At 43.0% G+C, this 121896-nt stretch overlaps 3 protein-coding genes across 9 annotated transcripts in view; all 3 read left to right on the top strand.

Moving 5' to 3' along the window:
- LOC106612838 (uncharacterized) overlaps nucleotides 1-6835 on the top strand; it is an 8775-nt gene extending 1940 nt beyond the window's left edge. The window contains exons 3-4 of the mRNA XM_014214411.2: nucleotides 2421-2468; nucleotides 5170-6835. Coding sequence (XP_014069886.1) covers nucleotides 2421-2468; nucleotides 5170-5975 — 854 coding nt within the window. The 3' untranslated portion in view covers nucleotides 5976-6835. The remainder of the gene's footprint in view (nucleotides 1-2420; nucleotides 2469-5169) is intronic.
- Nucleotides 6836-18424: 11589 nt separating this feature from the next.
- Nucleotides 18425-43132, top strand: LOC106612837 (clustered mitochondria protein homolog). 4 transcript variants are annotated; one of them, XM_014214406.2, is made up of 27 exons: nucleotides 18425-18781; nucleotides 24763-24953; nucleotides 25231-25402; nucleotides 25764-25907; nucleotides 26126-26265; nucleotides 28718-28872; nucleotides 29113-29238; nucleotides 31162-31309; nucleotides 31664-31756; nucleotides 31987-32421; nucleotides 32661-32920; nucleotides 33203-33729; nucleotides 34463-34564; nucleotides 34810-34910; nucleotides 36622-36774; nucleotides 36999-37061; nucleotides 37243-37484; nucleotides 37634-37718; nucleotides 37925-38078; nucleotides 38438-38577; nucleotides 38691-38771; nucleotides 38868-38993; nucleotides 39166-39287; nucleotides 39418-39511; nucleotides 39657-39791; nucleotides 39978-40051; nucleotides 40212-43132. In XM_014214406.2, the coding sequence occupies exons 1-27, from the start codon at nucleotides 18658-18660 to the stop codon at nucleotides 40351-40353; spliced, it is 4329 nt and encodes a 1442-aa protein (XP_014069881.1). In that variant the 5' UTR covers nucleotides 18425-18657; the 3' UTR covers nucleotides 40354-43132. The 4 variants fall into 4 exon arrangements, with proteins under 4 accessions (XP_014069881.1, XP_045580502.1, XP_014069885.1 ...); XM_045724546.1 differs by having other exon boundaries at nucleotides 33203-33645; XM_014214410.2 differs by having other exon boundaries at nucleotides 26126-26253.
- Nucleotides 43133-44594: 1462 nt separating this feature from the next.
- Nucleotides 44595-118737, top strand: lis1a (Lissencephaly-1 homolog A). 4 transcript variants are annotated; one of them, NM_001140383.1, is given in 13 exon segments: nucleotides 44787-44904; nucleotides 45021-45101; nucleotides 45797-45937; nucleotides 63409-63709; nucleotides 95818-95902; nucleotides 98307-98381; nucleotides 98882-99088; nucleotides 105203-105371; nucleotides 106706-106808; nucleotides 106965-107193; nucleotides 111233-111334; nucleotides 111628-111784; nucleotides 116360-118680. In NM_001140383.1, coding segments are annotated over 10 exon segments (1233 nt in total). In that variant the 5' UTR covers nucleotides 44787-44904; nucleotides 45021-45101; nucleotides 45797-45937; nucleotides 63409-63677; the 3' UTR covers nucleotides 116434-118680.
- Nucleotides 118738-121896: the final 3159 nt, after the last annotated feature.

Here is a 121896-nt window from a genome sequence, read left to right on the forward strand (position 1 = left end):
TCTCTCTCTCTCACACACACACACACAAGCACACACATCATACATAATCTATAGACAGATGTCATAACCAATATGAAGGGGGCTAAGCTCTGTCCACTTGACACGTCAGCAGCGAAGAGAGAGAGAGAGAAGTGATGGTCAGATGAAATTAGACTAGTGGAGTAGACTGTGACCCTCTTTACAACAGCAGTGTTACTGCAAGCCAAGCAGAGGGAGCCCTCACTGCAGAACAAGATGTAGCCAAGAAGGCCATGAAGCATCCCTATCGATGCATCTCTTCTCTGCACTCGGCTCTCCTACTGTTGAGTTAAAGGGCATCACCACATGGTGTTATGGTTTGACTGACAGACTAGGCCTATACACAGCAAAGATGCTATAGCCATCAAATCTTAGATACAAACTCAGTGTAGCCTTCTGTACTAGTCTCTCAGCGCAATAGTTTCTTGTGACTATTAACTTTAACAGAGCAGGTTTACCTCAGTGAATCCTCCCCCCACTACAGCCAGGGTTTCCATGAAAGGGAACCACAGGTCAATATCTTCCTGTTCCTGGCAGTCAGGGGGTCTGATTCCTCCTCTGGATTCATCCTCTCTGCTGTGGTTCATCTATTATCATCCTCCTCTTTCTCTTTCATCCTTTCTTTCTTTCTTTCTTTCTTTCTTTCTTTCTTTCTTTCTTTCTTTCTTTCTTTCTTTCTTTCTTTCTTTCTTTCTTTCTTTCTTTCTTTCTGTCTGTCTGTCTGTCTGTCTGTCTGTCTGTCTGTCTGTCTGTCTGTCTGTCTGTCTGTCTGTCTGTCTGTCTGTCTGTCTGTCTGTCTGTCTGTCTGTCTGTCTGTCTGTCTGTCTGTCTGTCTGTCTGTCTGTCTATCTGTCTGTCTATCTGGAGGTTGATGGGATTTCCTGAGCAGGCAAAGGAGGGTGATAGGTTAAAGGATTTACTGTGCTTATTTTGGGAGGTAAAGTGTCTATTCATGTGAGTGAGAGGGCATGGGCAAGGAAAGAAAATAAATACTGCACAGTATATTTTAGTCTTTGTCCTTGAGGGCAACCCAAGCATGGCGTCTGTCTGACTGGAGAGGTGCTTAGAGTCCACCCAGATAAACAGAATCAGTTTAACTCAATGTGATTACTGTATGTCCAGTCTACACAAGGCCCTTATCATGTCTGTTTGAACTGTCTGCAATCAAGTTACTTGACAGACTAGACGCAAAGAAATATATTGGAATGCAACACTTCAATAGCACTACAATTACAAGTAGAGATGAACATGGGTAACAGGGATCCCGGGACTGTCCTGAGAACACTATTCACATTTCCTGAAACAATTCAATGAAAGACACGAGAAATTACACAATTTCCCCCCAATGTTAGCACTAATGCAGGCCCTACACATGCGCAGTGTCAGATCAGCAAAAAATAAAACAGCAGATTATCCAAACAAGTTGTCACATGAAGCATTTAGTCTAGCGCATTGACTTCACACAAAGTCGCCATAAATTCAGTGCACGCATAATTGACACTGCCGGACTGCACACGCGACCCGAATGCAGTTAAACCCTACAGGAAACCCCTACTGTAAGCCTATAGACCACAAAATAACGTGTGCCTCTTTTAGCTGTCATTGTGAATCTTCAGACAGTCACAAATTTGATAGGCTTATACACAATTCACTACATAGGCATCTCTGTCACAGACATGAAGTCTGTTAACAATTCGGGGAGGCATGAGGACAATTCTATCTTCTCCTGTTCTAGAGCCTAGGCTATTTTCCTATCCAGTCCCAATCCTAGTGAAACCTAAAATCCTGACTCCTGTCTTGCATGAAAATCCCTAACTTTATTCTGTAATCCATAGGTTGCATTATCAAAGCACGTCTCTTGCCTATGCATGTCAAAATACCGCAATAACATTTCCCCTGCTTCTCTGCGCTGACTCATAGCCTAGCCTACTTACTGCCCATATGAGTGCTGAGGAAATATTCTGTTGAAGAGTATTTTGCTCCACTCATACAGGAGTAATAAAGACCTAGTGAACAACAGTTTTGTATTTTTGGGGTGATTTATCTTTTGAATTTTTGGGGTGATTTATCAGGGGATGCTGCAGCACCCTCAGCACCCGTACTTCCCGCGGCTATGATTGGCACTTCCGATTTTTGCTGTATTTCCCTGAGACTCTCAGGTTAAATATGAATTATTCCTGGTATTGAAACTTTGTCGATTTGTGGGAAAATATGAATCCCTAGTTTCGATCAGTTTTAGCATTTAGTCTTTCAATGAGACACATGCCCGCATTCCTTTCTTTTATATTTTTTAATTCCTATTTGTATCCTAGACTTACTCACATTACTCATTTCTGTCTCACACATTACTCATTCATGTCTCTGTCTCACTGATGTCTCATTTCTTGTCTCTGTTTTCTCAGAGTTGACATCTGAGCTGAATGTGAAGCCTCCAGGCAAGAGTGAACTGGGTAAGTTCTGTGTCTCTCTTTCTTTCTCTCTCTCCCCCCTCTCTCTGCAAGTTTCGCTTTTTGACACTGACTGTTTGTCCTCTTTGGCTCATCACCCCAACTCCCCATCTCACCCTCATGGCAGTATCCCTCACTTTACCCATCCCCCAAGGGACATCCCTGTGATCGACCTCCCCAAACAATCTCTCCCTTCTCCCCTCTCCCTCTCCCCCTCACCCAAAAAGACCATATTCCATAACACATCATCATATAGGGGATGCACTTTTTATGGCTTGATCTGCTATTACCTGGAAAAAATATAGGATGGTGGGAATTGGGTAGATTGGCAGCAGAGTTCAAGTTCATGAATATGAACCATCAGGCAAAAGGCTGTGTATGCAACTTAATATTCCCTTAATAGGTTGTTTGTTGAATTAGAATGTCTAGATACAAGATGGATATTATGCTAATATCTTAGTTTAGATAATTACAGAGACAGAGGGGATGGGAGGGAAGGGTGGTGGAGAGAAAGAGAAAGAAAGGAGGAGATGAGGGGGTCATGCCCATCTGCAGCCCATTAGAACTCATCAGGACCCCCCTCTTTTTCCAGAGCAGTCCATCCCTTGCTCTATCACTCCGCCAAAGCCCCCACTCCTCCATCCTCGCAAATTGATCCATCCATTTTTACTCCCCTCTCATGTTCCTCTGTGCCCTGGTGGAGGGATCCAATTACAGTCTGTTTGCTGAGACAGAGAGGTGGAGGGACAAGGGAGGAAGGGAGGATGGTACAGTTAGGGGGGCACAAGAAACTGTTAGAGGGACTGTAAGAGAAAGAGAGAAATAGAGAAAGTGGTAAAGAGGGAGTGAGAGAGAGAGAGCGAGAGAGAGGGAGGGGAGAGAAAGAGAGAGAGTTAGATAAAGTGCTAAAGAGGGAGTGAGAGAGAGAGGGAGCGCGAGAGAGAGATAGAAAGGGGGGAGGGGAAAAGGATGGAGAAATGGAGATTAGATTACATAGCATTTTCTATATTTGGAGCATGACCTCACTACCCTGGTCTAGTGGGCGACAGTTAGACAGAGACCAGGGAGAACTACACCCAGGAGAGAGAGAGCTGGGGTTACCCAGAGAGAGGGGGAGGGAAAGAGACATGAAGGGAGGGAGGGGAGAAACAGAGATGGAGAAAGAAAAATCTGTAAAATAGTGATTGGGATCGGAAGAAGAATTAAGATAGAGGGATGGAGAAAGAGGTATGGAATGAGAGAGACTGGTACAGAGAGAGGGATTAAGAGGGATGAGAGGAGAGAAGAACAAGAGAAAGAGAGGAGGGTGAGAAAGCAGATAGAGGAAGGGCTACTTATATGGATATCAGGTTCCTCTATTCTAAACGTAATGCAGCAATCCTAATATAGGCCTAACGAATATCTCTACTGACCATTTTACAATGATTTCATATCAAAGTTTCAACTAATCACAGCTCCTTTTGCTCTTCTTTTTGGGGGATTCTTCCATCCCATCCGTCTTCTTTGACCTAATTCTTGGGTCAACCAGCGTACCAGAGGCTGTGGTGTAATTCCTCTCCCTTTGCACAGCTGTCTGAGCCCAAAGCCACAGCTACAGTACAGCTACGGTTAGGTCTGACTAAGGCTTTTTTCCTACTAGAGGGATTTCAATGTGATGGAGAACCGTAGGTTTGACCAAAAAGCACAGCAAATGTTGTACAATGATTTTAAACTGGCGGTTAAAACTGGATGCAATGATGTTATCACTGCCAATTCCTAGTGTCATTTTACCTTTATTTAACCAGGCAAGTCAGTTAAGAACAAATTCTTATTTTCAATGACAGCCTAGGAACAGTGGGTTAACTGCCTTGTTCAGGGGCAGAACGACAGATCAGCTCGGGGATTCAAAATTGCTTCCTTTCGGTTACTAGCCCAACGCTCTAACCACTAGGCTACCCCGCCGCCCCAATGATGATATCAGTGCAGCCAATTTTGTCCACTGGGAAACAAGTTATTATTGGGTTGAGGGGGCTATCAGTACGTTACATGATTGAATGAAATATCAGCCACCAACCCACCAAAACAATCACCTTCCTTCCCCTCCCATCACACCACCACTGCACGTGAGCAGTCTGCCAGTCTGCTATCTTCAATCTCTCTCTATAGTGGGTAAGTGGCAGCAGATGGCACACCCTGCCAGTGGCCATGCCGTGGTTGGTAGGGATTGGGTGGTGGCTACTGGCAGGGATTTCCTCAATGGCTCTGTAATCCTTTGCACATATGTGCTCAGTCTTCTGCCTTTGTCCAGGCAATCCCTAAACCCACATACCATTTCCTATCTGCCAGATTATCCACAAATGTGCGTTGAGGGTAAATTGGTGATTGAAAGCAGCAAGCGCTGGTCACATTACTTAATTTCATATCCATTTGACTGACTGGATCATATCCAGGCTGTGTGTTATTTCTCTGTATGTGCTCTATGCTCTGTTCTCTGGTCCTATGTCCAGATGAACAGGGCGTTGGGGGATGGGGTTAGGAGTGCTATGTGTGGGCAATATGTCAGCATGGGTAATTGATGCCAAGTACACACAGCCCTTAATGTAAATCCTGGCAGCTGCATTTGGGGCTTGTTTTTCTGTCTGTATGTTAGTCATCTGTCAGTGAATCTCTGATGATTTGACTTGTGTGTGCTTATCTGTTTATGTGTTTGTGTGTCTGTCCTCAGACCTGGCGGAAGAGGAAGAGCAGCTGGAGGCCCGCTGTCTGGAGGTCGAAGATCGCCTGGCCGAGCAGCAGTGCACCCTGGGAGAGCTGCGTAAAGAGCTGACTCACAAGGGGGCGCTGGTAGGTGTGCTGCGGGCCAACCTCAAGGACAAGGAGCGCCGCTTCCTGGACGAGCTGAAGAGCCGCAGCCACCGCTCCACGGTGCTCAACACAGAGCTGCAGAGGCAGACCGAGGCGGCAGCCTACCTCTCCTTCCAGCTGCACGCCGCCCGTCAGAAACTGCACCACCAGAGACTGCAGCAGAAGCAGCAGGCCATCAGGGAGAACCGGGAGAATAGGGATCATCATGGGAAACCCCCTGGGCTCCAGTACAGCCAAGTAGCCGAGTGGGACACCGCCACCTTTTCTCCGTTTTCTCCTCAGTCACCCTCCGGTTTCTCCAATGCCTCCAACGCCAGCTCCGCCATAGCCTCCCCTGTGGTAAAGCCTAAACGCAGGGGCAGCAGGGCCACATCAGGGCACCAGCTCCGGGCAGAGAGGGCCAGGGAGTGTGTCCCCCAGGAGAAGGTGATGGGCCCCGCAGAGCCCACCGCCATGCCTGACCCAGCGCTGTTCCTCCACCCTCACCGCAGGCACCACAGGTCCAGGCATTCCCACTCCCTGGCCCACAGACAGCCTCCTCTGGTGGGGGAAAGAGGGGAGGAGGAGGGGGGTGGAGAGGGGCCAATGGAGCCCCAGGATGGAGCTCCTCCTAGAATGGCAGCCACGGCCACAGCGCCACCTGCTGGCTGGTCAGACCAAGGCTGAATAACTAGCCCCACTGTGACCATCCCTAGAAATACATCATCATCACTAGCATCATCATTACTATCATCATAATAATTGTCATCATCATCCCTATGACCATCTGATTTTATTAATACTGTAAATTGCCTATTGTCCTACACCTTGATCGAATTGATTCTGAAATGAATATAGCATTGTTGATTATAATCCTATTAACTCTAATGACTGGTATTTAGATGTATTGCTATAATGAACACTTTTTATAGTTATACATTTTGACATGACCTGAATTAACTCAAACTTCCAGTTGTATGAACACCCAATGGGGTTGTTGTTACTAATCACTTCACGTCAATGTGTGGAATCATGTAGTTGAATGCATTTACACTGGCGTCGCTCTATATAACGTTATTATGGGGCCTTATCCGAGTGTGGCGTCCTTTGTGGAGGTTAGTTTAACCTATGGCCTGTAGCCTTAGACCACAGCACCTACTGTGCATTTACCTTACCCTACTGTGTCGTTTTAGGGCCAACCATAAATCAACACTGGGTCGCCCTTGTAGAAAAAATGTGTCTGACCTCTGTTGCGCTGAGTCACAGTTGGGTAGTGTTTGAGCATCTGCATCTGTGTATGTCCTTGCCGTGAACACGATTGATCTTCTGATCTTCATTGTTGGCCTTCACTGGCAAAGGTCCCACAGGTCCAAGAGGGGTAGTCATGCATTCCTATCCCACTGAATCTACCTTTATTCCATTGGTCATACAATAGGTACGCCTACAGCACACTATATATGTTATACAATAATTGAAAGTAACATTAGTTCACTGGCCTGACACAAAAATCTTAGTGGGTTTCAAATAAAATGTGCCTCTGAACTTAACAAAAAACATATTAGATCTCGGGATTACAATCAATCAATCAAATGTATTCAAAAAGCCGTTTTTACATCAGCCGATGTCACAAAGTGCTGTACAGAAATCCAGCCTAAAACCCCAAACAGCAAGCAATGCAGATGTAGAAGCACGGTGGCTATGAAAAACTCCCTAGAAAGGCAGAAAACCTAGGAAGAAACCTAGAGAGGAACCAGGCTCTGAGGGGTGGCCAGGCCTCTTATGGCTGTGCCGGGTGGAGATTATAACAGAACATGGCCAAGATGTTCAAACGTTCATAGATGACCAGCAGGGTCAAATAATAATGATCACAGTGGTTGTAGAGGGTGCAACAGGTCAGCACCTCAGGAGTAATAGCCGATCATTCAGAGTTAGAGACAGCGGGTGCGGTAGAGAGTCGAAAACAGCAGGGTAGCACGTCCGGTGAACAGGTCAGGGTTCCATAGTTGCAGGCAGAACTGTTGAAACTGGAGCAGCAACACGACCAGGTGGACTGGGGACAGCAAGGAGTAATCAGGCCAGGTAGTCCTGAGGCATGGTCCTAGGGCTCAGGTTCTCTGAGAGAAGAGAGAAAGAGAGAGAGAAATAAAGAAAAGAGATAAAGAAAAGAGAGAAAGAAGAGAGAAGAGAGAGAAAAAAGAGAGAGAGAAAATTGAGGACGCATACTTGAATTCACACAGGACACCGGATAAGACAGGAGAAATACTCCAGATATAACAGACTGACCCTAGCCCCCCGACACAAACTATTGCAGCATAATTACTGGAGGCTGAGACAGGAGGGGTCGGGAGTCACTGTGGCCCCGTCCAATGATACCCACAGACAGGGCCAACCACAGCCCCAAAACCACTAGGGGGATATCTTCAAACATTGATGAAGCTATTGGATGAGTTAAACTGGAGTTCCTGGGTGAATAGGTTGTAATCTAGCAGATGCTTTGCATAAACAGGACACTTTTGGGTGATAATGCATTGGGACCAGATGTTTCTCTCAGGTTTTGTGAGGTGTGTGTAATACCGTACACAGAGAAGAGTGTTTGATTTTATTTGAATTTCTTCTTTGTGTTTTTTTGGCTGATTTGATTTCACTATTACTAGTCAAGCAAAAAGGGTTGTTAGGGCCTTCTGGCAGATAGTCTCTAGTCTCAGAGAGCTGAGAAGAGAAAATGCTCAGTTTCTTAAATAAAAGGGTCATATTGGTTATATACACGGTAGATTCCAAGCTGTGTAGACAGCAGCTGTTGAAAGTCATTATTTGATACTATGGAAACAGCCAATGACATTGAGTTGCACTTGGCGGACCCTAGTGGTGTAGAGACAGAATAGCACCCAAACAGATTAAGATGTGGGGTGTCAATGGATCTGAAGATTTAGCCTAATCTATTTAACTTTTTATGAGCTTTTAGTTGATGAAATTGGTGGATTTTACATTGAATGTCAGATTCTTACATTTTAAACCGTTTATCTCGGTAGGTAATATATCATAACCCTTATATGAATGTACACATATATATACATATATAGTCTGATAATAACTAAATATAACAGGGAGGTCATTTTTTAAAAAGGTTGTCATTTAGCAGACACATACATTAGTAAGTGCATAGGTTTTCATACTGGTCCCCCGTGGGAATCAAACCCACAACCTTAGCAGCACCATTCTATACCAACTGAACCACACAGGAAGTGTCACCTATTGATTATTAAATACATGTAGTAAAATGGAATACTGTAAAAGGTATTAGAAGGATATGTCTTATTACAATTGTTTAACTTAATATTTTTTATGACTTATTTAACTGATTGTTTAATATATTATGTTTATTATATCACATAATGTTATAAAACTATTATGTTATTTTCCGTATTTATCTGTCTATAAGGCATTTGGAGGAGGCATTGTCATGGAATGCCTTTGAATAAGTGAAGATGGGTTGAATTTAGTGCAGACATTTAACATAGTAAAAAACAACAATGTAAGAAGAGCCTGCCTCCTTACTGAAAAGTAACCAACTCTAACTGTTGCTGGCAACAATTGCTGTCAAGCCCCCTAAAAAATGTCCCATGTCCCATAGGCACAACTTTCCTTCTGTGTAAAAACATGCAAGGAGGTTCTGCCATGGTGCCCAGATTCATGGTCAACGCCTTCATAATGTCATTTAACCCTTATCCTGCAAGCAAGCAATTTATCATGACTGTGCACTATTTCCTCAGCTTCCGAGAACACGTTCCCTATTCAATATCAAAATGACAGTAACATGGCAATCCTCAATGAAAATGTTTTTATACAGCACATGTGATTCTTAGGGAACTAGAAGTTAGACTGTTAAGCTTTCGTTTAAAGCAAACATCCTTGGATGATGTACTTGTGATATACCTGTGCTTCTAGTGGTGTAGGTACAGATGTGGTCTGTGGCTAGACCCAGCCATGTCCAAAAAATACCCTTACTTTCGCAGGGACACATTCTACTCTACAACAAAGCAATAAGAACAGAGAAAACTGACACTTCAAATCTTACACATTTTGGACATTGAAATGTGTAGGAGTGACACACTGATATGATATTATATCACAGATAAATAACAAATAAAAACACTATCCCTTTATTCTTAATCAAAACGCTAAACAGCTTTAATATCCTGTTGAATCAGATTGTGGTGAAAGATGTCTTATGATGACAATGATGAGCCAAAAGGGCCCAACACAGTTGTCTGGTGTTATGCCTTAGAGTAGTCTGCTGTGGCTATGCTGCGTGACGTTACAGCACAGCCATGCACAATTACATAGAAAAAAAACAAACGTCCCTTGTGTACCACGAATGTTGAATACAATTATATTTGAACTTACTCAGCCAATTGTGCGTGGGGTTGGTCATTCAGTTGATCAAAATGAGTAAACCAACTTCAAAACGCAGGTCAGTGTGTGGCAATCAATATTTGTTTGCTCGTGTCCAAAGGAATATGCACAAGACGGAAGTACATGCACGAGATGAATGCATACTAACCGAAGTCTTGCAGGTGTTTTCATGGTTTTGCGCATGTGCCAGGTGATAGAAATTGCAACGGCAGTACCGGCGCTCTAAAACGTTGGGTAAATAATACTTTCCTGTGGATATTCTGAAGGACCAACCTCACAACAGGTAGAGTAAGTTGAAATGTAATTTTATTGAACATTCTGGCTTGTAAGGAAACTTTGTTTCAGACTGTATACCAAGAATTCGTATCAGTCTGATTTATTAGGCAAGCCTTAGTGTTGACTTCTGTCAATGTTATCCTCTTTCTGGATACCAGGGGAGGATGAATCATAAAAGTATTTTGTTGATTCTTCATAGAAAACTCATATCTTCCCCTCCTGCTGTCCTTTCTTCCTTCTGATGCTTTGAGGAGTTGTCAAGGAGAACAGACAAGGAATCAAGCAAAGACTTTTGAGATCACCCCTATTATATCACTTCTATCTTCTATCTGGTTTCCAATTCCACATTTCCTAAAATGTTTCTCGATACATTTACTCACTAGCATGAAGAAAATTAGGACGAGGGAGACATTTTAATAGATTTCTCCTGCAGAGAATGTCTTCCATTTTGATGAGCTATTTTTTGTTGTTGTTGCCATTGACGCCCAGAGGTCAATCCTGACAAAGTCAGAGATCACTGAGGTAAATCCGCAACATTATTTCATACTAGTGGGTGTCACCATTGCCTCATCGCGAGACCATGAGCCCGACTCATGTCCGCTACATGGGCATTTTAATAAGTATTTGGTTTTAATCTTGTTTGATATTTTTGGTCTTTTCAAGCAATAAAAAGGCACCACTTTATACGTTCCCTCTGGCATACAACATAAGGTATGCAGTGAGACACTCTGAAGGCGCTTCCTGTCAAGACCCTGAGGTGTGTTGTGTCATATGGTCCCTTGCTGAGCACCCCCCAACCCCCGTCTCTACCGCACTACTGTGCTAGCTTACTGTAGAGCATAGAGCTGTACACGTTATTTGAATAAAAGTTAGGTTTGACTAAAGTTTGTCTATTGCGTTTTGTATTTTTGAATGCGTTACCCTGGATTATCTCAATGACGAACACCAGCTCCAAAATCAAGATACATAATACTCAGCAAAAAAAGAAACGTCCCCTTTTCAGGACCCTGACTTTCAAAGATAATTCGTAAAAATCCAAATAACTTCATAGATCTTCATTGTAAAGGGTTTATACACTGTTTCCCATGTTTGTTCAATGAACCATAAACAATTACTGAACATGCACCTGTGGAACGGTCATTAAGACACTAACAGCTTACAGACGGTAGGCAATTAAGGTCACAGTTCTGAAAACGTAGGACACTAAAGAGGCATTTCTACTGACTGAAAAAACACCAAAAGAAAGATGCCCAGGGTCTCTGCTCATCTGCGTGAACGTGCCTTAGGCATGCTGCAAGGAGGCATGAGGACTGCAGATGTGGCCAGTGCAATAAATTGCAATGTCCGTACTGTGAGACGCCTAGACAGCGCTACAGGGAGACAGGATGGACAGCTGATCGTCCTCGCTGTGGCAGACCACGTGTAACAACACCTGCACAGGATCGGTACATCCGAACATCACACCTGTGGGACAGGTACAGGATGGCAACAACAACTGCCCGAGTTACACCAGGAACGCACAATCCCTCCATCAGTGCTCAGACTGTCCGCAATAGGCAGAGAGAGGCTGGACTGAGGGCTTGTAGGCCTGTTGTAAGGCAGGTCCTCACCAGACATCACCGGCAACAACGTCGCCTATGGGCACAAACCCACCGTCGCTGGACCAGACAGGACTGGCAAAAAGTGCTCTTCACTGACGAGTCGCAGTTTTGTCTCACCAGGGGTGATGGTCGGATTTGCGTTTATCGTCGAAGGAATGAGCGTTACACCAAGGCCTGTACTCTGGAGCGGGATCGATTTGGAGGTGGAGGGTCCGTCATGGTCTGGGGCGGTGCATCATCGGACTGAGCTTGTTGTCATTGCAGGCAATCTCAACGCTGTGCGTTACAGGGAAGACATCCTCCTCCCTCATGTGGTACCCTTCCTGCAGGCTCATCCTGACATGACCCTCCAGCATGACAATGCCACCAGCCATACTGCTCGTTCTGTGCGTGATTTCCTGCAAGACAGGAATGTTAGTGTTCTGCCATGGCCAGCGAAGAGCCCGGATCTCCATCCCATTGAGCACGTCTGGGACCTGTTGGATCTGAGGGTTAGGGCCATTCCCCCCAGAAATGTCCGGAACTTGCAGGTGCCTTGGTGGAAGAGTGGGGTAACATCTCACAGTTCAGGGACACATTATTGATTTTCTGTTAGTCACATGTCTGTGGAACTTGTTCAGTTTGTTTCAGTTGTTGAATCTTGTTATGTTCATACAAATATTTACACATGTTAAGTTTGCTGAAAATAAACGCAGTTGACAGTGAGAGGACTTTTCTTTTTTTGCTGAGTTTACATATACATACATACAGAAAGTATACACACCTCTTGACTTTTTCCAAATTTTCTTGTGTTACTGCCTGCATTAAAATTGATTAAATTGGGGCCTCCTAAGGCACTGCATCGCAGTGCTAGAGTCGTCGCTACAGACCTGGATTTGATCCTGGGCTGTATCACAACCGGCCGTGATCGGGAGTACCATAGTGCAGCGCACAATTGGTCCAGCGTCGTCCGGGTTAGGCCGGGCGTTCTAGCAACTAATTGTGGTGGGTCGGGTGCCTGCAGGCTGACCTTGGTCATCAGTTGAACGGTGTTTTCTCCGACACATTGGTGCTTCCAGGTTAAGCAGGCCGGTGTTAAGAAGCGCGATTTGGCGGGTCATGTTTTGGAAGACGCATGACTCAACCTTCGCTTCCCGAGCCCGTTGGGGAGTTGCAGCGATGAGACAAGATCAAAAAAAGGGGGTAAAAAATGTGTTTTATTAAATTGAGATGGTGTGTGACTGGCCTACATGCAATACCCCATAATTTCAAAGTGGAATTATGTTTCAAATAAATGTTTACAAATTAATAAAAAATGAAAAGCTGAAATGTCTTGAGTCAATAAGTACTCAACCCCTTTGTTATGGCAAGCCTATAGGTTCAGCATAAAAAATTTGCTTAACAAGTCACATAATATGTTGCATGGACTCACTCCAATAATAGTGTTTAACATTATTTTTGAATGACTGACTCATCTCTGTACCCCACACATACAATTATCTGTAAGGTCCCTCAGTCAAGCAGTGAATTTCAAACACAGATTCAACCATAATGATCAGGGAGGTTTTCCAATGCCTGGCAAAGAAGGACACCTATTGGTAGATGGGTATAAATAAAAAAGCACATTGACATTGAATATCAAAAACATGCTTTGCAAACAACAGATGTAGACTAACAGTGAAATGCTTAATTACGGGCCCTTCCCAACAATGCAGAATACAAAAATATATACACTACCGTTCAAAAGTTTGGGGTCACTTAGAAATGTTCTTGTTTTCCATGAAAACATACATGAAATGAGTTGCAAAATGAATAGGAAATATAGTCAAGATGTTGACAAGGTTATAAATAATGATTTTTAATTGAAATAATAAATGTGTCCTTCAAACTTTGCTTTTGTCAAAGAATCCTCAATTTGCAGCAATTACAGCCTTGCACACCTTTGGCATTCTAGTTGTTAATTTGTTGAAGTAATATGAAGAGATTTCACCCCATGCTTCCTGAAGCACCTCCCACAAGTTGGATTGGCTTGATGGGCACTTCTTACGTACCCTACGTTCAAGCTGCTCCCACAACAGCTCAATAGGGTTGAGATACGGTGACTGTGCTGGCCACTCCATTATAAAGACAGAATATCAGCTGACTGCTTCTTCCCTAAATAGTTATTGCATAGTTTGGAACTGTGCTTTGGGTCATTGTCCTGTTCTAGGAGGGAATTGGCTCCAATTAAGCGCCGTCCACAGGGTATGGCATGGCATTGCAAAATGGAGTGATAGCCTTCCTTCTTCAAGATCCCTTTTACCCTGTACAAATCTCCCACTTTACTACCACCAAAGCACCCCCAGACCATCACATTGCCTCCACCATGCTTCACAGATGGTGTCAAGCACTCCTCCAGCATCTTTTCATTTTTTCTGCGTCTCACAAATGTTCTTCTTTGTGATCCGAACACCTCAAACTTAGATTCGTCTCTTCATAACACTTTTTTCCAATATTTCTTTCTCCAGTGTCTGTGTTCTTTTTCCCATCTTATTCTTTTCTTTTTATTGGCCAGTCTGAGATATGGCTTTTTCTTTGCAACTACCTAGAAGGCCAGCATCCCAGAGTCACCTCTTCACTGTTGACGTTGAGACTGGTGTTTTGCGGGTACTATTTATTGAAGCTGCCAGTTGAGGACTTGTGAGGCGTCTGTTTCTCAAACTAGACATTAATGTACTTGTCCTCTTCCTCAGTTGGGCACCGGGGCCTCCCACTCCTCTTTCTATTCTGGTTAGAGACAGTTTGCGCTGTTCTGTGACGGAGCAGTACACAGCGTTGTACGAGATCTTCAGTGTCTTGGCAATTTTTCGCATTGAATAGCCTTCATTTCTTAGAATAAGAATAGACCGACGATTTTCAGAAGAAAGTTCTTTATTTCTGGCCATTTTGAGCCTGTAATCGAACCCACAATGGCTGATGCACCAGATACTCAACTAGTCTAAAGAAGGCCAGTTATATTGCTTCTTTAATCTGGACAACAGTTGTCAGCTGTGCTAACATGATTGCAAATGGGTTTTCTAATGATCAATTTGCCTTTTAAAATTATAAACTTGGATTAGCTAACACAACGTGCCATTGGAACACAGGAATGATGGTTGCTGATAATGTGCCTCTGTACGCCTATGTAGATATTCCATAAAAAATCTGCCGTGTCCAGCTACAATAGTCATTTACAACATTAACAATGTCTACACTGTATTTCTGATCAATTTGATGTGATTTTAATGGCCAAAAAATGTGCTTTTCTTTCAAAAACAAGGACATTTTTAAGTGACCCCAAACTTCTGAACGGTAGTGTACATTTATAATAATAGAAGAAGAAAATAGTAACACGAGGAAAAAATACACAATGAGCAATGATAGCTTGGCTATATACATGGGATACCAGTGCTGAGTCAATGTGCAGGGGTACAAGGAAATGTAGGTAGATATATACATATAGGTAGAGGTAAAATGACTAGGTAACAGGATAGATAATTGACAGTAGCAGCAGCGTATGTGGTGAATGTGTAAGTGTGTGTGTGTGTGTGTGTGTGGCGAATGTGTGCCTGTGTGTTATGTGTGAGTGAGTGTGTGTGTGTTGGAGTGTCAGTGTAAGTACAGTACCAGTCAAAAGTTTGGACACACCTACTCATTCAAGGGTTTTTCTTTATTTTTACTATTTTCTACATTGTAGAATATAGGTAGAGGTGTAGTAATCAAAAAAGTGTTAAACAAATCATAATATATTTGAGATTCTTCAAAGTAGCCACCCATGATGACAGCTTTGCACACTCTTGGCATTCTCTCAACCAGCTACATGAGGTAGTCACCTGGAATGCATTTCAATTAAAAGGTGTGCCTTGTTAAAAGTTCATTTGTGGAATGTCTTTCCTTCTTAAATGGTTTGAATGTGTGGGTAGGATCCAGTGTGTGTACATAGATTCAAAATCAGTTAGTACAAAAAGGGTCAACGCAGATAGTCCGGGTAGCTATTTTGTTAACTATTTAGCAGTCTTACGGCTTGGGGGTAGAAGCTGTTCAGGCACCTTTTGGTCCCAGACTTAGCGCTCCGGTACCGCTTGCCATGCGGTAGCAGAGAGAACCGTCTATGACTTGGGTGGCTGGAGTCTTTGACAATTTTTAGGGCCTTCCCTATGACCCATCCTTGTATAGAGGTCCTGGATGGCAGGGAGTTCGGCCCCAGTGATGATCAGGTCCATAGGCACTACTCTCTGTGTTCAAGCAGTTGTCATGCCAAGCGGTGATGCAGCCAGTCAAGATGCTCTCAATGGTGCAGCTGTAGAACTTTTTGAGGATCTGAGGGCCCATGCCAAATCGTTTCAGCCTCCTGAGGGGGAAGAGGCTTTGTTGTGCCCTCTTTATGACTGTGTTGGGGTGTTTGGACCATGATAGGTCCATAGCGATGTGGACACAGAGAAATTTGAAGCTCTCGACCAGCTCCACTAAAACCCGTCGATGTTAATGGGAAGTGTTCGGCCTTCCGTTTGATGTAGTTCACGATAAGCTCCTTTGTCTTGCCCACATTGAGGGAGAGGTTGTTGTCCTGGCACCACAATGACAGGTCTCTGACCTCCTCCCTTTGAGCATGGTGAAGTTATTAATTACACTTTGGATGGTGTATCAATGCATCCAGTCACTACAAATATACAGGTGTTCTTCCTAACTCAGTTGCCAGAGAGGAAAGAAACCACTGGTGATTTTAAAACAGTTACAGAGTTACATGGTTGTGATAGGAGAAAACTGAAGATGGATCAACAACATTGTACTTGCTCCACAAAACTGGCATAAATTACAGAGTGAAAAGAAGGAAGCCTGTACAGAATAAAAATATTCCAAAACATACATCATGTATAAGGCACTAAAGTAATACTGCAAAGAAATTTGGCAAAGAAATTAACTTTTGGTCCAGATTACAAAGCTTTATGTTTGGGGCATATCCAACACAACACATCACTCAGTATCACTCTTCATATTTTCAAGCATGGTGGTGGCTGCATCACGTTATGGACATGCTTTTTTTTATAAAAAGAAACAATAGAGCTAAGCACAAGCAAAATCCTAGAGGAAAACTTGGTTAATTCTGCTTTCCAACAAACACTGGGTGGCAAATTCACCTTTCAGCAAGACAAATATACACTGGAGTTGATTATCAAGACGTCATTGAATGTTCCTGAGTGGCCTAGATACAGTTTTTACTTAAATCGGCATGAAAATCTTTGGCAAGCCTTGAAAATGGCTGTCTACCAATGATCAACAACTAACTTGACAGAGCTTGAAGAATGTTTTTAATAATAATGGGCGAATATTGTACAATCCAGGTGTGCAAAGCTCTTAGAGACTTACCCAGCTGTAATTGCTGCTAAAGGTGATTCTAGCATGTATTAACTCAGGGGGTTGAATACTTCTAATATACACTCATATATTGAATAAAGATATATGAGTGTTTTATTGCTGGTCCCATGTTTCATGAGCTGAAATAAAAGATCACAGAAAGGAATATTTATGTCTGTAATAAAGGCCTTTTGTGGGGAAAAACTAATTCTGATTGGCTGGGCCTGGCTCCCCAGTGGGTTGGCCCAGGCCCACCTATGGCTTCGCCCCTGCCCAGTCATGTGAAATTGGGCCTAATGATTAGGGCCTATTGAAGTTATTTCAATTGACTGATTTCCTTATATGAACTGTAACTCAGCAAAATCTTTGAAATTGTCGCATGTTGATTTATATTTGTGTTCAGTATACATACATACATACATGTTTATATTGAAGCAATAAGGCCCGAGGTGGTGTGGTATATGGCCAGTATATACCAAGGCTAAAGGCTGTACTTACGCACGATGCAACGCGGAGTGCCTGGAATACAGCCCTTAGCCGTGGTATATTGGCCATATATCACAAACCCCCGAGGTGCCTTATTGCTATTATAAACTGGTTACCAACGTAATTAGAGCAGTAAAAAGGTTTGTCATACCCATGGTATACGGTCTGCTATACCATGGCTGTCAGCCAATCAGTATTCACGGCTAGAACCACCCAGTTTATAAACATCGACAACAACATCATCGGAAGTGTAGGCCAATATGGGTAAAGGTCAACCTATTCAGTCCTATATCCCTGGTTCATCAGCTATGATATTGAGTGCAGAATTTTTTCACACCCCTATAGCCATAATAACCAAAGAATGATGTTATACAAAAATTCTACATTTTGTAATACCAGTATGCCATATGGGCACAAATCACCTGTCCAAAATAAATACACAATTTTGTGATCCTAGATACAACTGTTCATAAAAAAAGTTGTAAAAGTTATTTGGCACACTGAGCTTCCCGTAGCCAGACGTTTAGGCCAAATATTTTTTATAATTAAACCAAGATAGACCACAGCTTATCGTTTCCATTGGGAACAATTTAATCATAGTGAACAGAACAAGAAAGGAGGTGGGCAGAGCCAAGCATTCTAGTATACATCTGCATATTTCCATTAGGGAACAACTACTCTGTGTGCACGCGTGCAATAACTCAATTTACCTTTGCACTCCTTCTAAAAAGTATTTTTTTACAAGTTTTGCAAAGGATAAAGTCTAAAAAACATAGTCTATACTGTTCATAGCATATTCTAGTTTTGGGAACAGAAAACTTTATTGAGATCCAATGTTTAATTGATGAGAAAATTTGCAAAATGTGGGCCAAAATCCATCTCTTTACGTCTTCTCCCACTGCCCACCAGTAGGCTTCCTCTCCCTACCATATCTGGTAGTGAGTAAAAACGCCAACCGGATGCTTCACATTTATACATCCAGTGAAATGTCTGTCTCATTCTTCTATCTGTGTTTTGGGGGGTGGAGAAGAACGCAAAGAGGTCAGGAGGAGGAGAAACCACGTGTGATTGCCATGTTCAGCGTTGACTGTCCTTCCTCTGTAGACTTGTTTTTGTAAGATCGTACCCTCTGCATGTAGCTGGCTAGCCTGTTAGCTAAATAAGGAGTATTTAACAGATTCACATAGCAATTTTGAACAACGGATTTTTGTTGCCACCTTTGACTAACTAGCTGCCAAATAATGGTGAGCAAGACAGATGACATCCCGGCGTCAGTACCCAACTGTAATGTTAACACAGTTGATCTTGTAGGAGAGACGCCAGACCGCAAAGAGACCTCCAAGGGACCACACAAGGACCCTTGTGGTAAGCAACTAGCTAACGTTACGTAGTTATCAAGTTTGATAGACTATCCTGCGAAATGTTAAAGCTGTATCGGAATGCTGGGTAACTAACGTTAGCTAGCCTAGCAGCGGCATCGGTTGTAAGCTATGAAAGTGTGCACATAGTAATGTTGCTAGCTAACTGCACATATGCAGATTTCATTCAAAGTAACTTAGTCATCTCATCTGTCACTGAGTTGATTAGTCTGCTAACTACCTGGAAATGCAGCAATGGGCCTCAGCATTCGAAACAGTTCTCTATAACCAAGATGAGTCAATTCTCAATTCAACAATGACAGCTAGCTACACCAGCCATTTTAAGCTTGTTTGAGCTGTTGAACTAGCTAACGTTAGTAGTTGTTGGCTAAACTAACGTTAGCATGTCGCTAAGTGGTTAGCTCAGGCTATATCACGAGGGTTTGACTAACAATCAAATAACTCTTTAGTATTTAGATAATGAGAATATTTTAGCCAGATAAGCTGTTCGGCTAGCCAGTTAGCTCACTAGCTATATGTCAAACAAAGACACAACCCTTGTTGTGTGGCTGACTTGATGCAGCTAGTTAAAGTTGGCTAGCTTAGAAATAGTTAGCTTGGCTAGCTAGTAGGCTTGGCTAGCTAGTAGCAACGCGGCGATGCTGGCTTGTTGTAGAAAAATGGTTGATATAAATGTGATTATAGAAAGTCATAGGTGTATCCAGTATCTTAACAGTGTAGTGCGAGCACCTCATGTCCCGACGCACATGGGACCACAGCTGTTCTGTACCTGCATGCAAGAACGAATGGACTGAAGGTCACCTTCAGTGGAACTGCACATTAAGAGAACAGAGGGGTTCTAATCGATGTGAAGTAATTTCACACGCCGTTTTCTATTAATGGAAACGTATTTGTTTCACTTAGTCCACCAAATGCATGCTATTGTTGTGACCTAGTAAAATCGAAGTGACCAGATCACCAATGTCCCCGTTAGTTGGCGTGATACCTCCCCGGCCTCCCTCCCGTTCAGAACCAGAGGTTGGCTGTTCCTCGACCGGGAAGCGGAAGCTAGCCCTTTGAGAATAGTAATGGTGCATGCACCGTGAGAGAAGGTTGTACTTGAGACATTCTGAGTCATATAGCCGGTAAGTGTCGTTTAAACAAACCGATATTCATTGTTCGCCACCGATCGCTCGCATCATTTAAAGTATTGATGGTCGAGACAGTCACATGACGTACTACTGGTATAGGTTTGGTGAATGTAAGCAGGGGCGGTTCTGGGGTGACAGTGCCCCTGTGACAACAATTTTGGACCCCCTTGTGGCCCCCCTAAATGTGGAGGATGAAATAATTTTTACATAACACATTTTTGCTATCGTTCTTTTTTTAATCCGTTATTAGACAGTGGCAACGCGGAACACTAATGATTATGAACATGGTATTTTGCCTGCTAATGCCTGCAATGCAGTGAAGAAAACGATATGACAACAATAACGTCTAAGGTGAAATAATGTAACTGGCCCCTCTAACAGTACAACTGGCCCCAGCTTAGCCCCCCCAGTTGAAATGGTCTAGAACTGCCACCGAATGTAAGGCCACTGTTGAAATTGCACAACCTTAGGCAGCTTTCACGATAATGCCACAGCTTTCAGTGTCACATTTGACAGGACCTTGAGTTGCATGCATAGACACCTGTGTTGGCACGACTATAACTTCACACACAGTATAGTTAGTTCAGTTGTCAAACTTTGGATAGGTCTCATTGTCACAATTATTGAGCGACCACTGTACTTGCATCTGTAGAGATTTTCATTGATGTAGGGACTCATTTTGTCACAGGCAATGACTGACATGTGTAATAACATAGAATTTGTATCAGAATACAACTCTTTATTTCAGGTATTTGTAGGTATGTTATGTTTAATCAATTATTTGCGTTTGTTTATGCAGATAATTATTTTGAGACATAGACAACACATTTATGTACAAATCAGTATTTGTTGGACAATGAAGCATCTTTTTAATTGGCTAGCCTACACCTAGACTAGAGCCTTGTATGTGCAGCACATCTGCCATCATGCTTTCTTCAAGTGAATATAAGTTCATATTGATGGACAAAGTGTTTGTTCATCATAGAGCTTTTGTCTGTTGGCAACGTTTGACAGCTATTGACAAGATTCATTCACAACTCCATAGGTAAGAAATTATCATTACCAACAAAGTCATTATTTACCCCTAAACCACTTTCCTATTCTTATCAACACTTCAAGATACTATCACCTCCTTGATGAGCTTTCTAATGCAACTCACCTCTCATTTAAGAGAAGCCTGCTGGACTGGATAAATGCCTTAGGCCTAATTAGAGCCTGTTGGATAACTACCAAGACACTGAGCTGTGTGTCCTGCAGTACTGACAGTATTGTGACAGACAGCACATGGCAGACTGATGGGGGTTGAGAGGGTCTGTTAGTGATTGTAACCGAAGAGGCTTAAATGCTCCTCAAGGGTCAAGAGGTGATCTTTATAGTTTTCATGTCACTGTCCAGACTCTGCACACCCTCCCTTCTTGCCCCATGTCATCTCTTGTAACGTTTTACTAACCTCAGGCTTTCGTAATCACAACACAGAGAGGTATACTACAAAACAGGATAAAATGAGTTAGCCAGCTAACTTTGATAAGCAACCCAAAATGACTGTTGATTTGCTTGTTCATAACATTTTTTTGCTTATTTTTCTCAAAAATAGAAAGTTATATCAGAATATTTAGGAAGGTTAGCTGGCTAAATCCTTGATCCTGCTTTGTAGTATACCCCTCAGGTCTGAGGTCACATATAACAACCCATTCTAAAACACATCAACATGCTTCAGACAGAGGACTCATTTGACTGGTTGAGACCTCCCTGCAAAGATGTATGCATGACTCTTCAGGAAAGCTTTCCCCTCCCTGCTCTATCAATGTATCAAAATAAGGTTTGCCATCTTGTGGTGTAATAAATCTATCTATGTTGGGCTTGTTCTCTGTTTGATTTCTTGTTGCCCTGAGCCCATGGTCTGTAGGCCCGCCCTGTCAAGTGGATGGTGAATTAATTCATCTTTAGTCGAAGCAAGAAACGCGGTCAGTCTGTGGTAAACCTTGAGCAGAGATATAACAGCTTACAACAGACAGGGCAGCTTGGAGACTAGTGGCTTGCTTTCTGGATTAGTTGGCCTAGTGGTCTTTCGCAATTTTGATTGAACAAGAACGTTAATAGTGATCAAGACATTCACATCTCGAGGAAATTATAAAATTATTGTTGATTTCTTGTAGCCCGCTCCTTTCTATTATTTGCCTGATTAATCTCTTTCGTCTTCCTTCCCATGCTATCAGGGACCTAACTGGATTTTTGTCCAATTGGTTTAACTGAATGCTGGTCAGACTGGAGGTCTTCTGCCCCCTCCCCACACCTCTCAATGATTTACATGTTAAGGAGGATTAGAGCTGCTTTCTTGTATAATAATCAAAAAATGTCTTCCATTTCTTCTGGTTAAGGTTGATCTTGTGGTTGTTACACTCTTTAAGATAAATATTTCTAATTGAAATAGGCAAAGCCTAGGCCAGATTATGCATGCCAGTATGACAGAAGTACGGCAGTAGTTTGCAGATTTTGATTTCCCTTCCTTCCGTATCTTCATGCCCTATTAGACTGCAGCTCTGAAGGGTTTGGCTCTTCGGCAAAAGGTTTTAGTGATAATGGTAATTTGTTGCTGCCCTCTTCATATGTGAATTGTGACCAACAACATGAATCTCTCCTGTCTACACTACACACAGTGACATGAAGGCTCAACCTCAGCAAATTTAGTTTGGCTAAAAGTTGAGTAATGCAGAAGGTTGCGTAATATTGGACCACATTCCCTACCTACCCTATCACACCCCGTGCTCTGTTCTGCTGCTGTAGGGCCAAGTGGGTCTGTTTTGCAATTATTAGGCTACATGATTGCTTCAGCTTTCATAATGCTGTATAGCACTTTGTACTCTTGGTACTGGCTCTTTTGTACTCTTGCCTTCTCAGTGCAGATTGGATATCATTGGCAGCCAGCATTCATATACACTATTATTTGCAGGTGTTTCCACTACCTTCTCAATTCTACTTGAGAAACTAAAACTGTTTACATTTTCATTAAATTACAAGTTACAAAAACAGTCAAACTGAGCTGAAAACTGAATCTTGAATAAAGCAGAGGGCCTTGAATGACCGAAAGGATTCCCACTGTGTGTTTGTGACCACTAAGAAAATGCAATAGCTGGGGCATTGATGGAAGAATGAATGGAGCGATGAAGAGTGACTTGGATCAGACCAGAAGTAGGACACCCAAGGGGAGAGACAGAGTAACTGATGTAACCTTATCAAATCTGTCTGCTTCTGCAACAAGGCAGGAGGAGCAGTCACTGGAGACACAGGTCACTGGAGACACAGGTCACTGGAGACACAGGTCACTGGAGACACAGGTCACTGGAGACACAGGTCACTGGAGACACAGGTCACTGGAGACACAGGTCACTGGAGACACAGGTCACTGGAGACACAGGTCACTGGAGACACAGGTCACTGAACCTGTTCCTAAAAAAACCAGTTGATCCCTTCCTTCACCTCCCTTCTGACCTACAGAAACATTATCCCTTGGCTCCTATTGTAAGTTCAAGTCTATTCTCCTTGCTCTCTTTTAGAAGTCTGTCTTCTCTCGTAGCGTTGACCAGTTATTGGCCAAGGCTGTTGTGTTTGGTATTCAGAGCGTGACAAGTCTCTTTCTTTCTCGCTCCCTCATTCCCTCCCCCTCTCTATTTTTTTCTCCAAAATTTCTCTCGCCTGCTCTCTTTTACTGTAGATTTCCCCCTACCGCCACGCCAGCTGTTTACCCTCCCCCCAACCACCCCCTCTACGTGTTATCCCTGACACTGCGTTACCCTTGACGTTGAACATGGTGCGCTGGTTGCAGTTGTCTGGGAGAGAAAACAGCCCTTCCACACTGCAGGCCCCACTAGCTGATATTTATGTATGCAGCCTTTCCTCTTGGCAACCCAACCCACACCATTCAAATGTGTTTGACAATATTATTTTGGCTACTTTTTTATGATAAAAAAATGTTTAACAACAGCACCTTCTTGCCCTTTGTGCTGTTGTCTGTGCCCAATAATGTTTGTACCATGTTGTCCTGCTGCCATGTGGTGTTGCTGCCATGTGGTGTTGCTGCCTTGCTATGTTGTTGTCTTAGGTCTCTCTTTATGCAGTGTTGTGTTCTCTCTTGTCGTGATGTATGTTTTTTGTCCTATATTTTGTCCTATATTTTATCTTTTTATTTTTAATCCTAGCCCCCGTCCCCGCAGGAGGCCTTTTGGTAGGCCGTCATTGTAAATAAGAATTTGTTCTTAACTGACTTGCCTAGTTAAAAATAAAACTGTGGTAAATAGGAAACACCACTCCACAGTTACAATGCCTTGTGCCAGTGAGGTCCCTGAGGAGGTTGAGATGGAGAGGAGATGGATACATACAAAAGGATGAGGGGAGGACTTGTCTGGGTGGCTCTATTTTCCTTTCACACTTTATAGTAAAGTTCCTTGTTGTGGACCTTGGGAGTCTGGTGCCCTATGTGGAGAAGGCAAACCACTAGCTTTTGTGTTCTGTACAATAATCTGAGTGATGGTTGAGAGAAGCAGACCATGGTAACCTGTGTATACCTCTGCCCCACATGGCAAAAGCTGGAGATCTTGTTTTCGGTGCTAATTGGATCCTATTGTTCTCCTTGGATCCTATAAGTCGCCAACTTGGCACGGTAGACAATGCCCTTCGGAGTAATCTAATCTGACTACATGCACTACTTTGTTTGCTAACTGTAGGCTTATTATCCTTATTAATTTGGATATGTGTCACTCTGCCGTGGCAACGCCCTCTCTACCCATCTGTCCAATCAGATAACAAGCTATGTTGAACGTCTCCTTCTGTTCAATCACAGGGCACAGTGTAGACACGGCGGTGATGAATGGGGGTGGGGCCCACGATCTTTCGGAGGAGGAGTCCAAGCAGGATGGGGCTGGTGACACAGATGGTGGGGAGGATTCTAACGAACAGGAAGTGATTGTGATTCAGGATACAGGTTTCACTGTGAAGATCCAGGCACCCGGGACGGAGCCTTTTGACCTCCAGGTACAGTACATACTTAGACTGCCCAACTGCCGGTCCCAATTTGCTCACTACCCCTTGACCCGCCTAATCCTTTGACGTCTACAGATCTGTAAGGTGTAAGCAATATAGTGGAAGCTCCACCAGCATGCTGTTTATACCTATCCAGAGGCTTCAGATCTGCAAACATTGAAGGGTTAGGGACAAGGTGTACAAGTAGGGACCAAATTGTGACAAGCTGTACGACCATACACTGTCAGTCTCTATTGCTATAAGATGTTAAACCCGCCCGCTCCCGCAGGTTTCACCCCAGGAGATGGTGCAGGAGATCCACCAGGTGTTGATGGACCGTGAGGACACCTGCCATCGTACCTGTTTCTCCCTGCAGCTGGACGGCAACGTGCTGGATAACTTTGCTGAGCTGAAATCCATTGAGGGCCTGCAGGAGGGCTCCCTTCTCAAAGTAGTGGAAGGTAGGACTTGGTGTTTTGGGTATGTTCTAAAATCAACCCCTAGTCCTAAACGTTATAAGATCTACTCCTAGTTCCCTTCCTAGAGTGTCTCCTCGACTGTAGACCAGGCCTGGGCAACTCCAGTCCTTGGGGGCCTGATTGGTCACTTTCCCCCATCCCTAGCAAACACACCTGATTTTAAACTAATTGCATTTTTAACTGAAGATCATGATTAGTTTATTATTGGAGTCAGGTGTGTTAGCTGGGGCAAAAGTGTGACACCAATCAGGCCCCGAGGACTGAAGTTGCCCAGGCCTGCTGTAGACTGTCCCTAGATTGCATCAATAATAATGAAATGGCTATCCTCTCTGTCTCTCCCCAGAGCCCTACACAGTGCGCGAGGCCCGTATCCACGTGCGTCACATCAGAGACCTGCTGAAAGGTCTGGACCCGTCTGATGCCTACAACGGCGTGGACTGCAACTCCCTCTCCTTCCTCAGCGTCTTCACCGACGGAGACCTGGGAGGTGTGTGTGTTTGCGTACCCATTTGTTTATTTGCGTGTGTTTGGGTGGGTCTGTCAGTGAGAATTGGGGTGATTGATATTTCAGTCAATATTCTGAGGTATCCAGCCACCTTTGTACTACATATTAATGTGTATGTATGTGTCCTCGGCAGCAGGCTATAAAACATCTTTTGTCAAGATGCGTTAGTCTGACCTGTGACCTAATCGTCTCCTCTGCAGACAGTGGTAAGCGGAAGAAGAAGGGCAGTGAGCTGGAGCAGATAGACTGTACCCCTCCAGAACACATCCTGCCTGGCAGTAAAGAGCGCCCCCTGCTGCCTCTCCAGCCACAGAACAAGGACTGGAAGGTAATAATGACGGTAATTATGGTGATTTTAGCAAACACTTTTATCCAAAGAGACATACATTTACATTACATTTACATTTAAGTCATTTAGCAGACGCTCTTATCCAGAGCGACTTACAAAATGGTGCATTCACCTTATGATATCCAGTGGAACAACCACTTTACAATAGTGCATCTAAATATTTTAAGGGGGGGGGGTTAGAAGGATTACTTTATCCTATCCTAGGTATTCCTTAAAGAGGTGGGGTTTCAGGTGTCTCCGGAAGGTGGTGATTGACTCCGCTGTCCTGGCGTCGTGAGGGAGCTTGTTCCACCATTGGGGTGCCAGAGCAGCGAACAGTTTTGAATATAACATACAGTTCGTAGTGACACATATTTCATATTTGTGGCCCATGCAGGAATCAAAACCCACACACCTTGTGTTGTCAGCAAGCTAATCATTATCATTCTAATGCCTTTTCATTTACATAGATTAATGTTTACAGTGAGGGGAAAAAAGTATTTGATCCCCTGCTGATTTTGTACGTTTGCCCACTGACAAAGAAATGATCAGTCTATAATTTTAATGGTAGGTTTATTTGAACAGTGAGAGACAGAATAACAACAACAAAAAATCCAGAAAAACGCATGTCAAAAATGTTATAAATTGATTAGCATTTTAATGAGGGAAATAAGTATTTGACCCCTCTGCAAAACATGACTTAGTACTTGGTGGCAAAACCCTTGTTGGCAATCACAGAGGTCAGACGTTTCTTGTAGTTGGCCACCAGGTTTGCACACATCTCAGGAGGGATTTTGTCCCACTCCTCTTTGCTGATCTTCTCCAAGTCATTAAGGTTTCGAGGCTGACGTTTGGCAACTTGAACCTTCAGCTACCTCCACAGATTTTCTATGGGATTAAGCTCTGGAGACTGGCTAGGCCACTCCAGGACCTTAATGTGCTTCTTCTTGAGCCACTCCTTTGTTGCCTTGGCCATGTGTTTTGGGTCATTGTCATGCTGGAATGCCCATCCACGACCCATTTTCAATGCCCTGGCTGAGGGAAGGAGGTTCTCACCCAAGATTTGACGGTACATGGCCCCCTCCATCGTCCCTTTGATGCGGTGAAGTTGTCCAGTCCCCTTAGCAGAAAAACACCCCCAAAGCATAATGTTTCCACCTCCATGTTTGACGGTGGGGATGGTGTTCTTGGGGTCATAGGCAGGATTCCTCCTCCTCCAAACACGGCAAGTTGAGTTGATGCCAAAGAGCTCCATTTTGGTCTCATCTGACCACAACACTTTCACCCAGTTGTCCTCTGAATCATTCAGATGTTGATTGGCAAACTTCAGACGGGCATGTATATGTGCTTTCTTGAGCAGGTGGACCTTGCGGGCGCTGCAGGATTTCAGTCCTTCACGGCGTAGTGTGTTACCAATTGTTTTCTTGGTGACTATGGTCCCAGCTGCCTTGAGATCATTGACAAGATCCTCCCGTGTAGTTCTGGGCTGATTCCTCACCGTTCTCATGATCATTGCAACTCCACGAGGTGAGATCTTGCATGGAGCCCCAGGCCGAGGGAGATTGACAGTTCTTTTGTGTTTCTTCCATTTGCGAATAATCGCACCAACTGTTGTCACCTTCTCACCAAGCTGCTTGGCGATGGTCTTGTTGCCCATTCCAGCCTTGTGTCTTGTCCCTGACATCCTTGGAGAGCTCTTTGGTCTTGGCCATGGTGGAGAGTTTGGAATCTGATTGCTTCTGTGGACAGGTGTCTTTTATACAGGTAACAAGCTGAGATTAGGAGCACTCCCTTTAAGAGTGTGCTCCTAATCTCAGCTCGTTACCTGTATAAAAGACATCTGTGAGCCAGAAATCTTTCTGACTGAGATGGGGTCAAATACTTATTTCCCTCATTAAAATGCAAATCAATTTATAACATTTTTGACATGTGTTTTTCTGGATTCTTTTGTTGTTATTCTGTCTCTCACTGTTCAAATAAACCTACCATTAAAATTATAGACTGATCATTTCTTTGTCAGTGGGCAAATGTACAAAATCAGCAGGGGATCAAATACTTTTTTCCCTCACTGTATCTGTGTGACATTAATGTCTGACAGTTCAAAAAATGTCACATTCTTCAAGGAGTTTGTCCATTTGTAGTTAATGGCTTTCGCTCCAACCTTTGATCTGCTTGTAGGAGCCATTTTATTTTTATAGCTGACAATGATTTGCCAGACTTACTCAAGCCTGGCACTAGTACACTTTTTCTAGAATAAGTAAACATGCTTGTAGAATAAAGGGTAAGATTAGTTAAAAGTGAAGTGTGCACTGACCGATACCAGCATACATCAGCTGGCTGGGTCATATTATATCCTTACCACCATAAAGTGCAGATGAAGTAATCAGTCTATGGCCCTTTTCCAGTATCCACAAGTTATAAGTCACATTCCAATGTCCATATCTGATTCCGCCTCTCTCTGTAGCCCATGCAGTGCCTGAAGGTCCTGACTATGAGTGGCTGGAACCCCCCTCCTGGCAACAGGAAGATGCACGGTGATCTCATGTACCTGTATATGGTGACTGTTGAGGAGAGACACATCAGTATCACCGCCTCTACACGTGGCTTCTACCTCAACCAGTGAGTCTGGCTTTCCCTGTCTCCCATTAGAATTACCGCATGCTGTTTTCATGCTACTGAGCCAAGCTGTATTGTGTTGGGATGATTACGCATCCACCAGTTGCTGGAACTGTACTGGAAAGTGTGAAAGGGAACTATCAGAGCCAGCATGGTTAGGTTTGGCTAGATGGTGTGAAAAAGTGAACTGTCCGAGGGCGAAAGTTGACCATAATGAGTGATGACCATGGTGTTGTGTTCTAGGTCGACCACGTACACCTTCAACCCCAAGCCAGCCAACCCCAGCTTCCTCAGCCACTCGTTGGTTGAGCTGCTGAGCCAGATAAGCCCTGCCTTCAAGAAGAACTTCACTGCCCTGCAGAAGAAAAGGTAAGTGGTCTACACTAACCATAATGCACTGTGCTTTTTATTAGTTCTGTGTAATGGGGGGGAAACATAATATACTGATAAGCATACAATTATTAGTAATCAGAATTTTACACTACTGTTCAAAGGTTTGGGGTCACTTAGAAATGTCCTTGTTTTTGAAAGAAAAGCAAAAAAATTTAAATAACATTGATCAGAAATACAGTGTAGACATTGTTAATGTTGTAAATGACTATTGTAGCTGGAAATGGCTGATTTAAAAAAAAATGTTTTTATGGAATATCTACATTATCAGCAACCATCACTCCTGTGTTCCATGGCACGTTGTGTTAGCTAATCCAAGTTTATCCTTTTAAAAGGCTAATTGATCATTAGAAAACCCTTTTGCAATTATGTTAGCACAGCTGAAAACTGTTGTACTAATTAAAGAAGCAATAAAACTGGCCTTCTTTCGACTAGTTGAGTATCTGGAGAATCAGCATTTGTGGGTTCGATTACAGGCTCAAAATGGCCAGAAATAAATAACTTTCTTCCGAAACTCGTCACTCTATTCTTGTTCTGAGAAATGAAGGCTATTCCATGTAAGAAATTGCCAAGAAACTGAAGATCTCGTACAACGCTGTGTACTGCTCCCTTCACAGAACAGCGCAAACTGTCTCTAACCAGAATAGAAAGAGGAGTGGGAGGCCCCAGTGCACAACTGAGCAAAAGGACAAGTACATTAATGTCTAGTTTGAGAAACAGACGCCTCACAAATCTTCAACTGGCAGCTTCAATAAATAGCACCCGCAAAACATCAGTCTCAACGTCAACAGTGAAGAGGTGACTCTGGGATGCTGGCCTTCTAGGCAGAGTTGCAAAGAAAAAGCCATCTCAGACTGGCCAATAAAAAGAAAAGATTAATATGGGCAAAAGAACTCTGCCTAGAAGGCCAGGGGAAACATTGGGGATAAAGTGTTATGGACAGACAAATCTAAGTTTGAGGTGTTCGGATCACAAAGAAGAACATTTGTGAGACGCAGAAAAAATGAAAAGATGCTGAGAGAGTGCTTGACGTCATCTGTCAAACATGGTGAAGGCAATGTGATGGTCTGGGGGTTCTTTGGTGGTAGTAAAGTGGGAGATTTGTACAGGGTAAAAGGGATCTTGAAGAAGGAAGGCTATCACTCCATTTTGCAATGCCATGCCATACCCTGTGGACGGCGCTTAATTGGAGCCAATTCCCTCCTAGAACAGGACAATGACCCAAAGCACAGTTCCAAACTATGCAATAACTATTTAGGGAAGAAGCAGTCAGCTGGTATTCTGTCTATAATGGAGTGGCCAGCACAGTCACCGGATCTCAACCCTATTGAGCTGTTGTGGGAGCAGCTTGACCGTATGGTACGTAAGAAGTGCCCATCAAGCCAATCCATCTTGTGGGAGGTGCTTCAGGAAGCATGGGGTGAAATCTCTTCAGATTACCTCAACAAATTGACAACTAGAATGCCAAAGGTCTGCAAGGCTGTAATTGCTGCAAATTGAAGAACACAGTTATTATTTCAATTAAAAATCATTATTTATAAATTTGTCAACGTCTTGACTATATTTCCTATTCATTTTACAATGCATTTCATGTATGTTTTCATGGAAAACAAGAACATTTCTAAGTGACCCAAACTTTTGAACGGGTGTGTGTGTATATATATATATATATATATATATATATATATATATATATATATATATATATATATATATATATATATATATTATATATATATATATTATATATTTTTTTTAAACATTTTTATTATTATTATTTATTTTTTCCAGAGCTAACAATATTAGACAGACATGGTTGTTTTTCTTGATAATTCTGGTAATTACTTCTGAGGAATACTCCCACTGTTATTCATGGCTAATTTGGTTTCTGATTGGCTGCAGGGTTCAGCGGCATCCATTTGAGAGGATAGCCACACCCTTCCAGGTGTACAGTTGGACCGCCCCCCAGGTGGACCACACCATGGACTGTGTCAGAGCTGAGGACGCTTACACCTCCCGTCTGGGCTACGAGGAACACATACCTGGACAGGTACACACACCTCGCCCCTAGGCTACGAGGAACACATACCTGGACAGGTACACACACCTCGCCCCTAGGCTACGAGGAACACATACCTGGACAGGTACACACACCTCGCCCCTGGGCTACGAGGAACACATACCTGGACAGGTACACACACCTCGCCGCTAGGCTACGAGGAACACATACCTGGACAGGTACACACACCTCGCCCCTGGGCTACGAGGAACACATACCTGGACAGGTACACACACCTCGCCCCTAGGCTACGAGGAACACATACCTGGACAGGTACACACACACACACCTATAATACTCTGTTTTGGTTTTGTGTAACATTGCATCTCTGTGTTATTTATTCAGACGCGAGACTGGAATGAGGAGCTGCAGACGACCAGAGAGCTGGCCCGGAAGAACCTGCCTGAACGCCTGCTGAGAGAGAGGGCCATCTTCAAGGTGAGCCAGCCTACAGCAGTAGTTGAAGCTCAACTCCTTTCCTGTCTCCTGCACTCTGGCCCGCTTATTTGCTTTCGCTAGTGAGCTTCGGTCATCGATTCTGCTCTTGAAACGCCCTCCTTTCAGCTCCGTTTCTCTGTTTCCGTCTATATCCTGTAGTGTGCACAGACTATTACGCTGCTTTCCATCCTCTACATCCTTACACGCTCTAACCCTCCTCCTCTCTCCAGGTCCACAGTGACTTTGCGGCTGCTGCCACTCGCGGTTCCGTGGCGGTGATTGACGGCAACGTGATGGCCATCAACCCTGGCGAGGAGACACGTATGCAGATGTTTATCTGGAACAACATCTTCTTCTCCCTGGGCTTCGACGTCCGTGACCACTACCGCGAGCTGGGCGGGGACGCTGCCGCGCACGCTGCGCCCACCAACGACCTCAACGGTGTCCGGGCTTACGGGGCCGTAGACGTGGAGGGGCTGTACACCCTGGGGACCGTGGTGGTGGACTATCGTGGTTACCGTGTCACGGCCCAGTCGATCATCCCAGGCATTCTGGAGAGAGAGCAGGAGCAGAGCGTTATCTACGGGTCTATTGACTTTGGGAAGACAGTGGTGTCTCATGGGAAGTACCTGGAGCTTCTGGAGAGGACCAGTCGACCACTCAAGGTGAGGATATCATGATGATAATGCAAGTTTCATGTTTTATTTGTAAGTCTGCTTATTGTTTGGGATTTACTTTATTTGTCACTACAAAGTAAGCAAACTTCAATATCTTTTGTTGGACTGTTTTTCTGTCACTGCACCGGCCTACAGACATTCAACGTTTATCACTGCCATGCCACAAACCTGCCATACTGTGGTTATCACATTCTCTCTGTCAAACTGACTGACTCTCCCACCCCCAGGTTCAGAGACACAATGTGCTGAATGAGAAGGATGAGTCCATGGAGCTGTGTTCCTCTGTTGAGTGTAAGGGCATAATCGGCAACGATGGACGCCACTACATCTTGGACCTTCTGAGGACCTTCCCCCCCGACCTGAACTTCCTGCCTGTGGAAGGGGAGGAGCTTTCCCCTGAGAGTGTGAGACAGGGTTTCCCACGCCAGCACCGCCACCGCCTGGCCTGCCTCCGACAGGAGCTCATCGAGGCCTTCGTTGAGCACAGGTACCGTAGAGCGCTTTAGGGAGGCGTTTTAATTGTGTGTGTGCCATTGGAATAGCATGGAGACTCTACCTTTCACATTTACATACCTGTGTTTTGGTGGTGACTTATGGGCTTCCTTGGTGGTTTGTGTGCTTTAGATGGGGTACTGGTTATGTCCCTCAAGATGGTCATCAGATGTTCCCTTTAGTGTATGATTGGGTCTGTGCAGATTTGAATGCTGACGTAACTGACTATGTCCTACCCACCTCAGGGATAACAAAGATTCTGCACTCTACTCCTCAGATACCTCCTCTTCATGAAGATGGCAGCGCTCCAGCTGATGCAGCAGAAAGCCAACAAGGAGAGGAAGCTGGCCACCCTGACAGAGAACAGCAGCCCCGGGGCAGCCGTTCCAGCCCTGCCCTCCACAGAGACCCCCGATGGCTCGGCCGAGTCCTCAGAAACTTCCACAGAAACCCTCACTGACGCCAACTCAGACGCAGCCCAGACAGAGACCACCTCCACCTCTGATGCCCCTCAGGCAGCAGCGACAGAAACCACCACCACAGAAGCAGCCCCCAAGACAGAGCCAATGACAGAAACAGACAGTTCAGCTACAACAACCACTAATGCCTCCCAGGCAACCCCTATAGAGGTTAATGTGGTTCCCATGGTGACCACCAATGGGCCGTTGGTGCCCTTTGCCACAGCGATTCAGAACGGGGAGTGCGAGAGCCCTCTGGAGGGTAAGGCTGAGGATATTATCCCGGGCTTAGCCCAGGCGAAAGAGCTGGCTGAGTCCTTAGCCGCGGAAGATGGATCAGGTATCGGTACGTCCAAACCGTTGCAGGGTAGAGAGAAGCTGGGGAAACACAGTCGGTGGAGAAATGCATTTTAAAGAAGAGGGCTCTTTTAATTTCACCATAGACATGCATTTAGAATTGTGTGTGTGTGTGTGTGTGTGTGTGTGTGTGTGTGTGGTTTTTCATCTGTATGTTGCCATCTTCATGAAGAGGAGGTATCTAAGAAGGCTTCTTAATGCTGGTGTCTTAGTTGCATCTCTCCACCTGGCTAGTTGTCCCTGTCCAGTTCTTAGCCTCCTAAGTGAGCATGGACCCCAGTAAAATCACTAGCAGTGTGGGATATAGCAATTCAATAACCACAGATCTCTCCGTTTTTGATTTCCCATTGGCTAGTGTGACAATTAATCAAAGGGTTTGTGACTCCAGAAAGAGGGAAAGAACTCCTGGTTGTGTGTGATCATTGCATGTGTGTGGGATGGTTGTAGTTGGTCTCCCGCCCTACTGCCTGCTTGACAATAGCTCTAATGACAAGGTGGTTTGTGGTTATTTAACTAAGATCTGCAACAGTGTGGTGGTGGTTTACAACTCAAATTGACTTGCATGTAGGCATTGGCCGAAAGATGATAGTAGTGATTTTTGGGGAACTTACACCATATCGTTTTGAGTTGTTGCCCAGGTAACTTGTTATATTGATATTCATTCAACTTCTCTCTCTTCCTCCCCGATCTCTCCAACCCCACCCTGACCTGTTTCCATCAAGACCCTAAAAGCCGAGAGGTGGTCCTCAATGCCTGCAAGGCCGTGGGTTCCATCAGCAACACCTCCTTCGACATCCGCTTCAACCCAGACATCTTCTCTCCAGGTAGGAACTGTCACTTTATGGTGGTGGATGATGGGAAGCGTAGTGCTTTTAGGAGAGGTTTGGTGTGGCAGCTGGCTCTGCTGAACAGTACTAATTGTTTATATTTTTTTGGTATCGATTGCTGTTACCTCCAAAGCACTTCACAAGAATGGCCTTATTTTCACATTCATGAAACTAAAGCGTAATAAAATACTATTGCATGCTATACTGGCACCCCCCCCAAAATGCTGATGTCTCTCCCCCAGGAGTGCGTTTCCCTGAGGACAGTGCAGATGACATTCAGAAACAGAAGCAGCTGTTGAAGGATGCTGGAGCCTTCCTGGTGTCCTGTCAGATCCCGTCTCTGGTAAGTTTCAGGGCAGCAACATCGTATCAAGCACAAGCAGTCATTACCTTCACTATATTACAACATAAACTCAGCAAAAAAAGAAAACGCTCTCTCACTGTCAACTGCGTTTATTAACAGCAAACTTAACTTGTGTAAATATTTGTATGAACATAACAAGATTCAACAACTGAGACATAAACTGAACAAGTTCCACAGACATGTGACTAACCGAAATGGAATAATGTGTCCCTGAACTAAGCGGTGGTCAAAATCAAAAGTAACAGTCAGTATCTTGTGTGGCCACCAGCTGCATTAAGTACTGCAGTGCATCTCCTTCTTATGGACTGCACCAGATTTACCAGTTCTTGCTGTGAGATGTTACCCCACTCTTCCACCAAGACACCTGCAAGTTCCTGGACATTTCTGGGGGAATGGCCCTAGCCCTCACCCTCCGATCCAACAGGTCCCGGATGTGCTCAATGGGATTGAGATCTGAGCTCTTCGCTGGCCATGGCAGAACACTGACATTCCTGTCTTGCAGGAAATCACGCACAGAACGAGCAGTATGGCTGGCTGGTGGCATTGTCATGCTGGAGGGTCATGTCAGGATGAGCCTGCAGGAAGGGTACCACATGAGGGAGGAGGATGTCTTCACTGTAACACACAGCATTGAGATTGCCTGCAATGACAACAAGCTCAGTCCGATGATGCTGTGACACACCGCCCCAGACCATGACGGACCCTTCACCACCAAATCGATCCCGCTCCAGAGTACAGGCCTCGGTGTAACGCTCATTCCTTCGATGATAAACGCAAATCCGACCATCACCCCTGGTGAGACAAAACCGCGACTCGTCAGTGAAGAGCACGTTTTGACAGTCCTGTCTGGTCCAGCGACGGTGGGTTTGTGCCCATAGGCGACATTGTTGTCGGTGATGTCTGGTGAGGACCTGCCTTACAACAGGCCTACAAGCCCTCAGTCCAGCCTCTCTCAGCCTATTGCGGACAGTCTGAGCACTGATGGAGGGATTGTGCGTTCCTGGTGTAACTCGGGCAGTTGCCATCCTGTACCTGTCCCGCAGGTGTGATGTTCGGATGTACCGATCCTGTGCAGGTGTTGTTACACGTGGTCTGCCACTGCGAGGATGATCAGCTGTCCATCCTGTCTCCCTGTAGCGCTGTCTTAGGCGTCTCACAGTACGGACATTGCAATTTATTGCCCTGGCCACATCTGCAGTCCTCATGCCTCCTTGCAGCATGCCTAAGGCACGTTCACGCAGATGAGCAGGGACCCTGGGCATCTTTCTTTTGGTGTTTTTCAGAGTCAGTAGAAAGGCCTCTGTAGTGTCCTAAGTTTTCATAACTGCGACCTTAATTTGCTACCGTCTGTAAGCTGTTAGTGTCTTAACGACTGTTCCACAGGTGCATGTTCATTAATTGTTTATGGTTCATTGAACAAACATGGGAAACAGTGTTTAAACCCTTTACAATGAAGATCTGTGAAATTATTTGGATTTTTACGAATTATCTTTGAAAGACAGGGTCCTGAAAAAGGGATGTTTCTTTTTTTGCTGAGTTTATTTGCTTACATCACTGTATCACTAGCCTTTGTGTTTGTCTAGCTATTTGTGGGTTGGTGTGTATTTGTATTTTGTGTGTGTGGGGGTGTGGTAATGTTTAATTTCTTACATTGTATGTGGGAATTTATTTTACTTGTCTCTCCCTCCAGGTGAAGGACTGTCTGGACCACAGTGCTCTGCCCATGGATGGAGCCACGCTGACCGAGGCGCTGCACCAGAGGGGCATCAACGTGCGTTACCTAGGCAACGTGCTGGCGTTAGTGGACAAGACCCCAGCCAAGGCACAGCTGGAGCACTTCTATGTAAGCCTGAACCCCTGACCTCCATTCAATCTTGAGGACTGACTAAGGAGAATTATAATGAAGGGCAATGATATCATTATGCTAATAATGCTAACCTTCTATACTGTTCTGTTGTTTCTACTGAAGACATTGCAGGACAGAGTGCAGGACAATACATAATGATTAATCTGCATTCAGCTTGTTTCCTTTTTCTTAAATAGTTTTGTATGTCTTCTGTTCTGTAGAGAATAGGTATCAGCGAGTTAATCACCAGATGTGCGAAACATATCTTCAAGACATACCTCCAGGTGAGTGCTATTTTTCGAGCAATGATTGTTATAGAATTATGATGTACTTAGGATCACACAGATCTTTGCTCTTTTTTGCACCACGGAATTGTCACCCCTACTTGCTTATCATAGAATGTATTTGTCTCCCTTTGAAATGGATTAAATATGAGAACAATAGACTATGTACTCCGTCTCCCAGGGTGTTGAGTTGTCGGCCCTCTCTGCCGCTGTCAGCCACTTCCTCAACTGCTTCCTGTCCTCCTTCGATGCCGTGGCACACCTGCCTGCCGACGAGCTCGTGTCGCGCCGCAAGAACCGTAAGCGCCGTAACCGCGTCCCGGGGGGAGGGGACAACACTGCGTGGGCCAGCCTGACACCCAGCGAGCTGTGGAAGAACATCGTCTCTGAGGCCCAGAGCTACTACCACTTCACTCTGCACTGGTGGGTGGGAATTAGGATTGATGTTGGCACAATAGTAGGCTTGACGTTAGCACATTATGCTAACAAGCTACCACTTCAGCCTGCACTGGGTGAGTGTGCTTGGGATAAAGTTGGTGTATGTTTTCCTAAAAACATGCATCTTTCTACAGCGAGAATGCTGACCAGGTAGTGGAGAAATACGGCCTTCAGAAGATCACCCTGCTCAGAGAAATCTCCATCAAAGCTGGCATCCAGGTAACTGCCATCAATCCCTATTTAGACTAGGTGTAATGTTCAACATATTGTATACATCTGTCCAATACCTTCAGATCGACAGAAATGCCTAGGGAGTAGGGGCCAGGGGTCAAATTGTAATTCAAAATGTATTTTAATGATGTCATGTTTTTAACCCTCTCCCTTCTAACACGCTTCCTGTGTCTCCTGCCTCCCTGCGTTTCTAGATCCTGATAAAGGAGTATAACTTTGACAGTCGCCACAAGCCTGCCTTCACAGAGGAGGACATCCTTAACATCTTCCCTGTGGTGAAGCACGTCAACCCCAAGGCCTCCGATGCCTTTCACTTCTTCCAGAGTGGACAGGCCAAGGTCCAGCAAGGTGAGGCTAGCATGAGGCTACTAGACCTCGATCAGCATACAGCACTACTCACACTTATAATGCAACTCACACACACCTGCTACAGGTCCAGCGAGGTGAGGTGGGTACCAGTCCTGCTAGGCGGGGTCAGCATGGTTCCTCCTAGGGCTAGAGACAGATATGTAAATAAAATTCTACTCACACATGCAACACACACAGGAAAGCTGAGAAATGTTTCCTTCCTCCCCATACAAACCATGCAGATATTCATGCAACAATGCAACTTACATTCAGTGTCCTCTCTGAACCCATTCACATTACTTTCTGTTGCGCTGTACGATTGTGTAAGCCTGACTTGTCAACAAGGTCTCTATGTGCAGGTTACCTGAAGGAGGGCTGTGAGTTGATCAACGAGGCTCTGAACCTGTTCAACAACGTGTACGGGGCCATGCACGTAGAGATCTGTGCCTGCCTGCGTCTGCTGGCTCGCCTCAACTACATCATGGGAGACCACCACGAGGTGTGCTACTCTCGACATTATACACACATTTTGATATTCCTCTCACACATGACAACAAATGGCCACAGCAATTCCAGTGACACAGTCCTGACTGTGGTCTTCTCTGTCCACAGGCTCTTAGTAACCAACAGAAGGCTGTCTTGATGAGTGAGAGAGTACTGGGCGTCGAGCACCCCAACACGATCCAGGAATATGTACGTATCCAGGAAAATTACTGTTTTTTGAAGACAGGTTTTTTTTCAGTCCATGATAACTGTTTCTAAATGCCTCTGGTTGCTTTCTCTCCCCAGATGCACTTGGCTCTGTACTGCTTTGCCAACGGTCAGCTGTCCACTGCCCTGAAGCTGCTGTACCGTGCTCGCTACCTCATGCTGATGGTGTGTGGGGAGGACCACCCCGAGATGGCGCTTCTAGACGTGAGTGGGCCACAGTATTTCATTTATCTTCTTTTGATTGAAACCATCCTGTGGGTGTATATGTCACCATGTTAACTCTGAAGTTATGTACCATTTTTGTGTAACCCTTTGAGGTGTGTTTGTGACCTTTATTACACCTGTTCACCCTGTCATCCCGGGTCTCCTCCTGTAGAGTAACATTGGCCTGGTGCTGCACGGAGTAATGGAGTACGACCTGTCTCTGAGGTTCTTGGAGAACGCCTTGGCCATCAACTCCAAATACCATGGACCCCGCTCCCTCAAAGTAGCCCTCAGGTAACTACAAGGGAGAGTCATTCCTTGAGTGACTGAACATCAATTTCGGTATTATAACTGATTTGCTGTTCTATACTCTAGTTTGTATTATCTTCAGTTGATTTAATGCAAATCAAATGTTATTCTGCAGTCATCATCTGGTTGCGAGGGTTTACGAGAGCAAGGCAGAGTTCCGCTCTGCGCTCCAGCAGGAAAAGGAGGGCTACACTATCTACAAAAACCAGGTTACAGCTACAGTACACAAAGCTCTACACGTCCTCCTCAGAAGTGGCTTAAGAACATTTGCTCAAATAACAATATGTGCTAGATTACCAACAATTGATAATAGTTTTTAAGCTCTCTTTCTCACTTTCTTCCCCTCTATCCCAGGTGGGAGAGGCCCACGAGAAGACTAAAGAGAGCTCCGAGTACCTGAAGTACCTCACACAGCAGGCTGTGGCTCTGCAGAGAACCATGAACGAGATCTACAAGAACGGCTCCAATGCCAGCATCATGCCACTCAAGGTACGTGGCTTAGGGCCTAGCTATATTTTCATATGGGTTTTTATCTGTAAGACAAAATCAGAGGGCCTTGTATTGTCCCCAGATGATAGCATACCTGCGTCTGTAGATTATGCTTTCAAATGTATTGTGGGTGTTAGATTCATAGTACAGTGTGTAATTTTGTTGGGTTCCACCATTTTTTTCCAGTTCACAGCACCCAGTATGGCCAGTGTTCTAGAGCAGCTCAATATCATCAACGGCATCATCTTTATACCCCTCAGGTAAAGTGAAGTAGCACCTTATTTTTACAGTTTGAGTTGAAAATAGAAACCTGTCAGGACCCAGTACTCACCCCTGTGGAATTCCATCTCCTCTTAAAAATATACATGTGTCTGCGCTCAACATTAACCCCTGTGGTATCCTAACCCATTCACTCTGCAGCCAAAAGGACTTGGAGAACCTGAAGGCGGAAGTCCAGCGGCGGCAGCAGCTTCAGGAGTCAGGGAAGAGCGTGGAGGATCTCACTGTGGATAGTCCACTAGAGCTGGAGGACAAAATACCCATGGACGTTAACGTTGATTAACGTCACACGCTCCACACCACACTACTTTCTGCAAGGGAGAGGACGTGATGCAACAGCCATCTTCTTGAATGAACATGTGGACCTGAGCTGTCTAAAAATCAACAATGAAAACAAAAGGGGTGAGGGGCAGACGAGGAGAAACATCTATGTATACAGTAGGTATAGAGTTTATAAGAGGAACTTCAAGGAGTAACAGAGCAGGAGTTACAGTATATACAGGCGTAGGAGAATATGGAATCCATGTTAACATGTTCAATCTGAAAGCCTACAGCCTCAAGAGCTTTGGTAAAGAAGCAGAATGAATGTAAACTTGATTGCTGCCGTGTAAATGTGTGAGAGAAGGCGACCAAGGACGACCATGACATTGTATTACCAGAGCCTTATCCACTGTTCATCCCACTCCACATCAACCAACTGTTCCCCCTACCCAAGGACCACTTTTTACCCCTCCAACACCTCCAAAACTCCTGAAAAAGCCACTGAGGCAACTACGGCTTCCAATTTCACCATGGCCCCATGTTTCCTCGAAAATAACATCTGACACCCTGTCCCAAAACTCAGGGGATTTTTTTTCTTCTACTGTGTGCTAGGTGAGATTAAAGTCACTAAAATTCAGAGATTTCTCTGTTTTGGGCCACAGAATGTAAACTCCCTTCTCTTGCGTTTAGTCTTGTTAAACCTCCACACCAATCACCCATTTACTCTTGAGTGTCCCCTATGGTCAGTCAAAAACTATTTGTATTTCATGGTTTTATCATGAGTTGCTGCTGTGTCCGTTGGTTCTATCGCCGCAAAACAGACGGTGACGCATGTATGCTCTCAATCAATCTTTTGATTGTTACACCTTTTTTTAGTAAAAATTTATCTTTTTGTAAAAGCAAAATGGAAACGAGGGAGACGCCATTTTTAGGTCTGTCAATTATCCATTAATTTAAAGGTAGAGTCAGTGATATGATGTATGTGCACAAAGTAAACGGCGTAGTGGGTCAATTTCCGCAACAACTAAGAGCGTTGAAGCACAAGGCTAAACTCGCCCACTTTTAGTCGCGTACCTACCACACTGGAACAGTTTGAAGTGAACCCATGCACATGCGCTGATACTGTGGGAGCAAAGTCATGTGCCTCGCTCATTGCATTATCTGCGGTGTTGCTCGTGGCAACATCATTTCGCTGAGTCTACCTTTAAGCCATGTCTGTTTTTATAGAAAATATGAGTGGAAAAGATGTATAAATAAAACTGTCTATGGGGTTTAGACAGATATTTGATCAGTGTTGATGGAAATATAGATATGAAACGTACAACTATGGCTTGAGCAGTAGACCTATATAGGTCTCTTATGTTAGATGTGTCCAGTCTTCTATTTTTCTTCCACTTTGAAAGAATATGTGCATGTATGTTTTTGTTTGTGTAGTCCGAGAGATATGGCCATGATGATTTTGACACTTGCAGCTTCGTAGTATAATGACTAGGTTGGGTAAGCCACAAGTTTCCAAATGTTTTATTTTTATATGCAATGGCTGTGTTTACACAGGAAGCCAAATTCAGATATTTTGTCCAATTATTGGCAAAAGATCTGATTGGTCTAAAGACCAATTAGTGGCAAAAATATCAGAATTGGGCTGCCCGTGTAAACAAAGCCATAGTAAAACCATGGGACGGCTAATGCAAACTTCCATTCTCATGTAACATTCTTGGCCAGCAATGTTGTAAATCTGCTCATATGAAGTGAGTATATGAGAAACTTATAGTGAGTATATGAGAAATTCCCTATCATTTGATAGAATAGACTAAACCATGGCCATAGACTTGTTTGTCTGTTTCAAAAAAGTAAACTGTTATGTTTCCATTGTTTGGTAAACCCATTCAACAAGTTGACAGTAAATCGGGCCACAGCTGGCGATGTATGAACAAAGTTTCCTCTTCAGTATTTAGTGCACTTTCCAGTGCTGTCTGTCTGAATGCATACACACACACAGCACCACCAAAAGTGGGTTGAGAAGGGCTTCTTCAATATACCAAAGAAGACGACTGATCGAGGTGTGTTTTGTGTGCTCTTGTGTACGACCCTCCTTTGCAAATGTCTTTCTAAAAATTGTTGCGGTGTCTAAATGTATGTGATTAAAGCAATAGAAACGATGCTGGAACTGATCCTTTTGAAGTGCTGCACTTGTGTGGCTGCACAAACTGCTGTCATTGTAAGTAAAAGGCTGTCGCCAAGAGAGGGGACAGAACAGTTACTGTAATGAATTTCTTGATTATTATGCTCTTAAAAAGCTGGGACAATAGAACTTTGTGATTTTTGTGCCTATTTATGCTTTTCAAAACGTTTAAAAATGTTTTTTTTTTTTTTGCTCATGTTTTCATAGGGATACCATTGGTTTCCTTTTTGAAATATGTATATCTGCATTTCCTTCTCAGGTTCAACTTCCTCCATGAATGTCAGTCCTGTCTTGCATTACACTTAGTGGGCATGGGGTGGTGCTCTAGAGTACTTCAGAAACAATCGAGAAGGCTTTATTCGTGTGAAATAATTTTGTCCCATACGGATGTTCACAAGCATATCTCAATGCTAGTGTGTAACTATTCCACATGCTTCTCATTCACTGGACGTTGAGGAAAGAAAAAAGTATTTGATGGAATTGTGACGATATGAACCCGAAAAATGTCAAAGACTACTGCTTGATGAACATTGAACTTGTTGAAACCTTTACAAAAGACTGTTATATGAGATTTTGGCCATTTCTGATAGAATAAACTCATCTAGAGTGATCAAAAATACTTTTGTCTGCCTCGAGACATTTTCTTTTCATGGATCATAATCATGGAACTTCGATTTAATCACAAAGGCACTAATTGTTGGAGTTCAGCTGCAATGCTGTTCTAATTGCGTCGTAATATACCTCTTGATACATTCAAGTAATTGCATGAGAAACTAATTTGACTGTTCTTTAGATGTTCAACATTTGGAGACATTCAGAATTTAAAGGACATCCATACAAACAAACCAAGGGGTGTACATAAGATGAAGCAATACGTAATTTCAATGCTCTGGAAATGAAAAATGGTAATATTGACAAAATTATACATTGCCTTCAGCTTTGATAAAATAAACCGGAGGTCTGTCACTCCCTATTGAATTAATCTAATTTTAAAGCTCTTAATGATTCCCAGCACTTAACCGATGTGGCATATAGGATACTGCTATTTTGGACAGTTACACAAATCCATTTCGTGTTCTCCCCAATTTGATACAAAAACGTGTATTTTCCAAGATAGCACATCGAATCACCTAAGCAGCACACAAGAAACCACCAATCGAGCTGTCTATTTACTACGTAGAAAAATAGAAGGTTCTGACCATCAACATTTCATAGATGCACTGACACTGAGCGGGGTTGTCTTTGCCCTCTCGTCTAGTGGGGAGAAAAATAGGTCCTATGGGGCAAAGACAGTGCAAATATGGTCCCTATCACCTGTGTAGATGGCTGTCTAACTCAACGAGGGTTTGTCAGTTTGTGGTTTCATTCTTCTGTTTTCTCTCTGACCTTGAACTGATGAGATTTCTTCTGCACATTTCTAGTGTTAAAGTCTACTTCCCTGGCTGTGTGGTACCTGTCTGTTGCTCTTTACAAAATAACAATTATATTATTTTTGGTCTTGAGTATGCTTTTGTATTAAAATGAATAAAGAAAACTAGCAAATAACACTTGGCTTGGATTTTTAACAACTACTCATTTACATTTTAGATTGAGATGATGTGATCCGCCCTAATCAAACGTTTCTGTATCCGGCTTCTTTTATTTAACCTTTATTAAACTACGCATGTCAGTTAAGAACAAAATCTTATTTACAATGATGACCTATCCCAGCCAAACCCTAACCCGGACGACGCTGGGCCAATTGTGCGCTGTCCTATGGGACTCCCAATCACGGCCGGTTGTAATACAGCCTGGAATCGAACTAGGGTCTGTAGTGACGCATCTAGCACTGAGATGTAGTGCCATAGACCGCTGTGCCATTCTTGGACATGCAATTAGATGCAGTCATATCATTATCATGCATTTCAATTGTAACGACTGGTTGCTTATCTCTGCTAGCCTACAGGTGACCTGTCACACAAATGTTACACTACGTAATTCATAGACCTATGGCACGTCATCAAGAGAGATCAAATTATGATAACATTCTGGAATCTGAATATCCACTATAAACAGGCGTCAATGACACCATTGACAGAGGCTGGCTAATGATGTGTTGTCAAAAATAGTGAGTGTTTACAGCTATTAAGTAAAATGATGGTAGTTTATCAGTGGGTGTTATTTAAGTAGGGCTGTGAGCGAAGGCGTACGCGCGCGTCGCTGTCAGTTTGCGAACGCAAGCGCGTCACCGACTCCGAAGGCAACTGTGGTAAGTAAAACAAGGATTGGTAGAGAGACAACTCGGCATACTTTGAACTCGAGATCAGAAGTCCCTTAATTTGGAACAAAAAACATCATCTTGGCTTTTATAACTGGCCGAACTTGTTAAAGGTCTTCAGGAGAAACTATAGGGTAAGTGTAAATTATTTTGCATCAGATATTGAGTATCGAAGAAATGCTAGGTGGGGAAAATGACGATGTGGCTGTAATTTTTGCGCCTCCTTTCTATGTCTCAAAATGGCGGACAGGCCGATTGGAGCAGCAGGTAGCTGGTCATCAGAGTTGTAAATGACTGTGCTAACCAACTAGTAGCACTGGTCGATTTGCATGTAAGTAACTTATTAACCTGCTTTAAGTTCCCATTTGATTCTAAGTTGCACCTATTTTTCCAAGTGTTTATCAAATTGATTCGATAATTTGATAAACTTTACAGCTCACTACAAGGCAGCCAGGTAGCTAACTAATGTTGTTCAGACAGTGGAAATAAACATCAATTATGTGTGTAGGTAGCTAACATAATTACGTAGTTTATGCACAGACTTGTTGTAATATCTTTTATCGATGTAGCTAGCTAACTTCTATTTTGCAGAGTACATTGGTGAAGTTCAATTCATTACTTCAACTCGCATTCGAATTGTTAGGCTAGCTACTGTGCGCGCTCTAGTCTAGTCTACCTTGCGTTCGCTTGGCGATCATATGTAGGTCATGATTTGAGACAGTTATTATTAAACATACCGGCTACAAATACTTACCAACTAATGTGTGGTGTTGTCGAGTGTAAAACGACATCTAGCTATCTACTTGAACACTTTGTGACAAGCTAGATAACTTTAGCTAGGTAACGTTACCCACGATTTTAGAATGTTCAATAATGGAAAAGGGCGTATACAATCGGTTGTATTTAATTTATTTTGACAGCTATTTAGTAAGTAACTAGCTTAGTCTAAATATGTTATTTTCCTAGTATTGGCCGAATGTCATGTGAAACAATGGATGTAGTCTGACATTTTGATACCTTTTTTAGCTCCGCTAGCTACCAAGCTAGTTGTATGTTTCCTGTGTAGCCACTGGCTAGCCTACGCCATCCATAACGTTACATCCAGGCAATTGGACAACTTGGAAAACCTTTTGTGATCTGTCATCAGCAAGGCTCTACATTAGACCGGTAACGTTTTTACAGAAATCATTCACTGCAAGTTGGCTCTGTTTCACGAATGATCTAAGTCTGAATTTATGCATTCAGTTTATAAAAATAAGGGTGGAGCACAGTGGTGAAAAAAGAGTTGAAGGAAAACTACAACTTGCATTGACCAATAACTTCAGCTTGAAACCTATGTTTTCTAAAATACTTTTTCCTTTTATTTGGGGATTGATATTGATTGAGGATCTACTATAGTTTCAGTTTGATCACATGTGGGTTGAAAGGCAGTGATACCCTCTATTTGGTTAGAGGAGATGCCACCCCTCTCCTACTGCAGAATGGATCCTTCAGCCTGCATCGCTTTCCACTGAAACTGACAAGTCATTCTCTTCCTCGCCCGCCTTGTGGATGGTACCTCTGTCTTGTTTGTAGCCAGGATCCTTTGCTATACAGTCCTCCGCCCCTTAATGTACCATTTCATCCTGGACAGACCAGAGCTTGGCTACGCCTGTAAGGATTGCTGCAGCAGCTGATGCAACTGAAATGATGATGGAATTGTTTTAGCAGTGGAGCTTCAATTAATAACTCGGTAGCTATATTTCCTCCTTCAGTTGTAGCTAATGTGGTTCTATGGTTTCTATATCTATGCTGGTGAACCCTACTTGGTTGAATAGGTAAAGTCACTTGATGTAAGCAATCAGAGATGTTGACGTTGTAAGATCTGATAATAGGCTACTTGTTTGTGGTTGCTGGCTTGACAACCTTCCAGACTCAGTTAGAAAATAAAGCACATTATTATCATGAGAATATAAACACGTGCTGCCTCAAACGTATCTATTGTTGTGCAAAATGGCTAATCAGTAATCATTGAAATTGTTTCTCATAATGGCCTCAATACACACATGCTGTATTTGGCTGTTATCAGAGGTGGGACTATGTCAACTGGACTGAATGTTCAGCCTGCCTTTCAGTTCTTTGAGTAGTACCTGACCAATAGCGACATCGAAAATTTGTTTTTTCAGGTTGCTCTGGGGAGGGTGTTTCATTACCCTCTGTGGAGGAGGAGGCAGGGTAAGGGAGAGGATGAGGCAGGGTGTGTCATTTTTGTTAATGCCGAGTGTCTCACTGACAGTCAGCACCAGATGCCCACGTTACCCTGATTTGCGCTCCAGCCCAGAGGTCACAGTAGGATGGTGGCTGACCTTCAGCACAGGAGGACTGGTCTAACACACACACACACACACACACACACACACACACACACACTGCTAGTAATGACCTGCCAGGCCAGCAGCTCCCCTCCTTTCTCTGGATCGGGGACAGCCAGGTTGGGTTCACCTTCACATGACGGCTTGGTGCCACTGCTCATTCAATGGGTTTGTATTGGAAATAAGTCTTTCCAGGATTCTGTAATCCCACATATTTTTATCAATAATTTCCTGCATATTATGCGAGGACTTGGAGATCACTGCACTATTTCCGCATAAGTCAAATCATCGTAATATTGTTGCATAAAACTGACCCATCACCGCAGTACAAAAAGGCCTGCTATTTCAACCTATCACTGCACATTTACTGCATAATTTGGTTCAATCAAGCCAACTCTCACCCAAGAATGTTCCCCAAATTTGTCAATAAATGCATATGTCAGAATTGCCTTAGCAAAATCAGGCATTTTTGCCAGAAAATCCTGGGAAGACTGGGAAATATTTTGACAGTATGTGTAATATCTGTCATCTCATGCCATTGTTCTATATAGCAGCTTGATTCCCAAATCCTGTAATGCATAACTAAAAATGGATAATGTCTTTATCCTTGATTTGCACAGTGCACTGCATAGCCTACATGGATCAATTGAAAATGTACTGAAAACCCTTAATTTTGTCTTTGTTCTCATCAGTTTAATGTTGGCCTATGCAGTCAACTTGGATTTGTTAAGTAGCCTTATTCTATGCAATTTTGGTGCATTTTAAAGCACTTTGAGATTAATTATGTAATGAATAGCATTATAAAAGTTTGTCTTGAGTCAGTGTTTTAGCTACCACTCACTGATGTGTTGCCCTGGCCTGTAGCAGCACCTCTTCTCAGATTCTCCCAGTCCTGTTTGTAGCACAGACCACAGTGTTGCTTCTGAGCACAGCACTTCCCCAGAGGATGTTTACTTTGATCTGCTAATCATGGCTTTTCTATCAGGGGATTCTGACAGCATTGATGGCCAGACCATGCTTTATTGGCTTCACTTTGCTTCTCGGCAGCAGCAGTGCACATTCAGTCACTGCACTCGATCATGGTTCCTCCCTCCTGCCATCTGTTTCAATTGGACTGCTTAAATATGCATGGAAGGAAGAATAGCCAAGATTGACTTCTCTCACAACTCTCGCTAGGATGTGGCTTGTCAACAAGGCTAAGATATGTTCCGTTTATGTGTTAAGTTTAAGAATGAATGCTTTATGTGAATGAATAGTAGCAGCAGCTTTCCATTTTATCCCTGGATACTTTAGCTTGTATAATAGCCATTGCAGCCAGCCCAGTTGATAACCCCTGGAAGACTGCACTGTGTGCCAGATGTTCAATCCCGTCATTAGCAATTAGTGATAAAGCTCTTCAAATAATTTCTGCAGGAGTGCCCTGCCCGCCTAGAAGGGAAATACTGTGCAAAGCTGGTAATTATTTACAGAATAACTAGCTCAAATCCCATCTGCATGTATGTAGCCTAGGCTATGTTGGAGGTTCTGGCTGTTCCAGCTGTTATTTTAGAAGAGATTTCACCCCCCCCCCAACATGCTGGTGTTATGGCAGGGCAGCTTATTCAGTGTGTTGGTGCGTGATGATAGCGGGGTGATCAGGCAGTGGCTTGGGTGGTTGTTGTCCCCGATTTATCTTTTTGGCTTTCCTGTGACATTGGGTGGTGTAGGGGTCCTGGAGGGCAGGTAGTTTGCCCCCGGTGATGCGTTGTGCTGACCTCGCTACCCTCTGGAGAGCCTTGCGGTTGTGGGCGGAGCAGTTGCCGTACCAGGCAGTGATACAGCCCGACAGGATGCTCTCGATTGTGCACCCGTAAAACCCTCAAACTTTTATGTGCCAAAACAAATTTCTTCAGCCTCCTGAGCTTGAGAAGGCGCTGTTGATGTAGCGCCTTCTTCACCACACTGTCTGTGTGGGTGGACCATTTCAGTTTGTCCGTGATGTGTACGCCGAGGAACTTGGACGTTTTCCACCTTCTCCACTACTGTCCCGTTGATGTGGATGGGGTGTGCTCCCTCTGCTGTTTCCTGAAGTCCACGATCATCTCCTTTGTTTTGTTGAGTGTGAGGTTATTTTCCAGACACCACACTCCGAGGGCTCTCACCTCCTCCCTATAGGCTGTCTCGTCATCGTTGGTATTCAAGCCTACTACTGTTGTCATCTGCAAACTTGATGATTGTGTTGGAGGCGTGCTTGGCCATGTAGTCATGGGTGAACAGGGAGTACAGGAGGGGGCTGAGCACACACCCTTGTGGGGCCCCAGAGTGGAGGATCAGCGGAGTGGAGGTGATGTTTCCTACCTTCACCACCTGGGTGCGGCTCGTCAGGAAGTCCAGGACCCAGTTGCACAGTGTGGGGTTGAGACCCATGGTCTCGAGCTTAATGACGAGCTTGGAGGGTACTGTGGTGTTGAATGCTGAGCTGTAATCGATGAACAGCATTCTTACATAGGTATTCCTCTTGTCCAGGTGGGTTAGGGCAGTGCAGTGTGATTGCATCTGTGGACTAAAGGTCGACCGATTTAATTGGGGCTGATTTCATAAGTTTTCATAACAATCGGTAATCGGTTTTTTTTTTGGGCACTTTTTTTTTTAACCTTTATTTAACTAGGCAAGCCAGATTAACCTGTTAGGGATAGGGGGCAGTATTTACACGGCCGGATAAAAAACGTACCCGATTTAATCTGGTTATTACTACTGCCCAGAAACTAGAATATGCATATAATTATTGGCTTTGGATAGAAAACACCCTAAAGTTTCTAAAACTGTTTGAATGGTGTCTGAGTATAACAGAACTCATATGGCAGGCAAAAACCTGATAATATTCCTTACAGGAAGTGGCCTGTCTGACAATTTCTTGGGCTTCTTGACTCTCTTTATTTAAAACTGAGGATCTTTGCTGTAACGTGACACTTCCTACGGCTCCCATAGGCTCTAAGAACCCGGGAAAAAGCTGAATGATGTCTTTGCAGCCCCTTGCTGAAAAACATTAGCGCATTTGGATGGTGGTCGATCAGAGTACAATGAGACTGAGGCGCGTGCACGAGGCGAGCCCATGTTTTTATTTTCTCTGAATTTGAACTAAAACAACGACTCCCGGTCGGAATATTATTGCTTTTTTTACGAGAAAAATGGCATAAAAATTGATTTTAAACAGCGGTTGACATGCTTCGAAGTACGGTAATGGAATATTTAGAATTTTTGTCACGAAACGCGTCGGGCGCGTCACCCTTATTTACCCTTCGGATAGTGTCTTGAACGCACAAACAAAACAGAGGATATTTGAACAAAACTATGGATTATTTTGAACCAAACCAACATTTGTTATTGAAGTAGAAGTCCTGGGAGTGCATTCTGACGAAGAACAGCAAAGGTAATCACATTTTTCTAATAGTAAATCGGAGTTTGGTGAGGGCTAAACTTGGTGGGTGTCTAAATAGCTAGCCCGTGATGGCTGGGCTATCTACTCAGAATATTGCAAAATGTGCTTTCGCCGAAAAGCTATTTTAAAATTGGACATAGCGATTGCATAAAGGAGTTCTGTATCTATAATTCTTCAAATAATTATGTTTTTTGTGAACGTTTATCTTGAGTAATTTAGTAAATTCACCGGAAGTTTGCGGGGGGGTATGCTAGTTCTGAACGGCACATGCTAATGTAAAAAGCTGTTTTTTGATATAAATATGAACTTGATTGAACAAAACATGCATGTATTGTATAACATAATGTCCTAGGGTTGTCATCTGATGAAGATAATCAAAGGTTAGTGCTGCATTTAGCTGTGGTTCGGGTTTATGTGACATATGCTAGCTTGAAAAATGGGTGTCTGATTATTTCTGGCTGGGTACTCTGCTGACATAATCTAATGTTTTGCTTTCGTTGTAAAGCCTTTTTGAAATCGGACAGTGTGGTCAGATTAACGAGAGTCTTGTCTTTAAAATGGTGTAAAATAGTCATATGTTTGAGAAATTGAAGTAATAGCATTTCTAAGGTATTTGAATAACGCGCCACGGGATTCCACTGGCTGTTGAGTAGGTGGGATAGCCCAGAGAGGTTAAGAACACATTCTTATTTTCAATGACGGCCTAGGAACGGGGGTTAACTGCCTTGTTCAGGAGGGATTAGGGGGTTCGTTTTTGCAACCTTCTGGTTACTAGTCCAATGCTCTAACCACCTGCCTTACATTGCACTCCACGAGGAGCCTGCATGGCAGGCTGACTACCTGTTACGCGAGGGCAGCAAGAAGCCAAGGTAAGTTGCTAGCTAGCATTAAACGTATCTTATAAAAAACGATCAATCTTAACATAATCACTAGTTAACTACACATGGTTGATGATATTACTAGTTTATCTAACGTGTCCTGCGTTGCATATAATCGATGCGGTGCCTGTTCATTTCTCTTTGAATCACAGCCTACTTCGACAAACGGGTGATTTAACAAGCGCATTTGCGAAAAAAGCACTGTCGTTGCACCAATGTACCTAACCATAAACGTCAATGGCTTTCTTTAACCTCTTACATCTAGACGTTCCGCTATCGGAACACCTGCTCCAATATCCAATGATAGGCGTGGCGCGAATTACAAATTCCTCAAAAATACAAAAACTTCAATTTTTCAAACATATGACTATTTCACAGCATTTTAAAGACAAGACTCTCCTTTATCTAACCACACTGTCCGATTTCAAAAAGGCTTTACAACGAAAGCAAAACATTATTTCTGGCTTGGTACTCTGCTGACAATCTAATCAGACACCCATTTTTCAAGCTAGCATATAATGTCACAAAAACCCAGAAGACAGCTAAATGCAGCACTAACCTTTGATCTTCATCAGATGACACACCTAGGACATTATGTTATACAATACATGCATGTTTTGTTCAATCAAGTTCATATTTATATCAAAAAACAGCTTTTTACATTAGCATGTGACGTTCAGAACAAGCATACCCCCCGCAAACTTCCGGGGAATTTGCTAACAATTTACTAAATTACTCACGATAAACGTTCACAAAAAGCATAACAATTATTTTAAGAATTATAGATACAGAACTCCTCTATGCACTCGATATGTCCGATTTTAAAATAGCTTTTGGTGAAAGCACATTTTGCAATATTCTAAGTACATAGCCCAGGCATCACGGGCTAGCTATTTAGACACCTGGCAAGTTTAGCACTCACCAATATGAGATTTACTATTATAAAAGTTTGATTACCTTTTGTTGTCTTCGTCAGAATGCACTCCCAGGACTGCTACTTCAATAACAAATGTTGGTTTGGTCCAAAATAATCCATCGTTATATCCGAATAGCGGCGTTTTGTTCGTGCGTCCCAGACACTATCCGAAATGGTAAATCAGGGTCGCGCGCATGGCGCAATTTGTGACAAAAAAAATCTAAATATTCCATTACCGTACTTCGAAGCATGTCAACCGCTGTTTAAAATCCATTTTTATGCCATTTTTCTCGTAAAAAAGCGATAATATTCTGACCGGGAATGTCCATTTAGCTAAACAGAGGAAAGAAAACAAAGCTTTCGGTCGACGCGGGCACGAGCCTGAGTCTCACAGTACTGTAACCAGCCACTACCCAAACGCGCTACTTTGTTTCAGCCAGAGCCTGCAAAGCCACGATTCAGCGTTTTGCCGCCTTCTGAGAGCCTATGACAGCCGTAGGAAGTGTCACGGGACAGCTAAGATCCTCACTCTTCAATAAACAGAGACAAGAAGAACGACACCTTGTCAGACAGGCCACTTCCTGCATGAAATCTTCTCAGGTTTTTGCCTGCCATTTGAGGTCTGTTATACTCAGACACCATTCAAATAGTTTTAGAAACTTTAGGGTGTTTTCTATCCAAAGCCAATAATTATATGCATATTCTAGTTACTGGGCAGGAGTAGTAACCAGATTAAATCGGGTACGTTTTTTATCCAGCCGTGAAAATACTGCCCCCTAGCCATAACAGGTTAAAATCAATACACAAGTATATATTTTTAAACCTGCATATTTAGTTACTATTGCCTGCTAACATGAAATTGTCACTTCTCTTGCGTTCTTTGCCTGGCTCGTTGCGAACTAATTTGCCGGAATTTTACTTAATTATGACATACCATTGAAGGTTGTGCAATGTAACAGGAATATTTAGACTTAGGGATGCCACCCGTTAGATAAAATACGGACCGGTTCTGTATTTCACTGAAAGAAAAAAGCGTTTTGTTTTCGAGATGATAGTTTCCGGATTCGACCATATTAATGACCTAAGGCTTGTATTTTTGTGTGTATTATAATTACGTCTATGATTTGATAGAGCAGTCTGACTGAGCGGTGGTAGGCACCAGCAGGCTCGTAAGCATTCATTCAAAATAGCACTTTCGTGCGTTTTGCCAGCAGCCCTTCGCAATGCATTGCGCTGTTTATGACTTCAAGCCTGTCAACTCCCAAGATTAGGCTGGTGTAACTGATGTGAAATGGCTAGCTAGTTAGCGGGTGCGCGCTAATTGCGTTTCAAACGTCACTCGCTCTGAGACTTGGGAGTGGTTGTTCCCCTTGCTCTGCATGGGTAACGCTGCTTCGAGGGTGGATGTTGTCGATGTGTTCATGGTTCGAGCCCAGGTAGGAGCGAGGAGAGGGACGGAAGCTATACTGTTACACTGACAATACTAAAGTGCCAATAAGAACATCCAATAGTCAAAGGTATATGAAATACAAATCGTATAGAGAGATTGTCCTATAATTCCTATAATAACTACAACCTAAAACTTCTTACCTGGGAATATTGAAGACTCATGTTAAAAGGAACCACCAGCTTTCATATGTTCCCATGTTCTGAGCAAGGCACTTAAACGTTAGCTTTCTTACATGGCACATATTGCACTTTTACTTCTCCAACACTTTGTTTTGCATTATTTAAACCAAATTGAACAAGTTTCATTATTTATGAGGCTAAATTGATTTTGATGTGTTATATTAAGTTAAAATAAGTGTTCATTCAGTATTGTTGTAATTGTCATTACAAATGTAAAAAAATTGGCCGATTAATCGGCAGCAACTTTTTTGGGCCTCCAATAATCAGTATCGGCGTTGAAAAATCATAATCGGTCGACCTCTACTGTGGACCTATTGGGGAGATAAGCAGATTGGAGTGTGTCTAGAGTGTCAGGTATGGTGGTGATATGATCCTTGACCAGTCTCAAACACTTCATGATGACGGAATTGAGTGCTACAGAGCGATGGTAGTTTAGCTCAATGGTGGCCCTTCTTGAAGCATGTGGAAACAGCAGACTGGGATAGGGTTTGATTGAATATGTCTGTAAACACACCAGCCAGCTAGTCTGTGCGTGCTCTGAGGACGCGGCTAGGGATGCTGTCTGGGCCGGTAGCCTTGCGAGGGTTAACAGGTTTATGTTTTACTCATGTTGGCTGTGGTGAAGGAGAGTCTGTAGGTTTTGGTAGCGGGCAGTGTCAGTGGCACTGTATTGTCCTCAAAGCGAGCAAAGAAGTTGTTTACTTCGTCTGGGAGCAAGACATCGGTGTCTGCGATTGGGATGGTTTTCTTTTTTGTAATCTGTGATTGACTGTAGACCCTGCCACATACATCTTGTTTCTGAGCTGTTGAATTGCGACTCAACTTTGTCTCTATACTGACGCATAGCTTGTTTGATTGCCTTGCGGAGGGAATAGCTACTCTTTGTATTCGGTCATGTTTCCAGTCGCCTTGCCATGATTAAACACAGTGGTTTGCGCTTTCTGTTTTGCGCGTATGCTGCCATCATTCCACAGTTTCTGGTTAGGGAAGGTTTTAATAGTCACCGTGGGTACAACATCACCGATGCACTTGTTAACCTCTCTAGGCTAGGCGGGACGAATTCGTCCCACCTACGTAACAGCCACTGCTATCTGGTGGCGCGATTTTCAAAACCTTAAAAATCCTATTACTTCAATTTCTCAAACATATGACTATTTTACAGCCATTTAAAGATAAGACTCTCGTTAATCTAACCACACTGTCCGATTTCAAAAAGGCTTTACAACGAAAGCAAAACATTAGATTATGTCAGCAGAGTACCAAGCCAGAAATAATCAGACACCCATTTTTCAAGCCAGCATATAATGTCACCAAAACCCAGAAGACAGCTAAATGCAGCACTCACCTTGATGATCTTCATCAGATGACAACCCTAGGACATTATGTTATACAATACATGCATGTTTTGTTCAATCAAGTTCATATTTATATCAAAAACCAGCTTTTTACATTAGCATGTGACGTTCAGAACTAGCATACCCCCCGCAAACTTCCGGGGAATTCGCTAACATTTTACTAAATTACTCACGATAAACGTTCACAAAAAGCATAACAATTATTTTAAGAATTATAGATACAGACCTCCTCTATGCACTCGATATGTCCGATTTTAAAATAGCTTTTTGGTGAAAGCACATTTTGCAATATTCTAAGTACATAGCCCAGCCATCACGGGCTAGCTATTTAGACACCCGGCAAGTTTAGCCTTCACCAAAATCAGATTTACTATTATAAAAGTTTGATTACCTTTTGTTGTCTTCGTCAGAATGCACTCCCAGGACTGCTACTTCAATAACAAATGTTGGTTTGGTCCAAAATAATCCATCATTATATCCGAATAGCGGCGTTTTGTTCGTGCGTCCCAGACACTATCCGAAATGGTAAATCAGGGTCGCGCGCATGGCGCAATTCGTGACAAAAAATGTCTAAATATTCCATTACCGTACTTCGACGCATGTCAACCGCTGTTTAAAATCAATTTTTATGCAATTTATCTCGTAAAAAAGCGATAATATTCCGACCGGGAATCTCCTTTTCGGCAAACAGAGGAAAAATCACAAAGACGGGGGCGGTCGGGTCACGCGCCTAAGCCCACAGTCCCTTGATCGGCCACTTGAGAAAGGCGATAATGTGTTTCAGCCTGGGGCTGGAATGACGACATTGTTTTTTCCCGGGCTCTGAGCGCCCATGGAAGACGTAGGAAGTGTCACGTTAGAGCAGAGATCCTTTGTAAAAGATAGAGATGGCAAAGAAGTTCAAGAAATGGTCAGACAGGCCACTTCCTGTAAAGGAATCGCTCAGGTTTTGACCTGCCATTTGAGTTCTGTTATACTCACAGACACCATTCAAACAGTTTTAGAAACTTTGGAGTGTTTTCTATCCAAAGCCAGTAATTATATGCATATTCTAGTTACTGGGCAGGAGTAGTAACCAGATTAAATCGGGTACGTTTTTTATCCAGCTGTGAAAATACTGCCCCCTAGCCATAACAGGTTAAACCGTTCGGACGCTACAGAAGATCTGTGGGAAGAACGATTATCGGGATGTTTCATGGTCTGATAAACACAGCTCCAGCTCTTTCACTGCAGATGCGTAAGTGTGACATTGGCAAATGCTGGTATCTCTAGCTTAAACTGGCGGGTTTCGATTAAAAAAATTACTTAATTACCTAATATAAAATTCCAGGTCCGTCAACTAAAATGTGCATATGCGAGTTAAATGGTCGCACTGTAGAGCCCTGCCTGACCACAGGGGAAAGTTGGAGAACTCTGAACAAAGACACACACATCATCTTGGCTATGATGATAATCAAGATTATTGGCATAGTCTGCTGCTGTTTCACTATTGAAATCATTCAGCAGGCCGTTTTTAAACTGTTCCTGGGTCGCTAATTATTGGTTACCAGGTTGTTAGATAGCTAGGTAACATGACTGAACAGCGTTTGGTAATGTAGCTATCTAACAACCTGGTAACCTGACAGTAGGTCTAGGCAAATGTGATTGGCATGGAAAGAAAGGAAAGGGTTCTGCTACTCATGAGATGTGACACAATGACATGCAGATCATTATGCATGTATAGTCCTTTCTCCCAGTCCTCCAGCCAAGTCACAGGTAGGCCCAAACAAATATTGGCAAATCAGCCATTCTATGCAGTTTCCTATTATACACTGAACAATATGAAGTTAAATTCAATGTTTTGTATTGCGTGTGAATTGTGAATTTCAGTGACAGGTTTTTGCGTAGCACATGCGCAGAACGTTTGGAAAACGGGAACGAGCATCTGGGGGACGTGGCGAACAGGATGCTAGAACTTATTTTTTTCCCCCCCTGTGATATCGCGATATGTCTTGATATTGTGTTACTTGGCCTGGTATTATACCGTTAGTAAAATGTTGGTATTGTGACAACACTAACTCCAACAGTGTAGTTACTACTGACAAAGAATGTTAGAGCAATGTTGAACACAATACACAAATTACACACAGAGAAGCCAGCTATTAATAGTAAAAAATATCTAGTTTGTGAAATCAACATGTTAGGTTGCACTACAGTCATTTAGCAGGCTCTTATCCAGAGCAAGCCTACTGCTTTCATGTTACCAGCCATGTAGCCCCTGCCTGGAGTGTATGACACATGGGAGCAACCATGTGTCATACAGTGTTCTATCTGCAACGTTGTGAACGATTCACCTCACTGAACAAACCCCTGAGACTTTCCCCCTGCAGTCAGTGTATGACAGGGTGGTTACCGCTGGCACGGTGATGACATCAGTGTTCATAGGTCAGGTGGTGCCCAGGGCACTTCACATTCACAGCAGAGTTCAAGCCAAAGCCCCATGTATCTTTCCTCTAGCTATCTGCTGCTGATAGCCAGTTCTGACTGCACTGCTACATCAGTGTCAAGTCCACCAACTGCTGATAAAGAACCACTGATTCCGGTATTCCTCGTTGCTGGTTTTGTGTAGAATCTATTGTATGGCTGACCCCATTTAGTTGACTGGTCAAAAAATGTAAAAAAAAAAATGGTTTGATTGGCTGTTGGTCGACCAAATTGTTTTTTGATGAGCTGTGGCAAATAAACAAATGTAATGGCACACTTGTTTGAGTGGACTAATCCATTGTTGAGGCCACAGGCATGGCACACCAGTATCACCAGTTGTACATTTACCGTTAATTACTATAGTTTCTCACCTACAGTTATAGTTTGTCTTTTCTTTGCCTCAAAAAGGTAAAGTCGGTTTTTAAATCATTGAAAAAAGGCTACGTTGAGGAACTATTGTCAATTTGAGCGATCTTTCTCTTTCTACAACCACTCAGCATGAAAGGTGAAAAAAATGTCATAAAGGCCTACCTGATTATTTACTTATGCAAATGGGGTACTGCTGTGTCTGTCTGTCAGGAGTTCACTGGTGCAGTAAACTGAGGGCCCAGAATATTTTATAAAATTGTTCCAGTTTGCTAGAGCAAGCTTCAGGCCAGACCCAAGTTAATAGTTGATACAATGTTTCAAGTCCCTTGCAGACAGGCCCTGCATAGCAAATGTGATTTATAGGATATATATTTTTGTCATGCTATTTTCTAACTGTGGGCTGCAATGTTTTTATTTATTGGCAATGGTAATAGAAGTTTTAGATTTTTCATTTAGATTTGATTAACCACATGACATTCATTTTGAGATATGAAGACTTCATTATAAATGAAAATAATAACTGGCACGCAGATCAGTAGAGATGGTATGATAACTTGGAACCGCTGGTGTAGCATATTACCTTCAACTAGAAGTTGCCTAATGGCAGAATCTGGGAAGGCCAGCAGCAGCGGGAGGAAGAGGGGCTGGTCTGGAACAGGATTTTTTTTGTCTTCTGGTTAGGCTATAATCACTGGCTCCTTTAATTTGTCTTAATTTTTAATTGCTGTGCTTAAGCATCAGACAGTAACCTACATATAGTGGATTTTATTCAAACATAGTGTGTCTGGAAAAATACATATTTAAAAAAAAATGTCTACCAATGAATTGGTCGAAAGGACAGATGACTCGGTCAACCAAGATTTTTTGTTAGGGACAGCCCTAATCTATTGACTAGGCACCCTCTGCTTTTATACGTTTTGTCTCTAGATTTGATGTAGGTACTTCTCCTGCTGCTCTGTCAAAGGGTTCCCTTTCTCTTGTAAAAAAGCAACAGGTGGAAATTCCCCAGCCTTAGGGTCACCTAGGCTACAAGTTGACTGATATAAGGAATGTATTGAATGTTCTTCCAGTAGGTTACAATTAGAGGTCGACCGATTAATCACAATGGCCGAATTATTTTCTTTATTTATTTTCTTAATTTTTTTTAAATTTAGGGCCGATTTTCAAGTTTTCATAACAATCGGTAATCTTTTTTTTTTTTACCATATTAATGACCTACGGCTCGTATTTCTGTGTGTTTATATTATAATTAAGTCTTGATATTTGATAGAGCAGTCTGACTGAGTGGTGGTAGGCAGCAGCAGGCTCGTAAGCATTCATTCAAACTGCACTTTCCTTCGTTTGCCAGCACCTTTTCGCAATGCTTGAAGCACGGTGCTGTTTATGACTTCAAGCCTATCAACTCCTGAGATTAGGCAGGAAATACTATAGTGCCTATAAGAACATCCAATAGTCAAAGGTCTATGAAATACAAATGGTATAGAGAGAAATAGTCCTATAATAACTACAACCTAAAACTCGGAATATTGACGACTCAAGTTAAAAGAACCTTTTCATATGTTCTGAGCAAGGAACTTAAACGTTAGCTTTTTTACACGGCACATATTGCACTTTTACTTTCTTCTCCAACACTTTGTTTTTGCATTATTTATTGTATTATATTAAGTTAAAATAAGTGTTCATTCATTGCCTGCGTCCGTAATGGGTCCGCGGTCAAACTACCACCCCTCATCACTGTCAAAAGCTCCCTCAAACACTTCAGCGAGCAGGCCTTTTTAATCGACCTGGCCCGGGTATCCTGGAAGGATATTGACCTCATTCCGTCAGTAGAGGATGCCTGGTTATTCTTTAAAAGTGCTTCCCTCACCATCTTAAATAAGCATGCCCCATTCAAAAAATGTAGAACCAGGAACAGATATAGCCCTTGGTTCACTCCAGACCTGACTGCCCTTGACCAGCACAAAAACATCCTGTGGTGTTCTGCATTAGTAGCACAAACTCAAAAGTTCTGGGACACTGTAAAGTCCATGGAGAATAAGAGCACCTCCTCCCAGCTGCCCACTGCACTGAGGCTAGGAAACACTGTCACCACTGATAAATCCACGATAATTGAATTTCAATAAGCGTTTTTCTACGGCTGGTCATGCTTTCCACCTGGCTACCCCTACTCCGGTCAACAGCTCTGCACCCCCCACAGCAACTTGCCCAAGCCTCCCCCATTTCTCCTTCACCCAAATCCAGATGGCTGATATTCGGAAAGAGCTGCATAATCTGGACCCCTACAAATCAGCTGGGCTAGACCCTCTCTTTCTAAAATTATCCGCCGCCATTGTTGCAACCCCTATTACTAGCCTGTTCAACCTCTCGTGTCGTCTGAGATCCCCAAAGATTGGAAAGCTGCCGCGGTTATCCCCCTCTTCAAAGGGGGAGACACCCTAGACCCAAACTGTTAGAAAGGCAGGGTAGGATAGATATAGGTCTAAGGTCGTCGAAAGCCAAGTTAACAAACAGATCACTGACCATTTCGAATCCCACTGTACCTTCTCTGCTATGCAATCTGGTTTCCGAGCTGGTCATGGGTGCACCTCAGCCACGCTCAAGGTACTAAACGACGACATAACCGCCATCGATAAAAGACAATACTGTGCAGCCGTATTCATCGACCTGGCCAAGGCTTTTGACCCTGTCAATCACCGCATTCTTATCGGCAGACTCAACAGCCTTTGTTTCTCAAATGACTGCCTCGCCTGGTTCACCAACTACTTCTCAGAGTTCAGTGTGTCAAATCGGAGGGCCTGTTGTCCGGATCTCTGGCAGTCTCTATGGGGGTGCCACGGTTCAATTCTCGGGCCGACTCTTCTCTGTATACATCAATGATGTCACTCTTGCTGCTGGTGATTCTTTGATCCACTTCTACGCAGGCGACACCATTTTGTATGCTCTTCTTTGGACGCTGTGTTAACTAACCTCCAGACGAATTCCATACAACACTGCTTCCGTGCTAAATTGTAATTATTTCGATGCTATGGCCTATTTATTGCCTTACCTCCCATATCTTCATTTGCACGCACTGTATATAGACTTTTCTATTGTTATTGACTGTACGTTTGTTTATTTCCATGTGTAACTCTGTCGCACTGCTTTGCTTTATCTTGGCCAGGTCATAGTTGTAAATGAGAACTTGTTCTCAACTGGCCTACCTGGTTAAATAAAAAATCATCGGTCGACCTCTAGTTTCAACGCCTCTCCCCTATTTGCCAAAATAGTTTGTGTATGCATTGATATGTAGGCTACGTGCGTTTATATATAAAAAAAATAATAATAATGTACGCTCGGTCCTTGAGCAGTTGTCTATGTTCTGTATTATGTCATTCTGTATTATGTTTTGTGTGGGACCCAGGAAGAGAAGCTGCTGCTTTTGCAACAGCTAATGGGGATCCTAATAAAACACATACTAGTCAACGCAGGGCACTGTGCCTTGGGGTCACCCTGTCCTGGGTGCTATGTTGAAGCAAAGGCTGGAATTGATCTTCTCTTCCAATGCTCTCCTCATTTACCTCTGTCGTTGTTGAGAGGGAAATGAGGAGTAGGGACACGGAATGCATTGGAGGAGTAGAAGCCCAGGAATCAAGGAAAATACTTTGAGATTCCCCCTTAGCATTTAACAGCTGTTTTTTGTTTACTGGTCTGGGTGAGACGACGTGATCCTGCTCCCAGTAGACTAAGAGGCTTACCATGGCGGATGGCCGTGGTTGTAAACTCAGGTTAATCCTAAGTACCATCAATTGGTTCCTGAGTGTAGTATGTTTTCCTGTATGCTTGGAAGTACTCAAGCCCTCTTACTTTGAGTTTGTATAAAATTAAGTAATAGATGAGATGTTTAGAAACCATGAGACCAAAAAGGCGATTGATTGAATTATTAAAATAATTATTTGAGCCCTGTTTTGAAGCCCTTGTCAGTTGATTTAATTTGTTTTATCATCAGCCAATTCTGAGGGAAATGGAGAAATTAGTTTGGGTCTGCCTGGAGATTTGGCTGTACAGTCGGCCATTAGTCTGTCCTGCTTTCTACTGTTCTATTGGACATTGGGATGGGAACTGAAGTGGGCTGCCTGCAGCTGGATGAATCTGGGTCATCTCTCTATCCTACATGTGTCGAACTCCCTACAGGGGGAACCAAGGGCTCCAGACTAAACGGTCACCGTGACATGACCAGGCTACCTCAAAGGGCTGGAGTAGTGGGGTGTTGTTGGTGGGAAGGTAGAAGAGTGGGGTTACAGGGAATGTTGAACAGGTGACACACCTGATGAAAATAAGGATGTTTTGAATTCTTGCTGGGTGTCACATTGTGTTGACCAAGCCTTAAGTATATTACATTCTATTGATTCAAGAGGTCAGCTGCATTATTGTGACCTCTCCATATCTTTCTGGTTCTCAGTAGTGTGACGAGACGGCTTTAGACCAAGTGTCCCACAAAAGTACGGCACACAACATTGGGGAGTAAAAAGGGGCACAACATTTTTTTTCTATTTTTATTATTAGTCTCAAGGGCCGGATTGAAGTACCCCTTTTTTCTCCCCAATTTCGTGGTTTCCAATTGTCCCATCGCTACAGCTCCCGTACAGACGCAGGAGAGGCGAAGGTCGAGCCGTGAGTCCTCCAAAACACGACCCAGCCAAGCCGCACTGCTTCTTGACACAATGCTCGGTTAACCCGGAAGCCAGCCGCACCAATGTGTCGGAGGAAACACCGTACACCTGGCGACCGTGTCAGCTTGCATGCGCCCGGCCCACCAAAGGTGTCTAAGCGCGATGGGACATGGAAATCTCAGCCTGCCGAATCCTCTCTTAACTCGGGCAACGCTGGGCCAATTGTGCGCCACCTCATGGATCTCCCAGTCATGGATCTCCCAATCACGGCCATCTGTGACACAGCCTGAGATCGAACCCGGGTCTGTAGTGATGCCTCAAGCACTACGACACAGTGCCTTAGACCACTGCGCCACTCGGGATGCCCCCGCAAATTGATTTTAACAAACATTTGGTCCCCCAAAAAATGTGGCCCTCCGTTTAATTTCTTAATCCTGATGCGATCCTTGTGCTCAAAAATGCTTCTGCTTTAGACACATGCTCTTTACTGTCATATGAATGTTTTCGTCCCCATCCCCAGTTCTATGTGGTGTCTGTCATGCATAATACTGACCTCTCCCTCTACTTTCTCTCTCCTCTTGCTCATGTTCTTCCCGCTCTCTCTTTCCAGATGCGGTTTAGAACTGACTGGTAACCCTACTGCAGGCGTTCTCGTCTCGTTCCTGGAGCCAGAGCTTTTGGGGGGCAGAGTCCTGCGTTAGTGGCAGAGCCTCCATCCCCCAGTTAGCTGGAGTCGTTGTTGTGCATCGGAACGCCATCACTGTTAGTGTTGATTAGATTGAACTGATCGGATCTTCTGACTGGGGAAACTGCAGCAGCTGCAAGCCACGCCCTGTGCTCGACCACCCCTGGCCCCGCCCACATATCCCTGCCGCCACCATGGTGCTGTCACAACGGCAACGGGACGAACTGTGAGTAACACACACACACACGACGACCAACCATGTTAAAACAGACACACAACCCACAATTTTGTTGCAATAACTAGCTGAGCTGCCCTATCTTTGATATCTACCACCAGCTGTTACCTAGAGCAACCCTGAATAACACAGCCATGTGACATCAGCAGTAACTCTATCAGGGACTGTGGCTGGTTAATGTCTTTATTACGTGGGCTAGAAGCCCCGTGAGCTTAATACATGCATCTGTATTCAGCAAAGTGGGAAAAGCAGGTGAACACTGAAAGTTGCGTTTCCTTCCTAGCCCCACTGCAAAGTGCAAACCTATGCCTTGTTAACCATTCGAACCATTCCAGAGACACAAAGCAACATATCTCTAGCTAGTAGTTACCATTGTTCTCATCAGACAGATATGATGCAGTGAAGGAAAATGCCAACTCACTCACAGCACAAGATGTGCATTGATTTTTAAAACCGATCAAGTGAGGTGAACAATAATAATAAAAACTATCAGGCCCATCCAGGAAGAATCAATGATCTGTAGTTAGTTGGGGTGCTTCCTGTCTCCAAAATGTTATTGATCACTATTCAGTTTGACCTCTTAACTGTGACCCAAAAGATGGCATGAGGCAGAATATAACAAAGGATGTGGATGATGACACAGCCTAATATTCCTAGTGCAGAGGAGATCTCTTTAGCTTGTGGCCAAGGAAATGGTCTGAGGTACAATGGCTTTTGTACTATGTGGAAGTCCAGACAGTCCCATGTGTGTTGTCCCACGAATCGTTAGCCAGAGGTATTGATTTGCAGAGTTCTACACACACAGATGTGTTCATCTGTGCAGTAAGTCAGGGATGTTGTTGAAGCCAATAGCAGGGGAGACACTGTTGTAGCCAGAAATAACAGGGTAGGTGTGTAACCATCCCTACGGTGTCTATGAACCTGGTAATTAACTCCTGAGGCGGGGGATAGGGTTAACACAGCCCTGTTTCAGATCAGATGCATGATGAGAGTTGTGTAAGAGAAGGTTAAGATATGTGGGTAGGGGGTGTGTGAGGTTTTATCTGAGCTCGGCTTGGGGTAAGGGGATTTCATATCTTTTGGAGGGGAGAGATGTCAAAGGTTATGCGTTTAATTAAAACACTAATCTCTGGGGTCACGTTAATGCAGGAGTGAAAATATTTCTTATTCGTTTTATATCTAGATGTGTTTTATCTTTGTTTTGTAAACACATAAAAAATGCTTGTTATTGTAATAATAAGCTCTTGTTATCAATGAAATATCTACATTCACGAACCGGCGTTCTATCAGCAGACAGCGCTCTGACTGTTGTGGAGCCATTTCTCACAGTACTTTTCTCAGAATGTTAGATTAACTTGAAGCAAAACATTAGGAAATGTAGCTGGCTACATTTTTCTGATCAACATTAGAAATATTATGATCATGCATTTTTTGCAAAAAAATACCTAGCCTTTTCATTATAAGCTCATTTACTTAGCTAGCTGTGTGTGGCTACTGGCCAAATAGCATTGCCTTTCTGTTATCTGAAGCTATTTTCTGCCGAATGTGTTGCACTAATGTACTTTGTAAAGGAAAACGAGTTGCACGCCCCTGATCACTCTATTGAAGCAAAAAAAATAACAGGTTGTTTAAAAAATAATAAATGGTTTAATGATCTGCGTTTTGAAAATGCAGGTTTCTGAAACCTACCGCAACCCCTGAATCTAATAATATTGTGTTAGGAAAGTTAGCCTAACCATGCATCTTTTATTTGCATAGATGAACTAAGTTGGTGCTGTTACCTTATCTGTAATGAGATGGGTTGACAATGAATGTGTCGGTCCTTCACATGACGTAACACAACACTCGTCATTCTCTTGACACTGTTTTAGTTTAGCCTCGAAGACATGGGACCAATGGAACTCTCAGTATTGCTATTGAGTGTTCCGTTGGAATTCTAATCCTCCATGCTCCTTAATCAGAACACTGAGCAGGCTCCTCACATTCTTCTCCTTCTACTCGGTTATGTAATGCCCGGACACACACTACAGGGAACCAGTATGGGACCATTGCTCCATGTGAGCCGCCAGGCCAATGAGGACCGGCATCTGTTGCATTCCATCTATTGTGGAGTCCGTTGGCCCTGGCGTTTTAAGAGAAGGCTCTTGACAGTAAAACACCCACTCTGTGTGACAGACCAACTGCCGGTCCCGCTCTGTCTGTGTTCTGTGAACCCTGGTGGGAAACCGGGCGGCCATCTTGAGTCATTACATCTAAAACAATGGACTGACTGGAGGGAAATGGTGACTGTTACTAGCTGACTGCCCGCCTGCCCTGGCCTCCTCAATACTCTGACTCCTGTTCCCCTCCCTCATCCTCTTCATGGTTTGTTGTCAAGCTGCAAACAAATGGCTCTTGTTCCCATTCTATTTAAAACTTCCTCTCCTCTGCCAATGCTTTTGTCTCAACTCAACTGTTAGATTGAGCTAGAGAGAGATTGTTCTTCAGGGCATGTGTTAAAGCTTCTATAAATTGCTCATGCTTTTTGAAAGAGAAACTCTAGTAGAAGAAGAATGCATTTTGCTCACTGATTTATAAGACATGTCACCATAGAGATTGTTAGTTCAGGGAGAAAGAATGGGGACGACGTTTGTTTTGTTATAGACTAGACTTTTTTTGAGAAACTTTGGTTCTTGGAGGTCTTCCTCACTGATGAAAATGTAATATATATATTTTTTTTAAGTGAGAAGCCTTATTCTGAAAACAAAAATATTTGTCTTAGGTGTCAGGCATATTTGTCAGCTGTTACGATTACGAAATATATTTTTTTGCAACCGGTCTTTTTCTATTATTTCCAGAACCAATGAAAAGCACGTTTTGTTTTTCCATGGGCAGTGAATTCAAGCCCAGAGGCCACAACAGAGCCCCCCCTCTCCCTTATTAGGAGGAAGACGTTCAAGCGTCTTTATTTTTTCCTGCTTCACAAAGAACTTCTATTTAGTATTTTCCAGGTCTTTACTCAAATATGATTCATGTGACTGTGTTCCTTCTCAGCAGCCCCCACTGGCTGTGACTGCTCTGACGTAGCTGCATCATGAATGTTACAGATTATTAATAAACAGTGAAAGTACATTGTACAGGCTGAGGCTAATGGTACAGAATAGCAGTGAAGGGAACCTGAAGACAGAACAGAGTGACACACTCAGACCTTTGATCCGCTTCTATGTGACTGACTGGAAAATGGAGGCCTATTATTATTTTATTTTTAATCAATGTCATTTTTCACTCTTGATTGTTACGTAACTTTTTGATTCATTCTGGGTTCTATGCTGTTTCTTTTTTGGATAGCTAAGCTTCTCGTCTCTCCCTGTGGAATTGTCAGCTGACGTTCCTGAATATGTTAAACATGGAGATGTCATCAAATGAACACATTTTGTCGGCAGATATATTGCTGTAGTGGTACAACAAGCTCAATCACTCCCTGTGCTCTGTATTGGGTGTGGCAGCTGGCTCCTATGGGAAATCACTCACACGTGTCCACCTTGTCTACACACTCGCCCCTACACACACTCACCCCTGTGGCGTGCTCCTGGTGGCCTGGGTATCGAGTTTGGCTGGGTGGGCTGGCAAGGGGTCCATCATTAATGTTCTAATATCCAGCCTGTCACACACACAGACCTGATTGTGTGTGACACAACTGTTCTAACTGCACTGAAAAATGCTGGTGCTCAGACTGCCATGATAACATACATTTCTCAGTGCATGTTTCTTGAAACCTGTTCCTGCTAGCGGATGTTTTTCCTTGTTGAACCTAGTGCATTAAATGTTGGACAAATGTGCTTTGTATACATTACACAAGCATGTAGTGTACTTTAGCAGGCTAATCTAACTGAATCTGACTTGTGGGTCTTGCTGCTAGTCCTCTCTGCTGCTGAAAGCTGAATACATGAGTTGGTAATCTAAAGCCTGTGTTCCCCCACTCTCCCTCGCTGGTCTCTTCCCCCTTCTCTTGATTTCTCCCTCTTGTGCTCTCCTCTACCCCATTTCTCTATTTTACACTCAAGCTGAACAATGTAACACCTGGTAGGTTTAGTCTGCCCTTGACTGCTGAGAGGTGTGGCCTCTGCAGAGCCTACCAAATCCCATTATGCCTGCTACTAGTGGAAGAGGACATTAGTTGTATGACGAATTAGTTCTTCATACCCCATCTACGGCAGCTTGTGTTCACCATGCATATTTTGTGTGTGGTGTGCATTTGCAGCTGACTCAACAGTTCCAAGCTAGACACACACACACACACACACACACACACACACACACACACACACACACACACACACACACACACCTCACCTCCATGTGTTGTAGAGCTCACTGACCCTCCTCCAACCAGCAGATCAGTACCATGTCATTGCCTCTGTATGGATTGGGGAAACTGACTTGGTTGGTACTGGTAAATACTAGTCAGAATTATCTTAATTTCACTCCCTTTCCCTGTGCTGTTTCACAGCTGTTTAGATAGCAGTATGGAGTGCTGCCATCTAAACTCCTACATTAAGGGCTGGACTATGCTGGGATCCTCTAATCCCAAACCAGTCAATTCCATTTTAACTGTTGCCTCCACTGCTAAAGGGGATGCATTAGCTGGCTGAGTATTTACTGTGACCTACCCACCTATCTCTCAGAATAAGTTAACTAAGCCTGCTTTATGGTATTATTATTAACCTTTTTTAACGTGTGAGTTCCAAATATCTGTAACGGTCATCCTAGCTTGAGCTATTTTGTTTACTTAAATAAAGTTTAATGCACGTGATGTCAGTGCAGCCACTGTTCCAAAATATGATTATTACGCAACGGGACAGTTAACCCGTGCTGCCTGCTAATTATCTATAGGCTATGTTTCCACTTGTCAATTTCAAATTATTTTCGAACAAGTTTTATTTTCTGACAACAGTTTGAATTGAGGTGTGTTCTGCTTCTATATTAATTCACATAAAGTAGCCCATTTCACTGTTACGGCACATTTTCTGGCTGGCACTCGCATTCCGTGAATTGTTGTTTTTCCTTAAAAATAGTAACTTTGGACGTGTGCGTTCCTATCAAAGTAAGTGCCTTATTTTCTATATATCATGTCATTTCTACTGTAGCATACAGAATGTATGTATAATCTGTTTAGTTTTATTCACGTTTTCAAGTACTGGTGCAAATCATGCATTCCGATTATTGAGTAGATTGTAATGGAAACGATGTGTGTGAAATACATTTTTGAAGGTTGAACTGATTTATGATGAGCCTAATGTTAAGCTATGTGTGGCGCCATGTTTCTTGACAATATACAATGCATTTGGAGGGTCACGTAAACATCTGTCAGACCAAAAATGTAAAGACAAAATGAGATGACAGAATAGTTGACTAATCTTTTGAGTAAACTTCCGGAAGAGAGTGATAGTACCCCCTTCATACCCCCTTCAACATGAGCACTGTAAATCGACCAAACTCATCTCGTCTCTTGTCTTTGGTTGATGTGAAAAAAACGAATATGGTGGCGAGTACAAACTACCCATCGGATTACTATCGATTTAGAGTAAAAAAAAAGTGTTTTTAATTATTTCAATCAATGGTGAGCTCAACTGTGAAGTGATAAATTGTCAATAGTAATTGCTATTAGCAAATTCATATTGTGGTTTCTGTCAGCTGAGAGTTAGGTAAATATGACTGCTTGTGTTATGTCAATCTTTCCTCAGTTAGTGCCAGGACTAATGTAGCCTTCATTTTCTGGTTTGGATAATTGTGTTATGCTGTCACTACTTCTGTGAATGTCTTAACCTGTTAGGGCTAGGGGACAGTATTGACACGGCCGGATAAAAAAAACGTACCCGATTTTAATCTGGTTACTACTCCTGCCCAGTAACTAGAATATGCATATAAGTATTGGCTTTGGATAGAAAACACCCTAAAGTTTCTAAAACTGTTTGAATGGTGTCTGAGTATAACAGAACTCATATGGCAGGCCAAAACCTGAGAAGATTCCATGCAGGAAGTGGCCTGTCTGACAAGTTGTTTCATCTTGGCTCTTTTTATTGAAGACTGAGGATCTTTGCTATAACGTGACACTTCCTACGGCTCCCATAGGCTCTCAGAGCCCGGGAAAAAGCTGAACGATATCGAGGCAGCCTCTGGCTGAAACACATTATCGCTTTTGGCAAGTGGCCGATCAGAGTACTATGGGCTTAGGCGTGTGCCCGAGTCGATCCCATGCTTTATTTTCTTTCGTCTGTTTACCTAAATGCAGATTATCGCTTTTTTATGAGAAAAATGGCATAAAAATGGATTTTAAACAGCGGTTGACATGCTTCGAAGTACGGTAATGGAATATTTTTGTCACGAATTGCGCCATGCTCGTCACCCTTATTTACCTTTTCGGATAGTGTCTTGAACGCACGAACAAAACGCCGCTATTTGGATATAACAATGGATTATTTGGGACCAAACCAACATTTGTTATTGAAGTAGAAGTCCTGGGAGTGCATTCTGACGAAGAACACCAAAGGTAATAACATTTTTCTTATAGTAAATCTGACTTTGGTGAGTGCTAAACTTGCTGGGTGTCTAAATAGCTAGCCCTGTGATGCCGGGCTGTCTACTGAGAATATTGCAAAATGTGCTTTCACCGAAAAGCTATTTTAAAATCGGACATATCGAGTGCATAGAGGAGTTCTGTATCTATAATTCTTAAAATAATTGTTATGCTTTTTGTGAACGTTTATCGTGAGTAATTTAGTAAATTCACCGGCAGTGTTCAGTGGGAATGCTAGTCACATGCTAATGTAAAAAGCTGTTTTTTGATATAAATATGAACTTGATTGAACAAAACATGCATGTATTGTATAACATAATGTCCTAGGTGTGTCATCTGATGAAGATCAGTGCTGCATTTAGGTTAGTGCTGCATTTAGCTGTCTTCTGGGTTTTTGTGACATTATATGCTAGCTTGAAAAATGGGTGTCTGATTATTTCTGGCTGGGTACTCTGCTGACATAATCTAATGTTTTGCTTTCGTTGTAAAGCCTTTTTGAAATCGGACAGTGTGGTTAGATTAACGAGAGTCTTGTCTTTAATATGGTGTAAAATAGTCATATGTTTGAAAAATTGAAGTAATAGCATTTCTAAGGTATTTGAATAACGCGCCACGGGATTACACTGGCTGTTGAGTAGGTGGGACGCAAGCGTCCCACCTAGCCCATAGAGGTTAACATTGCACCCAAAAGTGAACTTAGTCACATTCAGGACAACTTGGTAAGGACTGTGTGTGTGCAAAATGTTTCTGCGAGGGGGGGGGGGAAGGGTGGCCAACTCAAACGTTGACTGTTGCGTCAATCGAAACTGTACGTTTCTAATCACACCGGGTTGAGAGTATGCTGCAGGGACCACTGTAGAATGATCACACCGGTTTGTTGGTACGTGTCAATAGGGCTGGGCACTATAGTGTTTTATGATATACCTGTATTGATGCAGGGACCGGTTTGGATTTTTTCTTGACCTTCTATAATGGTATTTGAATGTTAAATGTGACGCGCCATGTGTAATGTCAATTTTTATCGTTTACTTCGTTACCTGGGTCATCGCGATCTCTCCGTGCCACTTTCCACACAGACCTAGGAGCGCATTTGATGTTCCTCAACCACGAGACACTTGTGTTCAGTCTGCATGGGCAATGCAGCACATGCAACAATGTTGATGACAACAATGCTGTTCACTTTGCTTCTTAATATAAATCCACAAGCGTTCTATAATGACACTATTAGTTTGTTTCTTACATAAGCAAACAGCTAGTTTGTCTTTTCTTAGCAAGTTGCCCTAAATCTTGAGACGCTAATAAATGTACTGAGTAAGAGCAAACGTAGCTAGCTAATACAGCCTAATAATAGCAGTGATGGTGTATATCTAAATCAGCATGTTGTGCAACATTATCTTCTAAGTCAAAGAGGAATATGCACAGCGAGAATGTTAGCTACATGAAGTAGTTAAGAGAACATGCAATGTAGCCAAAGCTTAAGGTCCCCTAGGAAGCACAACACTAAAGTTCCTACCATGTCACAATAACTCCTCCCTGCCATTTTAATTCATTGCTATCTCAAACAACACTGTATTCAATGTGCCCACAATTATATTCTAACTATAGAATTAGAATAGTCCATTTCCATGATTCCAACAGTTTTGCTCGAATTTGCAAGTCAAATCGCAATTGCAATATTTGGTTAAAAATAAGTCATTTTATTATTACTATAAAACGATCAGAATGGAAAGACTCATTGAAATCACTTAATGTATGTGTTGCCACTGGATCTCACTACTCAAAGCAAATGTAGAACTTTTATTAAAAATACCGTCCATTTCTTTTTGTTTTTTTAAATACCTTAATATAATATTTTGCCCATATCACCCAGCCCTACGTGTCAAAGGGTTAAAAGTGTGGAAGGGCATAAAACCTTTATCAATTTACCCTCTTTGAAATTGATTCAACCTTTCTTTTGAGCTTGGGTTGTATATAAAAATATATAACCAGTCAAAAGTTTGGACACCTACTCATTCCAGGGTTTTTCTTTATTTTGACTATTTTTTACATTGTAGAGTAATAGTGAAGACATCAACTATGAAATGACACGCATGGAATCATGTAGTAACCCAAAGTGTTAAACAAATCCAAATATATTTGAGGTTCTTCGAAGTAGCCACCCTTTGCCTTGATGACAGCTTTACAAAAGCTTGGCATTCTTTCATCCAGCTTCATGAGGTAGTCACCTGGAATGCATTTCAATTAACAGGTCTGCCTTTGTGCAAGTTAATTTGTGGAATTTCTTATTTTCCTTAATGCGTTTGAGCCAATCAGTTGTGATGTGACATGGTAGGGGTGGTATACAGAAGATAGTGCTATTTGCTAAAAGACCAAGTCCATATTAAGGCAGGAACAGCTCAAATAAGCAAAGAGAAATTAGTCAATCATTGCTTAACCTCTCTCAGGTGGGACGGTAGCATCCCACCTGGCCACATCCAGTGAAATTGCAGAGCACCAAATTCAAAAACAGAAATGCTCATTATAAAAATTCATCAAACATACCAGTGTTATACATCAAATTAAAGATTAATTTCTTGTTAATCCAACCACGGTGTCAGATTTCAAAAAGGCTTTACGGCAAAAGCATACCATGCGATTATCTGAGAACAGCGCCCAGCAGACAAATCATTACAAACAGTTAGCAGCCAAGTAGAGGAGTTTATCAAGTCAGAAATGGTGATAAAATTAATCACTTACCTTTGCACTTCATATGGTTGCACTCACAAGACTCCCATTTACTCAAATGTTCGTTTTGTTCGATAAATTCCCTCTTATCCAAAAACCTCCGTTTTTGTGCAGTAATCCACAGGCTCAAAGGCAGTCACAACAGACAGACAAATCTGAAAAGTATCAGTGAAGTTCATAGAAACATGTCAAACGATGTTTCTAATCAATCCTCTGGTTGTTTTTAGTCATAATAATCAATAACATTTCAACTGGATAAAATCTTCGTCAATATAAAAGGAAAACAAAGGCATGCTCTCGCTCGTGCGCATGAAAAACCTGACACTGCAGGGTCCACTCATTCAGACTGGTCTTGCTCACTCATTTTTCAGAATACAAGCCTGAAACTATTTCTAAAGACTGTTGACATCTAGTGGAAGCCATAGGAAGTGCAATTTTTTTTAAATTAGGGCCGATTTTCATGTTTTTATAACAATCGGTAATCGGTATTGTTGGACACCGATTTGCCCCCTTTATTTTTTGTTCTTTAAAAAAAATAAAATCACCTTTACTTAACTAGGCAAGTCAGATTAAAAACACATTCTTATTTTCATTGATGGCCTAGGAACGGGGGTTAACCTCTCTAGGGTATGTGGGACGAAATCGTCCCACCTACTCAACAGCCAGTGGAATCCCGTGGCGCGTTATTCAAATACCTTAGAAATGCTATTACTTCAATTTCTCAAACATATGACTATTTTACACCATTTTAAAGACAAGACTCTCGTTAACCTCTTGGGGCTAGGTGGGACGCTAGCGTGCCACCCGTGGTGCACTCCATCAACAGCAGGTGCATTTCAAGAGCGGCAAATTTGAATCCAAATAAATGTCAAAATTCAAATTTTTCAAAAATACAACTATGTTACACCATTTGAAAGATAAACATCTCCTTAATCTAACCACGTTTTACGATTTCAAAAAGGTTTTACGGCGAAAGCATAAATTTAGAGTATGTTAGGACAGTACATTTACAAGAGTTGTGTGTAATGTTTTGTCAAGTCAAAGACAGGGTCACCAACCATAAAACCAGCTAAAATGATGCACTAACCTTTTACAATCTCCATCAGATGACACTCCTAGGACATTATGTTAGACAATGCATGCATTTTTAGTTCTATCAAGTTCATATTTATATCCAAAAACAGCGTTTTACAATGGCATTGATGTTGAGGAAATCGTTTCCCTCCAATAACCGGCAGTCAAGTCAGCGTCACAAATTAAATAATTAAAATTAGAAAACATTGGTAAAATATTATATTGTCATTTAAAGAATTATAGATTTACATCTTTTGAACGCAATCAACTTGCCAGATTTAAAAATAACCTTACTGGGAAATCACACTTTGCAATAATCTGAGCACTGCGCCCAGAAAAATACGCGTTGCGATACAGACTAGACGTCATGTTGGGGAGATCTAAAATCGAAAATACTATGTAAATAATCCATTACCTTTGATTCTCTTCATCAGATGTCACTTCCAGGTATCACAGGTCCATAACGAATGTAGTTTTGTTCAAAAAAGCTCATCATTTATGTCCAAAAATCTCCGTCTTGTTAGCACATGATGTAAGCCAGCCGGACTTCTCGTCATGAACGAGGGGAAAAAATATATTTCCGTTCGTTCAAACATGTCAAACGTTGTATAGCATAAATCATTAGGGCCTTTTTTAACCAGAACATGAATAATATTCAAGGTGGACGAATGCATACTCTTTTATAACGTATTGGAGGGTACCCAAGATGAACTCGCGCGCCATGTGTCTAATGGGACATCATCGTTCCATGGCTCTTGTTCGGTCAGATCTCCCTCCAGAAGACTCAAAACACTTTGTAAAGGCTGGTGACATCTAGTGGAAGCAATAGGAAGTGCCAAAATATTCCTAAACCCCTGTGTTTTTCAATGGGATAGGTTTAAAGTCAATACAACACATCAGGTATCCACTTCCTGTCAGAAAATGTCTCAGGGTTTTGCCTGCCAAATGAGTTCTGTTATACTCACAGACACCATTCAAACAGTTTTGGAAACTTTTGTGTTTTCTATCCATATATAATAAGTATATGCATATTCTAGTTACTGGGTAGGATTAGTAACCAGATTAAATCGGGTACATTTTTTTTATCCAGACGTGCAAATGCTGCCCCCTAGACCCAACAGGTTAATCTGACCACACTGTCCGATTTCAAAAAGGCTTTACAACGAAAGCAAAACATTAGATTATGTCAGCAGAGTACCCAGCCAGAAGTAATCAGACACCCATTCTTCAAGCTAGCGTATATGTCACAAAAACCCAAACCACAGCTAAATGCAGCACTAACCTTTGATCTTCATCAGATGACACTCCTAGGACATTGTTATACAATACATGCATGTTTTGTTCAATCAAGTTCATATATCAAAAACCAGCTTTTTACATTAGCATGTGCCGTTCAGAACTAGCATACCCCCCCGCAAACTTCCGGTGAATTTACTAAATTACTCAAGATAAACGTTCACAAAAAACATAATTATTTGAAGAATTATAGATACAAAACTCCTTTATGCAATCGCCATGTCCGTTTTTAAAATAGCTTTTCGGCAAAAGCACATTTTGCAATATTCTGAGTAGATAGCTCGCCATCACGGGCTAGCTAATTTGACACCCACCAAGTTTGGCCCTCACCAAACTCCGATTTACTATTAGAAAAATTGGATTACCTTTGCTGTTCTTCGTCAGAATGCACTCCCAGGACTTCTACTTCAGTAACAAATGTTGGTTTTGTTCAAAATAATCCATAGTTTTGTTCAAATATCCTCTGTTTTGTTCGTACGTTCAAGACACTATCCGAAGGGTGACGAAGGGTTACGCGCCCGACGCGTTTCGTGACAAAACATTTCTAAATATTCCATTACTGTACTTCGAAGCATGTCAACCGCTGTTTAAAATCAATTTTTATGCTTTTTTTCTCGTAAAAAAGCGATAATATTCCGACCGGGAAACTCTGTTTTCGTTCAAAGACGAGAAAATAAAAACATGGTGTCGCCTCATGCACGCGCCTCCAGTCTCATTGTTCTCTGCTCGACCACTATCCAAATGCGCTACTGTTTTTCAGCCAGGGGCTCCAAAGGCATCATTCAGCGTTTTGCCTTCTTCTGAGAGCCTATGGGAGCCGTAGGAAGTGTCACGTTACAGCAGAGATCCTCAGTTTTCAATAAAGAGAGTGTAGAAGCCCAAGAAATGGTCAGAGGGCACTTCCTGTAAGGAATCTTCTCAGGTTTTTGCCTGCCATATGAGTTCTGTTATACTCAGACACCATTCAAACAGTTTTAGAAACTTTAGGGTGTTTTCTATCCAAAGCCAATAATTATATGCATATCCTAGTTTCTGGGCAGTAGTAATAACCAGATTTAAATCGGGTATGTTTTTTTATCTGGCCGTGCAAATACTGCCCCCTATCCCCAACAGGTTAACTGCCTTGTTCAGGGGCAGAACAGTTTTTTACGATGTCACCTCTGGGATTTGTTTTTGCAACCTTCCGGTTACTAGTCCAACGCTCTAACCACCTGCCTTACATTGCACTCCATGAGGAGCCTGCGTGGCAGGCTGACTACCTGTTACGCGAGGGCAGCAAGAAGCCAAGGTAAGTTGCTAACTAGCATTAAACTTAACTTATAAAAACTATCAATCTTAACATAATCACTAGTTAAACTAGTAATATCATCAACCATGTGTAGTTATCTAACGTGTCCTGCATTGCATATAATCGATGCGGTGCCTGTTAATTTCTCATCGAATCACAGCCTACTTCGACAAACGGGTGATGATTTAACAAGCGCATTTGCGAAAAAAAGCACTCATTGCACCAATGTACCTAACCATAAACATTAATGCCATTCTTTAAAATCAATACACAAGTATATATATTTTTAAACCTGCATATTTAGAAAATATTGCCTGCTAACATGAATTTCTTATCTAGGGATGTGACGTTGTTACTTCTCTTGCGTTCCATGCAAACAGTCAGGGTATATACAGCAGTTTGGGCCGCCTGGCTCATTGCGAACTGTGTGAAGTCCATTTATTCCTAACAAAGGCCGTAATTTATTTGCCATAATTGTACATAATTATGACATAACATTGAAGGTTGTGCAATGTAACAGGAATATTTAGACTTAGGGATGCCACCCGTTAGATTAAATACGGAACGGTTCTGTATTTCACTGAAATAATAAACATTTCGTTTTGGAAATGATCGTTTTCAGATTCTACCATATTAATGACCTAAGGCTCGTATTTCTGTGTTTTATTATGTTATAATTAAGTCTGTGATTTGATAGAGCAGTCTGACTGAGCGATGGTAGGCAGCAGCAGGCTCGTAAGCATTCATTCAAACAGCACCTTCGTGCGTTTGCCAGCTTTTCAATTCTTCAAGCATTGCGCTGTTTATGACTTCAACCCCCGAGATTAGGCTGGTGTAACCGATGTGAAATTGCTAGCTAGTTAGCGGGGTGCGCGCTAATAGCGTTTCAAACATCACTCGCTCTGAGACTTGGGAGTGGTTGTTCCCCTTGCTCTACATGGGTAACGCTGCTTCGAGGGTGGCTGTTGTCGATGCGTTCCTGGTTCGAGCCCAGGTAGGAGCGAGGAGAGAGATGGAAGCTATACTGTTACACTGGCAATACTAAAGTGCCTATAAGAACATCCAATAGTCAAAGGTATATGAAATACAAATTGTATAGAGAGAAATAGTCCTATAATTCCTATAACTACAACCTAAAACGTCTTACCTGGGAATATTGAAGACTCATGTGAAAAGGAACCACCAGCTTTCTTTCATATGTTCTCATGTTCTGAGCAAGGAACTTAAACGTTAGCTTTTTTACATGGCACATATTGCACTTTTACTTTCTTCTCCAACACTTTGTTTTTGCATTATTTAAACCAAATTGAACATGTTTAATTATTTGAGGCTAAATTGATAGTATTTATGTATTATATTAAGTTAAAATAAGTCATCATTCAGTATTGTTGTAATTGTCATTATTACAAACTATTATTTTTTTTAATTTTTTTAAATCGGCTGATTTTAATCGGTATCGGGTTTTTGGGGGGGGGGGGTGTCCTCCAATAATCGGTATCGGCGATGAAAAATCATCATCGGTCGACCTCTTCTATCCAAATCTATCAATTATATGCATATCATAGCTTCTGGGCCTGAGTCGCAGGCGGTTTACTTTGGGCATGCTTTTCATCTGGAGGTGAAAATAGTGCCCCCTACCCTAGTGAGGTTAAAGACACAAAGGTCAGTCAATACGGAAAAATTCAAGAAATTTGAACGTCTCTTCAAGCGCTATGATGAAACTGGCTCTCACGAGGACCGCCACAGGAATGGAAGACCCAGAGTTACCTCTGCTGAGGAGGATAAGTTCATTTAGTTATGAGCTTCAGAAACTGCAGCCCAAATAAATGCTTCACGGAGTTCAAGTAAGACACATCTCAACATCAACTGTTCAGAGGAGACTGCGTGAATCAGGCCTTCATGTTCGAATTGCTGCAAAGAAACTACTACTAAAGGACACCCGTAAGAAGAGACTTGCTTTGGCCAAGAAACATGGGTAATGGACATTTAAACCGGTGGAACTCTGTCTTTTTGGTCTGAGTCCAAATTTGAGATTTTTGGTTCCAACCGCCGTGTCGTTGTGAGACGTAGAGTAGGTGAACGGATAATCTCTGCATGTGTGGTTCCCACCGTGATGCGGGCAGGTGTGATGGTGTGGGGGTGCTTTGCTGGTGACAAGTGATTTGTTATTTAGAATTCGTTGCACACTTAACCAGCATGGCTTCCACTGCATTCTGCAGTGATACGCCATCCCATCTGGTTTGCACTTAGTCCCACTCATTTCGTTTTTCACCAGGGCAATGACCAACACACCTCCAGGTAAGGGCTATTTTACCAGGAAGGAGAGTGATGCAGTGCTGCATCAGATGACCTGGCCACACAATTTGAGATGGTTTGGGATGAGTTGGACCGCAGAGTGAAGGAAAAGCAGCGAACAAGTGCTCAGCATATGTGCGAACTCCTTCAAGACTGTTGGAAAAGTATTCCAGGTGAAGCTGGTTGAGAGAATGACGAGTAGGCAAAGGGTGGCTACTTTGATTTTTTTCAACTTTTTTTTTGATTCCTACACGATTCCATTTGTTATTTCATAGTTTTGATGCTTCAAAGTAGCCACCCTTTGCTTATTTGAGCTGTTCTTGCCATAATGGGATGGCAGGTAGTGTAGTGGTTAGAGCGTTGGGCTAGTAACTGAAAGGTTTCTGGATTGAATCCCCGAGCTGACAAGGTAAATATCTGTCGTTCTGCCCCTGAACAAGCCAGTTAACCCACTGTTCCCCGGTAGGCCATCATTGAATGTGTTCTTAACTGACTTGCCTTGTTAAATAAAGGTAAAATAAAAAATTACAAGTATTCTGACCCTTTGCTGTGAGACACAAAATTGAGCTCTGGTGTGTCCTGTTTCCATTGATCGTCCTTGATGTTTCTTCTACTTGATTGGAGTCCAGCTGTGGTAAATCCAATTAATTTAGATATAATTTGGAAAGGCACACACCTGTCTATAAGGTCCATCCATTGACAGTGCATGTCGGAGCAAAAACCAAGCCATGAGGACGAATGAATTGTCCGTAGTCCTCCGAGACAGGATTTTGTCGAGGGTCACGTTTGGGGAGGAGTACCAAAACAGTTCTGCAGCATGAAGGTCCCCAAGAACAGTGGCTTCATCATTCTTAAATGGAAGAAGTTCGCAACTACCACGACTTCCTAGAGCTGGCTGCCTGGCCATACTGAGCAGTCAGGGGTGAAGGGCCTTGGTCAGGGAGGTGACCAAGAACACAGTGGTCACTCTGACAGGGCTCCGGAGTTCCTCTGTGGAGATGGTTGTCCATCTGGAAGATTCTCCCATCTCTGCAGCACTCCACCTATCAGGCCTTTATGGTAGAGTGGCCAGACAGAAACCACTCAGTAAAAGTCACATGACAGCCCGCTTTGAGTTTGCCTAAAGACTCTCAGACCATGAGAAACAAGATTCTTTGGTCTGATGAAACCCAGATTGAAATCTTTGCCCTGAATGCCAAATGTCACGTCTGGAGTAACCTGGCACCATCCCTACTGTGAAGCATGGTGGTGGCATCATGCTGTGGGAATGTTTTTCAGCTAGTCAGGATGGAGGGAAAGATGAACTGAGCAAAGTACAGAGAGCCTTGAAAACCTTCTCAGGACATCAGACTGGGGCGACGGTTCACCTTCCAACATAACAACGACCCTAAGCACACAGCCAAGACAACGAGGGAGTGGCTTCAAGACAAGTTTCAATGTCTTTGAGGCCCAGCCAGAGCCTGGACTTGAACCTGATCGAATATTTCTGGAGAGAGCTGGAAATGGCTGTGCCGCAACTCTCCCCATCCAACCTGACAGAACATGATGGGATCTGCAGAGAAGATGGGAGAAATTCCCCAAATACAGGTGTTCCAAGCTTGTAGCGTCATACCCAGGAAGACTTGGGGCTGCCAAAGGTGCTTCAACAAAGTACTGAGTAAAGGGTCTTAACACTTATGTAAATGTAACACCCCCCAAAAAATATATCATTTTTTGCAAAAATGTCTATAAACCGGTTTTTATTTATTTTTTGCTTTGTATTTTATGGGGTATTGTGTGTAGATTGAAGAGAGGGTGGGGAAACTATTTAATCGATTAGAGTAAGGTTTACCCTTTAGCGCAGGGGTGGGAAACTCCTTTCCCCAAGGGCCTCACCTGATGTCACACTTTTTTCCATGCCTGGCAAACACAGCTGTTTAATCAAATTGCATTCTAAACTGAAGATCATGATTAGGTGATTATTAGAGTCTGGTGTTTCGGCTGGGGGGGATAAAAAAAAAAAACTCCAATCAGGCCCTCGGACTGGAATTAACCACTCCTCAAATTGTATTGGTCACATACACATGGTTAGCAGATGTTACTGAGAGTGTAGCGAAATGCTTATGCTTCTAGATCCGACAGTCCAGCGGTATCTAACAGGTTTTGTTGTGGAATTGTTAGATATTACCTAATACACACAATCTTGTAAAGGAATGGGATAAGAATATATAAAATATATGGATGAGCAGTGACAGAGCCACTAAGATGCAATAGATATCATAGAATAGTGTACAGTATATACACTACCGTGCATGCGTTTGGGGTCACTTAGAAATGTCCTTGAAAGAAAAGCACTTTTTTGTCCATTTAAATTAACATAAAATTGATCAGAAATAGTGTAGACCTTGTAAATGACTATTGTAGCTGGAAACTGCAGATCATTTAAAAAAAATGGAATATCTACATAAATGTACAGAGGTCCATTTATCAGCAACCATCACGCCTGTGTTCCAATGGCACGTTGTGTTAGCTAATCCAAGTCAATTATTTTCTTCCAATTTTCGCCTAAAATGACATACCCAAATCTAACTGCCTGTAGCTCAGGTACTGAAGCAAGGACATGCATATTCTTGATACCATTTGTAAGGAAACACTTTGAAGTTTGTGGAAATGTGAATTTATTGTGGGAGAAAAAAACACGAGATCTGGTAGAAGAAAATACAAAGAAAAAACAACCCCTTTTTTTTCCTACCGTCTTTGAAATGCAACAAAGATCCCACTTCCAGCCATAGCTCTGGTTGTAATTCCAATGGTGTCCACCAGATGGCAGCGGTGTGTGCTAATTTTCCGATGGTTAACTTGAAGTATGAGCGAACTACATGACATTTAGTGTGAAGTTACACAGGTACATTTGGGCAAATCATGAAGGAGACATTTGCATTCATATTACCTTTTTTTGCAAGAATATCGTCAAATCTGTATTTAGCTTTTACAGTATTAGTAGCCATATTGTAAGTTCAACATTTGCAAAACACCCAGTTTTCATAACTTAATAACTCTGAATATTTTCGTATATTTTTTTTCTCCAAAAGGAAAGGCATGCTGTCGCAAAAGGTTAGCAACTACATTTTGCGACAGATACGGGGTTCCTGATACTCCCATAAAGCCCAGCTCATTGGGTATCTAGCTAGCTTTGTTTGACCCCTATTGGTGCTTATTTGACATAGTAACAGTCGATCAAGTGAAGACCGCCCGTGTCATCGGCGTGCCATGAAGGCGTCACTCTCTGACCAAATTTGGTGTCAGATGGGATATACTACACCCCTAATGATATAGTGAAGTCTGGTTACGTTCTAGGATCTCTGAGGAATACATACGAACTGGTTGAATAAACATTTGGGGTTAGATTTTCAGATTTCTTTGCAAATTGAACGAGTGAAAATACAAAATCGATTGTGCATGCTATATGGACCTTTTTAGGATATGAAAAGGGATTTTATCTAACAAAGCGACACTTCATGTTATCTCTGGGACCCTTGATGATAAATCAGAGCAAGACTTCAGAATGTAAGTACACATTTCACCTTCAGAGGGGAATTTATCAAACCTATCGCGGTGAAAAGTGTTTTGTTAGGAGCTCTCAAACAATAGCATGCCATTTTTTCACAGTAATAGCTACTGTAAATTGGACAGTGCAGTTATATTAACGAGAATTTAAGCTTTCAGCCGATATAAGACATATGTACCGACATTTGTTGTTTCTCTAAAATCTGTGACCGTTGACGGGGCAGATTTTTTTTTCTCCCAAATCCCTTTAACGGGATCGATTTGACAACATCCGGTGAAATGGCAGAGCGCCAAATGCAAATTAAATTACTATAAAAATGTAACTTTCATGCAATCACAAGTGTAATACATAAGCTTTATTTTTAACTTCTTGTTAATCCAGCCACCATGTCAGATTTCAAAAAGGCTTTACTGCGAAAGCAAACCATGCGACAATCTGAGGACAGCACCCCGCATACAAATGCATGACAAACATTTTTCAACCAGGGAGGTGCGACACGAAAGTCAGAAATAATGATATAATTCATGCCGTACCTTGGAAGATATTCTTCTGTTGGCACTCAAATGTCCCAGAAACATCACAAATGGTCCTTTTGTTCAATAAATTGCTTGTTTATATCCCCAAAATGTCCATTTATTTGGCGCGTTTGATTCAGAAATACACCGGTTCCAACTCGCCCAACATGACTACAAATGATCTAATAAGTTACCTGTAAACTTGGTCCAAACACAACTTTCCTAATCCATCCTTAGGTATCCTAAAACGTAAATAATCGATTAAATTTAAGACGGAATATACTGTGTTCAATAGCGGATACAAACAACGTGTAGCAAGTTCCAGGTCACGCGCAACACACAATAGAGTCCACTGGGCTTGACACTCACAGAGAACAGCCGTACTTCTTCATTTCTCTAAAGAAAAACGTCAACGGTCTTTAGAAATTAGTTGATATCTAGTGGAAGACATCGGAACTGCAACCAGGTTCCTCATAAATCTAGTTTCCCATTGAAAACTAATGGAAAACACATTGAGCTCCAATTTTTTATTATTATTTTTTTTTTCTGGATGGATTGTGCTCGGGGTTTCGCCTGCCAAATCAGTTCTGTTATACTCAGACATTATTCAGACAGTTTTAGAAACTTCAGTGTTTTCTATCCAAATCTACTAATAATATGCATATCCTAGCTTCTGGGCCTGAGTTGCAGGCAGTTTACTTTGGGCACGCTTTTCATCCGGATGTGAAAATACTGCCCCCTAGCCCAAAGAGGTTTTAAATAGTACCCGCAAAACACCAGTCTCAACGTCAACAGTGAAGAGGCGACTCCGGGATGCGGGAGTTCCTCTGTCCGGTGTTTGTTCTTTTGCCCATATTAATCTTTTGTTTTTATTGGCCAGTCTGAGATGTCGCTTTTTCTTTGCAACTCTGCCTAGAAGGCCAGCATCCTGGATTTGCCTCTTCACTGTTGACATTGAGACTGGAAAATTGAAGAGGGTCTAGGGTGGCAGGTAAGGTGGCGGTGATATGATCCTTGATATGTCTCTCAAAGCGCTTCATGATGACAGAATGAGTGCTACGGGGTGATAGTTATTTAGTTCAGTTACCTTTGTTCTTGTTCCCAAGAAAGCAAAGGTGGCCATCTTGAAGCATGTGGGGCCAGCAGACTGGGTTAGGGATTGACTGACTCAATAAGTCCGTAAACACGCCAGCTGGTCTGCGCATGCTCTGAGGACGCGGCTAGGGATGCCGTCTGGGCCGGCAGCCTTACGAGGGTTAACACGTTTAAATGTTTTACTCACGTCGGCCACGGAGAAGGAGAGCACACAGTCTTTGGTAGCGGTTCGCGTTGATGGCACTGTATTGTCCTCAAAGCGCTTGTGGTGTTTTTGTAGTCCTTGATTGTCTGTAGGCCCCGCCACATCTGGTGTTTGAGCCGTTGAATTGCGACGCCACTTTGTCTCTATGCTGCTAGGCAGGTAGCTTAGTGGTTAGAGCGTTGGGCCAGTAACTGAAAGGTTGCTAGATCGAATCCCCTAGCTGACAAGGTTAATATCTGTCATTCTGCCCCTGAACAAGGCAGTTAACCCACTGTTCCCCAGTAGGCCGTCATTGTAAGTAAGAATTTGTTCTTAATTGTCTTGCCTGGCTAAGTAAAGGTGAATTATTTATATTTTTTTATAAATGTAAAAATATATACTTTTTATATACTGAAGCTTGTTTGATTGCCATTACGGAGGGAATAACTACAATGTTTGTGTTGGGCCATATTCCCAGTTGCCCTGACGTGATTAAATGCGGTGGTACGTTCTTTCAGTTCTGCGCGAATGTTGCCGTCAATCCACGGTTTCTGTTTAGGGAAGGTTTAAATAGTCACATTGTGTACAACATCTCATATACACTTCATTATAAACTCGCTCACTGAGTCAGCGTATATCAATGTTATCTGAGGATACCTGGAACATATCCCAGTCCACCTGATCGAAGCAATCTTGAAGCGTGGAATCTGATTTGTGCTTACCAGTGTTGGATAGACCTAAGCATGGGTGCTTCCTGTTCTAAACTGAGAAAAAAAAGAAACATCCCTTTTTCAAGACCCTGTCATTCAAAGTTAATTCATAAAAATCCAAGTAACTTCAGATCTTCATTGTAAAGGGTTTAAACACTGTTTCCCATGCTTGTTTAATGAACCATAAACAATTATTGAACATGCACCTGTGGAACGGTCGTTAAGACCGTAACAGCTTACAGACGGTAGGCAATTAAGGTCACAGTTATGAAAACTTAGGACACTACAGAGGCCTTTCTGTGGACTCTGAAAAACACCAAAATAAAGATGCCCAGGGTCCCTGCTCATCTGTGTGAACATGCCTTAGGCATGCTGCAAGGAGGCATGAGGACTGCAGATGTGGCCAGGGCAATAAATTGCAATGTCCGTACTGAGACGCCTAAGGCAGCGCTTCAGGGAGACGGGACGGACAGGTGATCGTCCTCGCCGTGGCAGACCACGTCTGGGACCTGTTGGATCGGAGGGTGAGGGCTAGGGCCATTTCCCCCAGAAATGTTTGGGAGCTTGCAGGTGCCTTGGTGGAAGAGTGGGGTAACATCTCACAGCAAGAACTGGGAAATCTGGTGCAGTCCATGAGGAGGTGATGCACTGCAGTACTTAATGCAGCTGGTCGCCACACCAGATACTGACTGTTACTTCTGATTTTGACCCCCCCCCTGTTCAGGGACACATTATTCCATTTCTCTTAGTAACATGTCTGTGGAACTTGTTCAGTTTCTCAGTTGTTGAATCTTATGTTCATACAAATATTTACACAAGTTAAGTTTGCTGAAAATAAACGCAGTTGACCATGAGAGGACGTTTCTTTTTTTGCTCAGTTTAGTTTCTGCATATAGGAGGAGAGCAACAAGATGGAGTCTTGGTCGGATTTTCCAAAAGGATGCCGGGTGAGGGCCTTGTTTGTGTCGCGAAATTTAGAGTAGCAATGGTTGAGCGTGTTACTCGCTCGTCTACTGCAATTGATAGGCTGATAGATTTTAGGTAGACTTGTTCTCAAATTAGCTTGGTTAAAATTCCCAGCTTCAATAAATGCAGCCTCAGTATATATGGCTCCAGTTTGCATAAGGTCCAGTGAAGTTCCTTGATGGCCGTTTTGGTTTCCGCTTGCGGGGGGATATACACGGCTGTGACAATAACAAAGGAGCGTTCTCTTGGGAGATAATGCAGTTTGTCATTTGACCTTGAGGATTTCTAGGTCAGGTGAACAAAACGACTTCAGTTCTTATATGATGGTTCAATTACACCATGAGTCGTTAATCATGTAACATACACCCCCTGCCCTTCTTTCCGGAGAGCTGTTTATTCCTGTTGGCAGCATGCACTGAATATCCCGTTGGCTGTACTGACCCTGACACCATGTCCCAAGCTAGCCACGTTTCGGTGAAACGGTATGTTACAATCCCAGATATCTCTTTGGAATTCAACTCTTGCCCTAATTTCGTCGACTTTAACTAGGGACTGGACGTTAGCGAGTAATATACTCGGAAGCGGTGGGTGATGTGCGTGCATCCGAAGCTTCACTAGGATACCGCTCCGGCCCCCCTCCTCCGGCAGTGTTGTTTTGGGTCGGCCTCGAATAATTTCGACCGCTACAGACGTTTTCATGAGAAGACCGATTTTCGGGATGTCTCATGGTCTGACAAACACCGCTCTAGCTCTGCCACCTTTCACCTCAGATGCGGAAGAGCAATATCGGTGGATGCGGTGGATTGAGAAACATATCTCTTGCTGAAATAAAATATAGGTATTTTTTATGTTTATTCGATTTCCACAGATTTCCACCCTACTGTTGTAGGCCAAGGGTTAATTGCTGGATGTCTGCCGGTAAGAAGACTGTTAATTACTGTTGTCTAATGATGAAGACATGGGGTCAGTCTCATGGTACGCTATTCCCTACATAGTGCACTACATTAGGCCAGAGCTCCCTATTCCCCATACCAGAGCCCTATGAGACACTGGTCATTAGTAGTACGCTAATAGGGAATAGGGAGCTATTTTGTCTGGAGTAGCCCAACCCCACCTATCAGATACATTGAACTGGACAGAATTTGTATGACTGACTTGTCTTTTTCATGGACATTTTAGGGTTGCCCAGGGATACAACTGTAATGACCCAATCCTTTTATATAATTGGTTCAAACTCCTGAATGTTAGAGGCAACAAGGCCTTTCCTACACATTCTCAAAGAACTGTTGAGTACAGTACATACAAGGATCATGGTTAGAGAGGGGGAAAGAATATGTGCACATGCTCCACACAATCCTTTGTTATAGAAATGTCTTAAAAGCTCCCCGCTCCCTTGTTTTTCTCCCTTTCTCCCTCCCCCTCTGTCGGCAGAGTAACTCCTGTGCCCTACAATAGTGCTGCTCTTCCATGGCTTCCACATGGCTGATCATGGATTCGTGATCTTAACCGCTCTACTAAGCCATGTATCCCTCCGACTCAGAGCAGGCAAGCACCGGACACTATGGGCTGTAAACAGTCCCATTCTTTGCCCAAGGACAGCGATGGGAATGTAATAAAGAAACCCACCACTTCTTCTCGCAAGCGCTCTCACATTGCTTTTATTTATCGAATGTCTATCTCTCTCTCTGTAATGTCTTTCTCTGCCTGCCAGTAAGTGGCCTTGTCTTTTTATAACTGTACTGAGCCCGGTCCTCCACCCTGTTTGTTTCCACTGAGGTTATCATTTCACAGGCCAGAGAGAGGAGCACTGAGAGAAACACTGAGCCAGAACAAGCCCAGGTTGTGATATCATTCTCTATATACGGCAGCAGGCAGGCAGCGCAGGGCAACTCATAAAACATTGAGCCTATTCAGAGTTAAGGTCTACCACATAGAAGCCTTAATACGCCAATACCACACTTGGGTTCAAATAATACCATGTTATCTTTCAAATACTTTAGTTGCACGTCATTGAGCTTGCCTGGGTTAATGGAATAGTCCAAGAAGTGCAAATTCCACCCAATCGGTAATCCAGGCAGGCAAGAAAACGAATACTAGCTACCTTATTTTAAAACCAGGTCTGCAGGGTATACCTACACACAACCAGCATATATGATCATCAAAGACTTGACCTACATACAAATGGATATACAATTCTAAAGGGAATAGAATTCTATATGTGACACGGTTCCTCACAGTTCAGACATTGCTTATAAAACATTCAATGATACAGGCTAGTGTTGAAATATTCAGCAGGTCTATACATCTTCTTGTCTACTGGTGTGATGTCAAGTGTACTTGAGAAACCTTGTTAGAGATGCACCACTGGCTAGATGGTGTCCTGGCTGGCGAAGCAGAAAAGCTGGTTTTATAGCCTGGATTGATTGACCAGTAAGAAGATGGCAAAGTAGCCCATGGCTTGGTAATGATTGGTACAATCAAGACTGAGTGAGTGTATACTGAAATGTGTGAATGTCTGACTCTATGGTCTGTTGTAGGGTATAAGACTGGGCAGTATGTAACAACCCCCCCCCCCCTGTCCATGTAGTATTATTCATTATGATCTAAAAGGCAAAACTGACTCTATCAGCAATCCTACTCTGAGATGCTTGATACATGCAGCACCAGGTCTCAGTGGCGCTTTGCTTCTAAATTAATTTCATAGTGAATTTAGGGGTGGCAGGTAGCCTAGTGGTTAGAGCGTTGGGCCATAACTGAAAGGTTGCTAGATTGGCTCCGAGCTGACAAGGTAAATATCTGTCGTTCTGCCCCTGAACAAGGCATTTAATCCACTGTTCCTAGGCCGTCATTGTAAATATGAATTTGTTTTTAACTGACTTGTCTAGTTAATTTAAGGTTAAATAAAAAAAAAAAAATAGTGATGCAGTGTGAAAGCTGTGCAGCAGCGTGGCTGCTCTGGGGCGGGGCTCTTGAAGCTAGTATGTGTGGTGAGGATCTAGCTCAACAGGAAGTGATGTGATCAACAAACTGGCTGGCTGGCAACAGGCTAGTGCTCTATGAACTAATGCAGCATCTCCTTGCTCTGTTTGTGGTATATTCTTCATGGAACTGCTCTCACTGTACTGTCTCTGCCATTTGAATACCAGCATTGCACCTTCTGCTGCATTCAGCCTATGTTTAGGGTTGTTATACGTTTTTGTCTACTCTCCCATTGGTGCAATAGCTGGTGAAATCCTTGTTATAGGAGTTTCTCATGATGTCTTATTTTTATAAAAAGGGTGGGGTTGGGTATTGGCTGTCTTTAAGTAAGCAGCATGACGTAATCTATTTGCCAGACACATTTTAGATGGATAGTTGATATGTGTGACATCGGTGTGTGTTGAATTGGTAAACAACAGGTTTTGTACATACAGCATGTACTCTGAGCGAGGATGTCTTTTGTTACCTCTGGCCATGGCGACCCACTCACTGATACCAACCAACCACAGTTTCCTCTCACTGTGGGCTGGTAGCCATGGAGACCAGCGTGCCTGCGCTCTGTTAGTCCTCTCTTCCCATTTCTCTCTCCTACCCTCTCCCTTTTCTTTTTCCCTCTGTTTTCTCTTCCTCTTCTCTCCCTCTTTTTCCCCTTCTCTCCCTCGTCTGTTCTTGCCATATAGTGAATTTGAGATATATATATATATATATATATATATATATATATATATATATATATATATATATATATATATATATATATATATATATATATATATATATATATATATATTTAAAAAAATAAATCCCCCCCAGAGGTCGAGCCAGGGTGAGGAGGGAAAAGCATGGATCTCAGCAGTCAGTCCGACACTGCAGCATCTTGATTCTTGACTGATGCTGACACTAAAATGCTTTTGTCCTTCCCAGTCTGTTTGTTGCTCTTATTGATACATCCTGTTCCTAGCTGAGGTAGAATAATGAATTGGCCAGATATTTCACCAGATGTATAAATGTGACGCATCCGCTTGGCGTTTCCACTCACTACCAAATATGGTAGTGAGAGGAAGCCCATTGGCCAGCAGTGGGAGAAGATGGAATGAGATGTATTTTGGCTGACCATCTGTAAATGTTCTTATAGATGAAACATTTTGATCTCAATACAGTTTTCTGTTCCCAAAACTAGAATCCAGAGTGGACTTTAAAAAAGTTAAAAAAAAAAATAAGGCTTGTTTAAAGGAGTGCCATGGTGAATTGAGTTATTGCACATGGGCACTTCAGAGTAGGCGTTCCATAACGGAAATATGCAAATGCATGGTAGAACGTGCCAATAGCATCTCGCTAGCTCATGCTTGGCTCTGCTCACCTTCTTGCTTGCTCTGCCCACTATCACTCATTTGTTCCCATTTGAAACAACAGGCTGTGATCGATCGTGGCTTAGTTTTAACAATCCTTGGTGGTACTGTAAGGGTTTAATGAATCTGAAATGAGATGGGGTGATGTCTGTATCTCTCGCTTGGCTCTGGAAACCCTTGTGCAGGGTTTTGTGCGTTTCTGGAGGGAAGGACAGAACAGGCTGTGGCTGGTTTGGGTTCTTTTAATATCTCTGTAGATGACACCAAGGATCTTTTTGTTTTGCCCGTCTCAGCTGAGAGGCCCACAGTGTACCATTGTCTGCTGCTGCAAGCAGCCCCAGAGTAAGACTGACTGTTCTGTTGCAGCCCAGGATGACACTAGTACATACGCACAACCAATATGCTTCAGGGGTTTCTGTCTCTGTCTGCTGGGCCTGGGTGGAGCTTGGGAAACACGGTACACACACAGTCGCAACACACATCTTTCTACTCTTTTACACAACACACTAACCTCCTCACCAGACCTGCAGCAGGCTGTCACACGAGCGATAACCCCCTGCTGACCTTCAGCTGTAATCACACTGCTTCTGTCATCTGGGAGTAGGCAGGGATACAGGAGGGGTGGAATAGGAGGAGGGGCGAGGGCAGGGTGGTACATGGGGCACAGGGTGCAGTCAGGCTGAAAGGCCAGCTACATGCTGTCCTGACAGACTGTCAAACAGACACACACACCACTTTAAAGCCAGCCAGCCTCCGTGTCTCTGCCAAGCCCAACATCTTTTTATTTTTTTTGGTCATTTTTCTCACTCAGATGAATAGCCTTGCCCAATGCCCCCACACACACCCAGACCCATACAATGCTGTTGGAGTAAGCCCTCCTTGAACTTTGACACCTAATATCGATATTTACTACTTAACCTCTATGGGCTAGCGTCCCACCTACTCAACAGCCAGTTGAATCCCGTGGCGCGTTATTCAAATACCTTAGAAATGCTATTACTTCAATTTCTCAAACATATGACTATTTTACAGCATTTTAAAGACAAGACTCTCGTTAATCTAACCACACTGTCCGATTTCAAAAAGGCTTTACAACGAAAGCAAAACATTAGATTATGTCAGCAGAGTACCCAGCTAGTATATAATGTCACAAACCCAAACCACAGCTAAATGCAGCACTAACCCTTGATGAGCTTCATCAGATGATAATCTTAGGACATTATGTTATACAATACATGCATGTCTGTTCAATCAAGTTCATATTTATATCAAAAACCAGCTTTTTACATTGGCAGGTGACTAGCATGTGACTAGCATTCCCATCGAACACTTCCGGTGAATTTACTAAATTACTCACGATAAACGTTCACAAAAAGCATAACAATTATTTTAAGAATTATAGATACAGAACTCCTCTATGCACTCGGTATGTCCGATTTTAAAATAGCTTTTCGGTGAAAGCACATTTTGCAATATTCTAAGTAGATAGCCCGGCATCACAGGGCTAGCTATTTAGACACCCAGCAAGTTTAGCACTCACCAAAGTCAGATTTACTATAAGAAAAATGTTATTACCTTTGGTGTTCTTCGTCAGAATGCACTCCCAGGACTGCTACTTCAATAACAAATGTTGGTTTGGTCCCAAATAATCCATTGTTATATCCAAATAGCGGCGTTTTGTTCGTGCGTTCATGACACTATCCGAAAGGGTAAATAAGGGTGACGAGCACGACGCGTTTCGTGACAAAAAAATTGTAAATATTCCATTACCGTACTTCGAAGCATGTCAACCGCTGTTTAAAATCAATTTTTATGCAATTTTTCTCGTAAAAAAGCGATAATATTCCGACCGGGGAAATCGTTTTTTAATACAAAGAGTGAAATTAAAAGCATGCTATCCCCTCATGTACGAGCCTCAGTCTGATGGCCCTCTGATAGAGCACTAATGTGTTTCAGCCTGGGGATGGAATTACATCGTTCAGCTTTTTCCCGCCTTCTGAGAGCCCATGGGAGCCGTAGGAAGTGTCACGTCATGCCAGAGATCCCCTGTTTTTGTTAGAGATGATCAAGGAGGGCAAGAAATGGTCAGACAGGCCACTTCCTGTTCAGAATCTTCTCAGGTTTTTGCCTGCCAAATGAGTTCTGTTATACTCAGACACCATTCAAACAGTTTTAGAAACTTTAGGGTGTTTTCTATCCAAAGCCAATAATTATATGCATATTCTAGTTACTGGGCAGGAGTAGTAACCAGATTAAATCGGGTACGTTTTTTATCCAGCCGTGCAAATACTGCCCCCTATCCCCAACAGGTTAAACTCACATTCTGTTCTCACTGTAAATTCATTCTGTTCAGACCAGGGTTTCCGTTAGCCAGTAATAGCTGGCTTTTGTCCGTTAATTGTCAGAAGAAGAAAATAAAAAATCCCAAAATGCAAAGTAATGCTTTTTAGGCTATTCATTCATTAGGCTATTCACCAGTTGCGGTAAATACATTTGACTGGCCATGCTTATGTCTAAGTTACTTTGTATAATTTTGTGGAATTAAATTGCTGTGTGTACAGTATTTGTTTTAATCACATGTGTACAGCATACATATACAGAGCCTTTGAAATGACAATCTGTCAGACAGACTGCAGTATCTTCCGCTGCTTTCGAGACAGCTGGGAACTCTTGAAAAATGAGGTCAAATCATGACGTCTGATCTTCAGGTCGGAAAGTCGGAGCTCTAGAAAGAAGCCGGAGTTCCCGAGTTAGATGACTGTTCAAAACAATTTTTTCCAGTCGGAGCTAATGTTTAAAAAATAATAATTGTCTCGAATGCACAGAAGTCGGAAGTCTGATATTCCTGTGGTCCCAGTTGTTTTGTAAGAGAGGCGATGGAAGGCAGGCTTCATCAGCGCATCACACCACTTTGCAATGAACTGGAGGCAGTATGCATTTTTAAAACATACTTGTGTGTATACAGTGTGTGGACACCCCTTCAAATTAGTAGATTCAGCTATTTCAGCCACACCCGTTGCTGACAGGTGTATAAAATCAAGCACACAGCCATGCACTCTCCGTAGACAAACATTGGCAGTAGAATGTCCTTATTGTAGGGCTCAGTGACTTTCAACGTGGCACCGTCATAGGATGCCACCTTTCCGACAAGACCGTTTGTCAATTTTCTGCCCTGCGAAAGCTTCCCCTGTCAACTGAAAAAGGTGTTATTGTGAAGTGGAAACGTCTAGGAGCAAAAACTGCTTAGCCACGAAGTGGTAAGCCACACAAGCTCAAAATGGGACTGTCGAGTGCTGAAGTGAGTAGCACGTAAAAATCGCGTCCTCATTTGCAACACTCACTACTGAGTTCCAAACTGCCTCTGGAAGCAACGTCAGCACTAACTGTTTGTCGGTAGCTTCATGAAATGGATTTCCGTGGCCCAGCAGCCACACAGAACCCTAAGATCACCATGTGCAATGCCAAGCGTCAGCTGGTGTGGTGTAAAGCTCGCTGCCATTGGAGTAGTGGAAACGCCTTCTCTGGAGTGATTAATGGCGCTTGACTATCTGGTAGTCCGACAGACGAATCTTGGTTTGGGGGATGCCAGGAGAACGCCTTCCCCAATGCATAGTGGAGCTGTTTTTCATGGTTCGGGCTAGGCCCCTTACTCCCAGTGAAGGGAATTCTTAACACTACAGCCTAGTGACATTCTAGACGGTTCTGTGCTTCAAACTTTGTGGCAACGGCATGGGAAAAGCCCATTCCTGTTTCAGCATGACAATGCCCTGTCTACAAAGTGAGGTCCCTACAGAAATCGTTTGACGAGATCAATGTGAAAGAACTTGATTGGCCTACACAGACCCCTGACCTCAACATCATTGAACACCTTTGGGATGAATTAGAACGCTGACTGCAAGCTAGGCCTAATCACCTAACATCAGTGCCCGACCTCACTAATACTCTTGTGGCTGAATGGAAGCAAGTCCCCGCAGCAATGTTCCAACATCTAGTGGAAAGCCTGCCCAGTAGAGTGGAGGCTGTTATACCAGCAAACGGGGGACCAACTCCATATTACTGCCCTTGATTTTGGAATGAGATGTTTGACGAGCAGGTGTCTACATACTTTTGGTGATGTAGTGTATACGTAATTTGAAACCTGAACGTTTTAATACATAGAGGCATGTCTTAACTTGCTTCAAAGCAGCCTATTAGATCTCCCTTTTTTACTTTCCCAATGGATATTTTCATATCAGTCACATGAAACCGCTTGCATGTGCTGTGCACTTAGACAACTGTTTTCCCACTAATTGCGTTATGAAACAAACATTTGTGTGTGGCCTACTGTCTTGTGCACGTTTGTCACGAGAATTTTGTTATCTCAATGGTTGAACTCAACTATCACTCAAGCTTTGACCAATTCCCAGAGGTTGTAACGTTCTGGTTAATGAAGAATTAGACAAAGTCCCAGTCTGCAATAGATCAATACTTTATTCAGAGAGCGCTCTGCCCCTCAAAATTCAGAGCCAGTCTTTTTACACACACACACACACACACACACACACACACACACAATTTCTTATCATAGGCTACTCCCTGCTTAGACAGGCAGTATTTTTTTCCCACCCCCCCATACATGGTTCTCGCCTCACAGTTGCTCCCTGCTTGCATAGCTACAAAATAATACAATGCCCTAGTTATAATTCTAACCAAGCTACACACATCAGATTATATTCTTATGATTCTAACACATTTCACACAGTTATGCAGTTTCAGGGTGGAATACTTTAGTCATTATCTTAAACATATGCATTGGGTGCAACATTGATAGAATGTGTATGTCAATAAATGTAATGTTGCTGGTCAAATGTCCTGCTCCACATTTTCTTAATGGAAACCCTGGTTCAGACAACAGTTTCAGCTGAATGACTTTTAGCACTGAAATAACCTAGCCCTGGGTGGGTAAATTTAGCCTCAGCTGTGGCTTTAGTTCCAGGGTGCACCCACAGGTCAGTTAAGTGTGTGTGTTGGCCCAACCCTGAACAGAGGAAGAGTCGGGCAGTCATTTCACTGTATCTTCTCTCTGTCTGGTTTATCTCCATCTCATACCGCTAGCTCATCTTTCACTTGGCTCGTGTCTCGTCTAATGTAAAGAATTTTATAGACTAGCAGTGTGTGTGTGTGTGTGTGTGTGCGGACTCTGCAGTTGTTTCTGTGGTGTACAGTAGGCTTGTTTTCATTTTCTCTCTACTCTGTGGGAGTGATTCCTCCATTATGTGCCCAGAGCAACAAGATCTCATTATCGACAGCAGACATGTGCTATCTGTGCCAAATTGGTCTGTGCGTGTTTTTTTTTCTATAATGCATGTCAAACAAAAGACCAATGCAATTTACATGTTACTCAGACATGCTTATTTTCTTTATTTGTTTTACCTGTAGTCAAATCCCAGACTCAAGCCTTTTCTAAATTAAGTCAATGTCTCGTCTTCTAATCTCTACTGCTTTTAACAAGGTAACTAATTGCTGTTTTGTCCTATTGCAGAAATCGAGCGATAGCTGATTATCTTCGTTCCAATGGATATGAAGAGGCTTATTCAACGTTCAAGAAGGAAGCAGAATTAGACATGGTGAGTAATGATGGAACATTATATATATATATATATATATATATATATATATATATATATATATATATCACACACACACACACACACACACACACACACACACACACACACACACACACACACACTATCAATCAAGCCTATTTACCCAAACAATATGGCTTTAACTTCTGCTTTATTCCCCCTTTTAATTGACACAGACGCGTGACTGAAGCCATATGAGCCTGATTAAGGTGCTTTAGAGCCATGATTAGGTAGTCTGACACACACACACACACACACACGGGGGTGACGCTGCAGTCAGGGTTGTGGAACAGAAGATGCAGATAACCTCTCTCCCTGTCTTCCTAGCTGTGCTCTATCAGAGCTAATGTAACTGCAGGTAGCTAGCAGCTAAAGCCCCGAATGAAAGAGCCCTTTGAATTTATGCAATGAACAATCTCTCCTCAAACAAGACAAAACAAGGAGCCAAGACAACGTGTGACAAGTTAACATGTAAATGCTCCCTCTGCCTCTCTTTCTCCCAGTCTTTGTCATGACCTCCCTATTTTTGTATAGCACAGATAGGAGAGGGTCTTCAGTCCTTCCTTCTCCCTAGTTAGTGGAAACAGGCTGAATAATAGATGATTACTATGGACGGAGAAGCTCTCTGATGCGTCTGACACCACACACGCACGCACTTTGGAAGGATTGTGTTAAAAGCCTGCCCTAATGATGCTGGCAATTCCATTAACAGCCTTCCATTGCCTTAATCTAGTCTATTCATTATCTGTTAAATGAGGAGGCTATGCCAATGGAGAATGAAGGCATTTCCCCTAATGCTACATTTACACAGCCTTTGTCTTGGGTTTCTTTTAAGACCTCCTAAAATAATGTAATGCGCTATCTAGGTGAGCAGAGTGGTGTTGAAGATGGCATACTAAACAGCATGCCACACCTCACGTCTGGCACGGCCCGCACGCGCGCACACATACACCCTGCTGATAGACTGGCAGACCATAGAGATAAGGTGGTGTGTGTGTGGAGCACTGACTGACTTTGTGTTAAGCCATCGGCAGATGGCAGATCACATTTCTCTCTCCTCCCTCTCTTCACAGGCACAGTGCCACGACTCCTTTCATCCCTCCATCACCTCTCCTCCTCCCCCCTTCTTATCGCTCCAAGCGCTGAGCGAGGCAGCAACTGTTCTCTTGTACACCTCTGCTATTTCTTCCAAGGAGCAGCAGCAGCTCAGCTTCAGTACACACACCTGCCCTCTGTGCCTGCAGCACTACTTCACACATCAACATGTTCTCTCTTCTCCTAAGAGGGGAAAGAAATGGGTTAAATCTACCACAAAGCAATTTTTTCCCCCCTCACTGAAACTGGTTAGCCTGTCAATCAGATTTTTGAATGGTTTGTTTGATAGCTGAGCTGAAGTTGGTGACCTGGTATAGTACTGAATCACCAGAGAGGTGTGTTGGGGTAGTACAACCCATCTCCCTCGTGGCTCTTTCATCGTCTCCCATTAGTAACACCACATGAAGAGACAATGGAAATACGTACAAACTCTACTCAAACACACCATCCCTTACCTCTGAGTTTTTAGAGTTGAATAGCCACGCTAACAGGGTTGCAGATGTAAGTACAGTGAAATAATATGACCCTGATCAGTGTGAATGGATCTGATTAGCATGCTGTGGAGGCAGAGGCTAGTGTGGGGCTCAGCTGCAGGTGACTGTTAACTCGACCTCACCCTGGCCCATTGGCACCCCCAACACAAACAAGAGCTGGGGGGCTAGATATGTCTCACGTCTCCACACATACCAACCACCGCTTTGTCCTTTTCTGCCACCCCTGAATAAAACATGTAGGCTCGTTTTTAGGCAACATGCCAGTCTTGATCTTGGCTAGTACCCGTAACAGGTTTCACTTAAGTTCGCCTTACTCCATACCCTAGCCATTCTGTAAACGCGTACCAGAAGTCCCTCCCTTGCCCTTTAGAAAAATGGCCTCCACATCCCTGTTGCTAGTTTTTTCTCCAGGTGGAAGCCGCTCTCTGCCAGGCTCCCTGAAGTTAATTTCCCTCCCCAGTGTACTGTTTGAGGGCATAAACCCTTGTCTGCAGGAGATTAGCTTGTGTGAGGGGGATTAAGAATGTGTTTGTCTCTGTACGTATATCTCCGTATGGATGTGTGTTTACAATTGGCCTCAAGGCTGACTGTTTGGCTGTAGGGGTGTAAATCCCATTCCTTATTACTGCGCTCTCTCCCTCTACTGTACCCGAGGACTCTGTCTGCAATCACAGCTGCCCCTCAGGCAGACCCATAGACCCCACTGATTAGGCCTAAGCTAAATTCTGTGCTAGATTGTGTTTCTGTGTGCGTGCAGTGTTCTTTTCATAACTTTTTTTTTCTTCCCCAACCAGAATGAAGAATTGGATAAGAAGTATGCTGGCCTTTTGGAAAAGAAATGGACCTCAGTCATCAGATTACAAAAGAAGGTTTGTTTTGTTTCAGGGGATGCTGTTGTAGCTGGGGATTGTGTCTCCTAGTCTTGGCCCATGACTGCGGCGGAACGTCATCTGAGCCGATACTCAATATACACAGCGTATTAAAAAGGTTACACTACAAAGAATTGAATGTGTTAACCCAATGCCCTTAAGATATGAGATGGTTTGATATGGGTGGCTTTGATGTGCTTACTTAGAAGTACACTGAAGAAGCCAGCAGAGATTTCCATGTATCATCAGCATTAGCAAGCTTGTATGAGACATTTTTGCTTGCCTTTACAGATTATACACGTACTGTATTCCAAAATGGAGGTTTTCCAAGTGCTTTACGTTGTAAGGGCTAAACTCACCTCATCCACCACCAATATGTATTTCCCACCAGATGATGCACGGTAGCCATTATGTGCCAGAAACATCGAATTTCCTTCATAGTTAGCGCATATCCTATTGTCACGGTATTACAATGTCTACATATGCCCCCTGACCCAAAGGTGATGGAGCTGGAGTCAAAGCTGAATGAGGCCAAGGAGGAGATCACCTTGGGTGGGCCCATAGCCCAGAAGCGTGACCCCAAAGAGTGGATACCTCGCCCGCCGGAGAAGTACGCGCTGAGCGGCCATCGTTCCCCCGTCACACGTGTCATCTTCCACCCAGTCTTCAGTGTCATGGTGTCTGCCTCCGAGGACGCCACAATAAAGGTCAGTAGAATATAAGAACCATCATAAACAACAGGTCTTTACTCTGTCTGTTATTCTCCAGGGAAACAATTAAACAATGTATAAACAACGTGATGTGCTTAAATGAGATTCAAGCAACCCGCCCCAAACAGCTTCCCCAACACTGTGCTGGCAAGTTATTTTATCCACTTGTATGGGAGTTGACTGTATATATAACTGCAACCAATAAAGATGCCGATTTGGCCTATTTATTTATTTTTATTGATTTAAAAAAAAAAAAGGCAAGTTAGTTAAGAACACATTCTTATTTTCAATAATGGCCTAGGAACGGTGGGTTAACTGCCTTGTTCAGGGGCAGAAAAAACAATCAATCAATCATAATCACTAGTTAACTACACATGGTTGATGATATTACTAGTTTATCTAGCCTATCCTGCATTGCATATAATCGCTTAGGTACACGTTGTTCCAACCATAAACATCAATGCCTTTTTTTAAATCAATACACAGAAGTATATATTTTTAATCCTGCATATTTAGCTAAGATAAATCCAGGTTAGCAGGCAATATTAACCAGGTGCAATTGTCATTTTGCGTTCATTGCACGCAGTCAGGGTATACGCAACAGTTTGGGCCGCCTGGCTCGTTGCCAACTAATTTGCCAGAATTTTACGTAATTATGACATAACACTGAAGGTTGTGCAATGTAACAGGAATAACGTTTTGTTCTCGATGATAGTTTCCGGATTCAACCATATTAATTACCTAAGGCTCGTGTTTGTGCTATGTTATAATTAAGTCTATGATTTGATAGAGCAGTCTGACTGAGCGATGGTAGGCACCAGCAGGCTCGTAAGCGTTCATTCAAAATAGCACTTCTGTGCGTTTTGCCAGCAGCCCTTCGCAATGCATTGCGCTGTTTATGACTTCAAGCCTGTCAACTCCCAAGATTAGGCTGGTGTAACCGATATGAAATGGCTAGCTAGTTAGCGGGGTGCGCGCTAATAGCGTTTCAAACGTCGCTCTGAGACTTGGAGTAGTTTTTTTCCCATCCTCTACATGGGTAACGCTGCTTCGAGGGTGGCTGTTGTCGATGTGTTCCTGGTTCGAGCCCAGGTAGGAGCGAGGAGAGGGACGGAAGCTATATTGTTACACTGGCAATACTAAAGTGCCTATAAGAACATCCAATAGTCAAAGGTATATGAAATACAAATCGTATAGAGAGAAATAGTCCTATAATAACTACAACCTAAAACATCTTACCTGGGAATATTGAAGACTCATGTTAAAAGGAACCACCAGCTTTCATATGTTCTCATGTTCTGAGCAAGGAACTTAAACGTTAGCTTTCTTACATGGCACATATTGCACTTACTTCCTTCTCCAACACTTTGTTTTTGCATTATTTAAACCAAATTGAACATGTTTCATTATTTATTTGAGGCTAAATTGATTTTATTGATGTATTATATTAAGTTAAAGTAAGTGTTCAGTATTGTTGTAATTGTCATTATTACAGATAAATAAAATAAAAAATCGGCAGATTTAATCGGCAGCGGCTTTTTTGGTCCTCCAATAATCGGTATCGGTGGTGAGAAATCATAATCGGTCGACCTCTATTCCACACCTATCTTCTTTACCTGTGGGATAGTCTTAAACCAGCCAACTGGGCAGCTGATAAAACTGTGGGTTTGCACAACCCAAGAATTTCTGCACAAACTCTCAGAAACCGTCTCAGGGAAGCTCATCTGCATGTTTGTCAGTGACTTGACCTTGACTGCATTTTGGCGTTGTAACCGACTAAAGTGAGAAAATGCTCACCTTCGATGGCCACTGGCACACTGGAGAAGTGTGCTCTTCACGGATGAATCCCGGTATCAACTGTTGCGGGCAAATGGTGGTGTGTATGCAAGCGATTTGCCAATGTCAACATTGTGAATAGAGTGCCTCATGGTGGCGGTGGGGTCATTGGATGGGCAGGCATAAGCTATGGACAACGAAGAATTGCATTTACGATGGCAATTTGAATGCACAGAGATACCATTACGAAATCCTGAGGCCCATTGTCATGCCGTTCATCTGCCGCCATCCCCTCATGTTTCAGCATGATAATGCACAGTCCCATGTCGCAAGAATCTGTACACAATTCCTGCAAGCTGAAAATGTCACCAGACATGTCATGCATTGAGCATGTTCGGGATGCTCTGGATTGACGTGTACGACGGCGTGTTCCAGTTCCCGCCAATATCCCGCAACTTCGCACAGCCATTGAGGAGTGGGACAACATTCCACAGGCCACAATCAACAGCCTGATAAACTCTATCCAAAGGGGATGTGTCAAGCTGCATTAGGCAAATGGTAGTCCCACCAAATACTGACTAGTTTTCAGATCCACGCCCCTACCTTTTTTTAAAGATACCTATGACCAACAGATGCATATCTGTATTACTGGTCATGTGAAACCCATAGATTAGAGCCTACTGAATTTATTTCAATTGACAGATTTCCTTATGAACTCTAACTCAGTAAATTGTTATTTATATTTTTGTTCAGTGTAGTTGGTGCAAGTGTGTATTTAGGCCACATCGATAATTACAATATCAGTGTCAATCTAAGTTTGGATTTTGAGAAAATGTGAAGACATTAAAATGGCTTTTTTGAGGTACATTTCAGAATTAAATTGTTTAAAAGCATATAGTATTACTTGACCTGTTCTAAACCCAAATATGCCAAATACAGTGCATTCGGAAAGTGTAAGTTACAACCTTTATTCTAAAATGGATTAAATAGTTTTTTCCTCATCTACACACACTACCCCATAATGACAAAGCAAAAACAGTTTTTAGAAATGTTTGCAAATGTAAAAATAACACTTACATATGTATTCAGACCCTTTACTCAGAACTTTCTTGAAGCACCTTTGGCAGCAATTCAGCCATGAGTCGTCTTGGGTATGACGCTACAAGCTTGGCACACCTGTATTCGGGGAGTTTCTCCCATTCTTCTCTGCAGATCCTCTCAAGCTCCCAGGTTGGATGGGGAGCGTTGCTGCACAGATAATTTCATGTCTCTCCAGAGATGTTTGATCATATTCAAGTCTGGGCTTTGGCTGGGCCACTCAAACTTGTCCCGAAGCCACTCCTGCATTGTCTTGGCTGTGTGCTATGTGCTTAGGGTCTTTCTCCTGTTGCAAGGTGAACCTTTACCCCTGTCTGATGTCCTGAGCACTCTGGAGCAGGTTTTAATCAAGGATATCTCTGTACCTTGCTCCGTTCATCTTTCACTTGATCCTGACTGGTCTACCAGACCCTGCCACTGAAAAACATCCCCACAGCATGATGCTTCCACCACCATGCTTTACCGTTGGGGTGGTGCCAGGTTTCCTCCAGATGTGGCATTTGGCATTCAGGCCAGAGTTCAATCTTGCTTTCATCAAACCAGAGAATCTTGTTTCTTATGGTCAGAGTCCTTTTGGCAAACTCCAAGCGGGCTGTTGTCTTTTTACTGAGCAGTGGGTTCCATCTTGCCACTCTACCCTAAAGGCCTGATTTTGGTAGAATGCTGCAGAGATGGTTCTCCCATCTCTGCAGAGGAACTCTGGAGTGACCATTGGGTTCTTGGTCACCTCCCTGACCAAGGCCTTTCTCCCCTGATTGCTCAGTTTTGCCAGGCGGGCCAGCTCTAGGAAGTCTTGGTGGTTCCAAACTTCTTCCATTAAGAATGATGGCCAGTGTTCTTGGGGACCTTAAATGCTGCAGAAATATTTTGAAAGATGGTGTGCGCTGTAGCAGACTTCATTCTCTATTGACTTGCATTGGATTTGCTTAGCTGTATAATATGCTCTAGGCGTGTGTGGATTTCTTTTTAGATACGTTTTTTTAACAATAACAGAGGAGAGATGCTCATAAAACGATAGTGTTTTGCTTTTAGCTGCATTCCCAAAGCGATGAGCTCTGCTTCCTTGTTGTTCATTCAGCCTGTGTGCCAGCCTGGCATCGCATCAGCACTACCTAATACCTACCACACTTGCTCGCTCGCTTTCTCCCGCTCGCGCTCTCCTTTTATCAGGAAACGCCCTACAGCAACCCCCCTCTCTCCCTCTTTCGATTTGACATCCATAATTTGCTATTTTTAAATGCATTAATACAGGCAGTATAATAATAACTCTGGTTTGTCTGCCATGCTGTTTTTACAGCCAGTCTGGTCTGCTTCGCTACCACAGCGAGCTACCTCTGTGCCTAAATGAGTATAAATATTTGTGCTGTATCTTTTATTCATCTGGAATCAGTCGCCTGTTCTCTATTTTGCCACACTCCCTCCAGGGCCCTTCACCACCTCCTCCCTCCTTCTTTTACCCATGTTATTTCATATTTCGCTTGAGTGCTGGCCCTCCTGCCACGACCACCATCCAGCCATCTCAGAGCAGGCACAGTCAGGCCTCAAATCTCCCAATCTGCCCTCTTATGCCGCTTCTTCTTTCCTAGCCTGGCTCGCCTCACTCTGTGCCCTACTTTCCCTCCAGACCTTGCTGTTAAATCTTTAACTGGGGAGCTGAACGTAAGAGCTCTGCACACTGACATTCTCTCTGACATTCTCTTTGACATTCCAGTAAGGCTGTTGGTTTGCCTGCAGTCAAACTAGTCTCTCTTTCTCCTCTTTTAGTATGCAGGGAGTAATTGTCAGGGCTTTGATGCTCTGCTTGCCCTCATTGCTTCCCACTCTGGTCCTCTGCGCTCCCTTCTGCTAACATAGCAAATCTATGCAATCTATTTTTATATATATATATATATATATTACTGTCCTTGAGCTTGCCACCTTGGCAGTATGTAAATCAGCAGGTTTTGTGAGCAGTGAGCCTTCTATCCTTCCTTTGCTCTCGGTGTGTCTCGCATTCCCTTTCTCTGCATGGTGATAAGAAGCCCTGTCCCTCACACTAAACTAGGCCAAACAGCTTGAGGTTGAGTGTCAGGTTAACTGCTGCTTATGGGAAGAAAGACCCTGCGGAGGCCTTCAGCACAGACTGAACCACATTATTTTAAAGTGACTTTTAGTGTCATTCTCTCAGTGCATCTATACTGCAGCTTACTGAGCTAATAGGATACATTGATCTGCAGAAGAAAATACCATAAAAGCTGTAATAAATTGCACCACTATGTTTCACTAGCCCGCCACTTGCATAGGTAACACAAGCTCAGCACTGATGGGTTTGGTGGCAGAAGCACAAGCTCAGCAGACTAAGTAATGGTCTTGGTGGTACTGGCAGACTTAACACCACGCCATACTGCGGTGGATTTTGTGGTAGACTAGACTCAAAACGGGCGGGGGCGGGTGGACTTGGCAGTGGAGAAAGCCTAAATGAGGCAGAAGGAGTGGGCTTCTGTCAGTCTGCGCCCCCCCATGCTCAGCGATGGAGGAAAAGCTTATCCCCCACAGTGTCTGCCTGCCTGTCTGGAAACACAGGGTAATGTGATACCCATCATGTCTTAGATGCAGCCAAACTAGTGTTTGTTGCTGACCCTGCTATTTAAGACCCAAATCCCACTGTCAATATCAACACAATCACAAAATACATTTATTCAACCACCCTAGGCTTATTTGGGGATATTTGAATTTATACGCTTCACAGACAAATGTATTCTTCTAGAAACAGTAACTTAATCAGACAAATGTTTTGAACGTTGAATATGTATGGGGTCGGTGTTTGCATGTCGACGCCGTCTGGCTTGTAGGCTCGTCATTCTGTGCTATTTTGAGCTCTAGAGACAAACCTCAGACAGTGAACTGTGGGTATTTAATGTCTAGAGAAGTCTGTCTGGCACCTCACCCAGGATGTATTGGCTCTCTTGTGATATGATATTAATATGATCTTCTACTGCATTTTCTGGATCTATCCTTATCTCTCTATGCCAGTCACAGCCTGCCTACTGTAAGCCTGTTTTGGCTGCTTGGTCGCTTGGGGAAGAGGCAGTGTCACGGTGCAGACTAGGCTAGATGAGACAGTGGTATTTGGGGTCTCTGTTGCGGTGTGGGGACTTTTATATTCTGGAGAGCAGCTGAGGGGTGTTCTGTTCATGTTTGTTTTCATGTGTTATGTTCACACAGCAGCTGAAATTGTGTGTTTTCTCTCCTTGCCAGGTGTGGGACTATGAGACAGGAGACTTTGAGCGGACGCTGAAGGGTCACACAGACTCTGTCCAGGACATATCCTTTGACCATACTGGCAAGCTGTTGGCCTCCTGCTCTGCAGACATGACCATCAAGCTGTGGGACTTCCAGGGCTTTGAGTGCATCAGAACCATGCATGGTGAGGGGACTGGAGGGACAGGAGTAGATGGGTGGGACTGTCTAGAGAGATAATCGTTTGAAGGATATTATGTCTTAGACCATGAGGAGGACCAGGGATGGCGAGGTATGTGTGATTGTTTGGTTCAGGCAAAGCTTGGATGAGCAATTCCAGACGTATGTGTGAGCATGTGTTTGGATGGTGCGTTGGGACACAGGTGCTACCGATGCTGTTCATTATCACATATATGGCTCATCCTCACTTACGTTCATGGCAATCTGCTTCAATTAACAGAAAACCCAGTGAAACACAGGAGCTTCGCATCACAACCAAATTCTGTCACACAGGCTTTAATGTTAATGCCAGCCATTCCACACTTCTTAACATCCTCCCCAATCCAACTCCTACAGGCGGTGGGGACTTTCTCACTCACACACACACACACACACACACCCTCAAGACGAGGTGCTATTTCTCATATCATCAGCACTCTAAATGTACCAGTCCTTAGGCAGTATCACTGCCCCTCCCCTCTTTTAATCCTAATTGCTGGATAATTCCAAGCGGCACATTTTACGTGTGTCTTCAGGCCCCCCTCAAACAGATAACAGCCCTTTGAGCCTTCCACCACCCATTATTATAACAGCCATAGCGCACTGTGGGGCTCCCCCCCACCAACACACTACCCCTCCCCACCACATATATTTAAGCTTGCCTTTTTAGAGCCTCCTTAGTTTGCTCATCTTTTTATCAGATTAAAGATGGCTGGTTTGGTCTCTAGGTAATTAACTGCCTCTTCTCCAGGAACAAAGACACCCTGGGCGTAATTGGCCATCTCACTACTCATGTTAATTGGCTAATTTGAACAAAACCAATTTTTATGGCATGTTTTAGTTCCGGTGACATTATGAAGGGGATGGGAAGGACTTGTCAAAGTGGGTGGCATTCAGAAATGGAAAGCCTTGGGCAGGAAAAGCTGGCTAACAATGCATTTAGCCCAACTGGCCTCTGTCTAAAGTACAGTACTTGGACATTTAACCAATAGTTATTTGTCAGAGTGGTTGTTTTGGAAAGGGGATACCTAGTCAGTTGCACAACTGAATGCATTTAATTGAAATGTATCTTTCACATTTAACCCAACCCCTCTGAATCAGAGAGATGCAGGGGGTGCTGCCTTAAATTGATGTCCACATCATTGGCGCCCGGGGGGTTGTTGGTAGAATGGCATATTTTGTCAACCTTGCCAGCTCGGGGATTTGAGCCAGCAACCTTTCGGTTACTGGCTCAGCGCTCTCAACTGCTAGGCTACCTATGGCCAAGTGAAGGTCTCATTGCGTTGTCTTTTTGTTTTCCAGGACACGATCACAATGTTTCATCTGTAGCCATCATGCCCAATGGAGATCACATAGTATCTGCCTCGAGGGACAAAACCATTAAAATGTGGGAGGTGGCCACTGGGTAAGTATGTTGCCAAATAGCAGTTCTTACCGTAAGCCAAAACGTTCACATAAGTGTGCAGGAGCTTCTCTTCTTTTAAGTAGTATTCAACATTTCCTATGCCTCTGCGAAGTAAGCAACCATCTTTAACCCATCTCCCCTCTTCCCATCCATCAGCTACTGTGTGAAGACGTTCACGGGCCACAGGGAGTGGGTGAGGATGGTCCGGCCCAACCAGGACGGCACCCTGATCGCCAGCTGCTCCAACGACCAGACGGTGCGTGTGTGGGTGGTGGCGTCCAAAGAGTGCAAGGCCGAGCTGCGGGAGCACGAACACGTTGTGGAGTGCATCTCCTGGGCCCCTGAGAGCGCCCATCCCACCATCTTGGAGGCCACCGGCTCAGAGGTGAGGAGCTTGACACTGAAATACTGATATACACACTGAACTATAAAGCCTTTGTTCCCCCCTTCATTCCTCGAAACGCCACCTGCTGACTCTTCAAAAGCACCTTATGCCCTGTCCCTGGATCTGTGCCAAAACCTTTATGTACAGTGCATTCAGGAAGTATTCAGACCCCTTTTTCCACATTTTATTACGTTACAGCCTTATTCTAAAATGTATTAAATAAAACATTTTCCTCGTCAATCTGCACACAATTCCCCATAATGACAACGTGAAAACAGGTTTTTAGAATTTTTTCCAAATGTATTAAAAACCTTATTTACATAAGTATTTAGACCCATCTCAATAAGACTCGAAATTAAGGTGAGGTGCATCACGTTTCCATTGATAATCCTTGATGTTTCTACAACTTCATTGGAGTCCACCTGTGGTAAATTCAATTGATTGGATATGATTTGGAAAGGCACACAGCTGTCTATATAAGGTCCCACAGTTGACAGTGCATGTCAGTAAAAACCAAGCCATGAGGTCGACGGAATTGTCCGTGGAGCTCCGAGACAGGATTGTGTTGTGGCACAGATCTGGGGAAGGGTACCAAAACATTTTCTACAGTATTGAAAGTCCCCAAGAACACAGTGGCCTCCATCATTCTTAAATGGAAGAAGTTTGGAACCACCAAGCCTCTTCCTAGAGCTGGCCGCCCGGCCAAACTGAGCAATCGGGGGTGAAGGGCCTTGGTCAGGGCAGTGACTAAGAATCCAATGGTCACTCTGACAGAGCTCTCGAGTTCCTCTGTGGAGATGGGAGAACCTTCCAGAAGGACAACCATCTCTGCAGCACTCCACCAATCAAGCGTTTATGGTAGGGGCCAGACGGAAGCCACTCCTCAGTAAAAGGCACATGACAGCCTGCTTGGAGTTTGCCAAAAGGCACCTAAAGACTCTCAGACCATGAGAAACAAGATTATTTGGCCTGAATGCCAAGCGTCACGTCTGGAGAAAACTTGGCATCATCCCTAAGGTGAGGTGTGGTGGCAGCATCATGCTGTGGGGATGTTTTTCAGCGGCAGGGAGTTGGAGACTAGTCAGGATCGAGGGAAAGGTGAACGGAGCGAAGTACAGAGATTCTTAATGAAAACAACCTGTTCCAGAGCACTCAGGACCTCAATGTGGCGAAGGTTCACCTTCCAACAGAACAACGACCGCAATCACACAGCCAAGACAACACTGGAGTGGCTTTGGGACAAGTCCTTGAGTGGCCCAGCCAGAGCCCGGACTTGAACCCGATCAAACATCTCTGGAGAGACCTGAAAATAGCTGTTTAGCGATGCTCCCCATCCAACCTGACAGAGCTTTTTCTTCTGCAGAGAAAAATGGGAGCAACTCTCCAAATAAAGGTGTGCCAAGCCTGTAGCATCATACCCAAAAAGACTTGAGGCTGTAATCGTTGCCAAAGACGCTGAAACAAAGTACTGAGTAAAGTGTCTGAATACTTATGTAAATGTGATTTCAGTTTCTTTTAAATACTTTTTTAAGAAACGCTATAAATCATTTTTTGCTTTGTCGTTATGGGGTGTTGTGTGTAGATTGAGGAGGGAAAAAGTATTTAATCAATTTTAGAATGATACTGTAATGTAACAAAGTGGAAAAAGTCAAGTGGTCTGAATGCCTTCCGAGAGCATTGTATGTACAATGCCTTAAGTAAAATGGTAATGTGACATCAAGATAATATTGTGCGCGCACCCATTTAAACGTTACGGCTCGGTACATACAAGTATCTGATTGCCCAAGGGAAAGTAGACCTAGATATTCCCGAGGGAACACCCAAGTTAATAATATGCCCACGTCCTACTGTGTGTCTATTGCTTATGTCAGAAAATGTACTTTGCTCTCCACCCTCCCTCTGACTTCCTATATATCTGGCTTATTTGGTCTGTCTCCTAACCTAAGATTGGCACCTCACAGAGCCAGACATGTTTGAGTCAGACCATGAAAAGTACAGGAGCAACCCTGTCATAGCCCAGGGTCAGACCTTCACCCTGCCCCTGTGAGTCCCCACCCCCACCTCCCCGATGCCCTGTGAGTGTCCTGCTCTCCCAAGTCTTGTGATCATGCATGTCCAATTTCATTAAGTTTCATTCGATTAAAACATTTTTCCTCACAGGCAGCTAGTGGCCCTGTCAAGAACCCTGTCTGCCTCGATGCCTGCGCACAATGATACACAATATCCCGTGTTCTCACAGAAGGAGCCTGTTTTTCTCTTTAGCGCCCTCTTTCTGTATTTACCCATTTGAATGGTTGATGTGCTTAGTCTGCAGTGATGGTATTGTTGATCTCGGCTAAGGTATTGTTGTATGTGCGCACACACACACCCACACACACCCACACACATACCCCATTACCCTTGCCTTTGATCAAAGCTCCTTTTGAAGACTTGAAGAACTTGGTGCTTAGTAGCAGAGCTGGTTCAGGTAGAATGATTCTCCTGACATCAATTATACTGGCACACTTTATGTTCTGTGAACTAAAGCAGCCAAATGTGAGTCTGACATTTAAGACTGCTCTCCTCTACGTGCTGAGATGAGCCTGCACAGGGGAACCCAAATTGTTAGAACATGCCCTCCCCTGTTTCAGAACTCTGAGGCATGTAATGACTTTTTATATCTGTGTGCACACTACATATCCAGAAGTATGTGGACACCTGCTTGTCGAACATCTCATTCCAAAATCATGGGCATTAATATAGTTAGTCCCCCCTTTGCTGCTATACCAGCCTCCATACTTCTGGGAAGGCTTTCCACTAAGTGTTGGAACATTGCTGCGGGTACTTGCTTCCATTCAGCCACAAGAGTATTAGTGAGATTGGGCACTGATGTTGGGTGATTAGGCCTTGCTTGCAGTCAGCATTCTAATTCATCCCGATGGGGTTGAGGTCAGGGTTCTGTGCAGGCCAGTCAAGTTCTTCCACACTGATTTTGACAAACCATTTCTGTATGGACTTCTTTGTGCACAGGGGCATTGTCATGCTGAAGGCCAAACTTTTGCCTCAAAGTTGGAAGCACCGAATCGTCTAGAATCTCATTGTGTGCTGTAGCATTAAGATTTCCCTTCACTGGGACTAAGGGGCCTAGTCCGAACCATGGAAAACAGCCCCAGACCATTATTCCTCCTCCACCAAACTTTACAGTTGACGCACTGCATTCGGTTGGTAGTGCCAAACCTAGATTTCTGTCGGACTGCCAGATGGTGAAGCGTGATTCATCACTCCAGAAAACACGTTTCCACTGGTCCAGAGTCCATTGGCGGCGCGCTTTACACCACTCCAGTCGACGCTTGGCATTGCGCATGGTGGTCTTAGGCCTGTGTGCGACTTCTCGGCCATTTCATGGTTCTCCTAACGAACAGTTAATGTGCTGACATTGCTTACAGAGGCAGTTCAGAACTCAGTAGTGTGTTGCAACCGAGGACAGACCATTTCTGCGCGCCCAAGAAATAGTTAGTGCTGAAGACCAAATATATCCTCTTCACTCATGGTTAGCTGCCGAAGATGGATGTTTTTAAAATAAGAAATGGATGGTTGTTTTAGTATGGGAAAAATACAATTTACACTGCACCACAGACCATGTAGAAATGGAACAATTGAATCTAAGTGCAAATTTTGGTCTATAATCAAATATTGCCCTCAGCTGTAAGGTCCCCTCAGTGCAAGTTTCTGCTACTGTGTTCAGAATCACTCTTATATGGAAGCAGAATCTGTAATTGAACCTCTGAAGTGTAGGCATGTGCCCTGCTCTAGAGATGCATTCTCTGATAACTATTTTGTTGGTAGTCCATTTCCCCTGATTTTAAGGTGGTATTTATTTATCAAAGGCTGTGGTATAAAAATGTATTTATTTCAGAAGGCTGCTGGCTGCATATAGCCCTCACAACGAAATGATTAAGCGTTGACGTCCTGCAAGTGAATACTGCTAAAGGTTCTGTTTTGGTATTTTACTGCGGCAATTGGAGCTCATCGTGTTCTTGTTCTCCCTGTGTCCTTCCAGTCTAAGAAGAGTGGTAAGCCGGGCCCTTTCCTGCTGTCTGGCTCCAGAGACAAGACCATCAAGATGTGGGATGTCAGCATTGGAATGTGCCTTATGACACTGGTGAGTGGACCATCAATTTTAGACATACAATAGATGGTAATTTCGATTCATGCAATTTTTTGGGGGAAAATGTCCCCATTTTATGTTGTTGAATCCAGTCCGCACATGACATGAATGGCAATAAGATTGACCTTCTTGAACCCTAGTCTTAACCGAACGCTCTGTCCCAGGTTGACTGGTTTCCTGAACTAAGCATAGTCCTGGACTAAAAAGCTAGTTTTAGTCTGGGAGTGGTCTGGGAAACTGACCCTAAATTTTGTATCAACAATTCTAACCAAATGCTTTTGTCCCAGGTTGGCCATGATAACTGGGTGCGCGGGATGCTTGTCCACCCTGGAGGCAAGTTCATATTAAGCTGTGCTGACGACAAGACCTTAAGGATCTGGGACTACAAGAACAAACGCTGCATGAAGACCCTGGGTGCCCATGAACATTTTGTTACCTCTCTGGGTAAGCCGCACTCAATCTTTTCTTCTACAGCCAGCGTCAGTTGCAGCTGGGTCTTGTTCAGTGCGGCACACTAGCAAAATGTTAGTGCTGGGTGATTTAACTGAAATTTCAGGTATTTTTTTTTTACCCAACTAATTCCATTTTGTTTTTTCTTTCTATGCGCACATCGCACAGTTTCTCTAGAGATCAATCAGATCCAGCCTGAACTGTGCTATGTAGTAGGGAGTTAGTTTCCAACTGGCCAATATTCAACTTAGTTTAACCCATAAAACATGGTCATTGACAACAATGACCATAATCCATTGCACATTTACTTGTCCTTTCTGTTTCTATTATGCCTGCTGCGGAAGAGAGAAGGATGCGTGATCGTGAGGTGATAACTTTCAAAGCAACAGCTGCTCTCTATCTCTACCTGAAAATACATGATCTTAGGGATTGATGGTATTCAGCAGTCATAAGTATGCCTTATTCACTTTGAACTACAAAATAGTGATTTTGTCAGACACCAAAGGAATGAAATAAAGTAATGAAATAAAATCTAACACACACAACTGAAATATTTTATTAACCTTTCTGGGAAGGGGGTTCCGCTAGCGGAACACCTGGCCTACAGCCAGTGAAATTCAAACAACAGAAATCTCATAATTAAAATTCCTCAAACATACATGTATTATCCACCATTTTAAAGAGAAACTTCTCGTTTATCCAACCACAGTGTCCGATTTGAAAAAGGCTTTACGGTGAAAGCACACCATGCGATAATGTTAGGTCTTTTGAAATTGGCGTGTTATGTTCAGAAATGCATTGTCTCAAACAAACATCCGGTGAAAATGCAGAGAGCCACATCAAATTACAGAAATACTCATCATAAACATTGATAAGATACAAGTGTTCTACATACGATTAAAGATACACTTCTTGTTAATCCAGCCGCTGTGTCCGATTTCAAAAAGGCTTTACGGTGAAAGCACACCATGCGATTATGTTAGGCCAGCGCCTAGCCACAAAAAAACCATACAGCCGTTTTCCAAAGAAGGAGAGGTGTGACAAAAGTCAGAAATAGTGTTAAAATTAATCACTAACCTTTGATCTTCATCTGGTGGCACTCCCAGGACTCCATGTTAGACAAATGTTTTTGTTCGATAAAGTTTCTTTATGTCCAAATACCTCCTTTTTGTTCGCGTTTGGTCCAGTAATCCAAATGCACAAAGTCTAGACAAAGTCAAAAAAGTTCCATTTGAGTTTGTAGAAACATGTCAAACGATGTTTCTAATCAATCCTTAGGGTGTTATCATAAATATTCAATAATGCTTCAACCGGACAATACTGTTTTCATTAGAAAGGAAAGGCAATGGCGCTCACGGCCACGCGCGTGACTAAACTGAAGGCTTTCACCTGGGCCATCTGCTCTTATTCGCTCCCCTTTCACAATAGAAGCCTGAAACAACTTCTAAAGACTGACATCTAGTGGAAGCCTTAGGAAGTGCAATCTGACCCCACAGACACTGGATATTCGAAAGGCATTCACTTAACCTCTATGGGCAAGGCGGGACGAATTCCTCCCACCTACGTAACAGCCACCTGAATTCAGTGGCGCGATTTTTGAATCGTTTGAAATACTATTACTTCAATTTCTCAAACATATGACTATTTTACAGCTATTTAAAGACAAGACTCTCCTTAATCTAACCACACTGTCCGATTTCAAAAAGGCTTTACAACGAAAGCAAAACATTAGATTATGTCAGGAGAGTGCCCAGCCAGAAATAATCACACACCCATTTTTCAAGCTAGCATATAATGTCACAAAAACCCAAACCACAGCTAAATGCAGGACTAACCTTTTATGATCTTCATCAGATGACACACCTAGGACATTATGTTATACAATACATGCATGTCTGTTCAATCAAGTTCATATTTATATCAAAAAACAGCTTTTTACATTAGCATGTGACGTTCAGAAAAAGCATACCCCCCGCAAACTTCCGGGGAATTTACTAACAGTTTGCTAAATTACTCACGATAAACGTTCACAAAAAGCATAACAATTATTTTAAGAATTATAGATACATTACTCCTCTATGCACTCGATATGTCCGATTTTAAAATAGCTTTTCGGATGAAGCACATTTTGCAATATTCTAAGTACATAGCCCAGCCATCACGGCTAGCTATTTAGACACCCGGCAAGATTAGCCTTCACCAAAATCCTATTTCCTATAAGAAAAATGTTCTTACCTTTCCTGTTCTTCGTCAGAATGCACTCCCAGGACTTCTACTTCAATAACAAATGTAGGTTTGGTCCCAAATAATCCATCGTTATATCCAAATATCCTCTTTTGTTTGTGCGTTCTAGACACTATACGAATGGTAAATAACGGTCGTGCGCATGGCGCATTGGCGTGACAAATGTCTAAATATTCCATTACCGTACTTCGAAGCATGTCAACCGCTGTTTAAAACCAATTTTTATGCCATTTATCTCGTAGAAAAGCGATAATATTCCGACCGGGAATCTGCAATAAGCTAAACAGCCGAATGAAATTTCTCCACGGGGCGAATCGTGCACGCGCCTCATTCAATGGTCCTCTGATCGGCCACTTGGATAAGGCGATAATCTGTTTCAGCCAGAGGCTGCCTCGTCATCGTTCAGGGTTTTCCCGGGTTCTGAGAGCCTATTGGAGCCCTGGGAATTGTCAGTTACAGCTAAGATCCTTACTCTTCAATAAACAGATGCAAGACGCACGACTCCTTGTCAGACAGGCCACTTCCTGCATGAAACCTTGTCAGGTTTTTGCCTGCCATAGGAGTTCTGTTATACTCACAGACACCATTCAAACAGTTTTAGAAACTTTAGGGTGTTTTCTATCCAAACCTGAACAATAATATGCATATTCTAGCTTCTGAGTTGGTGTAGGAGGCAGTTAAAAATGGGCACATATTTTTTCCAAAATTCTCAATACTGCCCCCTAGCCCAAACAGGTTAAACTACAAACCGCAGAATTCCCACTTCCTGGTTGGATTTTTGGCAGGTTTTCGCCTGCCATATGAGTTCTGTTATACTCACAGACATTATTTTAACAGTTTTGGAAACTTTAGTGTTTTCTATCCAAATCTACTAATTATATGCATATTCTAGCTTCTGGGCCTGAGTAACAGGCAGTTTACTCTGGGCATGCTTTTAATCCAAACTTCCCAATGCTGCCCCCTATCCCTAAAGAGTTAAAGTAATGGGAATAAATGAGAGTTAATAAGTGATAAGCGGTAATGGAAAGTCACTACCATTGTACTTTTATTAATTGTTTTAATTTGTTATAGCATTCCACACACAATGCGTAGTGCATTTAATGTTGAAAAAACATTATTTTTTTTATAATCGAAACGAAACTGAACCGACCTCAAAAATAACTAATCACGCATTCTGTCTCCTAGAGATGAACGTACTTTGGTGCGAAAAGTGCAAATCAATCCCAGAACAACAGCAAAGGACCTTGTGAAGATGCTGGAGGGAACAGTTACAAAAGTATCTATATCCACAGTAAAACGAGTCCTATATCGACATAACCTGAAAGGCTGCTCAGCAAGGAAGGAACCACTGCTCCAAAACGGTCATAAAAAAGCCAGACTACGGTTTGCAACTGCACATCGGGACAAAGATCGTACTTTTTGGAGAAATGTCCTCTGGTCTGATGAAACAAAAATAGAACTGTTGGCCATAATGACCATTGTTTTGTTTGGAGGAAAAAGGGGGAGGCTTACGAGGTGAAGAACACCATCCCAACCGTGAAGCACGGGGGTGGCAGCATCATGTTGTGGGGGTGCTTTGCTGCAGGAGGGTCTGGTGCATTTAACAAAGTAGATGGCATCATGAGGATGGAAAATGATGTGGATATATTGAAGCAATATCTCAAGACATCAGTCAGGAATTTAAAGCTTGGTCCTAAATGGGTCTTCCAAATGGGCAATGACCCCAAGCATACTTCCAAAGTTGTGGCAAAATGGCTTAAGGACAACAAAGTCAAGGTATTGGAGTGGCCATCACGAAGCCCTGACCTCAACCCTATAGAAAATTTGTGGTCAGAACTGAAAAAGCATGTGCGAGCAAGGAGGCCTACAAACCTGACTCAATTACACCAGCTTTGTCAGGAGGAATGTGCCAAATTTCACCCAACTTATTGTGGGAAGCTTGTGGAAGGCTACCTGAAATGTTTGACCCAAGTTAAACCATTTAAAGGCAATGCTACCAAATACTAATTGAGTGTAATGTAAACTTCTGACCCACTGGGAATGTGATGAAAGAAATAAAAGCTGAAATAAGTAATTCTCTTTAATATTATTCTGACTTTTCACATTCTTAAAATAAAGTGGTGATCCTAACTGACCTAAGACATGGAATTTTTACTAGGATTAAATGTCAGGAAATGTGAAACTGAGTTTAAATATATTTGGCTAAGGTGTATGTAAACTTCCGACTTCAATATATTCAGGTCATAATGCTATTTGGAATATTGGTTTGTGATGAATAACCTCTCTACGCTTCCTTTGTACTAATGCCCTTTCTCCTCTCCTCAGATTTCCACAAGAATGCTCCGTACGTCGTCACCGGAAGCGTAGATCAAACAGTTAAAGTGTGGGAGTGTCGCTGATCCGATCAGACCTGAAGATCAGACCACCACCACCCCCTCTCCTCCCACTCCAACCCCTGCACCCCACCTCACCTCCCACCGTCTCCTTCATCTCCTCTGGCTACACACACACCATGGTTAATACCTTATCCTGTCATCACGCTCTCTGGTCCAATAACTATGGTCCTTTTATGTACATTATTCTGGATGTAGATTGAGCTATTAAATGTTGCACAGCAAAAAAAGTATTCTTGCATGGTGATGATGAATCCAAAATTGTATACTGTAAATTTACATGATAACGTTGTCTAGAAGTACCATAGGTTTAACATGGGCGGGGCTGTCTAAGTCTGTCACATGCAGCCTTACCTACCTACTTACTGAAGGCAGATGTTTCTTTGTGTGTCACAAATGGCTCCCTATGTGGTGCAATACCGATGACCAGGGCCCTTGTGCCCTTGTAAAAAGTAGTGCGCTATACAGGGAATAGGGTGCCATTTGGGACACACTCTTTGACTGGGGGTAAAATGTAGGGCACTAAAACCGATAATTAAAAAAAACGTTTGTCAGCTTTCTTTTTGTCTGCCTACTTATATTTTTATTTTTCTCTCTCCTTTTCACTGTTGTAGTCTCTGTTGGTGATATTTTTTTTGGTGGGGGGGACGACAAAAGGAAAAGTATAATCCCTTGATGCCGGAGGATATGAGATTGTCTGTCTGGGGGGGGTTTATTGGAGTTATCTGTAGCTTTGTAACATCACTTCTGAAGTGTGCATACCGTTTCTCTTCATGTGGAACTAGTGAATATATTAATTGCTGCATATACAAATGTTTCAAACTGTTTATTTTTGGACATCTGGGGGTTGAGACAACAAAACAGCTTTTTACTCTTGTCATGACGTGTCCTAAACTGAGTAGAAAAACGTAGCATTATCCTATCCAATAAATGTATTCTGCTTCACGTTTATTGAATCGGATAACATTTCTGTTTTGGCATCTCAATGAATTAACCTGGCTATGCTGTGCAGATGGTGCCCTTATTTCCGTTGGTGGACTGTAAGCCTAAATGCTAACCTGAAAGCTATGTGAGCCGATAGCGTGAGGTTACTCCTCCCTGAAAAGCTGCCCCCTGTCTGAACGCCCCGGTACTGGGCCTTACGGTTGGCTGCAACTGATAAGGCGAGCTTCTCAGCCTTTCTCTAACACTTGGCCCTTTAGCAGCAGACATCAGGGATCACCTCTTTTAATTTCAATTCACTTAAAGGATCTTTAGTTGTCTCCCTCCCTCTGTAAGATGGCTCGTTGTCTCAAATCTAACCTGAGTGATTTTCCATTGGACTCAACTGAACTCTCCCTTTTTCTAACCATTTGACGAATCCGGTGTCTGCTGGGTTGTCTGTTATACTATAGGAATCATGTAAGCGATTTTTATGCTCAGTTGGCCATTGTCTTGTGCTGCTTGCATCTATGGGCTGTGTAAATTAGGGAGGGCAAGCTTAAGCCTTAGTTTTGGATTAAATATGCAAGTTTCGAATGAGTCGGACTGTCACACGCTGTCATAGCATGACAAGGAGTAAAAGTTGCCTCAGGTTTGTTTTGGGATGTGCAAAAGAGCTCTCCGGGGGGGGCAGAAATAATTGAGAGGTAATAAAGCTGTTTCTGTGGGGGGGCAAAATACATGTAATTTTACTGAGCTGTAGGGAAGTGTCCAAATCTGTGTTTCCACCGAACTGACTGAACTATTGGGGGGGATTCATTCAATTGATGAAATAAAATGCTAGCAGTAGACATGCTAATGAATGCTTGTGCTCGCTGTACAGTAGAGCGGTCTGATGGTAGTTCTTGTAAAGGTATAGTCACCCCTAAACCTACATAAAGCAGCTCCCTTGCCACAGAAAGGCCTTGGCTTTGGTCTTGGGCTAGTCTCCATTTGTGCCCAGAAGAGTGCTTAGACTCCTAGTGAAGTGCCCTCGAGGCGAAACTCCACAGGCCGACTAACACATTGCAGTCGTCTCCTGGGTGGCAGGCAGATCTTTTATCATATTCTGTTCATTTTAGGAGCTAGGAGGCTGAACAAAATGAAAACCAAATCCCTCCATTTCCCTTAAAAAATAAATAACATCTTGCTACTTCTTACGCTGCAGCAGGTGAGGGAAAATCCTATTGTCTGGCACATCCCTGCTTTTCGGTAGATCTTTGGTCCTTTGTCGGACTGATGATCGAAGATGTAAGAAATTTAAAAATACTTAATAAAATGCATAAACAATTTATCAGCCTTTTTCCATTGATGCACTTCTATAATAAAGAATTCCACTTGCTTAACTGATCTTATCTTAAGGTTCTTTGCTGAATATCTTCCTGTGTGTATTTGTTTGGCTGTAGCTAGCTGCTGCTGCTGACCTTTGAACCCTCATAGTGGCTAGTTTGACCTTTGACCTGCCGTCAATAGAACTGCTGCATGTGCCCCTGTTGTACCAGGGGCTGAGCTGTCTGGTTTGGTGGGCCTTTCAAGTGCTGTGATGTAAGCCACTGAACTGACATGGCACCCTATTCCCTAAAAGTAGTGCACTTCAGACACAGACTCAATCAGCCACAGGCCACCCCGCTAAACTGTCAAATGCTAATTGGTCCACTTGACAAACAATATACTGTTACAAGAGCGAAAAGTAGGATAAGAGAACTCCATCTCTTTTAGAGGGTTGTACCCCTACTGTCTCTTACCAGTAAGCAGCTGTATGGTTTCTATGTATACTGTGTATTTTGCATATTGACTTTTCAAAGACACCAGACAGACTCTACCAGACAGGTCGGCTCAGGCTGGCATGATGGCTGCAGACGGCTCTGTACTTAATGTGTTTGTTTGTTGCTGTTAGGAGGACAGGTCTGTAAATGAATGAACTGGATCCTTCCTCTGTATATGTGATGGGATTGTGGCAGACTAAAGCTGCTCTAAGAGAAAATAATCTTCTCATTGAGAGAATACCACTTATGCCTCCTCTAGACTCGAGACCTCCATGCATTTAGACCCAGACTGGTCTTTCTCCAAGCTGCTTTCTCTGTCAGTCAGTGGGAGAGTCGGCGTGCGTTACTCCATACACCAGCAATCGATAGGACAATTGGACATGGTGGTGCTGATGCACCATAAAACGTGTTTTAGCTGAAGCTTAAAATGTTATAACTGTAGTAGGACATTCTGGTGTAGCTTCAGCATTCAGATGTTCTGCTCTCGATGCTAGACTAAGTTAGCTTCCTGATTTAAGCCGATTTTCTCTATTTGATTGGCTAAATTCAGAATTACAAAATCGGGGTCCTTGGGTGTAAATTCTAAACCAGGCCTGAAGTGAACCTAAATGGATATTAGACTTGACTCTTATTGTTATTGGAAAAACTCCGCTTTCCCTTTCTTGGGTTAGACAAGGTCTATAAACAAATTGTCGGGAGGGAGAATGTGTCTCTTGTAATATAGTTATCATTGAATGAATGCTTTATAAAACTGTGCTGTTGTACCTACCCTGTGAAAATAAATCACTTTTTTGCCATTTGCAGGTCCCAAGCAATCCCTATGCTGCACTGGCTAGGTGGATCAGAGGGACTGGCAGACAAGCTTACACTGTCTGTTGGTCCTTCCCCCCAGTATCAAGTCCATCTGTCTGCTATATTCTGCCTTGTGAATAGATTGAGGGCTTCAGACTTCTTCACACCTTGAACAGGATTTGTTTTGCTTTCATGGTCTTTCTCACGTTCAGCAAAATTGTTAACATCTGGATGTCATTATTGTTTGCAACATTAAACAAAAATCTGTAAATGTTGTCCTTTTTATTGGGTTGGAGGGAGGTTCTCAAAGAACATGCACAGCTTGACATATTACATGTCTATAACAAGTTCACACAGGGATTTACTGATTTTGAGCTAAAGGTTTCAATGAAGGCGTGTCTAAACATTTCATGATTTTCTTCAGTGAATGCATAATGTATATTTTTCTTAGGTCAATAATGATAGACAGACTAGGGCTATTGACAATCATTAAATATTCATAATTACATTGTATACTGTGTATATGAAGTATTAATATAATGGGAGGGATTCATTATTGTTCACAGCTGTGAGGTATGCCTGGCGATGATGGAAACCATACTTGGAACAGAATATTAGACATTTTACATTAATAGACCTCAATCTTACGTTTCTAAGAAAGACCATGTTGGAGTCTTCAGTTCTTTGCATTCTACCAGGTAAGTGCATGGTAACACCTGGTTGGAACCTTTATACTACATCTAATTGTCTGACTACAATACAATAAATGTCTCATGATATTGAAAATAATAGGTGAGGTGTAAAATGCAGCTCTGGGAACAGATGAATCTTGTTGAGAAGTTTAGGCTATGACTCAAAAGTATACTTGCTCAAGCAATAGTTAAATTCACTTGGATACATTTGAGCAAGTGTCAACATCTTGTACTGTAGCTCCTTTGCAATGTTTGACTGGGTGGGTGAGGTGTACAATTGCCATGTTGCCATCTGCTTCTGAATGAATTCAAATGTAAGGAAGCATAATTTGTATGTGAATAATAGATCAATCAACCACACACTCGAGATCATTTATAAAATTGCTGCCAGAATACTACTGATGACACACATGGCCAAGAGTATGTGGACACCTGCTCGTCGAACATCTCATTCCAAAATCTTGGGAATTAATATGGAGTTGGTTCCCCCTGTACTGTTATAACAGCCTCCACTCTTCCGGGAAGGCTTTCCACTAGATGTTGAAACATTGCTGTGGGGACTTGCTTCTGTTTAGCCACAAGAGCATTGGTGAGGTTGGGCCTGGCTCTCAGTTGGAGTTCCAGTTCATCCCAAAGGTGTTCGATGGAGATGAGGTCAGGGCTCTGTGCAGGCCAGTCAAGATCTTCCACATCAATCTCGACCAACCATTTCTGTATTGACCTTGCTTTGTGCATGGGGGCATTGTCATGATGAAACAGAAAAGTGCCTTCCCAAACTGTTGTGCTTGTGTGCGGCTGCTCGTCCATGGAAACCCATTTCATGAAGCTCCTGACTAACAATTCTTGTGCTGACATTGCTTCCAGAGGCAGTTTGGAACTCGGTAGTGAGTGTTGTAACCAAGGACATAAGATTTTTACGCTCTACACTTCAGCACTCAGCATTGCTGTTCTATGAGCTTGTGTGGCCTACCACTTCATGGCTGAGACATTGTTGCTCCTAGATGTTTCCAGTTCACAATAACAGTACTTGTAGTTTACTTGGGCAGCTCTAGCTGAAATTTGCCTGGGGCAGAAATTTGATGCGCTGACATGTTGCAAAGGTGGCATCCTATGACGGTGCCACGTTGAAAGTCACTGAGCTTTCAGTATAGGCCATTCTACTGCCAATGTTTGTCTATGGGGATTTTATACACCTGTCACCAACGGGTGTGGCTGAAATAGCCAAATCCACTAATTTGGAGGGATGTCCACATACTTTC

Source organism: Salmo salar, chromosome ssa09 (genome assembly GCF_905237065.1).
Source record: "Salmo salar chromosome ssa09, Ssal_v3.1, whole genome shotgun sequence".
Lineage (NCBI taxonomy): Eukaryota > Metazoa > Chordata > Actinopteri > Salmoniformes > Salmonidae > Salmo > Salmo salar.

Excerpts from the sequence above, each read along its gene's own strand:
- LOC106612837 (XM_014214406.2), top strand. The coding sequence starts at position 18,658 with ATGGTGAGCAAGACAGATGACATCCCGGCGTCAGTACCCAACTGTAAT. Across the intron at positions 24,954-25,230 it reads CGGAGCCTTTTGACCTCCAG|GTTTCACCCCAGGAGATGGT; the intron begins GTACAGTACATA and ends CCGCTCCCGCAG. Across the intron at positions 34,565-34,809 it reads CCCAGACATCTTCTCTCCAG|GAGTGCGTTTCCCTGAGGAC; the intron begins GTAGGAACTGTC and ends TCTCTCCCCCAG.
- lis1a (XM_014214213.2), top strand. The coding sequence starts at position 63,678 with ATGGTGCTGTCACAACGGCAACGGGACGAACT. Across the intron at positions 63,710-95,817 it reads CAACGGCAACGGGACGAACT|AAATCGAGCGATAGCTGATT; the intron begins GTGAGTAACACA and ends GTCCTATTGCAG. Across the intron at positions 106,809-106,964 it reads ATGTGGGAGGTGGCCACTGG|CTACTGTGTGAAGACGTTCA; the intron begins GTAAGTATGTTG and ends CCCATCCATCAG.